The sequence below is a fragment of the Oncorhynchus tshawytscha genome, linkage group LG16 (genome assembly GCF_018296145.1).
Source record: "Oncorhynchus tshawytscha isolate Ot180627B linkage group LG16, Otsh_v2.0, whole genome shotgun sequence".
NCBI classification, from domain to species: domain Eukaryota; kingdom Metazoa; phylum Chordata; class Actinopteri; order Salmoniformes; family Salmonidae; genus Oncorhynchus; species Oncorhynchus tshawytscha.
The window spans coordinates 73,809,039-73,950,232 of NC_056444.1; the positions used below are offsets into that span (position 1 = coordinate 73,809,039).

General features: G+C 43.8%; 5 protein-coding genes and 1 long non-coding RNA gene across 9 annotated transcripts; 2 read left to right on the forward strand and 4 right to left on the reverse strand.

The window, feature by feature from the left end:
* Window positions 1-11,538: 11,538 nt before the first annotated feature.
* Window positions 11,539-12,509, reverse strand: LOC112216624. Its single transcript, XR_002948360.2, has 4 exons — window positions 12,423-12,509; window positions 12,138-12,244; window positions 11,847-11,911; window positions 11,539-11,676 (listed from the first exon to the last, which is right to left on the reverse strand). It is a non-coding gene; the product is annotated as an uncharacterized LOC112216624 (long non-coding RNA).
* Window positions 12,510-35,772: 23,263 nt separating this feature from the next.
* On the forward strand, window positions 35,773-60,609 carry LOC112216339 (arf-GAP with GTPase, ANK repeat and PH domain-containing protein 2). The gene is made up of 17 exons (XM_024376249.2): window positions 35,773-36,148; window positions 47,788-47,846; window positions 47,981-48,068; window positions 48,168-48,253; window positions 49,864-50,005; window positions 50,209-50,343; window positions 50,633-50,754; window positions 52,023-52,199; window positions 52,414-52,494; window positions 52,597-52,701; window positions 55,094-55,370; window positions 55,511-55,642; window positions 56,204-56,355; window positions 56,662-56,752; window positions 57,024-57,246; window positions 59,281-59,572; window positions 59,777-60,609. The coding sequence occupies exons 1-17, from the start codon at window positions 35,986-35,988 to the stop codon at window positions 59,906-59,908; spliced, it is 2,457 nt and encodes an 818-aa protein (XP_024232017.1). The 5' UTR covers window positions 35,773-35,985; the 3' UTR covers window positions 59,909-60,609.
* Window positions 60,610-60,728: 119 nt separating this feature from the next.
* Window positions 60,729-64,814, forward strand: LOC112216338 (zinc finger and BTB domain-containing protein 39). Its single transcript, XM_024376248.2, has 3 exons — window positions 60,729-60,828; window positions 61,233-62,909; window positions 63,096-64,814. Exons 2-3 carry the CDS (start codon window positions 61,263-61,265, stop codon window positions 64,008-64,010), a joined length of 2,562 nt encoding a protein of 853 aa, XP_024232016.1. The 5' UTR covers window positions 60,729-60,828; window positions 61,233-61,262; the 3' UTR covers window positions 64,011-64,814.
* Window positions 64,815-66,153: 1,339 nt separating this feature from the next.
* LOC112216341 (G-protein coupled receptor 182) lies at window positions 66,154-68,630 on the reverse strand. Of its 2 annotated transcripts, none has more exons than XM_024376253.2 (2): window positions 68,491-68,630; window positions 66,154-67,998 (listed from the first exon to the last, which is right to left on the reverse strand). In XM_024376253.2, exon 2 carries the CDS (start codon window positions 67,993-67,995, stop codon window positions 66,904-66,906), a length of 1,092 nt encoding a protein of 363 aa, XP_024232021.1. In that variant the 5' UTR covers window positions 67,996-67,998; window positions 68,491-68,630; the 3' UTR covers window positions 66,154-66,903. The 2 variants fall into 2 exon arrangements, with proteins under 2 accessions (XP_024232021.1, XP_024232022.1); XM_024376254.2 differs by having other exon boundaries at window positions 68,486-68,608.
* On the reverse strand, window positions 68,595-101,879 carry LOC112216340 (phosphatidylinositol 5-phosphate 4-kinase type-2 gamma). Of its 3 annotated transcripts, XR_002948306.2 has the most exons (11): window positions 101,153-101,611; window positions 96,639-96,736; window positions 96,337-96,433; window positions 92,781-92,930; window positions 86,552-86,698; window positions 86,193-86,231; window positions 82,277-82,390; window positions 81,819-82,083; window positions 81,510-81,613; window positions 76,177-76,312; window positions 68,595-68,721 (listed from the first exon to the last, which is right to left on the reverse strand). XR_002948306.2 is itself a non-coding variant. In XM_024376252.2 (10 exons), the coding sequence occupies exons 2-10, from the start codon at window positions 96,701-96,703 to the stop codon at window positions 76,232-76,234; spliced, it is 1,062 nt and encodes a 353-aa protein (XP_024232020.1). In that variant the 5' UTR covers window positions 96,704-96,736; window positions 101,714-101,879; the 3' UTR covers window positions 74,947-76,231. The 3 variants fall into 3 exon arrangements, 2 of the variants coding, with proteins under 2 accessions (XP_024232020.1, XP_024232018.1); XM_024376252.2 differs by lacking the exons at window positions 68,595-68,721; window positions 101,153-101,611 and adding an exon at window positions 101,714-101,879 and having other exon boundaries at window positions 74,947-76,312; XM_024376250.2 differs by lacking the exon at window positions 68,595-68,721 and having other exon boundaries at window positions 74,947-76,312; window positions 101,153-101,610.
* A 2,958-nt stretch (window positions 101,880-104,837) lies between these two features.
* LOC112216342 (insulin-like growth factor-binding protein 5) lies at window positions 104,838-109,401 on the reverse strand. The gene is made up of 4 exons (XM_024376255.2): window positions 108,779-109,401; window positions 107,704-107,738; window positions 106,603-106,722; window positions 104,838-106,334 (listed from the first exon to the last, which is right to left on the reverse strand). Exons 1-4 carry the CDS (start codon window positions 109,107-109,109, stop codon window positions 106,221-106,223), a joined length of 600 nt encoding a protein of 199 aa, XP_024232023.1. The 5' UTR covers window positions 109,110-109,401; the 3' UTR covers window positions 104,838-106,220.
* Window positions 109,402-141,194: the final 31,793 nt, after the last annotated feature.

Here is a 141,194-nt window from a genome sequence, read left to right on the forward strand (position 1 = left end):
CTAAAGCCCTGGACCAGAGCTAAGATCATATTTGCTTTCTGTATTCCTACACAAAAACCCCTTACAGTAATTTGAGGTCGTTTCAGTGACTCACAAATACCCTGCCCCACCCCGACTCATCACCTGCCCCCATATGATCACTTAATGTACCATTCATACTAATGGCTCTATGGGATGTGATTCATACTGTAATATAATGATGGGATCACAAGATATCCTTCCTCTCTCCCATACTGCCAAGCATAGCAGGCCTGTCTTTAATGAGCCCTGTAACAATCACCCACCACCATCGCCATGGAGGAAGAATGATCACTACAGGATATTGTCTCCCATACTGCCAGTACCAGGCGTATCAGGGCAAAGCCCTCTTTAGGAGCATCCTGTCTCGTACATTAACACAGTGCTAGGCTGGTTAGTGCAAGCTATCCTCCCTCCCATAGTGCCAGATGTAGCAGAGCAGCCCTCTTCTCTTTATGAGCACTAACAACATCCACCCACCCACCAACGTATCCAGTTGGTCTGTTACATTATTGATAGGCTTGTTGAGCTGTTTGTCTCTTCTTACTGAACCGATGACAATGATTTCCTCTCCTGTTGGTCTTGGCTGCATCGTGACTGAGAGGAGTCTACATCTAAATTCAGACACATCGTTGTTATCTCTTGTCTCATGGTCGCATGGTTTCATCTATAGAAATAGTGTGAATTACATTCTTATCATTCTATTTTTATGGTTTTAACATCATTCTTCCTTCTGTTATTTGAAGAGCTCAGTATAATAGAGAAATATCAGTTACTTTTATGTGGGTATTGATGTATATTATAATAATTGACAAATAAACAGCCATGTAATCAGATCTATAATATAATCTATAATTTTAACATAGGATGCATATCATATTCCTTACTTCAAGCTTTGCAAAGGCATTGTACAGCACACAACACAGCCACATAAAAAGGTTGACTACAGTATATTCAGTCATTTCCACATAATGCAAAATGTGTGTTTTATCTCTGGTCTTCCTTTGTGTGCTGCCTTGCAGAGCTCTATGCTATATCTGTATGGGCCCAGATGGTCGTCCCTGTTGGTGTGAATCTCCACAGCTCCTCCACGTTAATACTCCCGGCATATGGACATTCATCACAGGGTAGGGACAGGGCTTCTTCCCAAATGGCACCCTATTCACTATATAGTGCACACTATGGGCTGGCCCTATGAACCCTGGTCAACAGTAGGGCACTAAATAGGGAATAGAGTGCCATTTGTAACATGGACTGGCAGAGGGCCCGCAGGAGAGCACGCTGACAGGATGGGGATGATGGGGACCAGCTAGGTGTCCGACCCCCCCCCCCACCACACACACACACACACACACATAGCAAGGTGTCTAAACCACACTGCTGTACGCACACAGGAAACTTAGAGGACCCAAAGCCCTTACTAGGCACATTTCACTTACATTAATGTTCCTACTACACCCCAGGGGATAGACCCGGGTAGACCACCCAGCCAAGTTGTATACATAGACTATTAAAAAAACGCCATGTGATTTGGTTACACTTAAAAGAACCCATCTAAGGGCGGGCGTTGAAAATTAGCATGAGCTATGGTGCAACTAATCACAAGATTGTTCAATATGCCAATATCGTTCCCCTATCCAGATAGCCATAATATCAATGTATAACTATGGTGGTGACAATCTGTCAGGCAGGGATAGAATAGGGAATTAGGGAATCTCAAGTTATGTTCCCATTGTTAATAAACTTGTTCATGCTTACTCAACAGGATTTGCCATTCATTTGAATCGGTAAAGTAATGCATTTTGGTCCTACATGGTCTCTTGTGTATTATTACCCAGAGTCTTCTGTCATGGGAACCAACAAGAGGATCAATAGACTTACATTATAGGCTTAAACACATGCAGCCCAATTCTGATATTTTACCCACTAATTGGTATTTCGACAAGTCACATCAGATATTTTTCAAAGCTAATCTGATTGATCAAAATAAAACATGATTGAAAAAAAAAAAATTAGCAATCTCTATCACACGGTTTCACAACTGGCAGCCTGCAGGATTTTAGTTTTTTTCTCTAAAAAGACTGTAAAATCACCAGGAATTTAGCCAAAAATGTGTTTAATTTAGGAAATCTGTTCCCAAGTATTCCCACGAATAAAGATAAATATGTAAGTGTCTCATTGTAATCAATGCACAAAATTATGATTTTCAAATATCTCTTTTTGGGCTAAGTTGTGGTCAATTTTCAGTGTACAGATGATTTTAATTAGGCCTATATTCCGGCCCCCCGATCATCCCCTCTGACAAAAATAGGCCCGCAGCTAAATATGTAGTAGTTGCCGAACCCTGCGTTATATTGTATTACAATTGTCAGAGACTCCAGTCACCCAAGCTATAAACTGTTTTCTCTGCTACCACATGGCAAGCGGGACAGGTGTTGTGCCGAAAATCTCCCCACTGCCAGAATCCCCCCCCCTTCGCGTGAACGCGCACGCACTCAAATCTTCATTGCTGCGACTTGCTTGCTAGTTGAGATTTCTGATCACGTAAGGCTGCGTTTCATTTTATTTTTTATGTCGTTTGATAGTGGGGAGGCACTAATAATGTCTGCAGTTTTCGGTTTGGCTATTTGTTTCAAGTGTATTAGTCCATAAATAAATCTCTTTGCCAAAATTCATTATCTCTCCCATGTCTTATTTGACTATTCATTTTTTTCCCACCTTTATTTAACCAGGTAGAATAGTTGAGAACAAGTTCTCATTTGCAACTGCGACCTGGACAAGATAAAGCAAAGCAGTTCGACACATACAACAACACAGAGTTACACATGGAACCAACAAACATACATTTTCCTACTGTATTATTGATTGTATATACAGCATGCGCAAATGAGGAAGGATAAGAGAGGTAAGGCAATAAATAGGCCATGGTGGCAAAGCAATTACAATATAGCAATTAAACACTGGAGTGGTAGGATGTGCAGAGGATGAATGTGCAAGTTGAGATACTGGGGTGCAAAGGAGCAAGATAAATAAATAAATACAGTACGGGGATGAGGTAGATTGGATGGGCTATTTACAGATGAGCTATGTACAGGTGCAGTGATCTGTGAGCTGCTCTGACAGCTGGTGCTTAAGCTAGTGAGGGAGGTAAGAGTCTCCAGCTTCAGAGATTCTTGCAGTTCGTTCCAGTCATCGGCAGCAGAGAACTGTAAGGAGAGGCGGCCAAAGGAAGAATTGGCTTTGAGGGTGACCAGTGAGGTATACCTGCTGGAGAGCGTGCTACGGGTGGGTGCTGCTATGGTGACCAGTGAGCTGAGATAAGGCGGGGCTTTACCTAGCAGAGACTTGTAGATGACCTGGAACCAGTGGGTTTGGCGACGAGTATGAAGCGAGGGCCAGCCAACGAGAGCGTACAGGTTGCAGTGGTGGGTAGTATATGGGGCTTTGGTGACAAAACGGATGGCACTGTGATAGACTGCATCCAGTTTGTTGAGTAGAGTGTTGGAGGCTATTTTGTAAATGACATCGCCGAAGTCGAGGATCGGTAGGATGGTCAGTTTTACGAGGGTATGTTTGGTAGCATGAGTGAAGGATGCTTTGTTGCGAAATAGGAAGCTGATTCCAGATTTAATTTTGGATTGGAGATGTTTAATGTGAGTCTGGAAGGAGAGTTTACAGTCTAACCAGACACCTAGGTATTTGTAGTTGTCCACATATTCTAAGTCAGAACCGTCCAGAGTAGTGATGCTGGACGGGCGGACAGGTGTGGCAGTGATCGGTTGTAGTGCATGCATTTAGTTTTACTTGCATTTAAGAGCAGTTGGAGGCCACGGAAGAAGAGTTGTATGGCAGTGAAGCTCGTCTGAAGGTTAGTTAACACAGTGTCCAAAGAAGGGCCAGAGGTATACAGAATGGTGTCTCCTGCGTAGAGGTGGATCAAAGAATCACCAGCAGCAAGAGCGACATCATTGATGTTCCAGAGAAGAGAGTCGGCCCAAGGATTGAACCCTGTGGCACGCCCATAGAGACTGCCAGAGGTCCGGACAACAGCCCCCCGATTTGACACACTGCTCTATCAGAGAAGTAGTTGGTGAACCAGGCTAGGCAATCATTTGAGAAACCAAGGTTGTCGAGTCTGCCAATAAGAATGTGATGATTGACAGAGTCGAAAGCCTTAGCCAGGTCGATGAACACGGCTGCACAGTAATGTCTCTTGTCGATGGCGGTTATGATGTCGTTTAGGACCTTGAGCGTGGCTGAGGTGCACCCATGACCAGCTCTGAAACCAGATTGCATAGCGGAGAAGGTACGGTGGGATTCGAAATGGTCGGTAATCTGTTTGTTAACTTGGCTTTCGAAGACCTTAGAAAGACAGGGTAGGATAGATATAGGTCTGTAGCAGTTTGGGTCTAGAGTATCACCCCCTTTGAAGAGGGGGATGACCGTGGGAGCTTTCCAATTTTTGGGAATCTCAGACGATACGAAAGAGGTTGAACAGGCTAGTAATAGGGGTTGCAACAATTTTGGCAGATAATTTTAGAAAGAGAGGGTCCAGATTGTCTAGCCCGGCTGATTTGTAGTGGTCCAGATTTTGCAGCTCTTTCAGAACATCAGCTATCTGGATTTGGGTACAGGAGAAATGGTGGGCACTTTGGCGGGATGCTGTGGTAGGTGCCGGGCAGTTGACCGGGGTGGGGGTAGCCAGGTGGAAAGCATGGCCAGCCGTAGAGAATTGCTTATTGAATTCTCAATTATAGTGGATTTGTCGGTGGTGACAGTGTTTCCTAGCCTCAGAGCAGTGGGCAGCTGGGAGGAGGTGCTCTTATTCTCCATGGACTTTACAGTGTCCCAGAACATCTTTGAGTTAGTACTACGGGATGCAAATTTCTGTTTGAAAAGCTAGCCTTAGCTTTCCTAACTGCCTGTGTATATTGGTTCCGAACTTCCCTGAAAAGTTGCATATCACGGGGACTATTCGATGCTAATGCAGAACGCCAAAGGATGTTTTTGTGCTGGTCAAGGGCAGACAGGTCTGGAGTGAACCAAGGACTATATCTATTCCTAGTTATAAATTGTTTGAATGGGGCTTGCTTGTTTAAGATGGTGAGGAAGGCACTTTTAAAGAATAGCCAGGCATCATCTGATACTGACGGGATGAGGTCAATATCCTTCCAGGATACCCCGGCCAGGTCAATTAGAAAGGCATGCTCACAGAAGTGTTTTAGGGAGCGTTTGACAGTGATGAGGGGTGGTCGTTTGGTCGAAGACCCATTACAGATGCAGGCAATGATCGCTGAGATCTTGGTTGAAAACAGCATAGGTGTATTTGAAGGGCGAGTTAGTTAGGATGACATCTATGAGGGTGCCCGTGTTTACGGATTTGGAATTGTACCTGGTAGGTTCATTGATAATTTGTGTGAGATTGAGGGCATCAAGCTTAGATTGTAGGATGGCCAGGGTGTTAAGCATGTCCCAGTTTAGGTCACCTAGCAGCACGAGCTCAGAAGATAGATGGGGGGCAATCAATTCACATATGGTGTCCAGGGCACAGCTGGGGGCAGAGGGTGGTCTATAGCAAGTGGCAACAGTGAGAGACTTGTTTCTGGAAAGGTGAATTTTGAGAAGTAGAAGCTCGAATTGTTTTGGTACAGCCCTTGTTCTGAAATGTTTATTGCTTGCCTACATTTTACTCCCTCCGCCAGACTTCAAGGCCTGGCACACTTGAGAATCATTTTGGTAGCTCATGTTGACCAGTAGTGTGTGCCGCAGAAAGCAAAATTAGAGCATAAAGAAACAAACATTTATTTTAGAAAAATTTTGTAATGTTTAAGAAAATAAAGTTAATACACAAATATTATCACACAAAAACATCACAGAAAGTTAAGTTTGTTAATAAACATTAAATAGGAAAAACAAATTTTAATCTTTGCATAATAAGATAAAAAATGACAATAAATCAAATATAAACTATCAAAATAAAGTCGCACACTCCATATATAAACTCTGTCATTTAATGTGTTTTTACTAACATTTTGGCATTACTGTGCCTTCCTCAGGGTAATGTCATGAATACTTGAACCAGGTTATGTAGACAAACAGTGCAATTAGTGCAACCAATGACAATAGTGAAGGGTGTGTCATAATGATTAAGTTAATTCAAATGAATTAGTGAAAACTGTTAAAAAAATGTCAAATATATATATTGTCTATGGCATATTAAATCTATTACGCTATTGGTTCAACAATAATGTATAATGAGCATTATCAACAAGGGGAACATATTAGGTGTACACTAATAAGCTGTAGCAAGATTATATCAATTTATAAGACTTGTTCTTAAAAAGATTTGTTCATAAAAAGGGCCCGAGATCAAAGTCAATATTCAGACCACTAGGGGTCAATGTTTTTAGATAGGATATCCAGTAAGCCTACCTTTATAGTAGTAGGATCTCGATGTTTCCTCCTCTCCTTGGTAGAGCAACATGCTCAATGCCTGTGTATTTGAGGGAGGAGATTGGATGGTTAGCTTCAACAAAGTGAACTGCTACAGGATAGTCAATGTTCTTACACCTGATTGAGCTGCGGTGCGCAGCTTGTTTTTATTGTCTTTTCGTTTGTCCCACATAAGCTTTTCCACATGAACAGGTGATGAGAGATTACTCCCTTGGTCTTGCATGAGATGATCCCCTAACAGGGATCTTTCCACCTGTATGTGGGTGTCTGAAGACGCTTTTATAGTGATATTGCACTGTGCGCATGAGCCACATTTGTTGTTCCCATTTGGAAAGGGTGTCAAGAGTGTCTGAGTGGGCTCAAGGGGCATGTCAGATCTCACCAAAATATCTCCAATATTGCGACCACGCTTATAGACCACCAGTGGGGGTTCCTTGAAGAGGTTTGCAATTTTTTTGTCTGATTGTGTAACGATTCTCTTCTATCTCCTCCTCTGATGAAGAGGTGGAACAAAGATCGGACCAAAATGCAGCGTGATGATGATTCATGATATTTTAATGAAGGAAAAAACTATACATGAAGAAACTACAAAATAATGAAATGTGAAAACCGAAACAGCCCTATCTGGTGCAAACACAAAGACAGGAACAATCACCCACAAAACCCAACACAAAACAGGCTACCTAAATATGGTTCCCAATCAGAGACAATGACTAACACCTGCCTCTGATTGAGAACCATATCAGGCCAAACATAGAAATAGACAAACCAGCTGGACGTGGAACCCACGCCATAATTGTCTTAGTCCACCTCCTTAGCGTCCCTTGAGTGGCGACCCTCGCCGCTAACCTTGGCCTAGGAAACCTAACAACGGGCCCCACTGGACTGAGGGGCAGCTCCGGACTGAGGTAGCTCAGGACTGAGGGGTAGCTCGGGATTGAGGGGAAGCCCAGGACTGAGGGGAAGCTCAAGAGGAAGCTCAGGACTGAGAGGAAGCTCCGGCAGGTTGATGGATCTAGCAGATCCTGGCTAGCTGGTGGTTCCGGCAGATCCTGGGTGACTGGCAGATCCTGGCTGAATGGCGAATCCTGGCAGACTGGTGGATCCTGGCAGACTGACGGCTCTGGCAGACCCTGGCTGACTGGCGGATCCTGGCTGACTGGCAGATCCTGGCAGACTGGCGGATCCTGGCGGATCTAACTGATCCTGGCAGACTGGCGGCACTTGCGGCGCTGGACAGACTGGCGGCGCTGGGCAGACTGGCGGCACTGGCGGCGCTGGGCAGACTGGCGGCACCGGGCAGACTGGCGGCGCCGGGCAGACTGGCGGCACTGGAAGAGTCTGGTTGACTGGCGGATCTGGAAGAGTCTGGTTGACTGGTGGATCTGGAAGAGTCTGGCTGACTGGCGGATCTGGAAGAGTCTGGCGGATCTGGGAGAGTCTGGCGGATCTGGGAGAGTCTGGCTGACTGGCGGATCTGGGAGAGTCTGGCGGATCTGGGAGAGTCTGGCTGACTGGCGGTTCTGGGAGAGTCTGGCTGACTGGCGGTTCTGGGAGAGTCTGGCGGATCTGGGAGAGTCTGGCTGACCTGGAAGAGTCTGGCTGACTGGCGGATCTGGGAGAGTCTGGCTGACTGGCGGATCTGGGAGAGTCTGGCTGACTGGCGGATCTGGGAGAGTCTGGCTGACTGGCGGATCTGGGAGAGTCTGGCTGACTGGCGGATCTGGGAGAGTCTGGCGGATCTGGGAGAGTCTGGCTGACTGGCCAATCTGGAAGAGTCTGGCTGACTGGCGGATCTGGAAGAGTCTGGCGGATCTGGAAGAGTCTGGCGGATCTGGAAGAGTCTGGCGGATCTGGAAGAGTCTGGCTGACCTGGAAGAGTCTGGCTGACTGGCGGATCTGGAAGAGTCTGGCTGACTGGCGGATCTGGAAGAGTCTGGCTGACTGGCGGATCTGGAAGAGTCTGGCGGATCTGGAAGAGTCTGGCTGACTGGCGGCTCTGGCTGCTCCATGTAGGCTGACAGCTCTGGCGGCTTCTTACAGACTGGCAGCTCTGGCGGCTCCGTGCAGACTGGCAGCTCCTTGCCGACTGACAGCTCCTTACAGACTGACAGCTCCTTGCAGACTGACAGCTCCTTGCAGACTGACAGCTCTGGCTGCTCCATGCAGACTGGCAGCGCTGAACAGGCGGGAGACTCCGACAGTGCAGGAGAGGAGAAAGGCTCCGGCAACGCTGGAGAGGCGAGGCGCACTGTAGACCTGATGCGTGGTGCTGGCACTGGTGGTACTGGGCCGAGGACACGCACAGGAAGCCTGGTGCGGGAAACTGCCACCGGAGGGCTGGTGTGTGGAGATGGCACAGGATGGGCTAGACCGTGAAGGCGTACTGGAGATCTTGAGAGCAGGGCTGGCACAGGACGTACAAGGTTAGGGAGGTGCACAGGAGGCCTGGTGCGTGAGGCTGGCACCATCTTCACCAGCCGACTAACACGCACCTCAGGACGAGTATGAATCGCTGACCCAGGTGCCATCAAATCCCCGACACGCTCCGTCGGGCGAATTCCATGCTTAATGCACCAACACAGCAACTCCCTCATTTCTCTCTCCTCCAATTTCCCCATTAACTCCTTCACAGTCTCTGCTTCGCTCACCTCCAACACCGGCTCTGGTCTCCTCCTTGGCTCCTCACGATAAACAGGGAGAGTTGGCTCAGGTCTGACTCCTGACTCTGCCACACTCTCCCTGAGCCCCCCCCCCAAGACATTTTTGGGGCTGACTCTCGGGCTTCCTTCCGCGCCGCCGTGCTTGCTTCGCCAACCTCATTCTCCGATAACCTTCCGCGCACTGCTCCATCGAATCCCAGGCGGGCTCCGGCACTCTCCCTGGGTCGACCGTCCACCTGTCTATCTCCTCCCAAGAAGTATAGTCCATACTGTACTCCTCTTTGGGCTGCTCCTGTTGCCTCCTCTCCTGCTGCACCTTGGGGCGGCTACACTCCCCTGGTTTAGCCCAGGGTCCTCTCCCGTCGAGGATTTCCTCCCAGGTCCAGAATTCCTTATTACGTGTCTCCTGCTGCCGCTGTTGCTTCTCCTGCTGCTCCTGCATGTTGACACGCTGCTTGGTCCTGTTGTGGCGGGTGATTCTGTAACGATTCTCTTCTATCTCCTCTGATGAAGAGGTGGAACAAGGATCGGACCAAAATGCAGCGTGATGATGATTCATGATATTTTAATGAAGGAAAAAACTATACATGAAGAAACTACAAAATAATGAAATGTGAAAACCGAAACAGCCCTATCTGGTGCAAACACAAAGACAGGAACAATCACCCACAAAACCCAACACAAAACAGGCTACCTAAATATGGTTCCCAATCAGAGACAATGACTAACACCTGCCTCTGATTGAGAACCATATCAGGCCAAACATAGAAATAGACAAACCAGACACACAACATAGAATGCCCACCCAGCTCATGTCCTGACCAACACTAAAAGAAGGAAAACACATACAAACGATGGTTAGAACGTGACAGATTGCAGAATATGCCAGTGCTTTTTCAGTGTTGCCTTCATTTTCTCCGAACCCTTGGTGTACTTAGTGCAAAAGATGGTTGCGTTGTTTTTATTCTTTGGTTGAGTTTTTAGTAATTCCTTTCTTGGTTTTTGAAATATTTTCATAATTTCAGCATCAAGAGTTTTGTCCTTGTAGCCTCTCATTTTGAATGTATCTGTCATTTCTTTAGCATTGCTGTCCAAATGTGTCTGGTGGCCAAAGATTTTTTTAACCCTGCATAACTGGCTGTATGGTAGAACATTCTTGAGGGGAAGGGGATGCATACTATCAACGTAGCAGGGTATTGCAGTCTGTGGGTTTTGTATATAAGTCTGTATGTAATGCATCATTCTCTTTGATAATCCATCAGTCCAGGTAGTTTATTTTTCTCTCATCAGTCTGCATGGTGAATTTGAGTTATTCAGAGCTCTCGTTTAGTAGAGTTTGGAATTCATTTAGTTCCTGCTGACTTCCTTCCCCGAGCACAAAGACATCATCTATATATCTCTTCCATAGGAGTATTTTAGAAAGTAAGGGGTCTGTTTGTGTTTTATGAAGGAGTGCTTCTTCAAATTGTCCCACATACAGGTTTTCATAGTTGGGGGAGCCCATGGCTACACCCCGACTTTGAAGGAAAAAGTCTGACTCAAAGACAAAGTAGTTATTGGATAGTACCAGTTCAGTAAGTTGTAATGCAAAGGTAGAGGGTAGAGTCTCTCTGCAGCGCCTGCAAGCCTCCACTGTGTGGGATGTTAGTGTACAATCTCTCCACATCAAAAGTGGCCAGCAGGGTGCCCTCTGGTATCCTTCCTAAGCCCTCTATCAATGAGATCATGTGACTAGTGTCTTTGACATAAGATGGGAGATTCTCAACCATCGGTTTAATGTGGTAATCCACAAATGTAGAAATGTTGGATGTCACAGAGTCAATTGCTTCTACAATGGGTCTACCTGGAGGAGGAGACACTGGGTCTACCTGGAGGAGGAGACACTGGGTCTACCTGGAGGAGGAGACACTTGTTTGTGTAATTTAGCGACTGTCTAGAAAGTTGGTATCTTGGGAAATTTCACACATACAAATTCAACCTCTTTTTTGGTGATTTGTCCTGATTCCAAACAGCTTTCCACTGTGGATGAGAAATTATGCTGGAATTCTAATTAACTTAATCATTATGACACACCCCTCACTATTGTCATTGGTTGCACTAATTGCACTTTGTCTACATAACCTGGTTCAAGAATTCATGACATTACCCTGAGGAAGGCACAGTGATGCCGAAACGTTGGTAAAAACCCATTAAATTGCTGAGAGTTTATATATTGAGTGTGAGACTTTCTTTATTTTGATAGTTTATAGTTTATTCACTGTTAGTCAGCACCTCCACACAACTCACTTTTCTTGGTGTGCGCCAGCTCATGTTTTTTAATAAATCAAATATAAAAAGATAATAAATAACATAACCAAATTGGAAAGCTGCAACAGCTTGACTGAACATTTAGTCCACATTTGATGGAAAGTTTCCCAGGTGATACCACCTGGAACTCAAGCCTAACCTCGTCCTGACAGGCAGCGCACACATAATCCTCCAATGATGAGATGGTTTTCATACAGGACTGGTGGAACCAACGTGGGCAGCGGTTACAACCAATCTGAAATTTATGATGAAAAATGTTCATATATTTAAAACATTAAATACATTTTCTTGAATTACAATTATTTAATTATCAGACAAAGCGGCTAATACTACCTCTAGAAATATTACTGCTTATACAAATTCGTACTCGTAAAAATGTGCCTTTAGAAGTGAACAAGCAATCACCCAGTTAGTGTCTTCCTCATTATTGTCCACCTCCCCACAGAAGTGGCACAATTGGCTCATGTCATCTAGCAAAACATAATGTCAAGTAGTTTATACATCTTTACATGTATTTTTCTGAACAAACAGGGAACAGGCAACAAGGGAATAGAATAGGTTTCTTGTAACAAAATTATTTATATACATGTGTTTTAGTGGCCATTTAATCAGAAGTAGGATCAAAGAACCTTGAAAGATCCATATAAATGTTTTTTTTTTCATCTACAATTATATTAAATTAGAAATTGAACATACCAGTGTTTTGGAGGAGAGTGACTGCTATTTCTTCTCTCATGATGTTAAACATCTTTGTCCGTATTTGAAAAGACAATCAACTCCCCCTTCAGAACACATTCAGCCAACTGGGAAAAAAATGTGATGGGCATTTCAGTTTTCCCAAACAAAATTATGTTACACTTAAGATTATAATCACAAGTATACAACGACACAGGTATAATATTATTTGACAGTTCTGTTTTGCCTTTTAGTCAGTATACCTTCAGTAGGTTAATTGTGCATTACTTATACTCTCATACTTACTGTCAAGGCAAAGACCCCACAAGAAGTAATATCTTGTCCACATGGGTGAGGAAGGGTACCACACGCCCATCAGGAGATATTACACCCCTTCTCTCTCAGGAATGATCTGAACATATATGTTAATAAAAGTACAGCATTTTGAAACACTTTATTGATTACAATATAGAGATTAATAACAGTATAGCATTTCAAAGACTTTATTGATTCCATTGTAATTTTTAAAATGAAAAGCAGTTTTTACATTGTCATCCCCTGGCATCTTTGAATCTTTCTGGCCCTTTCCCCCATTGGGTCGAGGAACAGAGCCCTCTTCTGGGATGGCAGCACAACCTTTCAAGTTTAGACAGACAGACACACACATTACACACACATACAGTACATACACACATATTACACACACATAAATACACACATTACACACACATACAGTACATATTACATTCACACATATTACACACACATAAATACACACATATGACACACACACATTTTACACACGTGTATGTGTTCACATGTATATTCTGTATTATGTATATATTTCTTAGTTCTTAGTACTGCCTTAGCGGCTCTTACCGGCACAGTCCAGAGGTTGTGTTCATTGATGATGCCAATAATGTACTTGTACATCATTGGATCTATCTGAAATTTAAAAGAGCAAGGTAACATTTGCTTGAGTTCAAAATCTGTCAAATATAACATATAATATGTAATATTATGATATTATGAGAGTAATTCAACCAACCTTAAGTTTTGATTTCTTGCTCCCCCAAATGCCAGTAATTTTAAAGGTGTCAATGTAGAAAGCTGCTCAGTTGACTGCCTGTTAAAATTCCGCACCAGATGGAACATGGAGGCATTGATGGTCTGACAGAAAAAAATAAACACAATGAAGGTAAATCTGTTACATGGAAAAACAACAATTTAGATTGCACATATACACCTTTTCCTCCCCAAGCCTCTGCAACACCTGGAAAAAATGTGCCTGCAAGTGTACTGAGATATATAAATGGATCAACCTGACAAGATTACATACATACATTTGTTTATATCAGTAGCTGGTGTGGTGTCTGTGGAGGTGGATGACGCTGGTGTGGTGTCTGTGGAGGTGGAGGACGCTGGTGTGGTGTCTGTGGAGGCTGCACCTGCTGGTCTGGTGGTTGTGGAGGTGGAGGACGCTGGTGTGGTGTCTGTGGAGGCTGCTGATTTTATTTTATGAGGGATCCGACGAGTCTCCTCTATATGATCGACGCGCATTTCCCTTCGAGACCTCGAACCGTATATGGGCTGAGAGAGTTGGGATCTAGTTTACCCTCTTTCCTCTGCACTCATCTTGACTTATATATTTGTATTTTTCACCCAGAGTACACATTTTTTATTTATTATTGTTATTATTATTACTACTGTACCTACATTCTTAAAAACTACAACAGAAAAAGTTTTTAAAAATGTAGGAAAAACCGCAAGAGGGAAAAGCAGATGTGATGGGGGATGGGTAGAAAGAAGAGTAGAGGGCTCTGATACCTATTACTGCTGAAATAACCACTTCCTTTTGTGACTAGAGTCTCATACTTCCCGTGGCACACATCGGCAGGCATGATAGGTTATCAAAAAGTATTCTAATCACAGTTCAGTATTCAGTACCTCAGGAGTAAATGTCACTTGCAGACCCAAATAGAAGGGGGCGGGGGGTCGGCTCCTGAACAGCTTCTACCCCAAGCCTTAACACTGCTGAACAATTAATAAAATCGCCACCTGACAATTTACATTTTAATTTGCTGCTACTCGCTGTTTATTATCTGTGCACAGTCACTTCACCCCCATCTACATGTACAAATGACCTTAACACTCACTCGGTACCGGTGCCCCCTTTATATAGCCTCGTTATTGTTATTCTGTTACTTTTTATTATTTTCATTTTTTAGTCTACTTGGTAAATATTTTCTTAACTCTACTTGAACTGCGCTGTTGGTTAAGGGTTTGTAATTAAGCATTTCATGGTAAAGTCTACACTTGCTATATTTGGCGCATGTGACAAATACAATTTGATTTGGTTTGATTGCTGTGTGAATGTGAGTTAGCAATATATTCCTGGGAGATCAGCTGACTATCAAGTCTATATTGAACAAAAATATAAATGCAACATGCAACAATTTCAACAATTTTACTGAGTTACAGTTCAAATAAGGAAATCAATCAATTTAAATAAATTCAGTAGGCCCTAATCTATGGATTTCACATGACTGGGCAGGGGTGCAGCCATGGGTGGGCCATGGAGGGCATAGCCCCACACACTTGGGAGCCAGACCCACCCACTGGGAAGCCAGGAGCAGCCAATCAGAATCAGTTTTTCCCCACAAAGGGTATTTATTACAGACAGAAATGCTCATCAGTTTCATTAGATGTCCGGGTGGCTGGTCTCAGATGATCCCACAGGTGAAGAAGCCAGATGTGGAGGTCCTGGGCTGGCGTGGTTACACTTGAACTGTGGTTGTGAGGCCAGTTGGATGTACTGTGAAATTCACTAAAACGACATTGGAGGCGGCTTATGGCAGAGAAATGAACATTCAATTCTCTGGTAACAGCTCTGGTGGACATTCATGTAGTTAGCATGCTAATTGCACACTCCCTCAAAACTTGATACATCTGTGGCATTGTGTTGTGTGACAAAACTGCACATTATAGACTGCGATTTATTGTCCCCCAGCACAAGGTTCACCTGTGTAATGATCATCTTGTTTAATCAGCTTCTTGATATGCCACACCTCTGTGGGCCAGTAACCGAAAGGTTGCTGGATCGAATCCCCGAGCTGACAAGGTAAAAATCTGTCGTTCTGCCCTTGAACTAGAAGCACAAGCATTTGCATGTGACCAATAAAATTTGATTTGATTTGAGCAAGGCAGTTAACCCACTGTTCCCAGGAAGCCGAAGATGTGGATGTCGATTATGGCATCCCCCTGCATCTCTCTGATTCAGAGGGGTTGGGTTAAATGTGGAAGACACATTTCAGTTGAATGCATTCAGTTGTGCAACTGACTAAAGCGGATGCATTATCTTGGCAAAGGAGAAATGCTCAAATTTGTGGACAGAATTTGAGAGAAATAAGCTTATTGTGTGTATGGAACATTTCTGGGATCTTTTAGTTCATTTCATGAAACATGGGACCAACACTTTACATGATGCGTTTATATTTTTGTTCAGCATAGTTCCTCTCCGCTCCTTTTAGACAACTGAATATGGATGTTATGCAGTTGAATTGATATAAGTGCTGGGATAAAATGACACAATAATTACTAATAATAATTTCTTACACAATAATTACTAAAATGTGAATTGAGATCATTTCCTGCCCAGAAGTGAGTCTCAGATAAGTCAATGTAAAACATTTCTCTCATCTTGTGATTTTTATTTGGAAATGTAAGTCTCATAAACTCCAGATCAGGTACAATTGGGATAACAAGTACACAGAGGGTTTACAGTAGGGTACATGGTCTATAAAGCACATAGTTAATATAATGCATTCACACACATACACACACAGACACACACACACACACACACACACACACACACACACACACACTGAAACAGGGGTGGGTCGGGGGACACTGTGGCCCCATCCGCCGATACTCCCGGACAGGGCCAACCAGGCAGGATATAACCCCACCGACTTTGCCAAAGCATAGCGCCCACACCACTAGAGGGATATCAACAGACCACCAACTTACTACCCTGAGACAAGACTGAGTATAGCCCACGAAGGTCTACTCCACCGCACAAGCACGAGAGGGCGCAAAACCGGTCAGGAAGATCACGTCTGTGACTCAACCCACTCACTCAAGTGAAGCACCCCTCCTAGGGACGGCATGAAAGAGCACCAGTAAGCCAGTGACTCAGCCCCCATAATAGGTTCAGGGGCAGAGAATCCCAGTGGAGAGAGGGGAACCGGTCAGGCAGAGACAGCAAGGGCGGTTCGTCGCTCCAGTACCTTGCAGTTCACCTTCGCACCCCTGGGCCAGACCATACACAATCATAGGACCTACTGAAGAGATGAGTCTTCAGTAAAGACTTGAAGGTTGAGACCGAGTCGGCGTCTTTCACATGGATAGGTAGACCATTCCATAAAAATGGAGCTCTACAGGAGAAAGCCCTGCCTCTAGCTGTTTGCTTAGTCATTCTCGGGACAATTAGGAGGCCTGCGTCTTGTGACCGTAGCGTACATGTAGGTATGTACGGAAGGACCAAATCGGAGAGATAGGTAGGAACAAGCCCATGGAATGCTTTTATCAGTAAAACCTTGAAAGCACAAATTGTTTAAGTTTATTTAGTGCTTTATCTGGGGAGCCGGAGAGTAGAGCATTACAGTACTCTAATCTAGAAGTGACAAAAGCATGGATAAGCTTTTCTGCATCATTTTTGGTCAAAAACGTTCTGATTTTTGCAATGTTAGGAAGATGGAAAAAAGCGGTCCCTGAAACATCCCTGATATATTCATCAAAAGAGAGATCAGGGTCCAGAGTAACGCCAAGGTTCTTCACAGTTTTATTTGAAATGACTGTACAACCATCAAGATTGTTCCTTATGTCTGAAAGACTTCCAGGGTAGGCAATTTTGGGGCTTCAAAACGTTTCATCGAAATTTACAACTGTGTGTCGTCCGCATAGCATGGGGCCACAGTGTCTCCTGACCCCTCCTGTCTCAGCCTCCAGTATTTATGCTGCAGTGGTTTGTGTCGGGGGGCTATGGCCAGTCTGTTATATCTGGAGTATTTCTCCTGTCTTATTCGGTGTCCTTTGTGAATTTAAGTATGCTCTCTCTAACTCTCGCTTTCTTTCTCTCATTCTTTCTTTCTTTCTCTCTCTCAGAGGACCTGAGCTCTAGGACCATGCCTCAGGACTATCTGGACTGATGACTCCTTGCTGTCCCCAGTCCACCTGGCTGTGCTGCGGCTTCAGTTTCAACTGTTCTGCCTGCGGCTATGGAATCCTGACCTGTTCACCGGACGTGCTACCTGTCCCAGACCTGCTGTTTTCAACTCTCTAGAGACAGCAGGAGCGGTAGAGATACTCTGAATGATCGGCTATGAAAAGCCAACTGAAAAAAAAAAAGAAGCCAACTCCTGAGGTGCTGACCTGTTGCACCTTCGACATCCACTGTGATTATTATTATTTGACCCTGCTGGTCACCTATGAACATTTGAACATCTTGGCCATGTTCTGTTATAATCTCCACCCGGCACTGCCAGAAGAGGACTGGCCACCCCTCATAGCCTGGTTCCTCTCTAGGTTTCTTCCGAGGTTCCGGCCTTTCTAAGGATTTTTTCCTAGCCACCGTGCATCTACACCTGCATTGTTTGTAAGAAGGGCTTTATAAATACATTTGATTTGATTTGATAGCAATGCAAGTTGACATTGTGTTTCCGATTGACATCACCAAGAGGTAGAATATTTAGTGAAAACAATAGTGGTCCTAAAACGGAACCTTGAGGAACGCCGAAACTTACAATTTATTTGTCAGAGGGCAAACCATCCACAGATACAAACTGATATCTTTCCGACAGATAAAGAGCTAAACCAGGCAAGAAGTTCTCTGTGTAGAACAATTAGGGTTTCTAATCTCTCCAAAAGAATGTGGTGATCGATGGTGTCAAAAGCAGCACTAAGGTCTAGGAGCACGAGAACAGATGCAGAGCCTTGATTTGACCCCATTAAAATGTAATTTACCACATTTATGAGTGCAGTCTCAATGCTATGATGGGGTCTAAAACCAGACTGAATCATTTCATATACATTATTTGTCTTCAGGAAGGCATTGAGTTGCCGTGCAACAGCTTTTTGTTAATTTAGAGGAATGGGAGATTCGATATAGGCCGATAGTTTTTTTTACATTTTCAGGGTCAAGGTTTGGCTTTTTCAAGAGAGGCTTTATTACTGTCACTTTTAGTGAGTTTGGTACACATCCAGTGGATAGGGAGACATTTATTATGTTCAACATAGGAGGGCCAAGCACAGGAAGTATCTTTTTCAGTAGTTTAGTTGGAATAGGGTCCAGTATGCAGGTTGAAGGTTTAGAGGCCATGACTATTTTCATGATTGTGTCAAGAGATACAGGATTAAAAACTTGAGTGCCTCCCTTGATCCTAGGTCCTGGCAGAGTTGTGCAGACTCAGGACAACTGAGCTTTGGAAAAATATGCAGATTCAAAGAGGAGTCCGTAATTTGCTTTCTAATGATCATGATCTTTTCATCTAAGAAGTTCATGAATTCATCACTGCTGAAGTGAAAGCCACCCTCTCTTGTTGAATGCTGCTTTTTAGTTAGCTTTGTGACAGTATTAAAAATAAATGTTGTATTGTTCTTGTTCTCCTCAATTAGGTTGGAAAAATAGGATGATCGAGCAGCAGTGAGGGCTCTTTGATATTGCACGGTACTGTCTTTCCAAGCTAGTCGGAAGACTTCCAATTTGTTGGAGCGCCATATCTGTTCCAATTTTCTGGAAGCTTGCTTCAGGGCGCGGGTATTTTCTGTACACCAGGGAGAAAATTTCTAGTGACAAATGTTTTTTGTTTTTAGTGGTAGGACTGCATCTAGGGTATTAAGCAAGGTTAAATTTAGATCCTCAGTTAGCTGGTTAACCAATTTTTGTACTCTGATGTCCTTGGGTAGCCTGGAAGGGCATATACAGTAGGAATCTTTGGGTTGTCCGAGAATTTTCTTTAGATGATTCTTGGTTGGGGTCTGAGCAGATTATTTGTTACGATTGCAAGCGTAATAAGATGGTGGTGCGATAGTCCAGGATTATGAGGAAAAACATTTAGATACACAATATTTATTCCATGGGACATTTAACACAGTAAATTCATCAGGCTTGAGCAATGTTTCAGTCAGGCAAATCACATCAACATTATGATCCGTGTTTAGTTATTTGACTATGACTGCCTTGGAAGTGAGGAATCTAACATTGTTAACATATTTTGAGATGTGAGATATCACAATCTCTTTCAATAATGACAGGCCTGCACCCTATCTCATTGTGGATCTAGAAAAGTTAGAGCCCTGTCTATGTTGATAGATAAGATGACAGCACCCCTCCAGTTAGGATGGAGTCCGTCACTCCTCAGCAGGCCAGGCTTGGTCCTGTTTGTGGGTGTCCCAGAAAGAGGGCCAATTATCTACAAATTCTATCTTTTGGGAGAGGCAGAAAACAGTTTTCAACCAGCAATTGAGTAGTAAGACTCTGCTGTAGAGTTTAAAATGAAGTGCATAGGAGATGTTGTATACACTGTGACTATTACAACCTACCCTAACCAGAAACCGTGGATGGTGGCATTAGCGCAAAACTGAAAGTGCGAACCACCGCATTTAACCATGGAAAGGCAACTGGAGATATGGCCGAATACAAACAGTGTAGTTATTCCCTCCACAAGGCAAGCAAACAAGCAAAATATCAGTACAGAGACAAAGTGGAGTAGCAATTCAACGGCTCAGACACGAGACGTATGTGGCAGGGTCTAGAGACAATCACGGACTACAAAAGGAAAACCAGCCATGTCATGGACAGCGACGTCTTGCTTCCAGACAAACTAAACACATTCTTTGCCAGCTGTGAGTATAATTCAGTGCCACCGATGTGGTCCGTTACCAAGGACTGTGGGCTCTCCTTCTCCGTGGTCGACGTGAGTAACATTTAAATGTGTTAACCCTTGCAAGGCTGCCGGTCCAGACGGCATCCCTAGCAGCGTCCTCAGAGCATGCGCAGACCAGCTGGATGCTGTGTTTACCACCATATTCAATCTCTCTCTATTCCAGTGTGCTGTCCCCACATGCTTCAAGATGGCCACCATTGTTCCTGTACCCAAGAATGCAAAAGTAACTGAACTAAATGACTATCGCCCCATAGCTCTCACTTCTGTCATCATGAAGTGCTTTGAGAGACTAGTCAAGGATCATTCACCTCCACCTTACATGTCACCCTAGACCCACTTCAATTTGCTTACCACCCCAATAGGTCCACAGACAATGCAATCACCATCACACTGCACCCTGCCCTATCCCATCTGGACAAGAGGAATACCTATGTTCATTGACTATAGCGCAGCATTTAAAACCATAGTACCCTCCAAGCTCATCATTAAGTTTGAGGCCCTGGGTCTCGACCCCGCCCTGTGCAATTGGGTCCTGGACTTCCTGACGGGCAGCCCGCAGGTGGGGAAGGTAGGAAACAACATCTCCGCTTCGCTGATCCTCAACACTGGGGCCCCACAAGGGTGCTTGCTCAAACCCCTTCTATACTCCCTGTTCACCCATGACTGCGTGGCCATGCGTGCCTCCAACTCAATCATCAAGTTTGCAGATGACACAACAGTAGTAGGCTTGATTACCAACAACAACGAGACAGCCTACAGGGAGGAGGTGAGGGCTCTCGGAGTGTGGTGGCAGGAAAACAACCTCTCACTCAACGTCAACAAAACAAAGGAGATGATCGTGGACTTCAGGAAACAGCAGAGGGAGCACCCCCATCCACATCGATGAGAGAGCAGTGAAGAAGGTGGAAAGTTTTAAGTTTTTACAGATGCACAATTGAGAGCATCCTGTCGGGCAGTATCACCGCCTGGTACGGCAACTGCACCCCCACAACCTCAGGGCTCTCCAGAGGGTGGTGTGGTCTGCACAATGCATCACCTGGGGCAAACTACCTGCCCTCCAGGACACCTACAGCACCCGATCTCACAGGAAGGCCAAGAAGATCATCAAGGACAACAACCACGCGAGTCACTGCCTGTTCACCCCGCTACCATCCAGAAGGCGAGGTCAGTACAGGTGCATCAAAGCTGGGACCAAGAGTCTGAAAAACAGCTTCTATCTCAAGGCCATCAGACTGTTAAACAGCCATCACTAACACAGAGAGGCTGCTGCCCACATACAGACTTGAAATCATTGGCCACTTTAATAAATGGATCACTAGTCACTTTAATAATGCCACTTTAATGTTTACATATCTTGCATTACTCATCTCATATGTACGGTTGAAGTCAGAAGTTTACATACGCCTTAGTCAAGTACATTTAAACTCAGTTTTTCACAATTCCTGACATTTAATCCTAGTAACAATTCCCTGTCTTAGGTCAGTTAGGATCACCACTTTATTTTAAGAATGTGAAATGTCAGAATAATAGTAGAGAGAATGATTTATTTCAGCTGTTATTTCTTATTTCTATCATCACATTCCCAGTGAGTCAGAAGTTTACATACACTCAATTAGTATTTGGTAGCATTGCCTTTAAATTATTTAACTTGGGTCAAATGTTTCAGGTAGCCTTCCACAAGCTTCCCACAATAAGTTGGGTGAATTTTGGCCCATTCCTCCTGACAGAGCTGGTGTAACTTCGTCAGGTTTGTAGGCCTCCTTGCTCGCACATGCTTTTTCAGTTCTGCCCACAAATTTTCTATGGGATTGAGGTCAGGGCTTTGTGATGGCCACTCCAATACCTTGACTTTGTTGTCCTTAAGCCATTTTGACACAACTTTGGAAGTATGCTTAGGGTCATTGTCCATTTGGAAGACCCATTTGCGACCAAGCTTTAACTTCCAGACTGATGTCTTGAGATGTTGCTTCAATATATCCACTTGTTTTTCTCAAGATGCAATCTATTTTGTGAAGAGCACCAGTCCCTCCTGCAGCAAAGCACCCCCACAACATGAAGCTGCCACCACCGTGCTTCACGGTTGGGATGGTGTTCTTCGGCTTGCAAGCCTTCCCCTTTTTCCTCCAAACATAACGATGGTCATTATGGCCAAACAGTTATATTTTCGTTTCATCAGACCAGAGGACATTACTCCAAAAAGTACAATCTTTGTCCCCATGTGCAGTTGCAAACCGTAGTCTGGCTTTTTATGGTGGTTTTGGAGCAGTGGCTTCTTCCTTGCTGAGCGGCCTTTCAGGTTATGTTGATATAGGACTCGTTTTACTGTGGATATAGATACTTTTCTACCTGTTTCCTCCAGCATCTTCACATGGTCCTTTGCTGTTGTTCTGAGATTGATTTGCACTTTTCTCACCAAAGTACATTCATCTCTAGGAGACAGAATGCGTCTCCTTCCTGAGCTATCTGACGGCTGTTGTAACTAGAAGCACAAGCATTTTGTTACACTCACAATAACATCTGCTAACCATGTGTATGTGACCAATAACATCTGCTAACCATGTGTATGTGACCAATAACATCTGCTAACCATGTGTATGTGACCAATAACATCTGCTAACCATGTGTATGTGACCAATAACATCTGCTAACCATGTGTATGTGACCAATAACATCTGCTAACCATGTGTATGTGACCAATAACATCTGCTAACCATGTGTATGTGACCAATAACATCTGCTAACCATGTGTATGTGACCAATAACATCTGCTAACCATGTGTATGTGACCAATAACATCTGCTAACCATGTGTATGTGACCAATAAAAGTTGATTTGATTTTAAAATGTATTTTTTTATTTAACCTTTATTTAACCAGGAAAAGCCCATTGAGACCCAGAGTCTCTTTTTCAAGGGAGACCTGGCCAAGAAGGCAGCAACAATCAATACATTACATAATTAAAACATACAACAATACAATAGAGCACAACATGATCCAGCCTGTAAATATGTTAGCAAGCTAGCTAATGTTAGTTACAGAATTTGACAGTTAATGTTAACTAGCTAAGATGTCCCACTTCAATACTCACAATGTAAACCAGCAGGTAAATCCACCACAGACCATATTCGTAATTTTATAGAAATCCAAACACCAATACTTTACTTTCCTAGCAAAGCTTTGTAATTTATTTGTGTAATCATTGAGGTGGTTTGATTAATCTTCTTCTTTGATGAGGTTTAACTGCATCCAATAAATGTTGCTTTACCGCCACCTACTAGATTGGTGTATAACTCTCTTATATTTTGCTTGAAAAAATAAATAAATAATACCACCCTACGCCACTATTTAAATCTATTTAGCCCTACAGCCTGAAAGGACATCACCACTGTAACTCTTCTTACGTCAAGTCTTGAACACCCAAATACCTCTCTGCAGCTGCCACCACAAACTCAATTTTCTACTACTAATGTTAAAAAAAAAAATTTGAACATCATTTAACTAGGTAAGACAGTTAATATTAATATTTTCAATGATGGCCTAGGAACAGTGGGTTAACTGCCTGTTCAGGGGCAGAACAACAGAACAACCTTGTCAGCTCAGGGATATGAACTTGCAACCTTTCAGTTACTAATCCAACACTCTAACCACTAGGCCACCCTGCCGCCACATTGCTGCAGTACAGCTGATAACCATTACTATAAATGCTAAAAATCCAATCTTACTGAAACAGACAGTAAAAGTCCAAAGTTTGGACACACCTCATTCTACTGTTCTACTATTATTCTACTATTGTAGAATAATAGTGATGAGTCAAAACTATGAAATAACACATATGACACACATGGTGGCTACTTTGAAGAATCTCAAATATAAAATATATTTTGCTTTGTTGAACTCTTTTTTGATTACTACATGATTCCATAGGTGTTATTTCATAGTATTGTCTTCACTATTATTCTACAATGCAGAAAATAGTAAAAATAAAGAACAACCCTTGAATGAGTAGGTGTGTCTAAACTTTTGACTGGTACTATATATCACTTGTTGCCCTATCCCTCTGTACAGGTACAGATCTACTACTCACAGCACTGCTCTCCGGATCCCTCCCCCTTGACCCATCTATCTACTTTCTTCACTGCCTCAGCATATGACAACTTCCACACTTCTCTAATCCTAGAAACCTCAACCTGCCTCTCTCGCACGGGACATTTCTGATCCCCAGCCCCATGGGCACCCCTTCAATTAACACATACCACTACTTTCCCCAATGCTACACATTCCTTCGTCTCATGCCCTTCTGCACACCTCTCACACCTAGGAACCTCCCTCCTAAACACTGCTGCCACATGCCCATAAGCTTGACACCTGTAACAACATAATGTATTCCGCACAAAAGCTTGTACAGGATAACATATATGTCTTAACATCACTTTGTCGGTCAAAGACTCAACATCAAAACTCAAAAGAACAGAAAATGACTCTTCTGTTTCACCTCTCACGCCACCCTGTCTGCGTTGCACAAAACGACGAGCATCCCGAACACCGGGAATCTTCCCCTTCAGTTGGTCAACTTTTACATTTACCGCTACCTCAGTAATCACTCCTTTCGGTGGCGCCCTTTTCTTGAGAGCAAAACAATTCACATCTCTAGCCCCCATTTGTTTAACACAGAGCACCTGCTCCCTCTGACTAGCTGAAACACAAACAATTATCACAAGACCACTTCTGGTTACCCTCACCGATTCCACAGCACCCAACTGTGTTTTCACCCACCCTGAAACCAGAAATGTATTAGCCAAAAGGCAAGGGTCCACTTTTTCCAAAAACATCACTCCTACTGTCACAGACTCATCTTTATCCTGACCCTCTTCACCACACCTACCACCTCCAATATTTTGCCCTCATTCACTTCCATTTCTCCTCCTGCCTTCAGCTCACCTTGCTCACACAATGATACCATTTTTCTTTAACAAACCATCTCCCTTTTTCCAGCTATTTTTAACAGACTCAAGTTCACCGTCTTCCTCCTTCTCTCTCTTAGACCTACTCTGCCTCTCTTCTTCCATTCCTCCTTATTCTTCTTCCATTCCTCCTTATTCTCCTTATGATTCTCCTTATTCTCCTGACATAAATCTTGTTCTTGCCTGCTCAAGGGACACCATTTAACCAGCTGTCACAATCTCCGTACAATCAGCACAAACCCCTTGGAATGTAGCGCTCAAAAGTGCATCCCACTTACACACACTTTTGATTAATCTTCTTCATCTATGGTATTATGGTGGTCCGCAAACAAGCTTTAGAGGTGCATGCCGCCACCTACTGTACGGGTGGTAAACTATTCCCCCCAAAAATTCTAAGCATTGGTGGTCGAGCCCTGAATGCTGATTGGCTCCCCCCCCCCTTTCTTGAGGTACTCTGGTTTTGTTCTTGTTTATTTTTTATTATTCTTTTGAGATTTGTTTTTTTCCCTGCTGTTCTTACCACTTTGTGGATTTTCCTTGTGTCTTGGAGGATATACATTTTTTCTTTATTAAATCACCGTCTCTAGTACTGCTGTGTCTGCCTCATCTTCTGGGTTCTGACCACTATTAGTGGCTCAGTTTACTAAGTGACTGTTTCTCACACCGGAGACCCAGTTCGTAACCGGGTCCTGACAAAAACTGCACATTTTAGAGTGGCCTTTAATTGTCCCCTAGCACAAAGTGCACCTGTGTAATGATCATGCCGTTTAATCAGCTTCTTGATAAGTCGGGTGGATAGATTATCTTGACAAAGGATAAATGCTCACTAACAGGGATGAAAATATATAAACTTTCTGGTATCTTTATTTCAGCTCATGAAAGATGGGACCAGCACTTTACATGTTGCGTTTATATTTTTGTTACCGAGGTAAAGACAGTTTCAAGTTGGATATTCGATGGATATTCACGCTTTCAAACCTCAATAGCTTTACAACCACTTGAGCCACAGACTCCAAATAAGTGTCATGATGTTGGAAAAATTTCGCACAACATTGCACAGGTCTTATTTTCATGATTTGGACATTAATTCGCTTTCCAAAGCTAATAAACATGTGGAAATGTGAGCAGCATTTTGTATTCCAAGTTGAATTAGTAAAAAGTACAAACTTTTTTCACATTTGAATTTCCATAGCTCCTTGGGCATGTGAACTAGTGACTTCAAACAAGGTTCAGAATGTCCACTCAGTGGGCCTACACATTGCATACCCTTTAGTTTGTCCATTTTCATCTCACATGATTTTACAGGAATTTTTCAAATGTAAAATTTCATTAGCTCCTTGGTCATGTGACCTAGGGACTTCAACTAAGGCTCAGAATATCCACTCAGTGGGCCTACACATTGCACACCGTTTAGTTCGTCCATTTTCATCTCAAGATTTTACATGAATTTTTAAAAATGACACATTTCAATAGCCCCTTGGTCATGTGACCTACTGACTTCAAACAAGGTGCAGAATGTACACTGACTACCCTTCTATATTACACACTCTTGTTTGTGTACTGTAAAACTACACAGTGTAACGTACAATTTTCATAGATTTAAATTGCAATAGCTCCTTGGTCATGTCAATTACACGCCTAAGAAGCGTGCAGTGGATATACACCCATATTGCATAACCTCTAGTCATGTATCTTCTATATTGTTGTACATTATTATTAGTTTGACAATTAGGGGGTTCAGTCTGTTGTGTTTACCCTTTTCTTTAATATTTATCTATAATAATTGGTAGTTCTCAGTACTTATTTTCCCTGTTTTTCCCCCTCGCTATTTAACACTGGTACACAATAGGAGAGAGACAGATATCTCCTTTCATCGTTAATATCAACCATAAAGGACAAGGGCAAAGTACGAGAGTCATGCTATTAATTGTCCATAGCAGGGATGGAGAGTGAGCTGGTGAGGTAGACTGGTCAATACATAGACTGAACAGGGATGGAGAGTGAGCTGGTGAGGTAGACTGGTCAATACATATACTGAACAGGGATGGAGAGTGAGCTGGTGAGGTAGACTGAACAGGGATGGAGAGTGAGCTGGTGAGGTAGACTGGTCAATACATATACTGAACAGGGATGGAGAGTAGCTGGAGAGAGGAGCTGGTGAGGTAGACTGGTCAGGGATGGACATCTACTGAACAGGGATGAGGTAGACTGGTCAATACATCTACTGAACAGGGATGGAGAGTGAGCTGGTGAGGTAGACTGGTCAATACATATACTGAACAGGGATGAGAGTGAGCTGGTGAGGTAGACTGGTCAATACATATACTGAACAGGGATGGAGAGTGAGCTGGTGAGGTAGACTGAACAGGGATGGAGAGTGAGCTGGTGAGGTAGACTGGTCAATACATATACTGAACAGGGATGGAGAGTGAGCTGGTGAGGTAGACTGGTCAATACATATACTGAACAGGGATGGAGAGTGAGCTGGTGAGGTAGACTGGTCAATACATATACTGAACAGGGATGGAGAGTGAGCTGGTGAGGTAGACTGGTCAATACATATACTGAACAGGGATGGAGAGTGAGCTGGTGAGGTAGACTGGTCAATACATATACTGAACAGGGATGAGAGTGAGCTGGTGAAGTAGACTGAACAGGGATGGAGAGTGAGCTGGTGAGGTAGACTGAACAGGGATGGAGAGTGAGCTGGTGAGGTAGACTGGTCAATACATCTACTGAACAGGGATGAGAGTGAGCTGGTGAGGTAGACTGAACAGGGATGGAGAGTGAGCTGGTGAGGTAGACTGGTCAATACATATACTGAACAGGGATGAGAGTGAGCTGGTGAGGTAGACTGGTCAATACATATACTGAACAGGGATGGAGAGTGAGCTGGTGAGGTAGACTGAACAGGGATGGAGAGTGAGCTGGTGAGGTAGACTGAACAGGGATGGAGAGTGAGCTGGTGAGGTAGACTGAACAGGGATGGAGAGTGAGCTGGTGAGGTAGACTGAACAGGGATGGAGAGTGAGCTGGTGAGGTAGACTGAACAGGGATGGAGAGTGAGGTAGACTGAACAGGGATGGAGAGTGAGATGGTGAGGTAGACTGAACAGGGATGGAGAGTGAGCTGGTGAGGTAGACTGAACAGGAATGGAGAGTGAGATGGTGAGGTAGACTGAACAGGGATGGAGAGTGAGGTAGACTGAACAGGGATGGAGAGTGAGCTGGTGAGGTAGACTGAACAGGGGATGGAGAGTGAGCTGGTGAGGTAGACTGAACAGGGATGGAGAGTGAGCTGGTGAGGTAGACTGAACAGGGATGGAGAGTGAGATGGTGAGGTAGACTGAACAGGGATGGAGAGTGAGGTAGACTGAACAGGGATGGAGAGTGAGCTGGTGAGGTAGACTGAACAGGGATGGAGAGTGAGCTGGTGAGGTAGACTGAACAGGGATGGAGAGTGAGGTAGACTGAACAGGGATGGAGAGTGAGGTAGACTGAACAGGGATGGAGAGTGAGCTGGTGAGGTAGACTGAACAGGGATGGAGAGTGAGCTGGTGAGGTAGACTGAACAGGGATGGAGAGTGAGCTGGTGAGGTAGACTGAACAGGGATGGAGAGGGAGCTGGTGAGGTAGACTGAACAGGGATGGAGAGTGAGCTGGTGAGGTAGACTGAACAGGGATGGAGAGTGAGCTGGTGAGGTAGACTGAACAGGGATGGAGAGGGAGCTGGTGAGGTAGACTGAACAGGGATGGAGAGTGAGCTGGTGAGGTAGGCTGAACAGGGATGGAGAGTGAGCTGGTGAGGTAGGCTGCAGTGGGTTTGCTGGTCAATACATATACTGAACATGTAACCACAGTAATGGTGGCCAGTATATCAATGAATACAAATTTAATATTGAAAAATTAAACAGAAATTGTAGACATTTAATCTTTTCCAACATTTCAACAGACACTTTACTTCAAATAAGTACGAAACATTTCACAGTGTTAATTTTATCTTTATCCCTGGTTGATGTACATTTCAGATTCTCTTCAACCCTATCACAGAGTGAATAAATGTAGAGCGTTTGTAGACTTTAAGAAAGAAATATTAAGTGACAGTTTCATCAGTATGTGCTTAAAGAAAGTCATATCACAAAGATCACAGATGACAGTGCCCACCAAATCTATGACAATAGAGAATTAATTGTAAGCACCAAAGTGTGTTAAAGTGTGTTTGTGAAAATAATATCCGAAAATGTCAGTTGATGAACATAATACTTCTATTTGCAATAGCAATTTATGATATATGCAGTTGAGGAATTTATGATATATGTAGTTGAGGAATTGATGATATATGCAGTTGAGGAGTTTATGATATATGTAGTTGAGGAATATTCCATGTACCAACACTACATGTAGGACGGTCATAAGACATTCCCACATACGGTATACACACACACATAGAGGCATTTTTCAGCTGTGATTTTACCAGTCAGAATTCAGAATGGATATGACAATGGGGCCAGCACAGGACGTAATACACCCTTTCAACAATCTACTTTTGCATCTTCTTGACTTATTATTTCATGTTATCAAGCTCACGCTGACTGACAAATCCCTGCCTATTACTGTGATTAAAAAGAGCATATGAAACATTGTTTTTCATGAGGCCTACCTGTGCATCTTCCTTTAAGCACCTCTGTTTGAACACCTCTCCTGTCCCTGATCCATTCCATATACAGACATTTGCGGATCTTTTCAGTGTCCATGTGAAAGATAGTGATTGCGAGGCGGGAACATTTGAAGTTTAAAAAAAATGTTGTTAACACCCATGTGAAATGAAGGCCTGCAAAGCTTACAGATTTAAGTCTAATAGCATGAGATGAATGTAGACAGACATCAGAGTGTGCGATATGAAGGTATAGTCAGTGGACATTTTGAACCTTGTTTGAAGTCAGTAGGTCTCATGACCAAGGAGAGATTGGAATTTTACATTTTGAAAAATTCATGTAAAATCTTGTGAGATTAAAATGGACAAACTAAAGTGTGTGCAATATGTAGGCCCACTGAGTGGACATTCTGAATCTTGTTTGAAGTCATTAGGTCACATGACCATTGAGCTATTGAAATTAAAAGATGTAAATAAATCATTTAAAATAGTGCGAGGTGTAAATCAACAAAAAAGTGTGTGCAATGCGTGCCTCTGCCATCGGGTTAGCTTCAACCAGTTTGGAACGTTTTAGGAGTAATGGTCAAGAGCTATTGGAATTTGAAACATTTGATTTGTCACTATGTTGACGGTCCCTAACTGCTGTTGGTGGCCTTAAGGAAAACTACAGGTAAATGTCTGTCCTGAAACTGTCTTTACCTCAGTATTTTTGATTTTACGAGACAAATCAGTTAAGAAAAAAATTCTTATTCCCAATAGAACAGGAATAGTTGGTTAACTCCCTTGTTCAGGGGCAGAAGGACAGATATTTACCTTGTCAGCTCAGGGATTTGATCCTGCAACCTTTTGGTTCCTAGTCCAACCACTCTAACCACTAGGTTACCTGGAAGTATGCTTCCTCAGGTATACCATCTGCAACCTCAGAAATAACCCCCTTGACAGGCGCCCTGCTTAGGAAATCCATACGCAAAACCTTCCATTCAAAAATATTTTTTGAGGGGCAAAGCACACTTCTTCTGTTCCGCAGACTCACAAAAAAACGTAATAAGACCAGCTCGTGTGACTCTCACCGACGCCACCTCACCCAACGCATTCATGATACTCTTTATGACATTGAACCGATCCCCCAGGTAACATTGATCCAAAACCCTCACTCCGTCTATAAATTATTCTATCTAGTTATTTCTTAGTTTCCATCACAACTTTATTGATTTTGTTTCCTTTCTTTTTCACGACTCCTCTCATTTTCACCCGACCCAGCATCAGTTTCGAACAGGACATCAGCTTCTGCCATCTTCCCTCCTTTCTCAAACAAGGCAACATGGTGCATCATCCAGAAGCATACAACATCTCTTTTCCAGAAGTTCAAATAGGAATTTTCAAATTAGTTTTCATTGGGAAGGCAGATAAAGCATTTTCATCAAAAGTAATTACTTTTGCGTGTGAAAACACAGAATCCTACTTATTACTACACTTGCTTAATTACGCCGCCTTTGTTGTACAGAACAGGGCACCTGGCTCATGCCCGGGAGGCAGCTTTCAGCTGCTGTGAAACACGCCTACACAGGCGCCTGGGCTAGATTAATCGAACCTCCCAACTTGTCCAAACAGTTGCAACTAAAACAAGAGTTTCTATTTGACAAATTCAGATAGGTCCCTCCCCGTTTCTGGGTATTTGCTTCCGTTTAAGATGCCCCTGCACACAAGTGAAAAGAGGGAGGTGTCATGACGTATTCACAAGACATAAAATCATCAAGTCTGCTATCTCTGTGTTTAGAGTATTTAAAAGAGAAAATGTGCAAAATGTTCCAAATGTCATCATTTTTTAATAGAATATAATTCAATGCAGTAGGTTGGCTACTTTGACAAGTCTTGACAAGGATTAAGCAACATGGTTCAGAGAAATATGGGTGAGAGAGAGAGAGAGACTTCCCCTTTCATACAAATCAAATCAAATCAAATCAAATTTTATTTGTCACATACACATGGTTAGCAGATGTTAATGCGAGTGTAGCGAAATGCTTGTGCTTCTAGTTCCGACAATGCAGTAATAAAAAGCAAGTAATCTAACTAACAATTCCAAAAAAAACTACTGTCTTATACACAGTGTAAGGGGATAAAGAATATGTACATAAGGATATATGAATGAGTGATGGTACAGAGCAGCATAGGCAAGATACAGTAGATGATATCGAGTACAGTATATACATATGAGATAAGTATGTAAACCAAGTGGCATAGTTAAAGTGGCTAGTGATACATGTATTACATAAGGATGCAGTCGATGATATAGAGTACAGTATCAACGTATGCATATGAGATGAACAATGTAGGGTAAGTAACATTATATAAGGTAGCATTGTTTAAAGTGGCTAGTGATATATTTACATAATTTCCCATCAATTCCCATGATTAAAGTGGCTGGAGTAGAGTCAGTGTCATTGACAGTGTGTTGGCAGTAGCCACTCAATGTTAGTGGTGGCTGTTTAACAGTCTGATGGCCTTGAGATAGAAGCTGTTTTTCAGTCTCTCGGTCCCAGCTTTGATGCACCTGTACTGACCTCGCCTTCTGGATGACAGCGGGGTGAACAGGCAGTGGCTCGGGTGGTTGATGTCCTTGATGATCTTTATGGCCTTCCTGTAGCATCGGGTGGTGTAGGTGTCCTGGAGGGCAGGTAGTTTGCCCCCGGTGATGCGTTGTGCAGACCTCACTACCCTCTGGAGAGCCTTACGGTTGAGGGCGGTGCAGTTGCCATACCAGGCGGTGATACAGCCCGCCAGGATGCTCTTGATTGTGCATCTGTAGAAGTTTGTGAGTGCTTTTGGTGACAAGCCGAATTTCTTCAGCCTCCTGAGGTTGAAGAGGCGCTGCTGCGCCTTCCTCACGATGCTGTCTGTGTGAGTGGACCAATTCAGTTTGTCTGTGATGTGTATGCCGAGGAACTTAAAACTTGCTACCCTCTCCACTACTGTTCCATCGATGTGGATAGGGGGTGTTCCCTCTGCTGTTTCCTGAAGTCCACAATCATCTCCTTAGTTTTGTTGACGTTGAGTGTGAGGTTGTTTTCCTGACACCACACTCCGAGGGCCCTCACCTCCTCCCTGTAGGCCGTCTCGTCGTTGTTGGTAATCAAGCCTACCACTGTTGTATCGTCCGCAAACTTGATGATTGAGTTGGAGGCGTGCATGGCCACGCAGTCGTGGGTGAACAGGGAGTACAGGAGAGGGCTCAGAACGCACCCTTGTGGGGCCCCAGTGTTGAGGATCAGCGAGGAGGAGATGTTGTTGCCTACCCTCACCACCTGGGGGCGGCCCGTCAGGAAGTCCAGTACCCAGTTGCACAGGGCGGGGTCGAGACCCAGGGTCTCGAGCTTGATGACGAGCTTGGAGGGTACTATGGTGTTGAATGCCGAGCTGTAGTCGATGAACAGCATTCTCACATAGGTATTCCTCTTGTCCAGATGGGTTAGGGCAGTGTGCAGTGTGGTTGAGATTGCATCGTCTGTGGACCTATTTGGGCGGTAAGCAAATTGGAGTGGGTCAAGGGTGTCAGGTAGGGTGGAGGTGATATGGTCCTTGACTAGTCTCTCAAAGCACTTCATGATGACGGATGTGAGTGCTACGGGCGGTAGTCGTTTAGCTCAGTTACCTTAGCTTTCTTGGGAACAGGAACAATGGTGGCCCTCTTGAAGCATGTGGGAACAGCAGACTGGTATAGGGATTGATTGAATATGTCCGTAAACACACCGGCCAGCTGGTCTGCGCATGCTCTGAGGGCGCGGCTGGGGATGCCGTCTGGGCCTGCAGCCTTGCGAGGGTTAACACGTTTAAATGTCTTACTCACTTCGGCTGCAGTGAAGGAGAGACCGCATGTTTCCGTTGCAGGCCGTGTCAGTGGCACTGTATTGTCCTCAAAGCGGGCAAAAAGTTATTTAGTCTGCCTGGGAGCAAGACATCCTGGTCCGTGACTGGGCTGGGTTTCTTCCTGTAGTCCGTGATTGACTGTAGACCCTGCCACATACCTCTTGTGTCTGAGCCGTTGAATTGAGATTCTACTTTGTCTCTGTACTGGCGCTTAGCTTGTTTGATAGCCTTGCGGAGGGAATAGCTGCACTGTTTGTATTCAGTCATGTTACCAGACACCTTGCCCTGATTAAAAGCAGTGGTTCGTGCCTTCAGTTTCACACGAATGCTGCCATCAATCCAAGGTTTCTGGTTAGGGAATGTTTTAATCGTTGCTATGGGAACGACATCTTCAACGCACGTTCTAATGAACTCGCACACCGTATCAGCGTATTCGTCAATGTTGTTGTCTGACGCAATACTAAACATCTCCCAGTCCACGTGATGGAAGCAGTCTTGGAGTGTGGAGTCAGCTTGGTCAGACCAGCGTTGGACAGACCTCAGCGTGGGAGCTTCTTGTTTTAGTTTCTGTCTGTAGGCAGGGATCAACAAAATGGAGTCATGGTCAGCTTTTCCGAAAGGGGGCGGGGCAGGGCCTTATATGCGTCGCGGAAGTTAGAGTAACAATGATCCAGGGTCTTTCCACCCCTGGTTGCGCAATCGATATGCTGATAAAATTTAGGGAGTCTTGTTTTCAGATTAGCCTTGTTAAAATCCCCAGCTACAATGAATGCAGCCTCCGGATAAATCGTTTCCAGTTTGCAGAGAGTTAAATAAAGTCCGTTCAGAGCCATCGATGTGTCTGCTTGGGGGGATATATACGGCTGTGATTATAATCGAAGAGAATTCTCTTGGTAGATAATGCGGTCTACATTTGATTGTGAGGAATTCTAAATCAGGTGAACAGAAGGATTTGAGTTCCTGTATGTTTCTTTCATCACACCATGTCACGTTGGCCATAAGGCATACGCCCCGCCCGTCTTCTTACCAGAAAGATGTTTGTTCCTGTCGGCGCGATGCGTGGAGAAACCCGCTGGCTGCACCGCTTCGGATTGCGTCTCTCCAGTTAGCCATGTTTCCGTGAAGCAGAGAACGTTACAGTCTCTGATGTCCCTCTGGAATGCTACCCTTGCTCGGATTTCATCAACCTTGTTGTCAAGAGACTGGACATTGGCAAGAAGAATGCTAGGGAGTGGTGCACGATGTGCCCGTCTCCGGAGTCTGACCAGAAGACCGCTCGTTTCCCTCTTTTTTCTGAGTCGTTTTTTTTTTTGGTCGCTGCATGTGATCCACTCGGTTACACTGGTTGTAAGGCAGAACACAGGATCCGCATCGCGAAAAACATATTCTTGGTCGTACTGATGGTGAGTTGACGCTGATCTTATATTCAGTAGTTCTTCTCGGCTGTATGTAAAGAAACCTAAGATGACCTGGGGTACTAGTGTAAGAAATAACACGTAAAAAAAAAAAACTGCATAGTTTCCTAGGAACGCGAAGACGAGGCGGCCATCCCTGTCGGCGCCGGAAGAAGAAAAAAAAAAAAAAAAAAAAACACTGTACATAGCTATAATATAACATTTGAAATGTCTCCATTCTGTTGAAACTTTTTTTGAGTGTAACTTTTACTGTTCATTTCTAATTGTTTATTTCACTTTTGCTTATTATCTATTTAACTTGCTTTGGCAATGTAAAAATGTTTCACATGCAGATAAAGCCCTTTGAATTAAATTGAATTGAGAGAGGAGGCTGATGATTATTATGTAAACATGAACCTACTATGCATCACTGGGATGGACATTATGAGCCATGACACCCCATTTCAGATCCAAGCCTCACCATCTAGGGACAGAGGCTCTCATGTTATTTCAAATCAAATATGTTTTTATTTGTCACATGCGCCAAATACAACAGTTGTAGACCTTACCGTGAAATGCTTACTTACAAGCCCTTAACCAACAATGCAGTCCTATTGTTAATACATGCAGCTCAATAAACACCAACAGTTTACGTACATATTATACATGAAATTGTATAATCATGTAAATTCTAAACATTGGTGAGAAAATAGAGTGATTTTTGAATCAGCCGTAGGGACCTTTACAATGTGTAGGCTAGCCCTGGTGCACAGAAGACTCTCCTTTAACAAAAAGCAAGCAACCACACAGTAAAAAATATCGTTTGAAATAAGGAAGTGATTTCAAAGCCGTCAGAGGAAATTGAAAAACGTTGCAATGAGAGCTCTGGTGTCCTGCGATCTAAACTATTGAGTGTAACTTTCTCTTGGAGTATATTTTTTTTGCATTTTAACGGAATGAACAGTTGTGGAATGAAAGAGAGAGGAGTTCAAATGGGCTGAAGCAAACTGGATTATTTACCCAGTTTATTTCAATCTACATACTTCAAGATGAATAGCAGCAATAAATTGTCTCAGTCAAGTGCCATAAGAGCAGAGGTAAAACGGCATGAATCTGTTCAGAACACAATCAACAAACTGTTTAAGCAGTTTGAGAGGGTTGGTGATCAGCAGCTCCGCTCTGGCCTTAAGGTTTACCTCCACAGTATTCAAGGTAAGCTCTCCTCTCATTACAACATGGGCAAGCTGTGTTTCACTTCGAATTACAATATTCCATTTTCAATTGCTGTGACCTATACCATGGTGTTCCTGAACTGAACTTGTCATATAGCATTCACACGTGATTTATGCATTTTTATGTTATAAACGAGTTTCTAGCTATGCTCTCTCTTGTTTTCGATGAGCGAGGTCTTTCTTATCCCATCTACTATTGTACAGTTACTTAGTGGTCCAGTCTGTTTGTCCCTTGTGAGTGTATAAGAAAAAACAACTGACTTCAGATCCTGATAAGATCAACCTCTTGTAGCTTCCTGTGTTTGACTGAGGTGGGGACTCTTTCTTCCACACATCCTCTCTATCAGTTAAGTGACAACAATTGTAACTAACCTGTCTCTGTGGTCATTGCCATGGCAGCAGGTTTGTTCAACCCAGAACTCTGGGCTTCTAGCCTACTTCCTGTCTGTCTGCCACTCTTCTTATTCTTCTGTTGCTCTCAAAGCCACTTCCTCTCAGACCAGGACAGTTTCTCAGCACCATAGTTTGCATGTGAATTATGTCACTTTCGTCACTTCCTTCACCCACAGTTGTTCAGTTATTTTCTTGACTTCACAGAGACACAATGTATTACTCTCATCCTCATGCTCATTGTTAGTCTCTGTTTAAGAAGTGAATGAGATGAAATGACATAAAGTAATTGGTTAACCATTGCTATGTGGATCATGAATGTATGATTTAATAAAGGAGAGCTATTCACTTTCCTGTTTGACGGACGAGACAAAAGTCACTAGAATAGTTGAGAGCCACTGGTGCTTTACTACTCTGTGTCTGCGTCCCAAATGGGACCCTATTGTCTTCATACTGCACATTTTATTATTATTTAACTAGGTAAGTCAGTTAAGAACACGTTCTTATTTACAATGACGGCCTACCCTAGCCATAACCAGACAGCGCTGGGACAATTGTGTACCGCCCTATTGGACTCCCAATCACAACCAGATGTGATACAGCCTGGAATCGAACCAAGAACTGTAGTGACACCTCTTGCACTGAGATGCATTGCTTTAGACTGTTGCACCACTCTGGAGCCTTTTTCCCTTCTAGTATTTCTATTTCTTTCTATGGCCCTCCCACAACCACTCCCCCACCCACCCCAACCGAAGGTGTCACCCCCTCAAAATGCTGCAAATATTTATACAAATAAGATAAGACCTGGAGGAAAAAATAAAGTGTGAAGGGCTATGGTCGAAAGTAGTGCAAATGTACAGGAAAGAGGGTTCCATTTGGGACACAAAATGTGTTGACAGGTTTTGAGTAGATTTGTCTGATCTGCCAGACCTCTGCATGGCCTTAGCGTTATATGCCTAATATACATTCAAACATTTATTTTACATACAGGGCCTTCAGAAAGTATTCACACCCCTTGACTTTTTCCACATTTTGATGTGTTACAACCTGAATTAAAAATGTATTAAATTGAAATGTTGTGTCTCTACACACAATACCCCATGATGTCAAAGTGGAATTTTGTTTATTGAAATTTGTACAAAGTCAATAAAAAAAAACGGAAATGTCTTGAGTCAATAAGTATTCAACTCCCTTGTTATGGCAAGCCTAAACAAGTTCAGGATTTAAAATGTGCTTAATAATAATAATAATAATAATAAGTTGCATGGACTCACTCTGTGTGCAATAATAGTGTTTAACATGATTTTGAATGACAACTTCCTCTCTGTACCCCACACATACAATTATCTGTTAGGTCCCTCAGTCGAGCAGTGAATCTCAAACACTGATTCAACCACAAAGACAAGAGAGGTTTTCCAACGCCTCGCAAAGAAGGGCAGTAATTGGTAGATGGGTAAAAAAAACAGACATTGAATATCCCTTTGAGCATTGTGAAGTTGTTTACACTTTGGATGGTGTATCAATACACCCAGTCACCACAAAGATACAGGCGTCACTTCCTAACTCAGTTGCCGGAGAGGAAGGAAACCGCTCAGGGATTTCACCATGAGGCCAATGGTCACTTTAAAATAGTTACAGAGTTTAATGGCTGTGATAGGAGAAAACTGAGGATGGATTAATAACATTGTAGTTACTCCACAATACAAATCTAAATGACAGAGTGAAAAAAAGGAAGCCTGTAAAGAATAACAAATATTCCAAAACATGCATCCTGTTTGCAATAAGGAACTAAAGTAAAACTGGAAAAAAAATGTGGCAAAGAAATTAACTTCATGTCCTGAATACAGAGTGTTACGTTTGGAGCAAATCCAACACAACACAACACTGAGTACCACTCTTCATATTTTCAAGCGTGGTGGTGGCTGCATCATGTTGTGGCTATGCTTGTCATCTGCCAGAACTAGGGAGTTTTTTAAACAAAAATAAACAGAATATAGCTAAGCACAGGCAAAGTCCTAGAGGAAATCCTGGTTCAGTCTGCTTTCCAACAGACACTGGGAGACAAATTCACCTTTCAGCAGGACAATAACTTAAAACACAAGGCCAAATATACACTGGAGTTGCTTACTAAGACGACATTGAATGTTCCTGAGTGGCTTAGATACAGTTTTGACTTAAATCGGCTTGAAAATCTATGGAAATACTTGAAAATGTCTGTCTAGAAATGGCAATGATCAACAACCAAGTTGACAGAGCTTGAAGAATTATTTAAAGAATAATGTGCAAATCCAGGTGTGCAAAGCTCTTAGAGACTTACCCAGAAAGACTCATGGCTGTAATCGCTGTCAATGGTGATCCTATCATGTATTGACTCAGGGGTGTGATTACTGCTGTAAATTACATATTTCTGTATTTCATTTTCAATACATTTGCAAAAATGTCAAAAACATGTTATCACTTCATCATTATGGGGAATTGTGTGTAGATGGGTGAGAAAAAAGTATATTTAATCCGTTTTGAATTCCGGCAGTAACACAACAAAATGTGAAATGAGTCAAAGGATATGAGTCAAATAATATGCTTTCTGAAGGCTCTGTAATTCATAAGTTTGGCTATCAAAAGTTCAATGGCAGCCATGATCAAAGAACGTCCATCTCAGATAGATACCATTTGGGATGCTTACATAGTGTGGAGTACACTGGTGGAAAGAGGGGCGTTTCTGTTAGGAAGGGTGGGAGAGTGGGAGGGTGGGAGAGTGGGAGGGTGGGAGATATCTGTAGAGAAAACTCATTTAAGAGGACCAGGGATGGTTCACAGCAAAGATGAAATAATATGAACAATCACAGCCTGAACACTGCCCTCTGTCGGTGTCCATCTGACTCGCTCTCTCTCTGGCTCTGTCTCTCTCTCTCTCCATCTCTGTCTCATCTCTGTCTCAATCTCCGTCTCTCTCTCTCTCTCTCTCTCTCTCTCTCTCTCCATCTCTGTCTCAATCTCCATCTCTCTCTCTCTCTCTCTCTCTCTCTCTCTCTCATCTCCGTCTCCATCTCCGTCTCTCTCTCTCTCTCTCTCTCTCTCTCTGTCTCTCTCTCTCTGTCTCCATCTCCGTCTCCATCTCCGTCTCTCTCTCTCTCTCTCTCTCTCTCCGTCTCCATCTCCGTCTCTCATCTCTCTCTCTCTGTCTCATCTCCTCTCTCTCTCTCTTCCATCTCCGTCTCAATCTCCGTCTCTCTCTCTCTCTCTCTCTCTCTCTCTTTCATTCTCTGTCTCTCTCTCTCTGTCTCTGTCTCTCTCTCTCTCTCTTTCTTTCTCTGTCTCTCTCTCTCTCCGTCTCTCTCTCTCTCTCTCTCTCTCTCTCTCTCTCTCTCTCTCTCTTCTTTCTCCCTCTGTCTCTCTCTCTCCATCTCCGTCTCCATCTCCGTCTCTCTCTCTATCTCTCTCTCTGTCTCTCTCTCTCCCATCTCTGTCTCAATCTCCGTCTCTCTCTCTCTCTCTCTCTCTCCATCTCTGTCTCAATCTCCATCTCCGTCTCTCTCTCTCTCTCTCTCTCTATCTCTCTCTCTCTCTCTGTCTCTCTCACTCTCTCTGTCTCTCTCTCTCTGTCTCTGTCTCTCTCTCTCTTTCTCTCTCTCTCTCTCTGTCTCTCTATCTCTCGTTCTTTCTCTGTCTCTCTCTCTCTCTCTCTCTCTCTCTCTCTCTCTCTCTCTTTCATTCTCTGTCTCTCTCTCTCTCTCTCTCTCTCTCTCTCTTTCTTTCTCTGTCTCTCTCTCTGTCTCTCTATCTCTCGTTCTTTCTCTCTCTCTCGTTCTTTCTCTCTCTCTCTCTCTCTCTCTCTCTCTCTCTCCCTCTCTCTCTCTCTCTTTCTGATATTTCTTGCCTTGGACAACTGGATTCTTCCATCTCCAATCTGTGGGTGTCTATATCAGATTAATTTGATTAATCAAGAAACAGAACAGAAGTAGACATAAACCTCTTGTACGTGAGGAATTCAACACAAAAAATAGGATTTTATATGGACACATGGCAATTGTTCCTGTTTTAGATGTTCTGCAGGATGTTTACACATAAATTGACCTGCTTTCCAAAAATAACATGTTGCATTAGTCACATTAATTCACTTCCTCTGTGTTTGAGACTGTAGTCATGTTGTTTCTAGGTTGCGTTTTCCCCCTGTAACTGAAACGCTGTCAGAATCTTTTCTATTCCGTGTGGTCATGGCTCCCTCAGCGATAGTGAGAGGGCTAGATGGAGGGAGAGTAGGGGTGAGAAAGGTGGGTAGTTGGATGCTGTATATCAGGATGTCAGCAAGGAGAGACTGAGCTGTCTAGTGTATGTGAAGATTCTAAACATATACAACCCTCACAAAACTGTACGTAGACAACAGGTTTTTACAAAGGAAACCCATAAAATGTGTGTAGAAAAAAGATTAAATGTGTCAAAGAGATGTTTTTTGTAATGAATTTAGCTTGAAATGATCTTTTTGATGTGGATTAAGTTATCACCTTCTCACACTGCTAATGAACACATCCTGTATGTGGTATAGATGCTACAGATCAGCACATTCACACAGGGATCGTCACTCACATACACACAAGCAGACACACACACACACACACACACACACACACACACACACAAACAGACAGACAGACAGACAGACAGACAGACAGACAGACAGACAGACAGACAGACAGACAGACAGACAGACAGACAGACAGACAGACAGACAGACAGACAGACAGACAGACAGACAGACAGATAGACAGACAGACAGACAGACAGACAGACAGACAGACAGACAGACAGACAGACAGACAGACAGACAGACAGACAGACAGACAGGCAGATAGACAGGCAGACACACACACACACACAACACACACACACACACACACACACACACACACACACACACACACACACACACACACACACACACACACACAGAGATCCTTTGGTGAAAGAGTATGAGAGGAGAAAGGACAATTGTTCACCCACTGGAGCTGGGAAGATCCTAGCACCTTATAGTAGCCAGGTCAGCCAGGTCAGCATCTTGAGTAAAGCCTGAGGGGGAAGCTGATGATAACCATAACACTGGGTGGCTGTGATGACGGATCTTCAGACAGCTGTGGTATAAGAAGAACAGACAAGGTAGAGGAGAATGTGAAGTCAGTCTCTATTTTTCTTCCTCTCCACTCGCCCTTGTTCTGTTCCACTGTCACTCTTCATTACCCTCTCCACTCCTCCTTCCTCTGTCATTATTCTCTCATCCCCTCTCTCTCTCTCTCTCTCTCTCTCTCTCTCTCTGATCTTACTTCCTTTGGTGTGTCTTTCCTTCCTTCTTGCACCAGCTTGTTTCTATGCTTTACAACCAGCCCTTTTTACTTTCGTTTTTAGAATCTTTATGTTTTTTGTCATCTTTATTTTTTAGAATCTTTGTTTTTTGTCATCTTTATTTTTTAGAATCTTTCTGTTTTAAAAAAAACGTTTTTGTAATCTTTATTTTTGAATCTTAATTTTTTTTAATGTTCACATTTTACAATCATAATAGTTAATATAAATGCAATTCAGTTTTCACATCAATACTGTAATGTCTGCTTCCAACTCACATTCGCAAACACGTAGATCCCCTGAACACAGCTCACTTTCCAGCCCACTTTCCAGCTCACACTCTCAAACACATAGATCCCCTGAACGGAGCTCACTCTCCAAATCCAAACCACCTGAATTCTGATCACCTGTTCACACACCTGTATGTCAAATCAAATCAAATCAAATCAAATGTATTTATATAGCCCTTCGTACATCAGCTGATATCTCAAAGTGCTGTACAGAAACCCAGCCTAAAACCCCAAACAGCAAGCAATGCAGGTGTAAAAGCACGGTGGCTAGGAAAAACTCCCTAGAAAGGCCAAAACCTAGGAAGAAACCTAGAGAGGAACCAGGCTATGTGGGGTGGCCAGTCCTCTTCTGGCTGTGCCGGGTGGAGATTATAACAGAACATGGCCAAGATGTTCAAATGTTCCTAAATGACCAGCATGGTCCAATAATAATAAGCCAGAACAGTTTAAACTGGAGCAGCAGCACAGCCAGGTGGACTGGGGACAGCAAGGAGTCATCATGTCAGGTAGTCCTGAGGCATGGTCCTAGGGCTCAGGTCCTCCGAGAGAGAGAAAGAAAGAGAGAAAGAGAGAATTAGAGAGAGCACACTTAAATTCACACAGGACACCGAATAGGACAGGAGAAGTACTCCAGATATAACAAATTGACCCTAGCCCCCCGACACATAAACTACTGCAGCATAAATACTGGAGGCTGAGACAGGAGGGGTCAGGAGACACTGTGTCATTTATGTCATTTACACACACAATTTACGGGTAGTTCAGTTCTTTGCACCCTGTCATTGTGAGGTATTGTTTGTTTATGTACACATTCTATTCAGAGCTCTGTTCATTTCCATATGAGTCCTCCTGTGTATCATAGTTTTTGGCCATCCTCACTAACAACGCCTTTTTGACTATTCCCTGCCTGTACTTTGCCTATCAGATTTCCTGTCATCAACATCTTGCTTGATCTCCTGGACTATGGTACTAACCTTTTCCCTGCCTGTACTGTTGCCTTTTTGGATGCCCTGTGTATGACCTTCTGCCTGCCCCTGGACCCAGCTACCTGCCTCCTCCTGTGTATGACCTTCTGCCTGCCCCTGGACCCAGCTACCTGCCTCCTCCTGTGTATGACCTTCTGCCTGCCCCTGGACCCAGCTACCTGCCTCCTCCTGTGTATGACCTTCTGCCTGCCCCTGGACCCAGCTACCTGCCTCCTCCTGTGTATGACCTTCTGCCTGCCCCTGGACCCAGCTACCTGCCTCCTCCTGTGTATGACCTTCTGCCTGCCCCTGGACCCAGCTACCTGCCTCCTCCTGTGTATGACCTTCTGCCTGCCCCTGGACCCAGCTACCTGCCTCCTCCTGTGTATGACTTTCTGCCTGCCCCTGGACCCAGCTACCTGCCTCCTCCTGTGTATGACCTTCTGCCTGCCCCTGGACCCAGCTACCTGCCTCCTCCTGTGTATGACCTTCTGCCTGCCCCTGGACCCAGCTACCTGCCTCCTCCTGTGTATGACCTTCTGCCTGCCCCTGGACCCAGCTACCTGCCTCCTCCTGTGTATGACCTTCTGCCTGCCCCTGGACCCAGCTACCTGCCTCCTCCTGTGTATGACCTTCTGCCTGCCCCTGGACCCAGCTACCTGCCTCCTCCTGTGTATGACCTTCTGCCTGCCCCTGGACCCAGCTACCTGCCTCCTCCTGTGTATGACCTTCTGCCTGCCCCTGGACCCAGCTACCTGCCTCCTCCTGTGTATGACCTTCTGCCTGCTCCTGGACCCAGCTACCTGCCTCCTCCTGTGTATGACCTTCTGCCTGCCCCTGGACCCAGCTACCTGCCTCCTCCTGTGTATGACCTTCTGCCTGCCCCTGGACCCAGCTACCTGCCTCCTCCTGTGTATGACCTTCTGCCTGCCCCTGGACCCAGCTACCTGCCTCCTCCTGTGTATGACCTTCTGCCTGCCCCTGGACCCAGCTACCTGCCTCCTCCTGTGTATGACCTTCTGCCTGCCCCTGGACCCAGCTACCTGCCTCCTCCTGTGTATGACCTTCTGCCTGCCCCTGGACCCAGCTACCTGCCTCCTCCTGTGTATGACCTTCTGCCTGCCCCTGGACCCAGCTACCTGCCTCCTCCTGTGTATGACCTTCTGCCTGCCCCTGGACCCAGCTACCTGCCTCCTCCTGTGTATGACCTTCTGCCTGCCCCTGGACCCAGCTACCTGCCTCCTCCTGTGTATGACCTTCTGCCTGCCCCTGGACCCAGCTACCTGCCTCCTCCTGTGGTCGTTTACAAATAAACACCTGCTGCGCCCTGCGCTTGAAACCAGCTCTCTGTCTCCCATCGTATTCATTACAAATACATGGGTCCATTATGACATAATATGGTTTACAGATTTAATAGTCCTTTCCTCTACACCTCATCAGCTCCCTCTTTACAACAAGGAGAGAGCGTGAGAGCAAGAGCGAGAGAGAGGGTGATGAGGGGGGAGGAGCAATGAAGAGCTGGGACAGTGCACAGTCTATATGCTGAGAGGCAGAGAGGTAAAAAAAAAGAGTGAGGGGGGAATAAGAGAAACAAGGTTTTCCTTCTCTGTTTGGTTTGGCACTCACACAAGAAGGGGATATAGAGGAGGGCTTGAGAAGATTCTCTCTCCGTAAACATACTCTCAGGTACCAGCTGTGCGACTGGGTTTTGTACTCATGTCGTACCTGTTGTCTGTATAGCAGAAAGATTCAGAGCCAGAGCTGTTCAGTGTTCATTGCAGAGGCTTGGCTCAGCCTCACAGACCGGTGGCTCTGTTGACATGCACAATGCCTGACACGATTGAAGGACACAGGAACTGACGGAAAGAGGCGTGATGGTGGCCGGGCGCTGTGACTCGGTCATGCATCTCCAGATCTCTGCCTGCGATTGGATCGTAGTGGCTTTTTCTTCCTGATCCACATCAAACCTAATCACTGTCCTGTCTGTCTCTTGCTCAGACCTTTCTCTGAGTAGAGGTTGCTGTCAGAACACATGGCTGAAGAGGATAACCCATAGTCTGAATGGCACTCTGTGAGGATATTTTCTGATACCGTACAAAGTTTTTTTTTTCAACATGGGAGTATTGAAATCCTTTAGATTTTCCTGACACTCTTGATCGACAGTTTCAGTGAAATGTGATTTTTTTAAACTTCTGATTTGAGTTTTGCATAGAATATGGGACAGGAATTTGACAGGAAGTAGAACACTATTGGAGTTGGGGGAGCGGCAACACAACACAAATAGAATCAAGTTAATAATTGAACCCATATTATACAGCTGATTTTTATACTCACTTTAATCCAGATGTTTTTACTGTAGGATGTTTTAACACAACTGGACGCTACTAAATGGATTTCAGTTTCTTTTGATATTTGTGGCAGAAGATGGTATTTTTGTACATTGCAACAAAATTAATGGAAGTTTAATTGAAACACTGACAATGGATGACTGGAATCCTAAATCTAAAAGCATTGAAGAGGGAGAAGAGGGAAGTGAAGTAAAGGAATAAATACATCTTAGAGCAGGTATAGCAGTTCTGCTCTAACCCCATGAGGAGATACTTCAGCTCTCTCAATTCAATTCAATTCAATTCAAGGGCTTTATTGGCATGGGAAACATGTGTTAACATTGCCAAAGCAAGTGAGGTAGATAATATATAAAGTGAAATAAACAATAAAAATTAACAGTAGACATCACACATACAGAAGTGGCTCTCCCTCTCTCTCTCTCTCTCTCTCTCTCTCTCTCTCTCTCTCTCCCCTGTCTCTCTCTCTCCCTGTCTCTCTCTCTCTCTCTCTCTCTCTGTCTCTGTCTCTCTCTCTCTGTCTCTCTCTGTCTCTCTCTCTCCCTGTCTCTCTCTCTCCCTGTCTCTCTCTCTCTCCCTCTCTCTCTCTCTCTCTCTCTCTCTCTCTCTCTCTCTCTCTCTCTCTCTCTCTCTTCAGCTCCCTCTCTCTCACTTGTTCTCTATCTAAATTTGCTCCCACCTGCTGTCATATTCTTTTGAGGATTAGGATTTCAAAGCTTGTCAGTCATCCATCCATGTCAGTGTCAGCTCTTTCTGAATGTATCTGTCTACGGTGTGTCTACCGGAGCCTGATCACATGAGCCGAGCCGACACACTGCACCAGGGCACCACCTACCTCATCTCCCTCACCCTGGTTAAGGTAGAGGCTGTGGAAGCGCATGGAGGGGAGCAGGCCAGGTCAATCACCCAGGGGAGGGAGCCTGGGGATGGGGATGGGTCAGAGAAGGGACAGACCCTCAGTACACAGGAGAACCAGGAAGATGTTTCTGTCCTGGAGGGTGGGAAAGGTAGTGAACTCAAACTAGAGGAGAGGAAATCACCCTTGAGTGACAAGGCACCTTGTGTGGCGATGTTCTTCCCAAAGAAACTGGCAAGTGACAATGTCATTATCTCCTCCACTGTTGACAATGTTGTTTTTTATCCGGTATTGAACACAGTTTATCCCATCTTAAATTTTTTCTATTATTTACGTTTTAAAATACCTAAAGTTGGATTCGGGAAAGTTGTTTCAAATGTTTGGACAGCGTTTACAGGTAACTTATTAGATATTTTGCAGTCATGTTGGGCGAGTTGGAACCAGTGTTTTTTTTTTTTAATCAAACGCGCCAAATAAATTGACATTTTGGAGATATAACGACGGAATTAATCGAACAAAAGGACCATTTGTGATGTTTATGGGACATATTGGAGTGCCAAAAGAAGAAGCTCTTCAAAGGTTGACAATGTGAAGACTGACATGTTACTGTGTGGAAAATAATACAAGCAGGGGAGAAAGAGGACAACCAGACAACAACAGTCACCTCAAAAGTAATAACATGCAGCACAACTACACCACAGAGCTGGACACCTGTGGTGGTAGCAGTCCACCCCAACCACACCCGATCAGGAGCAATATCCCTGTAAGCACGCCTGGTCAGGGTCCGGAATCCCTGCTGAATACACACAGCCTGTTGGCCAGCCCGGTGACCAGCCGTCGGGAGCCAAGGGATGTCAAGGAGGCCAAGTGAAGTCCCACACCAGTGTTGGTGCTGTTCCATCCCTGACAGTAACAGTGTTGGTGTTGTTCCATCCCTGACAGTGACAGTGTTGGTGCTGTACCATCCCTGACAGTGACAGTGTTGGTGCTGTTCCATCCCTGACAGTAACAGGGTTGGTGCTGTTCCGTCCCTGACAGTAACAGTGTTGGTGCTGTTCCATCTCTGACAGTAACAGGGTTGGTGCTGTTCCGTCCCTGACAGTAACAGTGTTGGTGCTGTTCCATCTCTGACCGTGACAGTGTTGGTGCTGTTCCATCCCTGACAGTAACAGGGTTGGTGCTGTTCCGTCCCTGACAGTAACAGTGTTGGTGCTGTTCCATCTCTGACCGTGACAGTGTTGGTGCTGTTCCATCCATGACAAATCAAATCAAATTGTATTTGTCACATACACATGGTTAGCAGATGTTAATGCGTGCCTGACTGCCACACAACCAATTCACATAGCAGTCATTTATCGCTAGTCCTTTCCAAGGCCATTCTGCTTGTTGTTCCCCTTGAATTATCAAAATGATGATTCCCTCTGTCCCTTTCTCCCAAACAGCGGCTTGTGCAAATAGTCAAGAGTGGACCCTGAGTCGATCCATCCCTGAGCTCCGTGTGGTAAGACAAAGCATCCTCATTAAAGATGAATTGAATGAATAGTTAGATGGAGCTTCATCTCTTTTCACACTCTATTCAGGGAAGCTACCATGAGTGAAGATGTGTGTGTTGTCTAACTTCTTTAATCTGTGCAGGGGGTGCTGGGAAGTCTTCGGAGTGGCAGGTCAGCGCTGATAAACAGATACATAACAGGCAGTTACCTTCCACTAGAGAAGATTGAAGGTAAGCATGAAAAACACTTTTCTTGTGCTACCATTTTATCTTTCATAGTGGCTCTCTGACACACAATAACTAACCTCTGCTCTGCTTTTCCATTGTCAGGGGGGAGGTATAAGAAGGAGGTATTGGTAGATGGACAGAGTCATCTATTGCTAATCAGAGAGGAGGCAGTTACTCCTGATGCACAGGTGTGTGTAAATGTACTCGTGTATTTGCTGGAGTGTGTGTACAGTGCATTCAGAAAGTATTCAGAACCCTTGAGCTATTCCACATTATGTTACATTACAGCCATATTCTAAAATGGATTAAATCGTTTTTTCTCCTTACTAATTTACACACAATACCGCATAATGACAAAGCAAAAACAGATTTAAAAAACAGAAATATCACATTTACATAAGTATTTAGACCCTTTACTCAGTACTTTGTTGAAGCACCTTTGGCAGCGATTACAGCCTCGAGCCGTCTTGGGTTTGACGCTACAAGCTTGGCACACCTGTATTTGGGGAGTTTCTCCCATTCTTCTCTGCTGATCCGCTCAAGCTCTGTCAGGTTGGATGGGGAGCGTCGCTGCACAGCTATTTTCAGGTCTCTTCAGAGATGTTCGATCGGGTTCAAGTCCTGGCTCTGGCTGGGCCACTCAAGGACATTCAGATACTTGTCTCGAAGCCACTCCTGCATTGTCTTGGCTATGTTGTCCTGCTGTATTGTCCTGTTTTCTAATTCTGAGGTCCTGCAGTCTGGAACAGGTGCTCTGGAGCAAGTTTTCATCAAGGATCTCTCCATACTTTGCTCCATTCATCTTTCCCTTGATCCTGACTAGTCTCCCAGTCCCCACCACTGAAAAACATCCCCACAGCATGATGCTGCCACCACCATGCTTCACTGTAGCAATGGTGTCACGTTTCCTCCAGATGTGATGCTTGGCATTCTGGCCAAAGAGTTCAATCTTGGTTTCATCAGACCAGAGAATCTTGCTTCTCATGGTCTGAGAGTCCTTTAGGTGCCTTTTGGCAAACTCCAAGTAGGTTGTTGTGCCTTTTACTGAGGAGTGGCTTCCGTCTGGCCACTCTACCATAATGGCCTGCTTTCCTGGTTAAATAAAGGTTAAATAAAAATAAAACAACTTGATTGGAGTTCACCTGTGGTAAGTTCAATTTATTGGACATGATTTGGAAAGGCACACACCTGTCTTTAAAAGGTCACACGCCTGAGGTAGAAGGAATTGTCCATAGAGCTCCAAGACAGGATTGTAAAGGTACAAAAAATTCTGCAGCATTTTAGGTCCCCAAGAACACAGTGGCCTCCATAATTCTTAAATGGAAGAAGTTTAGAAACCCGGCCAAACTGAGAAACGGAGAAGGGCCTTGGCCAGAGAGGATCTGATCAACGTAAACAGGATGCCCCTGAGCTCAATTTCCAGTCTCGTAACAAAGGATCTGAATACTTGTATAAATAAGGTATTTCTGTTTTTTATTTTTATAAATTTGCAAAAATGTCTTAAAAGCTTGTTTTCACTTTGTTGTTATGGTGTATTGTCTGTAGATTGATGAAGACATTTTTTTATTTAATACATTTTAGAATAAGGCTTGTAAGGGAAGTGGTCTGAATACTCTCCGAATGCACTGTATACCTTGTTGCATTGTTGTTGATGCACAATGATGAGTTGAGAAATAATTACAGAGTTACAATCTAACCAACTCATCTTAATCCTTATCCTGACCCATCTGGCACTTGTCTCCCTCTCGCCTCTCGCCTCCCGCTTCTCTTCCCTCTCCTACCAAATCTCTGTCTGTAGTTCAGCAACTGGGTAGATGCAGTGGTCCTTGTGTTCAGTCTGGAGAATGAGGCCAGCTTCCAGGATGTATACCAGCTGTACAGCCAGCTCAACACACACCGCAGCCGTGCTGACATCCCACTTGTTGTGGTTGGGACACAAGGTACGGAACATGGAGGAATGAAAATGGGTGGATATGTTCAGGGAAATGTAAGAGGACAGATGGATAGCATTCACAGAACCATTAGTCTTATTTGATATAATTAGATGGAAGAAAGTGAGCATATACTGTACAAGCTACTGTAGCCTATATGACTTCATCTCAGTGTCTGAAGCCCCACGGTCTCCGCTGTCCTCTTTCTATAGACAAAATCAGCAGTACCAACCCACGTGTGATTGAGGACATGCGTGCCCGGCAGCTATGTGTTGATGTGAGGCACTGTGTGTTCTATGAGACCTGTGCCACCTATGGGCTCAACGTAGACCGGGTTTTTCAGGAGGGTGAGTTAACTGAAGTTCAGCATTGGTGTCAGAGCTGGGGACCCAAAGGTACAGACACATTACCATTGTTTTAACACAATAAATCATTCCGGTCGCACTATCTATACACAAATGCTTCACAAATCATTTCAAAGCAATGTCATTCTACATAAAGGATTATATCACAAGTTTATGTTGTCTGACCAGAGATGCACAGCTGTACTTACTTACCTGACACCTACAATTCATATCCTGAAGTAATGAGCGATTAGTGCCATCTCACTAGTGCAGTATTTCTCTCTCCTCTCAGCTGCCCAGAAAATAGTCACACAGAAGAAACAGTCTGCGTTCCTGGCCTCCTGCAAGTCTCTTCCTAACTCCCCCAGTCACTCTGGGGGCTCCACATCGGGGTCAGCATCCTTCCCTGGACAGGTAACATGCCTCACACTGTTCACATCTGTCTTTTTCCCAGGCTTATCTCTTCTGTGTTGTTGACAGAAAATGAATACTGTAGTGCAGTGGGACCCACAGGTGGATACCAGCTACAGTACTGAAGCTCCTCCTATAGGCCTAAACCTTGAGCTGTGGCTAGATACATTGTTGTCACCCACAATAAAATCGGGGAGGGGACTGTGGATCTGTCTCCTGCATTAGTACGATATCTCAGACAGCACTAGCCTGATTTTGACAAAACTTGGGTGAATGATGCGTCTTGCCATAGAGAGCTGCCATTTATACAATTACACTGATTGGCTAGATGGTTGTGCTATCACAACAGATTTAAAATGCAAACTTTGAAAGATCACACCCCTCACCCAATTTGACTTTGTCATGACATTTGGTACATAGGTCACTCTCCTCACAAGGACCAAATTTGTCTCAGGGACCCACAAGGTCCACAATGATGGATTTTACACCTTTTCGAATTTTGTGAAAAACACATAAAAGCCTACTCTTTCGGCACCGAATGACCGATCTGCACAAATCTTGTTACGTGGCAGCTATGGACAAAGATCTCTCAACGCAATATTTTCCAGACTAGCACCTATAACATCATGGCCAATATTGACCAATAAACATTCACGAGGGCGTATTCTATACACATGAATGCAAATCAGTCAAGGATTTTCGTATTGTATCAAAAGTTGGTTCACATGTTGCAAACACTGTGAAGATTCAACATATGCAAGAACATTCATGTTGACCACACGATGGCGCTATAACAGGCACATGTTTATATCTCTTGATCTGTTTGACTCAGAGAGGAAATTTGGCACACATACTCAGGAATATGAGTCTAGCTAACCCACGTGATTTCAGACACCACTGGTCCAATTTCGATTAAACTTGGGTGAATTATGTATCTTTCCATAGAGATCCGACATTTACAAAATTATACTGATTGGCCCAAGGCGGGAGTTTTTTGTTCATCTGGGGGCTTAAAAGAGGACCTTGATGGATTCAAAGAATGGTTCAAAAAGTTTGGGAACCACAGATGTAGGATTTAGTCTAGTAGATACCCAATGTATTCAGGAGGAAGAGCATGTTGTCTTGTCCGTTTGTCTAGTTTTCTCTGTTTCATCTCATTTGTCCCCATCCTCTCTCTGTATTCCTTGTGCCACTCTCCGTCTGCCCTCTTGTCCATCCCCCTGTCTGTCCCCCTGTCTGTCGCCCTGTCCTCCCCTCTCTCTCCTTCTCAGGCCAGTAATGGAGGACTGAATAGTGGCTACCCCTCCTCCCTACCCTCCACCCCTGTGATCAGCCACAGAGAGCTGCGGGGCGGGGCAGGGGCGGTGGCAGCGGTAGAGGGGGGTGGCAGTATCACCTCCTCAGGGTCCATGAGAAACATCCCTCAACGGCGGACCTCTCTGTTCAAGGTCAGTTACTGTTCTCAGAATCTCTGGTGATCAAATGATTGGAATCTTTCATCAGCGGAACAATGTTCCAAAGAGCCATATGATTAGAACAAGCTGAGCTAAAATAAATATAGTCACACCGTTTCGCATCTGTCCTCTACACTTGTGTCAGTCCACATTTATACCTGTCACACTTTCATCTCTCACCCTATAATGTTGATACAACTTCTCTCAGAACCGTCGAGGCAGTGGCAGTGAAAAGAATGTTGACCCTAAAGGTGACGTGGGCAGTGGCCGGGCCATCGCTATCAAACAGGTCAGTGTGACACACTGGATATTGCGTATAATGAATAGATTAGTTTCAGTTCTTCAGTCATGGAAGGGAACCTAATGACATTAAACCCATTGTTTGTAACAGAGTATCCTGTCAAAGCGGAGTGGGAGCTCACTGAACAAAGAGTGGAAGAAGAAATATGTCACTCTGTCCAACAACGGCTCACTAGTCTATCACCCCAGCCACAATGTAAGTCACACCACAATCTACCAGACCAACACCAGTAACATGATCTCATCTTAGTTATCAGATACAAAACCAGTCAAAAGTTTGGACACAGCTACTCATTCAAGGGGTTTTCTTTATTTTTACTATTTTCTACATTGTATAATAATAGTAACGACATCAAAACTATGAAATAACACACATGGAATCATGTAATAACCAAAAAAGTGTTAAACAAATCAAAATATATTTTAGATGTTAGATTCTTCAAAGTAGCCATCCTTTGCCTTGATGGCAACTTTGCACACTCTTGGCATTCTCTCAACCAGCTTCATGAGGTAGTCACCTGGAATGCATATCAATTAACTAGTGTGCCTTGTTAAAAGTTAATTTGTGGAATTTCTTTCCTTCTTAATGCGTTTGAGCCAATCAGTTGTGTTGTGACATGGTAGCGGTGGTATGCAGAAGATAGCCCTATTTGGTAAAATACCATGGCAAGAACAGTTCAAATAAGCAACGAGAAATGACAGTCCATCATTACCTTAAGACACGAAGGTCAGTCAATCTGGAACATTTCAATAACTTTGAGAGTTTCTTCCAGTGCAGTCGCAAAAAACATCAAGTGCTATGATGAAACAGTCTCTCACGAGGACCACCACTGGAAAGGAAGACCCAGAGTAACCTCTGCTGCAGAGGATAAGTTCATTAGAGTTACCAGCCTCAGATTGCAGCCCAAATAAATGCTTCACAGAGTTCAAGTAATAGCCACATCTCAACATCAGCTGTTCAGAGGAGACTGTGAATCAGGCCTTCATGGACGAATTGCTGCAAAGAAACCACCACTAAAGGACACCAATAATAATAAGAAACTTCACTATAATTCTACACTGTAGAAAATTGCTAAAAAATAAAGAAAAACCCTTGAATGGGTAGGTGTGTCCAAACTTTTGACTGGTACTTTATACAATGGGGCAAAAAAGTATTTAGTCAGCCACCAATTGTGCAAGTTCTCCCACTTAAAAAGATGAGAGAGGCCTGTAATTTTCATCATAGGTACACTTCAACTATGACAGACAAAATGAGAGAAAAAAATCCAGAAAATCACATTGTAGGATTTTTAATGAATTTATTTGCAAATTGTGGTGGAAAATAAGTATTTGGTCACCTACTAACAAGTAAGATTTCTGGCTCTCACAGACCTGTAACTTCTTCTTTAAGAGGCTCCTCTGTCCTCCACTCGTTACCTGTATTAATGACACCTGTTAGAACTTGTTATCAGTATAAAAGACACCTGTCCACAACCTCAAACAGTCACACTCCAATCTCCACTATGGCCAAGACCAAAGAGCTGTCAAAGGACATCAGAAACAAAATTGTAGACCTGCACCAGGCTGGGAAGACTGAATCTGCAATAGGTAAGCAGCTTGGTTTGAAGAAATCAACTGTGGGAGCAATTATTAGGAAATGGAAGACATGCAAGACCACTGATAATCTCCCTCGATCTGGGGCTCCACGCAAGATCTCACCCTGTGGGGTCAAAATGATCACAAGAACGGTGAGCAAAAATCCCAGAACCACACGGGGGGACCTAGTGAATGACCTGCAGAGAGCTGGGACCAAAGTAACAAAGCCTACCATCAGTAACACACTACGCCGCCAGGGACTCAAATCATGCAGTGCCAGACGTGTCCCCCTGCTTAAGCCAGTACATGTCCAGGCCCGTCTGAAGTTTGCTAGAGAGCATTTGGATGATCCAGAAGAAGATTGGGAGAATGTCATATGGTCAGATGAAACCAAAATATAACTTTTTGGTAAAAACTCAATTCGTCGTGTTTGGAGGACAAAGAATGCTGAATTGCATCCAAAGAACACCATACCTACTGTGAAGCATGGGGGTGGAAACATCATGCTTTGGGGCTGCATGGAGGAATGGGCCAAAATACCAGCAACAGTGTGTGAAAACCTTGTGAAAACTTACAGAAAACGTTTGACCTCTGTCATTGCCAACAAAGGGTATATAACAAAGTATTGAGATAAACTTTTGTTATTGACCAAATACTTATTTTCCACCATAATTTGCAAATAAATTCATTAAAAATCCTACAATGTGATTTTCTGGATTTTTTTTCCTCATTTTGTCTGTCAAGTGTACCTATGATGAAAATTACAGGCCTCTCTCATCTTTTTAAGTGGGAGAACTTGCACAATTGGTGGCTGACTAAATACTTTTTTACCCCACTGTATATATATTTTTATGATGTTAAATTAGTTCTATTTTGATGTGAGAATTCACTGTGCTGAGAACTGTAATACACAGTAAAATTGCAATATTTCGAGAAAAAACCCCTTTCATTTCTAGTCTCGTGAAATTTAGCAAATCAATCTAGTTTAACAGGTGTAATCTTGGTGGTTTCAGGACTATATACAGAATTCTCACGCTAAAGAGATCGACCTACTGCGTGTCACAGTGAAGGTTCCAGGGAAACGCCCACCAAGGGCAGTCCCCCCTTATGGGCCCTCCCCTGGCCTGAACGGTGTGGCCAAGGATGCTGCACCCACAGAGAGCGCCAGTGCCTCATTGTCACCACCAAGCCTTGTGCCTGTTGAAGAACAGCCAGGTGCATTGTCTTCTCCCAGAGATAGAGGAGTAAAACGTTGTCCATCAACACTGTCCAGCAAGTCACATAGTGCTGGTATGTCAGAAATGTAATAATAATACGTTTCTAATATACCGTATGTCAATGTGGGCTTTGGAGCATGATAGTACCAGAGCTGCAAGTTCCCTCAACACATAACAAACAGTGTTTTATTCATCTTTGTACACCAATGTCAGATGCTATTGAAGGAGCAACCAGTCCCCCTTTTGGAAAAGATGGTCAATCCTCTCCAATGATGGACAAAAGGAAGAAAACAAGGAAGAAGAGTATGAACCAGAAAGGCGACACAGCTATTGGACAGGCTGAAGGTGAGCACTGGGCCTCCTACTGTACATCTCTACCAGATTATTCTGCACTCTATATAAATCTATTTTGCTGTTATTTTCCTTCATCTCCTGCTAATCTGGGCTAAGCTGTTGCCCTGCAGCCAAGCACAAAATGTGGAAATGAAAAAGCTTTGGTACCTTGAGAAACAATAACAAGACAGGTAACAACAAGGAACAGTGAGGAGCTGACTGGCTCACTGAATCTACCTGTTGTTTCATGCCTGTTTGTCTGTTTGTCTCTCTACCTCTCAAGTGTATTAGACATTTTGGATTGACCTGTGATTTGTAAGGTTTGTTGTTGGTTTTCGTTACTTTCTTTCTCTCAATCACCCTTTTTCAACTTTTTGCATCATGCACAATGTCTGCCTGCTCTGTGTCCTTTTTTAAAATGATCAGTGAACATCTCATGGTGATGAAGTGAGTCTGTGTTTATGCTGGTTACATGTGCTTTTTGTGTATGTACTGTAAAGAAGTGTTAACCAGGATTTGAACTTACCAAATATGGCGGACTAATGGTATTACATTTTCAATGTGTCTTTGTAGATGAGGAGAATACTGGCTTCATCATCGTGTCCAGCACGGGGCAGACGTGGCACTTTGAGGCCCAGAGTCTGGAGGACAGAGATGCCTGGGTGACGGCCATAGAGAGCCAGATACTGGCCAGCCTGCAATCCTGTGAGAGCCTCAGGAACAAGGCAAGGAACTGACTGGGCAGCAGCCTGGGATGTGTGGAAATATGTACTGTTTAAAAATAGTATTCAAAGTTGATTTCTTATAATAGACTATATAAATGGAAATTGTTGAAATTGTTTTGAATGTTTTATAGTATATAACATGTATATATGTTCCCTGTGGAACCCTACTGGGGAGTGAAGATAATGCTGATTGGCTGTGTACTGACAGGCGTTGCGGTCCAAGTTGCTGATTCCTTAGAGACGTATTCAGTCACAATGCACATCCACTTCATACTTGTGAAATGTCAACTATGTGTTCTTTCATAGGCACGGAGGAGCAGCCAGAGTGAGGCGGTGGCCATACAGGCCATTCGCAATGCCAAGGGCAACAGCTTCTGTGTGGACTGTGAAGCACCAAGTGGGTTTCTAGACTTGACCTCCTCTCTCACTCTCTTTATATATATATCTCTAACTCTCTAGTTAAAAACGTATTCTATTCAATGTCCATGCATGTGCAAAGAGGTCAGTATTATACTATGTACCAGATACAGCCATTCATTTTTTTCAGTAGTAATGAAAAAGGAGTCATTAGTGCAAAATGATTGATTACGTTAGAAGCAGCCTTTATTTGACTCAATCCCTTACTCTCGATCTCAATCCCTCTGCTCTGGTTTGGATGTCCTCTCCAGACCCCACGTGGGCCAGCCTCAACCTGGGGGCGTTGATCTGCATCGAGTGTTCAGGGATCCACCGTAATCTTGGGACACACCTGTCCCGCGTCCGCTCTCTGGACCTGGATGACTGGCCCAGGGAGCTGACACAGGTCCTGACTGCCATTGGCAACCACTTGGCCAATAGCATCTGGGAATGCCACACCCAGGGCAGACACAAACCCACACCCAACGCCACACGGTGAGGGTCCTGGTTCAGTGTAATAGATAGGAAACATCTGGATGCTTTATTTATGGTCACCTGTTTCGTGAGAGTTCAAAAGAAAAGCCAATATTTTTGTCCAATGAAGACCATTATTTGACTAGAATAAGATTTAAATAGTTGAATCCAAGAATGTGTTGCAGATGATCAAATCAAATCAAAGTTAATTTGTCACGTGCGCCAAATACAACAGTGAAATGCTTCCTTACAGGCTCTAACCAATAGTGCAAAAAATGTATTAGGCGAACAATAGGTGAGAAAATAAATAAAAACAACAGTAAAAAGACAGGCTATAAAAGTAGTGAGGCTACATACAGACACCGGTTAGTCAGGCTGATTGAGGTAGTATGTACGTGTAGATATGGTTAAAGTGACAATGCGTATATGATGAACAGAGAGTAGCAGTAGCGTAAAAGAGGGGTTGGCGGGTGGTGGGTGGCGGGACACAATTCAGATAGCCCGGTTAGCCAATGTGCGGGAGCACTGGTTGGTCGGGCCAATTGAGGTAGTATGTACATGAATGTATAGTTAAAGTGACTATGCATATATGATAAACAGAGAGTAGCAGCAGCGTAAAAGAGGGGTTGGAGGGGGCACACAGTGCAAATAGTCCGGGTAGCGATTTGATCACCTGTTCAGGAGTCTTATGGCTTGGGGTTAAAAACTGTTGAGAAGACTTTTTGTCCTAGACTTGGCACTCCGGTACCGCTTGCCATGCGGTAATAAAGAGAACAGTCTATGACTGAGGTGGCTGGGGTCTTTGACCATTTTTAGGGCCTTCCTCTGACACCGCCTGGTGTAGAGGTCCTGGATGGCAGGCAGCTTATCCTCAGTGATGTACTGGGCCGTACGCACTACCCTCTGTAGTGCCTTGCGGTCGGAGGCTGAGCAGTTGCCATACCAGGCAGTGATGCAACCAGTCAGGATGCTCTCGATGTTGCCGCTGTAGAACCTTTTGAGGATCTCAGGACCCATGCCAAATCTTTTAGTTTCCTGATGGGGAATAGTCTTTGTTGTGCCCTCTTCACGACTGTCTTGGTGTGTTTGGACCATTCTAGTTTGTTGGTGATGTGGACACCAAGGAACTTGAAGCTCTCAATCTGCTCCACTACAGACCCGTTGATGAGAATGGGGGCGTGCTCAGCCCTCCTTTTCCTGTAGTCCACAATCATCTCCTTAGTCTTGGTTAAGTTGAGGGATATGTTGTTATTCTGGCTCCGGCCAGGTCTCTGACCTCCTCCCTATAGGCTGTCTCTTCATTGTTGGTGATCAGGCCTACCACTGTTGTGTCGTCTGCAAACTTAATGATGGTGTTGGAGTCGTGCCTGGCCACTCAGTCTAGGGTGAACAGGGAGTACAGGAGGGGACTGAGCACGCACCCCTGGGGGTCTCCTGTGTTGAGGATCAGCCTGGCAGATGTGTTGCTACCTACCCTCACCACCTGGGGTTGGCCCGTCAGGAAGTCCAGGATCCAGTTGCAGAGGAAGGTGTTTAGTCCCAGGATCCTTAGCTTAGTGATGAGCTTTGAGGGTACTATGGTGTTGAACGCTGAGCTGTAGTCAATGAATAACATTCTCACATAGGTGTTCCTTTTGTCCAGGTGGGAAGGGCAGTGAGGAGTGCAAAAAAGATTGCATCATCTGTGGATCTGTTTGGGCGGTATGCAAATTGGAGTGGGTCTAGGGTTTCTGGGATAATGTTGTTGAGAGCCATTACCGGCCTTTCAAAGAACTTCATGGCTACGGACGTGAGTGCTACGGGTCTGTGGTAATTTAGGCAGGTTGCCTTCGTGTTCTTGGGCACAGGGACTATGGTGGTCTGCTTGAAACATGTTGGTATTACAGACTCAATCAGGGACATGTTGAAAATGTCAGTGAAGACACCTGCCAGTTGGTCAGCACATGCCCGGAGCACACGTCCTGAAAGATACTGTATGTTGCCACAGAGATCTCTCTCTTGATCCATGAGCAGTTTCCGTGGTAACTCAGCTGTATGCTTGTGTCTCTCTCACAGAGAGGAGAGAGAATCATGGATCCGTGCAAAATACGAGCAGCGTGTGTTTGTGGCACCCCTGCCTGCTCCAAGCCCCACAGGCCCAGGGGACACTGCGATGTCTGTGTGTCTGCTCTCCGCGGTGACAGAGAGGGATTTGCCCAGGCTCCTACTGCTCCTGGCCCACAGCAACAAGGAGCAGATCAACACTGCCCTGGCCAACGGAGGAACACCCTCACAGCCACAGCCTCACACCTCCCTGCACGCTGCCTGTCAGCTGGGTGATGTCGTAATGACACAGCTGCTAGTCTGGGTAAGGCCCTGGTCTCGACAAATTATTTGTTGATGATGATCTTTCCCAAACACCGGACACAAATTGTTGGCCTTTAGCCCAAGTCAAGTGTTGTCACATGAAAATAATTAATTAATTAATTCACATATTCTCAATGATTATATTTTTGGGGTAATTTTATACAGAATGTAAATGGTGAATTGTTCAATCTCTCCCTCCCTGCAGTATGGAAGTGATGTGAAGGCCAGGGATCCTCAGGGCCAGACAGCCATGACCATGGCTAGAAAATCTGGGAGCAAAGAGTGTGCTGACATCCTCCTGCAACATGGCTGCCCTAATGAGGTCTCACCTAATTGACCCACACTTGGTGTCTCCCGTAGACCTAGCACTTCCAGCCTCAGCAGCCTGGCTCATACCAATTCCAGGAAGAGGGTTTCGTATCTTTAACGGCCATGGTAGCACACAAAGGCTGGTGAAAAAAGCTTCTATGGATGTGGTTTTGAAAGTGAGGAAGGTAACAAGAATATAAAGAAAGTACTCCACTTACAAAAGTAAAGCACAGAAAGAGAACATATCAAGCAACTAAAAAAGCAATATTCATTCAATTTTTAAAGGCAAATATATTGCTGAAATTGTCAATGGTTGTCTGTTTACAAATACAAACAAATGAGAAAATATGTGGGTTAAATCTGTAACAAACTATATCTGTTTAGATAATACATTTGCCTGTTTTACAATATTGAGAAGTCATACTGACATACAATGACCGTTTATAATGATTTTGTAATATATACTGTACTTTTATGTAATTCTGCCTGCTGGAACATCTAAGACTTGTTTGTAGCCATGCAGGGTAACATTTACAATTCAACAAAATTGACTGCAATTGTTTTCTTTGATTTTCAGAGTACTTTATCAATAGACCATAGGATTTTATCTGACTGTATACTTTCAACCATTTTCTGTTTGTTATTTGTTACAATGTATCTATTTGTCATCTATTTTTCTCACTGTTTCTATTTGAAACGTTTATGAACGGTAAGTAAAATAAATAAAATATCTCCAAAAGTAAAAGTCTGTTTTTATGGCCCTCTGGCTCCTGTGTGCCACTGTCATCCAACCGCTGGGGGGCAATACTGCCAAATATTTGGTTTTCAAGCAGCCTTCCAGGCATTATTTTGTTTTACGTCACTGCTGTGCGACTGGAAACGACCGATAATAAAAAAGGAAGCTATTGAAAACGTTGACTAAATGGTCGAACATACTGCCTTCTATTGGTAAAGAATATAATATCAACATGATTTATGAAAGACTTTGTCTATCCTTGTAGAAAGGTGTTTAGAGGTTTGCATTTTGTAGATTTTGGAATTGGATCATGGCAAACGTAGAAAACTGATGAGCAGCTAGCGTTAGCTGGCAAGCTAGATAGCCTAACAAATTAGCATTCAATGAAACTTGAAACGTTACAATGTTTCCCTAGTTTATTATGGATTCGAGCTCTAATAACTACCTGTTAGTTCAATAAGTATTATATATTTGTTTTACAAGCATGGCACTCGACAAAGCTGCACTTCCCTTAATCTCACAATCAATCAATGGCGCTTGATACTGGATTATGTTATTGCGGCTTGATTTAGGCTAGACAGTGACGCTGTTGGCTTCCCCTTGTCTCTTCTCCTAGTTGGGATTTGAGTAACACCGCCAGGGAGCGATGAGGATTCGGCTGCAGGGCTCAGGCCACGCCGCTGGCCTCCTCGCCGAGCTCAACCACTGCCGTCTGTCCCGCCTCTTCTGTGATGTCATCCTCCAGGTGGGGAGCCGCGCCTTTGCAGCGCACCGCGCCGTGCTCGCGTGCGCCGGAACCCACTTCCGCAGCATGTTCTCGGGCAGGGGGACCCAGATCGGAACCTCAGGAGCCACGACAACGTACACTCTGGATTTTGTGTCCCCGGCCAATTTTGAGAAGGTCCTGACTTTCATCTACACTGGAGAGATCTTCACAGACCTGATAGATGTAGGAGTGCTGTATGAGCTGGCAGAGAGGCTGGGGGTGAGAGAGCTGGTGAGGGCCTGTCACGCTACCTTCCCTGACTTGCAGCAACCGGGCTCTGGCTCTGCAGACTGTGTGGTGGATGGAGACCTGGACCCTGACATGGTTGCTGCTGCAGCTACTGCTGCTGGGTCATCCGTGTGCTCATCCTCTGCAGCGTCTTGTTCCTCCCTGTCATCATCTGCTGGTCCCTCGGCTGCTCCTACTCCAGCGGCGGCCTCCTCACCTCTCCCCCAGGGCAGCAGGGTGGCCAGGCTGGGCCGGGGTGGTGGACACACAGCCCCTCTGTCCCTGTCCCTCAAAGCAGAGGACGTCCAGTCTCACCTGGGCTATGGACAGATGGCCGAAGACAAACGGGTACAGCTGACAGGAGATCAGCAGAGTTCAGTAGACATGTCCACTGTAGCTGTTGAGGCTACACCTGGACCTCCCCTGCAGCTGAAGACTGAGGAGGTGGTGGTGGGAGACGGAGTTGATAACGGTGAGGAGGAACAGATGGTAGTTAGTGGGAGTAGGGCTGGTTCTGTACCTCCATGTGTATCTGACTCCTGCTCCTACCCCGACTCGTCAGCCCAGCTGGGAGGGGACATCTGTGGGGTGAGGGAGGCCCCTTCGTCCTCCTCTGGAGACCCCCTGGACAGCCTGCAGATGGGAGTGGTGGAGGCTGGGGTGGGAGGTGTGAGCTCTGACCATGCAGGGGTCATCTTTGGGGGGGGGGATGATGAAGACGATGATGAAGAGAACGAGGAAGAGAGAGAGCATTTGCAGGGAGATGAAGAAGGGACGGATGGAGGAGTGGACCAGTGGAGACAGCTGGCTGGAGAGATCATCGAGTTGAGCGATGGCGAGAACTACATGGAGGAGGAAGATGAGGAGGAGGATGAAGACGAGGACTTGGTGTGTGTGGAGAACAGAGCAGCGGTCAGTGCAGGGGGTGTGAACACAGGCCAGGTGTCATCGGTGCAGGGTATAATGGCGTGTAAAGCCTGTGGAATGGCACTGTTGGCCGACTCTGCTTCCCTGAGGGCCCACGCAGAGACCCACCTCACTGAGACAGGGGCCTGCAGGGTGTGTGGGGCATCTTTCCCCGGAGACCGTGGCGCCTGCATCACCCACGCCTTGTCCCATGTGGTGTTCTCTTGTGACATGTGTCATCTCCAGTTCAACAGCCAGGCCAAGTTGGTTCGCCACCGGCGCCAAGCTGCAGCCAGGTACACCCTCCCCAGTCAGCTCCACAACGCTACCCAGGGGCACAACGGGGAGCTGCAGTGTGCTGTCTGTAACAAAGCCCTCACCAAGGACTTCCAGGTCAGTTTGGTTGCTCCACTTCTCCTGAGTGATTTTGCGTTTTGGCTAATGGCGACGGTAAAATATATAGATTGACATAGCTCCATCAAATTCATTGAACTCGAGCACACCTATTGCATCGAGGTGGCTAAGATATCTATTTTCCCTCCTTGTATTGTTGACATACTGTCTCTCTCCTTCCCCCAGGTCATCAGGGATCACCTGCTGAGTCACGTGTCCATCCAGTCACTGAGCTGTGGTGTGTGCCAGCTGCCCCAGCCCTCCCTATGTGCCCTGCTGTGGCACGCCCTCACCCACCTCTCCCTGCCAGTCTACTCCTGCCCGCTCTGCGCCTGCGGCTTCCTAGATCGCCCTCTGCTGGACAGACACATGTTCCTGCATGCTGAGGAGGCCGCCACTGACAGAGAGGCCATGAGGGCTCATAAAGCAGCCGGACCAGAGGGAGAGGAGGAGCTGCGTTGCTTCTTATGCCCACAGACCTTCCGCTCTTCCTCAGCTTTCCAGTACCACCTGAGCTTTCACACCAACGAGGCCCAGGGCAGCCAGGGGTGGGCAGGGAAACGAAAGGCTGACCAGATAGAGTACCCTTCCTCCTGCTCCTCCTCCTCCCCCCTGGAGGCAGGCAGCCTGGGGAAGCTGGGCAACATGGGCTTCGGCCTGGGCTCCTTCAGCCTCTCAGACAAGCTGCTCCAGGGGGCTGTGGCAGCTGGCTTTCCCACAGGCCTCCTGTCCAATGGGAACTCCATGGGTGGCACCATCCCCCGGGAGAAATGGTACCGCTGTCGCTTCTGTGGCAAACGCTTTGCCCACTCTGGCGAGTTCACCTACCACCTGCGCATCCACACTGGGGAGAAGCCGTACCAGTGCAAGGTGTGCCTGAGGTTCTTCCGAGGGCGCTCCACCATGATCTGCCACTTGAAGACTCATGCCGGGGCACTCATGTACCGCTGCACCATTTGCGGCCTCTACTTTTCCACGCTCAAGCTGGTGTCCTCCCACATGGACGTCCACAAGGACCACCTGCCTCCAGACTTCAACATAGAGCAGACCTTCATGTACAACGACCACTCCAAAGAACCCCTCCCCGCCCTGGACACCTGATCAGCTACTCCTCTGGTGTCTTTCACTTCCTTTTCTTCCCTCCGTCTCTTTGTCTGCCTGTCTCTCGCCTATTCTCTCCTTCTTTTCCACTCGCTTTCAATACCTCTTTCTGGTTGTGGACCATATCTATAGCCGTGTAGAATGTATTTCACTTGTTTTATGTCTGTATTTCAGATGGTATTATGGATCGAGGAGACCTGTTTTGTAGCATAGTGTAGCCGGAAAGGTCATCTTTCTTGGAAGAAGCTTAGCCACTTGGTGGCAGTATATCTATTGTGGTCTATGGAAGGAAGGACGTGCTACTGTTTACTGACTGTTTTCAACGCAAGTCCATTGGCTTTTCCTAAGTTGCAGTCAAACGTTGTCTTAAGTGTCTTATTACTCAGTTTTACAAAAAATGAATTACATTTTTCTATCACTGTTGTCAGTTACGTGTACATCCATTTTTATATTAAACATGTGACAGACCATTCATGTATGTCTGAGTGAAACAATATTTGCCACGCTGCACCAAGCATATGTACCCATTAACATGGGTTAAGTGTACCTGACCCATCATACTTTAACTGAAGAATGGGAGGATGAATGAGGCCTTGCTGTATCTGTTCCCAAGGAAACCATTTAGGTACATCTTCCTCAAAGCATTTATGTAGTGATAGACTATAATGCAGACATTATATAGTAGTTCATATGTGTTACTGATCAGATGGTATGAACGGTAGTTTCCAACCAGAGTGCCATTTAGTCACGCAAGAGTTTTAAAAATCACAGGAAATCATGTCTGCCTTGTCTCAGCATTTCAAAGGCACTACGTTATGAGTGTTGTGTTTTGTAGACTTGTGGTCCTTCAAGTGCTCACTTTGGGCATGATGACATTTAAACAACTATTTGGTGTCTCACCTCATCAGTCGGATTAAACTATTTATTATATTTATTATTTTATGTACTTTTTTTTAATGAGAACTATGAACGTTGGCCTTTATATCTCGTTTCTAGTTCTGGAAAGAATAAAGTAAATATAACAAATGTTTATCTCACTGTCTAGTTACTTTTGGCTCCTAACCCTAATGCTTTGTTTTTTCTTTATTGTATTGGATCTGTTATGTTTTCTGCCACAGAATACATTCATCATTACATTTTAATGATGCATATGCATTTATGCACAATTTGCATGTTTATCTAGATCCTGCTTTAGGGACTGGTGACCTTTGAACCTGTAATGCTGTTCTGTTCTTGGTATGCTGCTTCCTCCCATTGTGCTGTATGTGAAGTGAAACCTAAGCCTTTTCTCCCTCTTATTACCATGTCAACATCGTTAAACCAACATAAAATTCCTTCCGGACTTCCCAGTGAAAGCAAACTTAGGCAAGTATTCAACTAAAAAATGAGGACTGATTTTGTACAATCAGACCTGTGTTGAAGTAATACTCAGGGTATTTTTTTATATTACTTTGACATTTGGAAGTATTTAGATATTTATTTGAAAAGATAAGTAGTTGAATATTGGAATGCATTTGGAAATACTCACACTAACATGCATTTAATAACCCATGCATTTGAAAATAAGTACTTAAAAATAGGCTATTTATAGGAAATTTAAATACTTTCAATGTTGATTTGGGACAGATTTGAAAATACTCAAACAGAAAATAAGTATTTAAGTAACTAATCAAATATAATTTTACCCAGGTCTGCATAAAATAAAAGTTATACCATTTAAGAGATGTTTTCCAGATACAGATTAAACCTAGTCCTGGACTGAAAAGTTTATTTAATGGAGAATATCCATTGAAAGTGCTATTTAGTCCAGGACTATGCTTAATCTCTGGGAAACCAGCCCATCAAAAATGTAAAGATGTTGCATTGTTACACACCAGATAGGTGCAGTGAAATGTGATGTTTTAAAAGGTCAGTCATAGTAGTAAGGCAGCCCGTGGCAAATGAGGGTTAAGTGCCTTACTCAAGGGCAAGTTAACAGTTAATTTCACCTTGTTGGCTCAGGTATTTGAACCAGCGACCTTTTGGTTACTGGCTCAACACTAGGCTACCTGCCTCCTACTACAGGAGCTATTCATAATCTTGCCTTTATTTTTCCCTATTGTAAATAATCAAAAGGGGAAGTTGATTTTGATAAACACAATCATCCTGTTTGAAATACTTTTATTCAACACATTTACAAATTCAGCAGAAAAAAAAAAGTTGCTGTGGAAATTAAGATCTGTTTATGTTTGTGTAATCAAAATGTTTTACATTCAGCAGTTGCATTTCAATTTTACAAGTTGTTTATACTCAGTAGTTATAAGTTTTAAATCTCATCTATGTTACACAGAGGAAAACGTTTATTTGCGAGGAAGCTTCTCTTCACCCAGCGATGTAATGACTAATTCTGTCCTCCAGAAGTTCCTAGATATTGGTGCCACAGGTTCCTGTGGAAGTTCAAAGAAAAAAATCCGAAAGCGTTTCCTTCCTTCCTCTGTTTACAACATTATTGATGTGCTGAAAGAGAAAAATGGGAGACAGATGAGAGGGACAGAGAGCCCATCATTTACATGACTATTTCTTAGTGACCAAGGCTGAATCCTGATTCTCCATAAATGTGTACTTGCACACTGCTGGTCATGTTTTCTTTTTTTATAATGTAAGAAACTCCCTTCAGCCAATGCTTACACCAATCAAATACTTTGAAATGAAAGTGTGCAAGTGTACACTTTGGGAGAAGGGTGAACAATCTGGACCCAAGAGAGTCAGACTAAGAAACCTTGTCTTGTGACATGTCTAGCCTGTGAAGGCAGCACACGCTTCAGTAACAGCTTTCAAGTTCCCCTTTCCTCCATTGTCCTTCGGTGATGATGGCTAGTTAAGTCTCAATGTGACACTGTGGTGCTTCCTTTTTCTACAACCCAGCAACATCAGAGTGACTGGTGCTCATGTTGCTAAGCTTGCATTCCTTCTTCCTAGTGTCTGGTCCTCCTGCGTTGGGTGCAGTTTCTTGGGGATTCGACCCTCCTGGGAACTCCCTGGGTACATAGTGGACCACAGCGTTGATCAGGTTGGAACGGAAGCTCTTGCTGAGGAAGTTGTAAAGGATAGGGTTGGCGATGCAGTGGAAGAGCGACAGGCCCTCAACCACACCGTAGGAGTTGTAGAGCACCTCCACTGTGTTGCAGCTGAACACGTGAGGGTCCAGATCATCCACCATCATCAGGAACAAGACGATGTGGTACGGCAGCCAGCAGAGGACAAACACCAGGGAGTACACATGCACCAGCCAGACGTCCCGTTTTCCCTGCACGTCTGGAGCGGAGCGCACCGCTCGGGCTATCAAGATGTTACAGGTGACGATGATGGAGGCCGGGCCAAGGAACTGGAAGATGAGGCAGAGGAAGGAGACGGAGACAAACCACTCAGTGTAGTTGTTCTCTGGCAGCATGTAGCAGCCCGGCTCGTCCCACTCCAGCAGGTCCATGTGGACGTTCTCCAGCAGAGCCAGGAACAGGGAGAGGAGCCAGAGACCACCGCAGAGTAGCCAGCGGCGACGTCTGGCTACGGGGAAGCAGGCAGGAGACGAGGGCCTGGACAGGGACAGGTAGCGCTCCAGGGTCATGAAGGCCAGGAAGAAGGAGCTGCTATAGAAGTTGATCACGTAGATGAGGTGGGTGACTTTACATAGGAAGCGGCCCCACAGCCATACCTTGTCCATGGTCACCTCCAGCATGTAGAAGGGCAACATCAGAACCACCATCAGGTCCGACAAGCTCACGTTGATGACGCAGAACAAGACACCGTTGGCCGAGTGGCGCCGGCGCCAATTGACCCAGACCACCAGGGTGTTTTCAGCCAGCCCCACCATGAACAGCAGCAGGTAGAGCAGGAACAAGGCGATCCGCTGATAGTCCTTATCCAGATTGAGGGTGCACTCGTAGACGAACCAGGGCGTGCCATTGAAGAAATTTAACGAGGAGTTGTGCAAGTCAAATTCGTTCATTGTCTATTGAAAGCAGAGGAAATTGTTAGCCGTGTTAGGAGTTTAGAATTGGTATAATCAGATTAAAGTCAGACATAATGTAAGCAGTGGAGGACGTGCAGTGGTGAAACATGCATTTCTGTCTGGTTCTGAGCTGCAAGATGAAATGTGAGGAGCATTTCACACCAGAGAATTGTCATGAAGAATATATATATAGTTTATTTTTTTAATCAACCTGAGACAAAGCCAGACACTATGGCGTATGTGTACACCAGCTAATTTGAGATAATCATAATTTGCTGTTCTCCCCCCAGTTTTCCTCTTATCATAATACAGCCAAAAAATGCATGAATAAATGACTTTATGTAGATCATAATGAGGTAATTAAATAATAAATATTCACAAATTAAGTTTTTCATTTTTCACTCTTAGTGTATCAAGTCTAAACTCAAATCGTTAAATTCTACTAGAGGTAAAGAACAGCAGGAAGCCGTACTGTTGTGATACATACAGTACCTTGATGTGCTGTGGCGAGGAGAACCTGGTGATAGATGATGAGTGGTTAGGAAAGGTCCCTCAGGGCAGGGGGTTCTGGTGGTCTGCCTGGCTGAGGCTTGGAGGAGCGAGGAGGCTGGACTGGCTCTGGGGTCCTGGAGAATCTGTGCTTAGTTCAGGCTGACTGGACTGACAGACAAAGCCCTCTCCTCCCCCGTCCTGTCTTCTCAGTGCCAGAGTTGACAGGACATCCTAAGAAGGGGGGTGGGGGTTGGTAGTGTGGAGAAGAGCAGGAAAGCCTTGACTGTGGAGCTGCCAGGGGGGAAATACTGGCCTGTGTCCCAAATAGCTCCCCATTCCCAATTTAGTGGATTACTTTTTATTGCCTTGTTTAAAACGAATGCATTATATAGGTAATACGGTGCCATTTGAAAAGCTGTTACGGGGTCAGTGTGACTGGGTGAAACAGGGAAAGCAGCCTACCTAGAATCTCTACCATTACCTCCATAACAGCTGCAAACTTAGCATTGTTGCTTAGTACATTACACATATTGTATGCTCCTCTATCAACCCTTATATTTCCTTCACATATAAAGTAAGTGGTAAATACAGTGCATTTGGAAAGTATTCAGACCCCTTGCCTTTTTCCACATTTTGTTAAATCAAACATTGATTAAATAAATGTTTTTCTTATCAATCTACACACAATACCCCATAATGATGAAGCGGAAACAGATTTGCAAATGTATTAAATATAAAAAACAAATACCTTATTTACGTAAGTATTCAGACCGTTTGCTATGAGACTCAAAATTGAGCTCAGGTGCATCCTGTTTCCATTGATCATCCTTGAGATGTTTCTACAACTTGGAGTCCACCTGTGGTAACATGATTTGGAAAGGCACACACCTGTCTATATAAGGTCCCACAGTTGACAGTTGACAGAGAAAAAAACCAAGCCATGAGGTCAAAGGAATTGTCCAAAGAGCTCCATGACAGGATTGTGTCAAGGCACAGATCTGGGGAATGGTACAGAAATAATTCTGCAGCATTGAAGGTCCCAGAGAACAGAGTGGTCCCCATCATTCTTAAATGGAAGAAGTTTGGAACCACCAAGTCCCTTCCTAGAGCTGACCGCCCGGCCAAACTGAGCAATCGGGGGAGAAGGGCCTTGGTCAGGGAGGTGACCAAGATCCCGATGGTCACTCTGACAGAGCTCCAGAGTTCCTCTGTGGAGATGGGAGAATATTCCAGAAGGACAACCATCTCTGCAACCCTCCACCAATCAGGCCATTATGGTAGGCCAGACGGAAGTCACTCCTCAGTAAAAGGCACATGACAGCCCACTTGGAGTTTGCCAAAAGGCACCTAAAGAACATTCAGACCAAGAGAAACAAGATTCTCTGGTCTGATGAAACCAAGATTTAACTCTTTGGCCTGAATGCAGAGTCACGTCTGGAGGAAACCTGGCACCATCCCTATGGTGAAGCTTGGTGGTGGCAGTATCATGCTGTGGGGATGTTATTCAGCGGCAGGGACTGGTAGACTAGTCAACAGAGGAAAGTACAGAGATACTTGATCCAGACGCTTATAATAAATCCTGCTATGCCCTCAAACAGGCAAAACGTCAATACAGTACTAAGATTGAATCCTACGACACCGGCTCTGACGCTCATCGGATGTGGCAGGGCATGCAACTATTACGGACTACAAAGAGAAACCCAGCCGCGAACTGCCCAGTGACGCGAGCTACCAGACAAGCTAAATGCCTTTTATGCTCGCTTCAAGGCAAGCAACACTGAAGCATGCACGGAGAGCACCAGCAGTTCCAGACGACTGTGTGATCACACTCTCCGTAGCCGCTGTGAGCAAGACCTTTAAACAGTTCACCTTTCACAAGGCCGCAGGGCCAGACGGATTACCAGGACATGTACTCACTTCACTGACAATTTCAACCTCTCCCTCACCAAGTCTGTAATACCTACATGCTTCAAGCAGACGGGGGGGCGGCAGGTAGCCTAGTGGTTAGGGCGATGGACTAGTAACTGAAAGGTTGCAAGATTGAATCCCCGAGCTGACAAGGTAAAAATATGTTGTTCTGCCCCTGAACAAGGCAGTTAAACCCACTATTCTTAGGCTGTCATTGAAATTAAGAATTTGTTCTTAACGGACTTGCCTAGTTAAATAAAAGGTCAAATAAAAAAAAAATAGACCACCATAATCAGTGTGACCAAGAAAGCGAAGGTAACCTGCCTAAATCACCACAGAACCGTAGCATGTTTCCTTTCAAAGCCATGAAGTGCTTTGAAAGGCTGGTCATGGGTCGGTCACAACACAATAATCCCGGAAACCCTAGACCCACTCCAATTCGCATACAGCCCTAACAGATCCGCATATGACGCAATCTCAAATCCCACTCCACACTGCCCTGTCCCACCTGGACAAAAGGAACACCTATGTGAGAATTCTGATCATTGACAACAGCTCAGTGGTCAACACCATAGTGACCACAAAGCTCATCACTAAGCTAAGGACCCTGGGACTAAACACCTTCCCTCTGCAACTGGATCCTGAACTTCCTGACGGCCGTCCCCAGGTGGTAAGGGTAAGCAACAACACATCTGCCACGGTGATCCTCAACACGGGGGCCCCTCAGGGGTGCGTGCTTAGTCCTCTCCTGTACTCCCTGTTCACCCCACGACTGTGTGGCCAAGCACAACTCCAACACCATCATTAAGTTTGCTGATGACACAACAGGTTGTAGGCCTGATCACCGACAACGATGAGACAGCCTATAGGGAGGAGATCAGAGACCTGGCAGTGTGGTGCCATGACAACAACCTCTCTCAACGTGAGCAAAACCAAGGAGCTGATCATGGACTACAGGAAAGGGAGGGCCAAACAGGCCCCCATTAACATCTACGGGGCTGAAGTTCCTTGTTGTCCACGTCACCAACAAACAATCATGGTCCAAACACACCAAGACAGTTGTGAAGAGGACACGACAACACCTTTTACCAGTCAGGAGACTGAAAGGATTTGGCATGGGTCCTGAGATCCTCACAAAGTTCTACAGCTGCACCAGAGACCATCCTGACCAGTTGCATCACCGCCTGGTATGGCAACTGCTCGGCATCCGCCCGAAAGGCGCGAGGGTAGTGCGTATGGCCCAGTACATCACTGGGGCCAAGCTTCCTACCATCCAAGACATATATGCTAGGCAGTTTCAGAGGAAGGTCCAAAACATTGTCAAAGACTCCAGTCACACAGGTCATAGACTGTACGGTACCAGTGCGCCAAGTCTAGGTCCAAAAGGCTGCTAAATAGCGTCTACCCCAAGCTATAAGACTGCTGAACAATTAATCAAATGGCCACCTGGACTATTTACATTGACACCCCACCCATTTGTTTTTACACTGCTGCTACTCACTGTTTATTATCTATGCATAGTCACTTTAACCCTACCTACATGTACAAAATTATCTTGACTAACCGGTACCCCTTGTATATAGCCTCGTTATTTTTTATTTAATTGTGTTTACATTTTATTTAGTAAATATTTTCTTAAACCAACAATGCAGTTCAATAAAGTTAAGGGCTTGTAAGTAAGCATGTTGTATTCAGCACATGACAAAAACTTGATTTAATGAAAACCTGCTCCAGAGTGCTCAGGACCTCAGACTGGGGCGAAGGTTCACCTTCCATCAGGACAACAACAGCCAAGGCAACGCAGGAGTGGCTTCGGAACAAGTCTCTGAATGTCCTTGAGTGGCCCAGCCAGAGCCCGGATTTGAACCCGATCAAACATCTCTGGAGAGACCTGAAAATAGTTGTGCAGCAACACTCCCCATCCAACCTGACAGAGCTTGAGAGGATCTGCAGAGAAGGTGAAAAACTCCCCAAATATAAGTGTGCTTATAGAATCATACCCAAGAAGACTCGAGGCTGTAATCGCTGACAAAGGTGCTTCAACGGTTTTTTATTTTACCTTTATTTGACTGGGCAAGTCAGTTAATAGCAAATTCTTATTTTCAATGACGGCCTAGGAACAGTGGGTTAACTGCCTTGTTCAGGAGCAGAAGACAGATTTTTACCTTGCCAGCTCATGGATTTGATCTCGCAACCTTTCGGTTACTCGTCCAACGCTCTAACCACTAGGCTACCTGCCGCCCCAAAGTACTGAGTAAAGGGTCTGAATACTTATGTAAATGTGATATTTCAGTTTGTTTTTTTTTAACCTGTTTTTGCTTTGTCATTATGGGGTAGTGTGTGTAGATTGAGGAATAAAAAAAAAAGGCTGTAACATAAAACAAAATGTGAAAAAAGTTAAGGGGTCTGAATACTTTCTGAATTTCTCGGTCCAGTTATTCTGCGGCGAACAACAATTCTATAATTCTACCAATTGTCTAAGATGAAACTTCAGTAAAAACACAGCTTAGTTGGTATGAAGGGGCTGTGTGATAAACCAAAAAAACAGCCGCTTAACATAAGACAATCCCAGGAAGCCCCTTTAGCCGTAGAGGAGTGATGAATAGCAGAGAGTAGGGGGACATTGGAAGCATCAAACCTCACTGGCGTGAGAGAGCCCTTTAATCTGAACCCCCCTCCATCTCTCCCGGTCCATGATGTTCGTCTCAGCACTCACTTTGAAATCACTACTTAAACTACAGTAGCTTGGCAGCCACTCTGTACAGCCAGTTGTAGGCAATTATTTTACTTACAACATGTCAATGGATTGTTTCATCTACCTTGGAAGGGGTGTATTTCCCGAAAGCTCCGTAGCATTAACATCATCCTTTGGCCGATCTATGAACTTAGTGCTATGAATTTGGGCGGGAATCACCCCTAGTCAGTTTTCCTATTGAAATAGTGAGTCAGATCATTAAGTTGTCAACACCTGTCAGGTTAGGTGACAAAGCAAAGGACATGATATCAGCATTTGGAATAGCATTACATCAACTTATTTGGTGCTTTTTTGCTGTAATATAACTCCAGTTCTCACCATCAGCTCCATTTAACTTCTGTGTAATTTGTTTGTTTTCATTGATTTTATGGGACCCAGGGCTCCCTGTAAAGCACTGGCTATTGTCAATGAGTGGACTATCCTGGCTAAATAAATCAAACTAAATGAATGAGCAGTCAGCACTATTGTTCTGTTGAAGAGTTCAAGTGGCAACAGCCACGACAGCCTTCCAGGGGTCGGCGTGATAAGGAGCAGCACAGGGAAGACATTTGTGTTGGCCGAGGCTCATGGGACATGTTCTGAACGCAGTGTTTCAACTTCCACCTCTCTCCGGGTTGTCAGCATTTCTGTTAGTTTAAGGCTGATATTTTTTTTTAATCTCCTGAGTCTGCCCATCCTGCTTACGTCCCTTTGTTAAGAGTTGTCAATTCCTCTCTTTTCCTAAAGCAACAGGAAGAGGTCTGTCAGCAGAATTATGCCTCCTGACCTCCTCCAGTCCGCCTGTTGGGCTCAGCCTGTTATCTGTGGCCAGCGTAATACTCAAATAACCCTAGTGGTAGCACTAACCAAACTAACCCCCCTATCAACTGTAACGCTAACCAAACTAACCCCCCTATCAACTGTAACGCTAACCAAACTAACCCCCCTATCAACTGTAACGCTAACCAAACTCCCCTATCAACTGTAACGCTAACCAAACTAACACAAAAAAGCAATGCCTCGCTCCCCTACGTGACCTAGATATTGTATTGATATGTAGGTTGTGTGCCATTTTGAAATGTATGTACTGTAGTTCTGTCCTTGTCTATTTTTTGTATTTTTTAAAAATTTTACCCCTTTTTTCTCCCCAATTTCATGGTATCCAATTGTTGTAGTAGCTACTATCTTGTCTCATCGCTACAACTCCCGTACGGGCTCGGGAGAGACGAAGGTTGAAAGTCATGCGTCCTCCGATACACAACCCAACCAGCCGTACTGCTTCTTAACACAGCGCGCATCCAACCCGGAAGCCAGCCGCACCAATGTGTCGGAGGGTACACCGTGCACCTGGCAACACCGTGCACCTGGCAACCTTGGTTAGCGCGCACTGCGCCCGGCCCGCCACAGGAGTCGCTGGTGCGCAATGAGACAAGGACATCCCTACCGACCAAGCCCTCCCTAACCCGGACGACGCTAGGCCAATTGTGGGTTGCCCCACGGACCTCCCGGTCGCGGCCGGTTACGACAGAGCCTGGGCGCGAACCCAGGGACTCTGATGGCACAGCTGGCACTGCAGTACAGCGCCCTTAACCACTGCGCCACCCGGGAGGCTGTTCTTGTCTATTAATGTTCTGTATTATGTCATGTTCCATGTTTTATGTGGACCCCAGGAAGAGTAGCTGTTGTGGAGATCCTAATAAAATACCAAACTCACAACCATATCAACTGTACCACTAACCACACACCAAGAGAGATGTGTATGTGTGTGTGACTGCTATAATGTAAAATCTATATAAAAAAAACAATTTCAGAAATTCTTTGTAAAATATATTTTGATCCAAAAGCTGATTTGCAAAAATACAAGATGTGCAATCACAATGGTTACAAGGCTTCACTTACTCATACTGTAACTATTCAGCCCGTCAATGTATTCAACTTCTAGACTAGAAAACTCATCACATCTTTAAGGCAATCAAATTGCATAAAGCAGCTGAAATGTAGTGCTATATTCTATGAGTGACACATAATACCCAAGCTAGCTCTTCTGTGGAGTCTCTTCAGATGTCATAATAATAGTCGTCGTCAAATCTGACCAAGCATAGACCATCGTCTACCTCTACTCATCTTTTATTCTAGCTTGGTCCATTGCTGTCATTGTCAAGAAAACATGTTTGGCATGACAATGTGTGAGAGGGAGTTGGAATGATTATACTTATATTCCCCATAACAATGATCTTGAGAAGTCCTTTAAAAATGACTCAGTTTGAGGCACCAAAAGGTATTCAAAAGGACATTGTCAGTCCAACAACAGGGTCTGGTTCCAAGTCCACTCATGATAGCATAATGCTACACATGATCCAATGTGAGATGATGAGGGACGTTCATGGCAAATCCCAGAAGACAGAGACAAATTGCTCTGATATTTACTGTAGGGTTCACTACAATTATATGTTCCTATGTCCAGTTATATTAGTATATTCAGTACATCAGACCAATCAAAGGTTGTGTTCAGTAGCCTGTAAATAACCATGATTTCTTATTGGACAAGTTCAGGTAGTTAGTCATTGGTAGTACAGCACCTCCCAGTTTCCCACCGCTTCCTTCTGTTTGGTGCTTAATGGACACGACCCAGGATTTCAACTGACTGGGTCATAGGGGCAATCTGGGATTCAAACAAACAACAAAGTGGTCGATATATCAATCCCAGGTTGTCCCTTTAAGTCTATTCTATCCTTTTCAGTGTAACATCTCTCTGAGGACACAAAGCAACAGTATTAGCCTAAGTACCCTTTTGCTACAAAGTCAGTCAAGAGTGCTTATCAATATGGAATCACATTCATCTTATCAATCTAAAAATAAATATGTATCAGTCAGTAATACATTACAACAATGGAAACAGTAAAGTGTGAGATCAAAATAACATGATCTGTGTGTTTAGATTTTTTGGGTCAATGTTTCATGATATAAATGTACATCAGAAGAAAAACAAGGCAGAAAGTCCCAGAACAAAAGTAAAAGAGAAAGAACAAAAGAACAATACAAACCATCCAATCTAAATGGGAAAAGGTTGGTTGTATCAGTGGTGGTTATAATGTCCTGCTATGCAAAGATGTTGGCGATGAAATCACGAAATCGCTTGGCGTACTGTTCTGGGTGGACAGTGGAGATTTCAGCACCAGCCTGAAGACAGAGGCATAGAGAAGGGTACACACATCAGACCGAGTAGCTCATATAAATGGGAATGAAAAGCGTCAATGAAATGCTCATTTTCCGGATAAAAGTTAAACAAATAAGATAGTGCCTACAGGAAGTATTCATACCTCTTGACTAATTCCACATTTTGTTGTTACAGCCTGAATTAAAAATGGATTAAATGTTTGAAATTTCACCCATCTACACACAATACCCCATAATGACAAAGTGAAAACATGTTTTTAGACATTGAAAATGAAATGGAAAACTAATCACACACAAGTATTCACACCCCTCAATCAACACGTTTGAATCACCTTTGGCAACAATTACAGGTGTGAGTTTATATGGGTAAGTCTCTAAGAGCTTTCCACATCTGGATTGTGCAACATTTGCCCATTATTCTTTTCAAATTTCTTTAAGCACTGTCAAATTTGTTGTTGATCAACAATTTTCAGGTCTTGCCATAGATTTTCAAGTAGATTTAAGTCTAAACTAACTCGGCCACTCAGGAACATTCACCGTCTTCTTGGTAAGCAACTGCAACGAAGATTTGGCCTTGTGTTTTAGGTTATTGTCCGGCTGAAAGGTGAATTAATGTCCCAGTGTCTGGTGGAAAGCAAAATTAACTAGGTTTTCCTCTAGGATTTTGCCTGTGCTTAGTGCAATTCCATTTCCTTCTTATCCTGCAAAACTCTCCAGTCCTTAACAATTACAAGCATACCCATAACATGATGCAGCCACCACTATGCTTGAAAATATGGAAAGTGGTACTCAGTAATGTGTTATATTGGGTTTGATCCAAACATAATACTTTGTATTCAAACCATGTCTCAGAGCATTTTGTATTATTCTGTACATAAATCCAATACCTCCACTTGGAATGTATTAATTTTTGGATGTCCATCACCTATTTTGTATGATATTTTTCAAATTACAATCCATATTATACGTTACAAATTTGCAAAATGTACAAAATATTACAGATTCTAGCTAGGTGGCTATGTTAGCTAGGCTAGGGGTTAAGGTTAAGTTTAGAAGTTAGGTTAAAGGGTTAGATTTAGGTTAAAGGGTTAGATTTAGCTAAAAGGTTTAAGGTTAGCTAACATGCTAAGTAGCTGCAAAGTAACTAAAAAGTAGCAAGAAGTTGAAAAGTTACTAATTAGCTAAAATGCTAAAGTTGTCCATGATGAAATTCAAACTCGCAACCTTTGGGTTGCTAGACGTTCACGTTATATGCCCACCCATCCCGACAAACCACCCTACTTTAGTTTTTGCCTTAAGCAACCATCCGTCTTATGTAACCATACCAAACATAACATATACAGTGCCTTGCGAAAGTATTCGGCCCCCTTGAAGTATTCGGCCCCTTGAAGTATTCGGCCCCTTGAAGTATTCGGCCCCCCTTTGCGACCTTTTGCCACATTTCAGGCTTCAAACATAAAGATATAAAACTATTTTTTTGTGAAGAATCAACAACAAGTGGGACACAATCATGAAGTGGAACGACATTTATTGGATATTTCAAACTTTTTTAACAAATCAAAAACTGAAAAATTGGGCGTGCAAAATTATTCAGCCCCCTTAATTTAATACTTTGTAGCGCCACCTTTTGCTGCGATTACAGCTGTAAGTCACTTTGGGGTATGTCTCTATCAGTTTTGCACATCGAGAGACTGAAATTTTTTCTTTGACTTGGCCATTCTAACACCTGGATATGTTTATTTTTGAACCATTCCATTGTAGATTTTGCTTTATGTTTTGGATCATTGTCTTGTTGGAAGACAAATCTCCGTCCCAGTCTCAGGTCTTTTACAGACTCCATCAGGTTTTCTTCCAGAATGGTCCTGTATTTGGCTCCATCCATCTTCCCATCAATTTGAACCATCTTCCCTGTCCCTGCTGAAGAAAAGCAGGCCCAAACCATGATGCTGCCACCACAATGTTTGACAGTGGGGATGGTGTATTCAGGGTGATGAGCTGTGTTGCTTTTACGCCAAACATAACGTTTTGCATTGTTGCCAAAAAGTTCAATTTTGGTTTCATCTGACCAGAGCACCTTCTTCCACATGTTTGGGGTGTCTCCCAGGTGGCTTGTGGCAAACTTTAAATGACACTTTTTATGGATATCTTTAAGAAATGGCTTTCTTCTTGCCAATCTTCCATAAAGGCCAGATTTGTGCAATATACGACTGATTGTTGTCCTATGGACAGAGTCTCCCACCTCAGCTGTAGATCTCTGCAGTTCATCCAGAGTGATCATGGGCCTCTTGGCTGCATCTCTGATCAGTCTTCTCCTTGTATGAGCTGAAAGTTTAGAGGGACGGCCAGGTCTTGGTAGATTTGCAGTGGTCTGATACTCCTTCCATTTCAATATTATCGCTTGCACAGTGCTCCTTGGGATGTTTAAAGCTTGGGAAATCTTTTTGTATCCAAATCCGGCTTTAAACTTCTTCACAACAGTATCTCGGACCTGCCTGGTGTGTTCCTTGTTCTTCATGATGCTCTCTGCGCTTTTAACGGACCTCTGAGACTATCACAGTGCAGGTGCATTTATACGGAGACTTGATTACACACAGGTGGATTGTATTTATCATCATTAGTCATTTAGGTCAACATTGGATCATTCAGAGATCCTCACTGAACTTCTGGAGAGAGTTTGCTGCACTGAAAGTAAAGGGGCTGAATAATTTTGCACGCCCAATTTTTCAGTTTTTGATTTGTTAAAAAGGTTTGAAATATCCAATAAATGTCGTTCCACTTCATGATTGTGTCCCACTTGTTGTTGATTCTTCACAAAAAAATACAGTTTTATATCTTTATGTTTGAAGCCTGAAATGTGGCAAAAGGTCGCAAAGTTCAAGGGGGCCGAATACTTTCGCAAGGCACTGTACTATTTTGATTGTCCCGGATGTATTTTTAATATGTTACGTCTAGTTTATTAGACCAGGCTGTATATTAAGGTATATTTTTCAGTATTACTTTAGTGCCTTGTTGCAAACAGGTTTGGTGCATGGTTTGGAATATGTTTTATTCTGTACAGCCTTTTTTTCAATCAGTCAATTAAGTTTGTATTGTGTAGTAAATACGCTGAACAAAAATATAAACGAAGGGTTGGTCCCTTGTTTCATGAGCTGAAATAAAAGATCCCAGAATTGTTCCATAAACATTTTGCACAAATTTGTTTACATCCCTGTTAGTGAGCATTTCACCAAGATAATCCAACCACCTGACATGTGTGGAAAATCAAGAAGCTGATTAAACAGCATGATTATTACACAAGTGCACCTTGTGCTGGGGACAAAAGGCCCCTCTAAAATGTGCAGTTGTCACACAACACCACAGATGTCTCAAGTTTTGAGGGAGCGTACAATTGGCATGCTGACTGCAGGAATGTCCACCAGAGCTGTTGTCAGAGAACGTTATGTTAATTTCTCTACCATAAGCCGCCTCAAACGTCGTTTTAGAGAATTTGGCAGTGCCTCCAACCGGCCTCACAACCGCAGCCCACGTGTATGGTGTCGTGTGGGCGAGCGTTAGCTGATGTCAACGTGAACAGAGTGCCCCATGGTGGCGATCAGGTTATGGTATGGGCAGACATAAGCTACGGACAACAAACACAACTGCATTTTATCAATAGCAATTTGAATGACCAGAGATAACGTGACGAGATCTTGGAGGCCAATTGTTGTGCCATTCATCCACCACCATCACCTCATGTTTCAGCATGATAATGCACGGCCCCATGTCGCAAGGATTTGTACACAATTCCTGGAAGCTGAAAGTGTCCCAGTTCTTCCATGGCCTGCATACTCACCAGACAAGTCACCCATTAAGCATGTTTGGGATGCTCTGGATTGACGTGTACGACAGCATGTTACAGTTCCCGTCAATATCCAGCAACTTCGCACAGCCATTGAAGGAGTGGGACAACATTCCACAGGCTACAATCAACAGCCTGATCAACTCTATGCGAAGGAGATGTGTCACGCAGCATGGTGGTCACACCAGATACTGACTGGTTTTCTGGTCCACGGCTCTACCTTTTTTTAAGGTATGTGACCAACAGATGCATAGCTGTATTTCCAGTCATGTGAAATCCATAGACTAGGACCTAATGGACTTATTTAAATTGACTGATTTCCTTATATGAACGGTAACGCAGTTGGATGTTACGTTTATATTTTTGTTCAGTATACAATGTTATTAATCCATCCTCAGTTCTCTCCTATCACAGCCACTAAACTCTGTAACTGTTATAAAGTCACCATTGGCCTCATGGTGAAATCCCTGAGCGGTTTCCTTCCTCTCCGGCAACAGAGATAGGAAGGACGACTAAACATGTAGTGACTGGGAGTAATGATACACCATCCAAAGTGTAATTAATAACTTGATGCTCAAAGGGATAATTTGTGTTTACCCATCTACCAATAGGTGCCCTTCTTCGCAAGGCATTGGAAAACCTCTCTGGTCTTTGTGGTTGAATTGGTGTTTGAAATTCACTGCTTGATAGAGGGAACTTACATATAATTGTATGTGTGAGGTACAGAGATAAGGTAGCCATTCAAAAATCATGTTAAACACTATTATTGCACACAGAGTGAGCTTATTACGTGACTTGTTAAGCCACATTTTTGGGCCCTAACAAAGGGATTAAATACTTGAGTCTAACTTTCATTTTTTATTAATTAGTCAAATGTTCAAAAACAAATTATGCTAACATTATGGGGTATTGTGTGTAGGCCAATGACCAACAATCTACATGTAATTCATTTTAAATTCAGGACGTAACAACAAAATGTGGAAAAAGTCAAGGGGTGTAAATACTTTCTGAAGGCCCTGTAATCTAATGGGAGAGCCTTAACCCTCTTATTTCAAAGATGTGATCAGCACAACATTGAAACCAGGGAAAACAAGAAATTGCATTGGGAATAGGTCACTTTCAATTATCGATTAATAGGGAATGATGTTAGAAAAAGCAATAAATGCACAGTATGCACCAGGCTGTATCACATGATGGGGAGTCCCATAGGGTGGCGCACAATTGGCCCAGCGACATCTGGGTTTGGTCGGTGCAGGCCGTCATTGTAAATAAGAATTTGTTCGTAACTGACTTGCCTAGCAAAATAAAGGTTAACATTACAGTATGCACTGAGTATCTCATCCCTTTGCCCTTTTCACTCACCCCATGCTTGACAGTTTTGGCTGCGTGAGCGGCTTTCTTCTTGGTGTCGTACTGTGTTAGAACGTCTATCAGACCCATGAAGTACACCTCCTTCTGAGGGGCTCCTGAGGGGGGAAAACAGACCAGATGCTGAATAAAGTCACTGCTTAAAAACCCAAATGACCCAACTTCCAGTGCAACTTCAAATCCAGGAATAGAGTAAATTCCATTTAAAAATCATTCAATTCAGTAGGGAAATTGAGAATCCAATGGCTTAAAATTATTGACTTGATCCAAACCCTGTAATTTCCCAACTTCCCTTGAACCTACCAGGGGCACTTCTTATGGCATACACATCCACATAGGGGTCAAACTCCCCGGGCCCCAGGGGCTTGCAGGAGGCCATGTAGCCAGCGATACCCTCAGGAGACGTGCTGTAGGAGCACGCGTTAGGGACCTGCATCAGGCCATTCTCAGTCTCCCCATCCTCCTCAATAGAGGGTTCCTCTCCCTCCTCCTCTTCCCGCTCAGCCCGCCCCAAGTCATGGATACCCAGGAGCAGGCTGTAGTCCATAATCTTTAGCTTGACAAGAAACTATAGAACAGGACACACACACCAGATGATTACTATGAATGGAGATGGTGGTATAATGGCAACAAACAGCTAGAATGTTTCTACTGCCACCTTGTGTTAGACTCAATAGAATAGGAAGACAGTTTCTAGAACTTGAGAGGTCAACATAGAAATAGACTGAATTCTAGTTCTAAATCTGTGGAGGTCACATTACCTCCACATCTCTGTTGAGTTTCTCCATGACCTTCTCCTTCTGCTCCTCATTCACATACACCTTCTGCATGTTGTTTCTGAAGTCCATGTCCTTGTAGGTGGGCAGCTCTTTCACCTGAGGGACCGATATGAAACAAACGCATGAGAACTTTCCCAATCATGTCAAGTGGCACCTAAAACTAAACTCTGGACCTCGAAGACCATTCCACTACTTTTATTTTTATTTTTCAAGGATCATCAATTTGTAATATTATGCAATTGTTTCTAGTCGCCACCAGTAGATTGCCACAACCTCATGAGGAAAAAAACAACTAACTTACTCTTCAAATAAAATCTTATTGGTCACAAACACATGGTTAGCATATGTTATTGTGAGTTTAGCAAAATGTTTATGCTTCTAGATCTGACAGTGCAGTAGTATCTAACAGGTAATATCTAACAATTCCACAGCAAAACCTAATACACACAATCTAGTAAAGGAATGGGATAAGAATATATAAGTTTAAAATATATGGATCAGCAGTGACAGAGCGGCTAAGATGCAATAATGTAGGATACAGTATATACAATATACAACTTTCAATGCAGAATTACTTTCCCATTGTTCCTCAACTGCAGTGTATGATATACAACTTTATAATCACTGAGTCTTTACTTTTATCCAACATAAAAAAATATACATTTCAAATTTTGCTACATAAGACCGAGTCAAGGTGGTGGGTCACATGTACTGTGGGTTAGTGTCACAATTCCAGAATTTTGACTTTAATTCCAATAGCAGGTTTAGTATCACGATGCTCGATACCATGGCAAAAGAAGGTGTATTAGCGAAAGTCACAGAATAGTACTTGATCCAGACAAATGTTTTGAGCTCAAACTCTTTACACTTGACATTTTTCAGAGACAGCCATGTATGCATTAATGCAGAATCCAAAACTCTGTCCTCAGGACCCCAAGGGGTGCACATTTTGTTTTTGCTCTAGCACTACATAGCTAATTCAAATAATCAACTAATCATCAAGCTTTGATCATTTGAATCAGCTGTGCAGTCTTAACGGGAAAAAAAAACAAAAAACATGCACCCCTTGGTTTCCTGAGGTTTCCTGAGTGTGGGAAACGCTGTATTAATGAATTAATTGCATCATACAATCAATTTGACTTCATTTTTACCAATGTAGCTACATAACATAATGGTAATCATTTATTTGAATGCTATATCTATTGATAAACCAGGTATATCAAGATATAGGCCTATTCACAACACAGGTGAATGCATATTCAATAAGAGTGTATGCATGCATTGATGTTTTGAGCTTGTTTTGGCTGATTTTATGGGGCTACAGAGGAATCAACGACATTTGCATAAAAGCAGCAATGCCTTCCTTTATAAATGCGTGCTCTATATCTATGAGCTAATGACGTCATTCACACACACACACAGTGAAAAAGACTGGAGAGATGTGAATATGGCGAGGGACACAAAGTGAATTAAAGATTTTGGGAATAGCTAGGTTTCCATCCAATTGGCGACAGATTTATGCGAATATTTAAAAAAAATCTGTATAACAACTATATGCACATTTTCCCACCAGAGATGTGTTTCTATCACATTTACTTTTTGCACTATAGGTTAGAGCCTGTAAGGATTTTGGGCGGCAGGTGAGCCTAGTGGTTAGAGCATTGGACTAGTAACCGAAAGGTTGCAAATTCAAATCTCCGAGCTGACAAGGTACAAAATCTGTCGTTCTGCCCCTGAACAGGCAGTTAACCCACTGTTCCTAGGCCGTCATTGAAAATAAGAATTTGTTCTTAAATGACTTGCCTAGTAAAATAAAGGTAAAATAAAATAAATTCACTGTATGGTCTACCTACACCTGTTGTATTCGGCACACGTGACAAATAAACTTTGATTTGATGATAAAAGCCTGCACGTGACATAATACCTAAAAATTCTGTACCAAATATAAATACATGTTAAATCAAATCAAATTTTATTTGTCACATGTGCCAAATACAACAGGTATAGAAATTCTTACTTACAAGCCCGTAACCAACAATGCAGTTAAGAAAATACAAAAAATAAATAAAAGTAAGAATAACAAATAATTAAAGAGCAGCAGTAGTTAACAATAGCGGGGCTATATACAGGGGGCACCGGTGTTGAGGTAATATGTACATGTAGATCGAGTTATTAAAGTGACTATGCATAGATAACAGAGAGTAGCAATTGTTCTCGTGGGAGGAGAGGGGCAATGCAAATCATCTGGGTAGCCATTTGATTAGATGTTCAGGAGTCTTATGGCTTGGGGTAGAAGCTATTTAGGAGCCTCTTGGATCTAGACTTGGCACTCCGGTACTGTTTGCCGTGCGGTAGCAGAGAGAACAGTTTATGACTAAAGTGGCTGGAGTTTGACAATTTTTAGGGCCTTCCTCTGACACCGCCTGGTATAGAGGTCCTGGATGGCAGGAAGCTTGGCCCTGGTGATGTACTGGGCCGTACGCACTACCCTCTGTAGTGCCTTGCGGTCGGAGGCCGAGTAGTTGTCATACCAGGCAGTGATGCAACCCGTCAAATGCTCTCGATGGTGCAGCTGTAAAACCTTTTGAGGATCTGAGGACCCATGACAAATCTTTTCAGTCTCCTGAGGGGGAATAGATTTTATCGTGTCCTCTTCACGACTATCTTGGTGTGCTTGAACCATGTTAGTTTGTTGGTGATGTGGACACCAAGGAACTTGAAGCTCTCAACCTTCTCCACTACAACCCCGTCGAAGAGAATGGGGGCGTGCTTCGTCCTCCTTTTCCTGTAGTCCACAATCATCTCCTTTGTCTTGATCACGTTGAAGGAGAGGTTGTTGTCCTTGCACCACATGGTCAGGTCTCTGGCCTCCTCCCTATAGGCTGTCTCATCGTTAAATGGGTTTCCATCGTATTTTCAACTCTACTGATGTTTCTCACAAAACAATTGTTTTATATAGCGAGATTATATTATGGACAAAATAGTAAGAATGGTAGCCAAGCATCGATTATCATGTCACCAAAATAAGGCCCTTGATATTTATTGGAAATGGGCATCAAGCTCATCACCTTGCACTTTCACCACCCTGTTTAGCTCATAATTTAGTTCCTCTGTACCCTAATAAACTGCATGCTTTCCCAATGAGTCGTAGAGGGAGGACCACAGAACATGTTATCACGTGACTAAGTTTAATTCAATATGATGGTTATTATATCAATACCAACCAAAAAAAATCCCACCTTGTCTGGCGTATTTTGTTTTGTCGACATTAAAAGATTGGATGGAAACCTGGTTAATGATTGTTTTTTTGGTGAAAATCAGCACATTTTGCATTATGGTACCACAAACAAAGTACTATGGTAGTGGATTGATGTTAGCGTCATCTGTAAGATAGCAAAAGAAAGTTGGAAGCTACTGGTATGTTCTGTTCTGTTCTTGCATTGTAAAGTGTTCTAGCCTGTAAAGGACATTGCTTTGCGAACAGTAATTAACAGTTGCAACATTTCTACATTATTCAACTGTTTGCTTTTGTACAGCATGAGAGGGGAGCTAACATGATGCATCCCAGACTCCCAGTGAGTTCAGTGGTTCCTCAATACAGGCTAGATCTAGCAATGGATAACTGGAGCAGGCACGGTGCTCTCGTGCCATAAGGTGATATTGTCTACAGACTTGATTCTTTCTCAGTCAGTAGACAAAGTGAAACGCGTATGATAGAATTCCCGAAAGTAACAAATTCTAGTACCAAACTGTTTTTTAATGTTATAGGATATAAAAAGTTCAGAACTTTCGGTATACCGTGCAACACTACTGTGGGTGCCTAACAGAGCTAGTCCTTAAGGCAATTTTCACATGCATGGTTGGTTGGGTGAGACATAGACATTCTTAGTTGGCTTACCCGCTCTTTGTCACTTGCTTCACGAGACACCAGAGAGCCCTGAGTATCAATAAGATTAGAGTTTAATAGGCAAGGTCAGGGATTATACGAGTGTAAATCATGAAGTAGCGTAAGGAACAAGCATTACAGAACACTACAGGTGTACAAGCATTATACAACAGGTGACAAGAGTTGCAAAATTCCAGTAACTTTCCCCAAAAGTATTTCAGAAATAAATCCTCCAATCAGGATTCCTGGAAAACCTGGGGATTTTCAGTAAGTAACAGGAATTTTGCAACCCTAGGTGTGTCTCTCTCTCATCTGGATGTAGTACTGTGTGTGTGTGTGTGTACGCGTTTGTGTTTTTCGTTCAGTCTCACCTTAAGGTCGTACTTCCTGTGCACCACCAGTCTGTGGCTGAACATGTTCCTCATGACGATCAGGTAGGTCTCCTCATTCTCTACACCCACACGGTACATCCCCAGGAACTGGGGCAGCAGAGTGCTGCCGTGACACTTCACTATGTGCTGCAGCCAGGGAGAAGAGGGGGACAAATTAATGGCGAATAGACTGATTGTGTCTGAAATTACTCCAAGGGCCCTGGTCAAAAGTAGTGCATTATAAAGAGCCATTTTTTTTTAAAGTCACGTTTGAGGGATGCACACGCATCCCCCACCAAAAACCTCTGTAGCAGGATAGCTAACGCTTAAGTCGAGACCTTGACTAATAGTGAGTGAGTGATTAAAAATAAAAACAAGCAAGACTGACGGCTATAGCTCTGTTCAACAAGTATATTATTCTTCTGGCTATACCCATCTCTATTTGTGATATTTTACCTTGCCTGGCTGGCTTGCTACAGTAGGTAATCAAACCTGTGATGTATCTGATTACCTGTTTGTTAACTTGAATGAGCTGCATTTGAAGTTGCACGTGATCATATCCACTGCTAGGTAAACAGAGCTTTTTGATTCCAAACTGCGCCCACAACTTCTCATAAAGCGGCCGGGAAATGGTTCTATGTGGAATAGAATGCCATCTGGAACACATCAGTACTATACATTCACATGACTCCTTTCACCTCTGGTTGAATATGAAACATTTTTCTACACTGGAACAGAATTGCTTGCTCTTACATTTTCTCTTTATCTTGCTCTTTCTCTCTTTCCAGGTTACAAATATGTCCCCACTTAGTCTGATCAAAAATGTGTCAGACCAAGTGTCAAATTGAAACAGAGGTGGTCCCTGCAGAGATCTCCTTACTATTAACCTTTCTGGCGCAGGCGTTCCGCTAGCGACCCACCTCGACAACATCTGGTGAAATTGCAGAGTGCCAAATTCAAAAGTCATAATAAACATTCATAAAAAATACAAGTGTTATGCATCAGTTTAAAGATGAACTTCTTGTTAATCCAGCCGCTTTGTCAGATTCCAAAAAGGATTTACGGCGAAAGCATACCATGCGATTATCTGAGGACAGCGCACGGCTTACAAAAGCATACAATCATTTTACAACCAAGTAAAGGAATTACAAAAGTCAGAAATAGCGATAAAATTAATCACTTACCTTTGAAGAACTTCATATGGTTGCAGTCACAAGAGTCCCAGCTACACAATACATTTTTGTTTTGTTCGATAAAGTCCCTCTTTATATCCCAAAAACTCTGTTTTGTTGGCGCGTTTCATTCAGTAATCCACTGGCTCAAAGCCGGTCAAAACATGCAGATGAATACATCCTAATTGTACCGGTAAAGTTCGTCAAAACATATCAAATTATCTTTATAATTAATCCTCGGGTTGTCAATTGTCTAAATAATAGATAATATTTCAACCGGACAATAGCGTATTCAATTAAAAAGAAAAACAACAAAGGGGGCGCAATCGGTCACGCGCGCAAACCAGCAATACATGATTCTACACTCCACTGGCAGAAAGGTCTCATTCTTCTTAATTTTTCAGAAAACAAGCCTGAACAATGTCTGAAGACTTGACATCTAGTGGAAGCTATAGGAACTGCAATCTGGGTCCGAACCCATGAGATACTCTAAATCAAATCAAATTTTATTTGTCACATACACATGGTTAGTAGATATTAATGCGAGTGTAGCGAAATGCTTGTGCTTCTAGTTCCGACAATGCAGTAATAACCAACGAGTAATCTAACCTAACAATTCCACAACTACAACCTTATACACACACAAGTGTAAGGGGATAAAGAATATGTACATAAAGATATGAATGAGTGATGGTACAGAACAGATGAGGCAAGATGCAGTGGATGGTATCGAGTACAGTATATACAGTGGGGCAAAAAAATTGTGCAAGTTCTCCCACTTAAAAAAAGATGAGGCCTGTAATTTTCATCATAGGTACACTTCAACTATGACAAACAAAATTAGATAAAAAAATCCAGAAAAATCACATTGTAGGATTTTAAATTTATTTATTTGCAAATTATGGTGGAAAATGTGGTTGTCTCACCCAACCATCTTAAGATGAATGCACTACTTGTAAGTCGCTCTGGATAAGAGCGTCCGCTGAATGACTAAAATGTAAATGTAAAGGCTTTCAAATTCAAATGTAGCCAAAATGTTTTCCCTCTCATGAACACGAATTGATTAACGCCAAGTTCAATGAGACTTCAATTTGTATAATTGACTCAATTTTCTCCATTCCAAAGACAGAAACTGTATAGAGGTGGAAAAAAATATTCTCTCCTCGCCTAGTGAACGGTTTGCTATGCAAAACACGAGGCATGGATGAACAGTCCTAGATGATATACCCCCCTACTACTACAACCTAACACTAGTTCCACCAGAGTACACAGACCAGACAATATGACTCAGTAGAAGATGCTAATTTGCAATTCAAGGAAGCCCATGTTGCTTTAATGCTTTTGATGCAACCAATCAATGTTTGTTTATCAAATGCACTGTTAATTTCACCCAGCAGTACTAGAGAGCATTGCAACACTTGACCATTATAAAAAGGGTAACTTTACCCTCCCTTGGCCTGTATTACAAATTGCACCCTATTCCCTATGTAGTGCGCAAAATATGCAGTTTTTTGTTTTTTTACGTGTTATTTCTTACATTAGTACCCCAGGTCATCTTAGGTTTCATTACATACAGTCAAGAAGAACTACTGAATATAAGATCAGCGTCAACTCACCATCAGTACGACCAAGAATATGATTTTCACGAAGCGGATCCTGTGTTCTGCCTTTCAACCAGGACAACGGAATGGATCCCAGCCGGCGACCCAAAAAAACGACTCCGTAAAAGAGGGAAACGAGGCAGTCTTCTGGTCAGACTCCGGAGACGGGCACATCGTGCACCACTCCCTAGCATTCTTCTCGCCAATGTCCAGTCTCTTGACAACAAGGTTGATGAAATCCGAGCAAGGGTAGCATTCCAGAGGGACATCAGAGACTGTAACGTTCTTTGCTTCACGGAAACATGGCTCACTGGAGAGACGCTATCGGAGGCGGTGCAGCCAGCGGGTTTCTCCACGCATCGCGCCGACAGAAACAAACATCTTTCTGGTAAGAAGAGGGGCGGGGGCGTATGCCTTATGGCTAACGAGACGTGGTGTGATCACAGAAATATACAGGAAGTCAAATCCTTCTGTTCACCTGATTTAGAATTCCTCACAATCAAATGTCGACCGCATTATCTACCAAGAGAATTCTCTTCGATTATAATCACAGCCGTATATATTCCCCCCCAAGCAGACACATCGATGGCTCTGAACAAACTTTATTTGACTCTTTGCAAACTGGAATCTCTACATCCTGAGGCTGCATTCATTGTAGCTGGGGATTTTAACAAGGCTAATCTGAAAACAAGACTCCCTAAATTGTATCAGCATATCGATTGCGCAACTAGGGCTGAAAAAACCTTGGATCATTGTTACTCTAACTTCCGCGACGCATATAAGGCCCTGCCCCGCCCTCCTTTCGGAAAAGCTGACCACGACTCCATTTTGCTGATCCCTGCCTACAGACAGAAACTAAAACAAGAAGCTCCCACGCTGAGGTCTGTCCAACGCTGGTCCGACCAAGCTGATTCCACACTCCAAGACTGCTTCCATCACGTGGACTGGGATATGTTTCGTATTGCGTCAGATAACAACATTGACGAATACGCTGATTCGGTGTGCGAGTTCATTAGAACGTGCGTTGAAGATGTCGTTCCCATAGCAACGATTAAAACATTCCCTAACCAGAAACCGTGGATTGATGGCAGCATTCGCATGAAACTGAAAGCGCGAACCACTGCTTTTAATCAGGGCAAGGTGACTGGTAACATGACCGAATACAAACAGTGCATCTATTCCCTCCGCAAGGCTATCAAACAGGCTAAGCGTCAGTACAGAGACAAAGTAGAATCTCAATTCAACGGCTCAGACGCAAGAGGTATGTGGCAAGGTCTACAGTCAATCACGGACTACAAAAAGAAAACCAGCCCAGTCACGGACCAGGATGTCTTGCTCCCAGGCAGACTAAATAACTTTTTTGCCCGCTTTGAGGACAATACAGTGCCACTGACACGGCCTGCAACGAAAACATGCGGACTCTCCTTCACTGCAGCCGAGGTGAGTAAAACATTTAAACGTGTTAACCCTCGCAAGGCTGCAGGCCCAGACGGCATCCCCAGCCGCGCCCTCAGAGCATGCGCAGACCAGCTGGCCGGTGTGTTCACGGACATATTCAATCAATCCCTATACCAGTCTGCTGTTCCCACATGCTTCAAGAGGGCCACCATTGTTCCTGTTCCCAAGAAAGCTAAGGTAACTGAGCTAAACGACTACCGCCCGTAGCACTCACTTCCGTCATCATGAAGTGCTTTGAGAGACTAGTCAAGGACCATATCACCTCCACCCTACCTGACACCCTAGACCCACTCCAATTTGCTTACCGCCCAAATAGGTCCACAGACGATGCAATCTCAACCACACTGCACACTGCCCTAACCCATCTGGACAAGAGGAATACCTATGTGAGAATGCTGTTCATCGACTACAGCTCGGCATTCAACACCATAGTACCCTCCAAGCTCGTCATCAAGCTCGAGACCCTGGGTCTCGACCCCACCCTGTGCAACTGGGTACTGGACTTCCTGACGGGCCGCCCCCAGGTGGTGAGGGTAGGCAACAACATCTCCACCCCGCTGATCCTCAACACTGGGGCCCCACAAGGGTGCGTTCTGAGCCCTCTCCTGTACTCCCTGTTCACCCACGACTGCGTGGCCACGCACGCCTCCAACTCAATCATCAAGTTTGCGGACAACACAATAGTGGTAGGCTTGATTACCAACAACGACGAGACGGCCTACAGGGGGGAGGTGAGGGCCCTCGGAGTGTGGTGTTAGGAAAATAACCTCACACTCAACGTCAACAAAACTAAGGAGATGATTGTGGACTTCAGGAAACAGCAGAGGGAACACCCCCCCATCTACATCGATGGAACAGTAGTGGAGAGGGTAGTAAGTTTTAAGTTCCTCAGCATACACATCACAGACAAACTGAATTGGTCCACTCACACAGACAGCATCGTGAAGAAGGCGCAGCAGCGCCTCTTCAACCTCAGGAGGCTGAAGAAATTCGGCTTGTCACCAAAAGCACTCACAAACTTCTACAGACGCACAATCGAGAGCATCCTGGCGGGCTGTATCACCGCCTGGTACGGCAACTGCTCCGCCCACAACCGTAAGGCTCTCCAGAGGGTAGTGAGGTCTGCACAACGCATCACCGGGGGCAAACTACCTGCCCTCCAGGACACCTACACCACCCGATGTTACAGGAAGGCCATAAAGATCATCAAGGACAACAACCACCCGAGCCACTGCCTGTTCACCCCGCTATCATCCAGAAGGCGAGGTCAGTACAGGTGCATCAAAGCTGGGACCGAGAGACTGAAAAACAGCTTCTATCTCAAGGCCATCAGACTGTTAAACAGCCACCACTAACATTGAGTGGCTGCTGCCAACACACTGACTCAACTCCAGCCACTTTAATAATGGGAATTGATGGGAAATGATGTAAAGTATATCACTAGCCACTTTAAACAATGCTACCTAATATAATGTTTACATACCCTACATTATTCATCTCATATGTATACGTATATACTGTACTCTATATCATCTACTGCATCCTTATGTAATACATGTATCACTAGCCACATTAACTATGCCACTTTGTTTACATACTCATCTCATATGTATATACTGTACTCGATACCATCTACTGTATCTTGCCTAAGCTGCTCTGTACCATCACTCATTCATATATCTTTATGTACATATTCTTTATCCCCTTACACTGTGTATAAGACATTAGTTTTTTGGGGGGGAATTGTTAGTTAGATTACTTGTTGGATTATTACTGCATTGTCGGAACTAGAAGCACAAGCATTTCGCTACACTCGCATTAACATCTGCTAACCATGTGTATGTGACAAATAAAATTTGATTAGAATTTTGACCAGGGCCCATAGGACTCTTGTCAACAGCAGTGCACTATAAAGGAGATATGCCTTTTGGGATGAATAAATTGGGTTTTGAAATGAAGTTAATTGAGCTGTCCACAGCCCGGGGGTAATTACATTACCTGGTGGTATTCAGACAGGATGCCGTGCATGTCTGCCACGTCCTCACTAGAGATCTGCTTAATGACCAGCGTGCGGTCATAGGAGGTCAGGAGGATCCCCTCCCCCTGGGCGTCCCCACCTCTTACAGGAGGGCTACGGGTCAAAGAGACCTACAGGGATGAGAGAAAAATAGGGTCGTATTCATTAGTTCGCACCTATTTTTGTGCTTCTACATCTGCATTGCTTGCTCTTTGGGGTTTTACATTCAGTAAAAGCACTTTGTGACAACTGCTATTGTAAAAAGGGCTTCATAAATAATCCTGATTGATTGGAAAAGTTCAGGAAGTCCCACCCCATATCAATCCGTTTTCTTCTGTTGATGATGACGATCTTAATATTTAACCTATTGCTTTAGTAGTCATTTGGCTCTGGATGGATTACTGGCATCCATACATGCACATAGGGAGTGGATGAAGAGGAATACTCCTTTTGAATAATGCGCTGTGTCAAGATGTATCAAATATATTTATACACACACAAAATTAGTATAACCAAACTAGAGGTCAACCGATTAATCGGAATGGGCGAGTAATTAGGGCCGATTTCAAGTTCTTTAACAATCGGAAATCGGTATTTTTGGGGGCCGATTTGCCGATTAAAAATATATATGTTTATATATACACACACCTTTATTTAACTAGGCAAGTCAGTTAAGAACACATTCTTATTTTCAATGACGGCCTAGGAACGGTGGGTTAACTGCCTCGTTCAGGGGCAGAACGACAGATTTTCACCGTGTCAGCTCGGGGGTCCAATCTTGCAACCTTACAGTTAACTAGTCCAAACGCAATAACGACCTGTCTCTCTCTCGTTGCACTCCACAAGGAGATTGGCTGTTATGCGAATGCAGTAAGCCAAGGTAAGTTGCTAGCTAGCATTAAACTGATCTTTTCTACACATGGTTAACTACACATGGTTGATGATATTACTATATAATATCTAGCGTGTCCTGCGTTGCATATAATCTGACTGAGCATACAAGCATACAAGTATCTAAGTACCTGACTGAGCGGTGGTAGGCAGAAGCAGGCACGTAAACATTCATTCAAACAGCACTTTCGTGCGTTTTGCCAGCAGCTCTTCGTTATGCGTCAAGCATTGCACTGTTTATGACTTCAAGCCTATCAACTCCCGAGATGAGGCTGGTGTAACCGAAGTGAAATGGCTAGCTAGTTAGTGCGCGCTAATAGCGTTTCAAACGTCACTCACTCTGAGACTTCTAATAGTTGTTCCCCTTGCTCTGTATGGGTAACGCTGTTTCGATGGTGGCTGTTGTCGTTGTGTTGCTGGTTTGAGCCCAGGGAGGAGCGAGGAGAAGGACGGAAGCTATTCTGTTACACTGGCAATACTAAAGTGCCTATAAGAACATCTAATAGTCAAAGGTTAATGAAATACAAATGGTATAGAGGGAAATAGTCCTCTATATCGGGCAATTAATCGGTATCAGCTTTTTTGGTCCTCCAATAAAATCGGTATTTGCGTTGAAAAATCATAAATCGGTCGACCTCTAAACCAAACATTAGGAACACCTTTCTAATAGTTAGTTGCACCCCCCTTTTGCCCTCAGAACAGCCTCAATTCGTCGGGACATGGACTCTACAAGGTGTCGAAAGCTTTCTACAGGGATGCTGGCCCATGTTGAATACAATGCTTTCCAAAGTTGTGTCAAGTTGTCTGGATGTCCTTTGAGTGGTGGACCATTCTTGATACATGTGAAACTATTGAGCATGAAACTCAGCAGCAGTGCAGCTCGACACAAACCGATGCGCCTGGCACATACTACCATACCCAGCTCAAAGGCACTTAAATCTTTTGTCTTGCCCATTGTCCCTCTGAATGAGAAACATACACAATCCATGTCTCAATTGTCTCAAGGCTTTAAAATAGTTATTTATTTTGTCTCCACCCCTTCATCTACACTGATTGAAGTGGACTTAACAAGAGACATCAATAAGAGATCATAGCTTTCACCTGGTCAGTCTGTCATGAAAAGAGAAGGTGTCCTTAATAATGTTTTGTATGCTCAGTGCCTTCAGAAACTTTTTCCAAATTTTGTTACGTTACAGCTTTATTCTAAAATGGATTACAGGCCTCTCGGGTGGCGCAGTGGTTAAGGGCGCTGTACTGCAGCACCAGCTGTGCCACCAGGCTCTGTCGTAACAGGCCGCGCCAGGGAGGTCCGTGGGGCGACGCACAATTGGCATAGCGTCGTCCAGGTTAGGGAGGGCTTGGCCGGTAGGGATATACTTGTCTCATCGTGCACCAGCGACTCCTGTGGCGGTCTGGGCGCAGTGCGCGCCAACCAAGGTTGCCAGGTGCTTCCTCCGACACATTGGTGCGGCTGGCTTCCGGGTTGGATGCGCGCTGTGTTAAGAAGCAGTGCGGCTTGGTTATCGGAGGATGTCAGAGCAAAAACCAAGCCATGAAGTTGAAGGAATTGTCCTTAGAGCTCAGAGACAGAATTGTGTCAAGGCACAGGTGCCAAAAAACACTTGCAACATTGAAGGCCCTCAAGAACACAGTGGCCTCCATCATTCTTAAATGGAAAAAGTTTGGAACCACCTAGAGCTGGCCCCCGGCCAAACTGAGCAATTGGGGGACAAGGGCCTTGGTCAGGGAGGTGAACAAGAACCCGATGTTCACTCTGACAGAGCTCTAGAGTTCCTCTGTGGAGATGGGAGAAACTTCCAGGAGGAAAACTCTCTCTAAAGCCCTGCACCAATCAGGCCTTTAGGGTAGAGTGGCCAGATGAAAGCCACTCCTCAGTAAAAGGCACATGACAGCCCGGTTGGAGTTTGCCAAAAGGCGCCTAGACTCTCAAACCATGAGAAACAAGATTCTCTGGTCTGATGAAACTAAGATTCAACTCTTTGGCCTGAGACTAATCAGGATCGAGGCAAAGATGAACAGAGCAAAGTACAGGGAGATCCTTAACAAAAACCTGCTCCAGAGTGCTCAGGACCTCAGACTGGGGTGAAGATTCACCTTCCAACAGGACAACAAACCTAAGCACACAGCCAAGACAACGCAGGCGTGGCTTCGGGACAAGTCTCTGAATGTCCTTGAGTGGCCCAACCACAGCCCAGACTGGAATCCCATTGAAAATCTCTGGAGAGACCTGAAAATAGCTGTGTAGCAAAGCTCCCTATCCAACCTGACAGAGCTTGAGAGGCTCTGCAGAGAAGAAAGGGAGAAACTCCCCAAATACAGGTGTGCCAAGTTTGTAGCATCATACCCAAGAAGACTCGAAGCTGTAATCGCTGCCAAAGGTGATTCAGACCCTTTACTCAGTACTTTGTTGAATACTTTTGTAAATGTGATCAGTTTTTTTATTTAATACATTTGAACAATTTCAAAAAAAGTTTTTGCGTTGTCATTATGGGGTATTGTGTGTAGATTAATGAGTTTTTTTAGTTTTTTAAATCAATTTTAGAATAAGGCTGTAACCTAACAAAATGTGGAAAAAGTCAAGGGGTCTGAATACTTTCTGAAGGCACTGTACATCAACACTCGTACCTGGTAGTCGAGATCCTCAATTCCGAAGCGCTCCCTAAGATTCCGGAACACTTGAGGACAGTATTCTTTAAACTTGAAATGTCCTGGTAGATTCTCTCTGCGAAAAAAAGGAATGGAATTCACACATTTGCAGTGTTTACTAGCCTCTCCTTCATCGCTCCCTCTCTCCCTCCATACTTCTGTCCAAGCCTCATTTGTTTTGGCATTTTAAACAGAGTAGTAACATAGACCTGCTGGTAGATAGGCCAATTGTATTATGTATATTTAGAGTAGGTATTAACATGAGTGAGCGAAAACATTACTTGTTGAAGAAGTGGTTGTTGACTTTGATCTTAGTGTTGGCTTTGAAGTCATCAGGCAATAGCATGACAGGAACAGGCACTTGGTTTAGGTCATTTATCTGCAGAAATAAGTACTCCCATTAGCTAGAAGACTTTCATCATGGTTAGTGCTATCAGGGACCCTTGTAAAGTCCCTACCCACAAATCTAACCCTTACCTTAAAGTGTTACTGACAGTGTTTTAGCAACAAGCGAGCACTTTGTAATTTTCACACATTCATAGAATGTTTGGGAATTACGTAGAGTATGTGAAAATTATACAGGGGGAAAGCGGCCGTGCATTAGGACAATTAATAGACACTGCAGTTAATAAAACCTAATAAAAAGATTGGTCTTGTCCAGGACCAGACTCTACACCATAGCCAATCAGAGATACCTCAGGCATATATGCAAATAAGCCATTAGCCACACGGGGCTGCCATCTTTAACTATAAACTAGTGATGGGAGGTTCAGCTCTTTTTACTGACAAAATCTTTGACTCGTTCAGTCAAAAGAACAGATCTACTCATTTCTTTCATTTGAGTCAGTAATTCCCAGAGCACCCTGGACCCCCTACCGACAAACTGAAAACTTAAGAGTCATGATTCTACAAGCCTCTGGTTCACATGTCGTTCACCATAGGGGGCTATTGGAACTATCATTTGTGACAGACTTGTAAATGTGCGCTTTAAAACAATGTACATTACATGACCAAAAGCTCATCAAACATCCAATTCCAAAATCATGGGCATTAATATGGAGTTGGTCCCCCCTTTGCTGCTATAACAGCCTCCACTCTTCTGGGAAGGCTTTCAACTAGATGTTGGAACATTGCTGCGGGGACTTGCTTTCATTCAGCCACAAGAGCATTAGAAAGGTCGGGAACTGATGTTGGGCGATTAGGCCCAAAGGTGTTCGATGGGGTTGAGTTCAGGGCTCTGTACAGGCCAGTCAAGTTCTTTCCCTTCACTGGAACTAAGGGAACTAGCCCAACCCATGAAAAACAGCCCCAGACCATTATTCCTCCTCCAAACATTACAGTTGGCACTATGCATTGGGGCAGGTAGCGTTCTCCTGGCATCCGCCAAACCCAGATTCGTTCGTCGGACTGCCAGATGGTGAAGCGTGATTTATCACTCCAGAGAACGCGTTTCCACTGCTCCAGAGTCCAATGGCAGCAAGCTTTTCACCACTCCAGCCATCATTTGGCAATGTTCATGGTGAATTTAGGCTTGGGTTTCTGGCCAAGCAGCCGCACACATTTCATGAAGCTCCCGACAAACAGTTCTTGTGCCAACATTGAATCCAGAGGCAGTTTGGAATTCGGTAGTGAGTGTTGCAACCGAGGACAGGCCATTTTTACGTGCCCCGCGCTTCAGCACTTGGCGGTCCCATTCTTTGAACTTGTGTGGCCTAACACTATGCGGCTGAGCTGTTGTTGCTCTGAGATGTTTCCACTTCAAAATAAAAGCACTTACAGTTGACCGGGGCAGCTCTAGCAGGGCAGAAATTTGGTGAACTGACTTATTGGAAAGGTGGCATCCTATGAAGATGCCACGTGAATGACTCTTGGCGGAATGCATTGCTTGATTCCCGTGAGGGTGATAAGTAGCCTAACGACTCAAGCTAAATTATTTCGCTGCTCTGTTGTTCGCTACATACTTCATATGTAGGCAAGGGTAAAGTAACTATGGATAGATAAGAAACAGCGAGTAGCAGCAGCATAAAGGGGGGCGGGCAAAGCAAATAATCCAGGTGGCCATTGGATAAAATGGTAAGCAGCCATGGCTTGCGAGTAGAAGCTCGCTCTGGCACCGCTTGCCGTGCGATAGCAGAAAGAAGAGTTTATGACTTATGTGACTGGAGTCATTCACAATTTTTTGGGCCTTCCTCTGACACCGCCTAGTATATAGGTCCTGGATGTCAGGAAGCTTGGCCCCAGTGACGTACTGGGCCATATTATTATGTTACTGTTATGAAAGTTGTATTGTCAATTTTGTTTTGTATTTAAACGCCACTTTAAATGTGTACATGACACTGCAACAAAATTTCCCCATGGGGACAATAAAGTCAGTAAGTATGTACTAGCCTCTGTAGCGCCTTGTGGTCAGATGTCGAGCAGTTACCATGGCAGGCCGTGACGCAACCGGTCAGGATGCTCTTAATGGTGCAGCTTTAGAACCTTTTGAGGTTCTGGGGACCAAATCTTTTCAGTCTCCTGAAGGGGAAAGGTGCTGTCGTGCCCTCTTCACAACTGTCTTGGTGTGTTTGGACCATGATAGTTCATTGATGATGTGGACACCAAGGAACTAGAAGCTCTCGACCCGCTCCACTACAGGCCTGTTGATGTTAATGGGGGCCTGTTTGGCCCTCCTTTTCCTGTAGTCCATCATCAGCTCCTTTGTTTTACTCGCATTGAGGGAGAGGTTTTTGTCATGGTACCACACTGCCAGGTCTCTGACCTCCTCCCTATAGGCTGTCTCATCGTTGTCGTTGGAGTCGTGCTTGGCCATGCAGTCATGGGTGAACAGGGAGGCCCCCGTGTTGAGGATCAGCGTGGCGTATGTGTTGTTGCCTACCCTTACCATCTAGGGGTGGCCCATCAGGAAGTCCAGGATCCAATTGCAGAGGGAGGTGTTTAATCCCAGGGTCCTTAGAGCTTAGTGACGAAATTTGTGGGCACTGTGGTGTTGACTACTGAGCTGTAGTCAATGAACAACATCCTCACATACGTGTTTCTTTTGTCCAGGTGGGAAAGGGCAGTGTTGAGTGCGATTGAGATGGGTCATACTTGGATCTGTTGGTGCAGTATGCGAATTGGAGTGGGTCTAGGGTTTTCAGCATGATGGTGTTGATGTGAGCCATTACCAGCCTCTCAAAGCACTTCATGGCCACCGACGTGAGTGCTACGGGGCAGTAATAATTTAGACAGGTTCCCTTCGCTTTGTTGGGCACAGGGACTATGGTGGTCTGTTTGAAACATGTAGGTATTACAGACTCGGTCAGGGAGAAGTTGAAAATGTCAGTGAAGATACTTGCCATTTGGTCCGCGCATGCTTTGAGTACTCCGTCTGGCCCCGCAGCTTTATGAATGTTGACCTATTTAAAAGGTCTTGCTCACATCAGCTACGGAGAGCGTGATCACACAGTCGTCCGGGAATGGCTGGTGCGCTCATGCATGCTTCGGTGTTGCTTGCCTTGAAGCGAGCATAAAAGGCATTTAGCTTGTCTGGTAGGCTTGCGTCTCTGGGCAGTGCGCGGCTGGGTTTCCCTTTGTAGTCTGTAATATATTTCAAGCTCTGTCAGCCAGTGGATTCAATCTTAGTCCTGTATTGATGCTTTGCCTGTTTGATGGTTCGTCTGAGGGCAAAGCGGGATTTCTTATAAGCATCTGGAATAGTGTCCCGCTCCTTGAAAGCGGCAGCTCTAGCCTTTAGCTCGATGTGGATGTTGCCTAACAGTCCATGGCTTATGGTTGAGAAATGTACGTACGGACACTGTTGGGACGACGTCGTTGATGCACTTATTGATGAAGCCGATGACTGAGGTGGTATACTCCTCAATGCCATTGAATGAATGCCGGAACATATTCCAGTCTGTGCTAGCAAAACAGTCCTGTAGCGTAGCTTCCACGTAATCTGACCACTTCCATATTGAGCGAGTCACTGGTACTTCCTACATTAGTTTTGCTTGTAAGCAGGAAACAGGAGGATACAATTATGGTCAGATTTACAAAATGGATGGCGAGGGAAAGCTTTGTATGCATCTCTGGTTGCACATGTGACATGCTGGTAGAAAAGAGGTAAAAATGAATTTAAGTTTGCTTGCATTAAAGTCCCCGGCCAATAGGAGCACCACTTCTGGATGAGCATTTTCTTGTTTGCGTATGGGCTTATACAGCTCGTTGAGTGCGGTCTTAGAGACAGCATTGGTTTGTGGTTGTAAAGACAGCTACGAATAATATAGATCATTATCTTGGTAGATAGTGTGGTCTATAGCTTATCATGAGGTACATGGAAGGTGTAAACATGCAGTTGATAGAAAGCAAACAAGCTGGAGATGAGTCTGAGGACTGAGTATATCTCATGTGTATGGCAGTCTACGGCCCTGTCATTGCTTTCTAGAGACCACACTGGCTAACTTTTATATATAGAGCAAAGCCCATAACACAGTCCATTATGATGTGACACACACTTGACAGTCAACGGTCAATAATAGTTAGCCAGCAGCAAGTTGGCTAACGTTAACCTAACTAACGTTACTTAGCCTCCTAGTGCTATCTAGCTTGTTCTCGGTACAGTTCGTTTAGCTCACGTAAACATTAGCTACATTTTTACTGAATGCGCATTTACATGTGATAAAGAACGTTAGATAAGTTAGCTTGGTAACTAGCTAACGGAATGTCAAAATTAGCTGGGTTGGTTAACGTTAGCTAGCTAATAGGCTAAGCTAACGTTATCAAAACGGACAATGACAACATAATGTGTTATACTCACCGAATGGTTTACACCCCACATAAAAACGCTCAAGACTGGGTCACTGGCACGAAATACCTTCACCTTCTGCTGCACAAAATGTTTCTTTTTGGTTTTGGTTTTTGGGGCCAATATCACCATTGGACTGGAAACAGCGTTACCGATAGAAGCCATCGCGAAGCTTGCCTTGCTTGGGAACTTTTTTTTTTTTTTTAATTCTCCTGATTCTTATCTTCCGCAAACTCAAACTTTATTTTCTCTTCTCCCGATTCTGATCTTTTGCAAACTGACTTCCTCGTCACCGCGTAATGCAAATCAAAGGTTAACCGTGCCACGCGCAGAATTTAGGCAACACCTGTAGCTGTTCCTTCTAAATGCAGGTTAGTAAGTTAGTTGTAGGCAACATTTGTGCTTGTTCTAACACTCATTTTGGATTTCAAATTAGTCTGTCTACTCAATATATATTCCAGTCCAGCTATTCTCGAACAATTATGGGGAACTGACATGCAGTCCAACTGTCCAGGTGTGATAAACCAAAGATATGTGTTACAAATAATGTCACTTTCATGAGTTCTTACTTACTATAACTATCCTTTCACAGTATTTCTGCTATTACTGTAGCAATGCAGAGAATAAAAGCAGGCTATGAAAGTAAGTCAGCTAAGTCATGTATCTAATGTATTCCATTGAAGCCAAAATTGTACTTTTTGATTAATTGATCATAGAGGAATTGCAGCCCTCGTGCGCTCTCTCTCAAAGCAGTGCTTTGTGCAGAACTTTCTGCCAACCCATATAGGCCACCACCCAGTGGCGATTTTAGCATGTACATCTTGGTGGGGCAAACTCTGAAAAAATGTGGCCGTTGCATGCCAGCAAAACCACTACACAACACAACACTAAACAATACATTAATTGCACTATAACGGTGAAAAACAGTTCCCATAAACTGTTAGGGCCTACATAAAGCTGTCCCAACAGCAGTCCCAACACCTTACCACTGCTCCACCTGGCTGTCAGTGGAGCCTTGTCTGGCAGCGAAACAGTTCATTCAGCCTCAATTCCTGCCTTTTAAAAAAGCATAGCTGATATGGCTGACTTGCTTAAACAAATGTGGTTTCTACTGACAATTGAGATGTACAAACTATGGCATAAGCGGGCAACAAGCGGATAAGAGGCAACCCATAATTCCGATTAAGACATTAATGAGCGAGGTAGGACAGATGTAGTCAATATAACTATTTGTTCAGCACTTTTGAAATGTACAGCGACAGAATTCAGAACATGGGCTCTTCTTACAGTGTTCTCCTCGTACACCAAGTCAGAACTGTATGATAAATAAAGGGGGCATATAAGCAGACAATGAAAGCTCTTTCAATATTCGATGATTACATTTCTGAAAACTGGTTATAGGCTACATGTGCACCACCAAGTCAGAACAGTAGGTAACATTAGAGGTGGAAAAATATCAGATTATTAGGGAGAGGCACATTGGCTACTAACAGCTTACTACACAACATACACTTAGTATTACTTTCTTAGCTACAGTATACATATCTCCCTGGCATATTACATCATGTATGCAGCAGCATACAATACATTTTTGGACTCACCTTGTTGTACTGTGCTCACTTGAACAGGAAGGTGGCGCGATGGTCCTTTGTGAGCAAATTTTGTAATCAAGCTTTGTCATCAAAGTCTGGCCTTCTTTGGATTTATGGTGCTTTCAAGACAAATGGGAACTCAAGGTCGAATCATGAACAAGGTCAATTCATAATGACGTCAGTGATCTTCAGGTCGTGGCTCTTGAAAGAGGCCTGAGTTCCCGACTTACAATGGCAGAAATCATGCTGGATTGACAGCATGGCCAATGTTGAATGTTTATAATTTTAAGCTTGCAAAAGAGAACCTTAAACTGAGAATCGGGACCACACACCCACTCCACTGTATAGCAGGCTAGTGATTGCTTTGCAATACTTGCAGTTAGCCACTGATTCCTTCCAAACCACTCATTGTTGAGTTTGCGATTTCCAACTTGTTGTATAATGTTTATGGCCGATGAGCACTGATACATTTTATCTATAATTTCTCTTCATTATTTCTCTTCATATGACAAGGTTTAAAAAGGATTGCCAGTAGATTGTCTACTTGATTCATGATAATGACTGCTAGCTAAGATTTTGAAAGTGTGATGTTGACATGATCAGTCCAATCAAAGCTACTGTAGATATAACGTGATTTGACGTCATTTTATCTGTGGCCAATGACCTTGAGCCTTCTTGGATGGGCACTTCTAATGTAACTCAATGGCAGCATCCAAGGGGCTTGAATTTTCGAGCTCTACCCTTAGACTTGGCAGTGATGTAGAGTCCCCATGAGTGACAGGACACTGAGTCAATCACGCCGCAACTAGAGAACATTACCAACCCCTATGCTCCTTATTTTCCACTGGTTGCCCCACCACCACCACAGAAAGCACTGAGCTAGGCTGAAACAACGTTGATTCTACCACTATGTGCCCAGTGGGGAGTTGTGTGCATCCCAAATGACACCATTCCCTATTTAGTGCACTACTTTTGACCAGGGCAGAATATATAGTGCACTAGGGAATAGGGTGCCATTTGAGACACAGACCCTCCTCTCGGTTAGCACTTCTGACATACTATCTCTCATATGCCTTGGCCACTAATAACTAAATCATTGCACCAGCATTGCTCTTAGTAAGTAATTTAACATGAAGGGGTGTGGTATATGGCCAATATACCACGGCTAAGAGCTGTTCTTATGGACAACGTGGAGTGACTGGATACAGCTGTTAGCCTAGGTACATTAGCCATATACCACAAACCCCAGAGGTGTGTTATTGCTATTATAAACAGATTGCCAATGTAATTATAACAGTAAAAAGGTTTTTTTTTGTCATACCCGTGGTATATACGATCTTACATACCACAACTTTCAGCCAATCAGCAATCAGGGCTCGAAACACCCGGTTTATAATAGAGGATATACCACAAGCAATGTTAATGGCATAGCATTTTGATCTGTCTTCCATCTGAGCACATTTTAAATAGTTGATTCTGTGCACAGAGAAGGTAGCTATAGGATGTCTCCTATATTCACTCTCCTACGAATAGCAAATGTAACCATTCTAGATACAGAAGCAGGACATGTGGTGTGATTTAACAAAGGGAGCTGCTTACTTTCCTGCATTATCTTCTGCGAGACCTGTATTTCAAATTATTATGCATGGACAAATTGGATATTCTATGCGGTTTCCTTGGAAACAGGCATGTGTCCTTGTATACTGTAAGTGCCAGAGCAAATGGTCCTTTGTATCCCCTAGACATGGTAGAAAACCTGCATCATACTGATGCCTATTCATTCTATTAATTCCTAACCTGTTGATTTATTTGTAACTTGATCTGGAGGTACAGTTATTAGATATTTTTGGAGAGACAGTTATCAGATCTTAATTTGAACAGAAAACAAATACTTCAAATCAGGGCCATGATTTTAAATCAACTCTGACATAAGAGAACAAAGTGGCTAGCTGAGTAGATATGCTGTGCTACATTTGGCTGCTACACAGATGTGGTGCTTCAAACTGTGACTATGACTAAGCACCTTTGTAAAATGAATGCGATCCAATCCCACTACAGCCACTGCACTGGTGGAGCTCACAAATAAAACACACCGTAATGCTCTGTTATATTAATATATGTATTTATTTATTGTTATCCAGTTTGATATCATTATATTTTATTCTTACATGCCCCCTGTGCATGGACCTAGCATCACAGCAAAGAGATTGGCACAACAAGATTGGTGGGAAATAGACACCATCTAATCACACAGTTCATCACACAATTTAACGTTTTTTTGTGAGGACTTGGGAAAGACAATTAAGTAACTGTAACATATTTAAATTTACGAAAATGAGCATTGTAATAGGATGTGCCAAAAGCAAATCATTACCGTGATACATTCCAATATTAAATGGTCAAAGTATAAATAAAATAGAAATCTTGAAGTAAAAATCATAACAGTTGAATTGTTCAGATGTGTGTGGTGAATTTTGCCATGAGGGTGCTACTGTCGCCAAAGCACAATGTTGTCCATAGCAATGAAATAAAATAACCTCTGTTTTTTGAAAAATGAAAAAAATGCTGACAATATAAAAATACATGGCATTGTAGTTCATTAAATAAGCCAACAATTTATATATAAAATATTATATTGATGTATATAAAAATATGCTTAACAACTTCTTGAAAAGCGTAACAGCCATAAGCGTCTTTTGTCTGCCACTTCAGAACACACTGTCAACCACAAAAATCCCAAATATGTACAAACAATCAGCTATCAGAGCAGTCGGAACGTCATTTCAACAACAATGGACTGTTTCACATGACTGTTTTTCTGACGCGATTGTAGGATAAGTGTCAAATTCAAGCAGTACTACATATTCCAAAATAAATTAAATAGAAAAGGAATATTCTTATATTGTATTAATTAAATATCATAATGTCAGTGTATCTTTGGAGAGAGGGAGAGAGGATGGTGACGTAGACATGTTTTCAAACATTGTGTCACACCAACATCAGCGTGACAGTATTTCAGCCTACTGAGTCAATAACAAACACAGGCAGTGTCAGCTATCCTATAAAACAGAACATCTACAACGAACGGACAAAGCCAGGATAAGAGCCAGGGAATTAATCATGGAGAAATACAGCTGAGATATCAGTTAGTTGAGGCAGTGAGTAACAAAGTGGTAATGTGAGCTAGGTAAGCTATAGCACATTGTCACACTGAATGATTCAGAGGACTGGTATTGTAGCTGCAAACTGTTGAACATTAAGCTGGATATTGCTACTGTAGTACTGTAGGTGTGTGTCTTTGTTGAGATGTTTCTTGACTAGAGGACTGTAACCTAATTTTGGGTAATTTCCATAGGAAGTGGTTAATCCCTGGTTTCTCCTGTCGAGGCAGTGTCTAGCACAAGCTAAAGCCACCCCCTCTCCATGTCCTGCTCCTCCTCCTCCTATTCCCCTCCTCTAGGCTCAAAGTTGTGGGACAGAGACCTCCCTCAATCTCCATCGCATGGTAAAGTGCCGTCTTCGCTGGCACGTGAGGACAAGGCGGTACCCAGCTCGTCCACACACCAACAGAGGCCACGCTGTATACCCTTGGAGGAACGACACTGTGTTGTGTGACAGGAGAGAGAATGATATGTCATCATACCACAGAACTATTGTCTGCATGCCCAGAGGTCCTGAAAGAAAAGTCTTCTTTATCCAGAGCCTCTGGCTGTAGAGATATTTTTGGGCTGAACTGAATAGAGAGATAGCATGCAACTAAATAGAGAGATAGCATGCAATTAAATAGATGGATAGCATAAACACATACACGGGAAAATATACATACACATGCAAATATTCACGTCAGCAAACATGTCGCTCTGTATCTACCTGCTTTTTCCTGTAGAAGCCCAGAGTATCACAATTGGGGATATAGATGTCACGATCAGACAGGAAGATAGTGAGCTCAACACCACGCAGAACACTATTGAGCAGCTTACGGCAGGGTGCCTAAACAGAACAAGGATACATTGATAAACATAGTAACTACACCTTGATAAAAATAGTAACTACACATTGATTCATACAGTAACTAAACATTGATAAATACAGTAACTATACATTGATGAATACAGTAACTACACATTGGTCAATACAGTAACTACACATTGGTCAATACAGTAACTACACATTGATAAATACAGTAACTACACAAGCAGAAATGCTTATTAAATGACAGAAAATGCAGAGAACCCTTAACTTAAGTATCCTATTGAAGTAGCTACAACATGTGTGGATATCATAGGACATGTATGTCAGTTATGGAGCATGAAGCCAGAAGCTAAACATATTGTATATCACATACTATCATGTCATTATATAATGATATTGTTAGACAAAGGCTGTGCCTTTTCAGGTCACTGAGACAGTGGTTTGAAGCAACTGTGACTATATAGACAGTACAGTGCATTCGGGAAAGTATTCATAACATTTCTTTGCTTTGTCATTATGGGGGTATTGTGTGTAGATTGGTGAGGGGAAAAAACAATTTAATACATTTTAGAATAAGGCTGTAACGTAACAAAATGTGGAAAAAATGACATTCCGGATGCACTATATTTGTTAAATTATAGAAACAAATTGTGTGTTGTGTTTGATCGCAGATCAACCTCCTTTTGTAAAGTGAAAAATCCAAGGCCACCACAGTCGAGTCTAAACTTGACTGATTCACATCATGGCTTATTAGTTCTGCCACGCAGCTGCAGACACATCATGCCCCATATGGCTGCAGAATGCTGTCACTGTATCACCTAGATAGCACAGAAGCTTCAGTAATAACTAACTCTCCCAGGCTCCTTCCATCATACAGTATCTATCTGTATGAATATGAACACATTATGTAATCAGCTCTACATATTTTCTCACATTTAAGCAGGTGTGAGTAAGTGTACATAGAAATCATTATTATCTTCATACTTGGATAAAACATACCTTTTCTATTTCACCACTATGCGAAGGATGTGGACCTATAGGAGAGAGCAGCATATTAACAATAATGCATTAAATCAGGGCATTATTCGGAACCTTAACCCATCTCTAATATCATTATATAAGTTAGAAGTATTTTATTTCAAGCTGTTGCAAGACATGAATCATCAAGCATATACTGGATACCGGTGTATATTTCCCATGAGTATAGTTCCTGTAGTATGTCCTCACTAAGGGATCGCAGTGGCTTAGTCTGAACAGTAGGTGGAGAGCTTGCAATGAAAAGCAGCATAATCTGAATGTGGGTGACAGCGTGACACTCATTCAGTGCTGTCAAGAAAATGCACACGCACAGATCACAACCTCTCTTTGAAATGCATGTACAGTACCATAACCATACACATCACATGTATCATGAGGCATACCTACACAAACACACATACTTACACACACACACATATTTACACAAGCTACCACGTACTAATATGCCTTAACAGATCCTCACAACTGTCTGTTCATCATAGTGTAGCCTAAATTCCATTTATTCCATGACTGATGATATGCTGCTCAAGGCAACATTTGAGACTTCTAGTTCCAAAGTCCCTCAAATTAGATTTTGATCACAAGTAGGATTGCAAAATTCCGGGAACTTTCAATAAATTCCCTGGTTTCCTGAAATCCCAGTTGGAAAATAGGAAACTTCCAACCAGGATTCTGGAAAACCAGGGAATTTATGGAAAGTTCCCGGAATTGTGCAACCCTAGTCACATGACTCCAGAGACACTGCAGCATAGAAATCAAGACCATGCAGCCCTTTCAAATCCATGTTTAGTGCTTGTCATGCATCTAACATTAAATGTCATACTCATATGATAATACAGTACTAGCATTTCTATTTGGTGCATGCCAACATCACATACAATATTCACACTGATGATGAGAGATTGTGTGTCCTACTACATGCTACCACAGCTACCCCCTTAATAAACTAATCTGTAGTATACTTGCCCTAACACACACAACACAGCGCTGAATTGAATACTATTAGAGGTGCTGGTGGTGTGTGTCTCAGTCTTACCTGTGGGGTGGGGCCTCTCCGTGGGACTGGTCCTGCTGTGCTTGGTGCAGAAGCCCCTGCCCTGCAACAGAGCCTGGAGAGGGCTGTGTTCCTGAGGAAGAGGCACGCAGCGCAGCCCCTTGGCACAGCTCATGGTGTACACACCACAGGGCTCTCCCTGGGCCAACATTGATGTACTGCCTGCCTGCCCAATATGTTCGCGGGGGGCCCGACCTGGTTCTTTACACGAGAAACAACCCTTGTAGGGTCCCAAACGGTTAGCTAGAGTCGAAGATCCGCAGTGAGCAATCAACAACAAGATAATAGTCGTTAAGTTAGAAAGGAGAGGCATTTTCTGTCCAGGTCTCAGGTTCAGCTCCACACTCTCTCTTTCTCCCTCCCTCTCTCAGTCAAATGTGGCTAATGCTATTTCTTCTCTCCTGTTTCTCCGTCTTCTTTCTGTCTCTTCAGCTTTGCTTGATGCTTAGCCGGTTTAATCTCAAGACAGCCAGGAGTCCTCTGCAGTGCTAGAGGAGACAAACGGAGACCGAGACACAGCAAAGCAGCAGCTTTTAAAGATCTGAAAGGCGGTGATAGAGAGGGAGAGAGAGAACACAGTTATGACACCTTCAGGGGCTGGGACTCAGAGAGAGAGAGAGAGAGAGGATGAGGGAGAGGAAGGCAGAGAGGGAGTAGAGGAAGAGGTGGGGGTGGTTTATTTTCCTTTTGGAAATGATCAAAATCTCCCCCACCTCTTCCTTTCAACCCCCCATTAAACAGTATACATTGTGCAACATACACTTCTCCCCGTTATACTTGGTTGTGAGACCATTCTGGTCATATTTTCCATGGTAGCAATTAAACAAAGCTATTGCATTGTATTCAACTATATGGACTGCAATGTTTAGCACTATAAGACTTGTTCTAATGCTCTGTCAACCCCGACCAGAGAAGAATACAGAGTACTGATTGGATCTTGCAAAACAGGCACTAAATAAAAAGATAACTTTGATAAATAAATTAAAACAACAAAAGTTGATCGAATTGCAGAGAGGATAATGAACTGTCTGTGTACAGGATAAAGTTAAAATAACCAAACAAATAGCTTATTTTATCAGTACAATGTAATAATGATCTACCTAGACGTGTGCCAAACGTTATTCAAGAAAGGTTCCCAGAAGTAGAAGTGTTTTAATATAAACTGAAAGTGGATTGCCATGAAAAACATTTTTCAGCAGCTGGTGTATCTTGTTCTTACCTTGTGTAATGCATGTGCATAACTATAGCCCATTGGTTTGCTCAACTTTTTCCAAATCAAACAATGTTGAATGGATTGGTATCACTCCAACAGGGGGACTATCCCACCTCCTGACAAACTATAGTGAACATGATCGTTGAGACCAGGGATGACAGGGCTTGATGATGGTCGGACTGGGTATTTAACACATTATACACTGAACAGAAATATAAATGTAACATGCAACAATTTTAAAGATTTAACTGAGTTACAGTTCATATAAGCAAATCAGTCAATTGAAATACACTGACCAAAAATATAAACACAATATGTAAAGTGTTGGTCCCATGTTCCATGAGCTGAAATAAAAGATCCCAGAAATGTTCCATACGCACAAAAAAATATTTCTCTCAAATGTTGTGCACAAATTTGTTTACATCCTGCTAGTGAGCATTTATCCTTTACCAAGATAATCCATCCACCTGACAGGTGTGGCATATCAAGAAGCTGATTAAACAGCATGATCATTACACAAGTGCACCTTGTGCTGGGGACAATAAAAGGCCACTCCAAAATGTGTAGTTTTGTCTCATAATACAGTTGGCTCTAACCAGAATAGAAAGAGGAGTGGGAGGCCCCGGTGCACAACTGAGCAAGAGAACAAGCACTGGGGCCTCCCACTCCTCTTTCTATTCTGGTTAGAGACAGTTTGCGCTGTTCTGTGAAGGGAGTAGGGTAGCCTAGTGGTTAGAGCGTTGGACTAGTGACCGGAAGGTGTCAAGTTCAAACCCCTGAGCTGACAAGGTACAAAATCTGTCCTTCTGCCCCTGAACAGGCAGTTAACCCGCTGTTCCTAGGCTGTCATTGAAATTAAGAATTTGTTCTTAACTGACTTGCCTGGTTAAATAAAGGTAAAAAAAAAAAAAAGCGAGTAGTATGCAGTTTCTTGTCAATTTCTTGCATGGAATAGCTTTAATTTCTCAGAACAAGAATAGACTGACGAGTTTCAGAAGAAAGTGCTTTGTTTCTGGACATTTTGAGCCTGTAATCGAACCCACAAATGCTGATGCTCCAGATACTCAACTAGTCTAAAGAAGGCCAGTTTTATTGCTTCTTTAATCACCACAACAGTTTTCAGCTGTGCTAACATAGTTGAAAAAGGGTTTTCTAATGATCAATTAGCCTTTTAAAATTATAAACTTGGATTAGCTAACACAATGTCCCATTGGAACACAGGAGTGATGGTTGCTGATAATGGGCCTCTGTACACCTATGTAGATAGTCCATAAACAATCAGCCGTTTCCAGCTACAATAGTCAACATTAACAATGTCAACACTGTATTTCTGATCAATTTGATGTTATTTTAATGGACAAAAAAATGTATTTTCTTTCAAAAACAAAGACATTTCTAAGTGACCCCAAACTTTTGAATGGTAGTGTACATACTGACCATAATAGAGAAAGGGCTGAGGCAGGCAGCAGCTAATAATGCAATCCATCTATCCATTCAACCGTTCAACATTTGCTTCACAGGTGCGATCTTCAAGAGATCACTCTCACCCATTCTGAGACTCACAACTCTTCATATTTCATACCACTTACACATATTAGGCATAGAATAGCAAAAGAGATGGGGGTATAATGCATATTAGAGTACATTTTATTGGTCTTGTCCAAATACATCAAACAACAATATAATGCATAAACCAGCCTTTGCTGGAGGATCATATGATGGCACATAGAATTAGAATGATTCAATAGAATTAGAATGACTCTAATAGACCATAGAATTAGAATGATTCAATAGAATTAGAATGACACTAATGAACCCATATAATTAGAATGATTCAATAGAATTAGAATGACTCTAATAGACCATAGAATTAGAATGATTCAATAGCTTTAGAATGACTCTAACGTACCCATAGAATTAGAATGATTCAATAGAATTAGAATGACTCTAATGTACCCATAGAATTAGAATGATTCAATAGAATTAGAATGACTCTAATAGACCATAGAATTAGAATGATTCAATAGAATTAGAATGACTCTAATAGACTCTAATAGACCATAGAATTAGATTGACTCATCTATTTCTATTTATATGGGTTAGAGCTCCATAGGTTAGAAATCCACTCTTATCTATAGAGCATATTTGTCATTGTGTTGGGTGTTGTAGTTTGTCTTACTACCATGGTGTAGCCTAAAGCACTTAAGTAAAAATACTTTAAATTACTACTTAAGTACTACTAAACTACTGCCTGTTCACCCCGCTGTCATCCAGAAGGCGAGGTCAGTACAGGTGCATCAAAGCTGGGACCGAGAGACTGAAAAACAGCTTCTATCTCAAGGCCATCAGACTGTTAAACAGCCACCACTAACATTGAGTGGCTACTGCCAACACACTGTCAATGACACTGACTCTACTCCAGCCACTTTAATAATGGGAATTGATGGGAAATGATGTAAATATATCACTAGCCACTTTAAACAATGCTACCTTATATAATGTTACTTACCCTACATTATTCATCTCATATGCATACGTAGATACTGTACTCTATATCATCGACTGCATCCTTATGTAACACATGTATCACTAGCCACTTTAACTATGCCACTTGGTTTACATACTCATCTCATATGTATATACTGTACTCGATATCATCTACTGTATCTTGCCTATGCTGCTCTGTACCATCACTCATTCATATATCCTTATGTACATATTCCTTATCCCCTTACACTGTGTATAAGACAGTAGTTTTTTTGGAATTGTTAGTTAGATTACTTGTTCGTTATTACTGCATTGTCGGAACTAGAAGCACAAGCATTTCGCTACACTCGCATTAACATCTGCTAACCATGTGTATGTGACAAATAAAATTTGATTTGATTTGATTTGATTTGATTTGGGGAGGGTATCTGTACTTTACTATTTATATTTTTGACAACTTTTACTTTTGCTCCACTACATTTCTAAAGAAAATATGTACTTTTACTCCCACGCATTTTCCCTGACACCCAAAAGTACTCATTACATTTTAATTCTCTGGCAGAACCGTAATATGGTCCAATTCACACACCTGTCAATATAATGTGTTGTCATCCCTACTGCCTCTTATCTGTTGGACTCACTAAACACAAATACTGTGTTTCTAAATTATATAAAAAGTTATATTGTGCCATCTGGTTTGCTTAATATCAGGAATTTGATGTATAGCATTTACTTTTATTTTGTGCTTTTACTTAACTATGACAATTGAGTCTTTTTTCTACCACTGTACTTAAGTACATTTAAAAAAAAAATACTTTTAGACTTTTACTAAAGTAGTATTTTACTAGGTTACTTTCACTTTAACTTGAGTCATTTTCTATTAAGGTATCTTTACCTTTATGATAATTGGGTACATTTCCACCACTACCATGGAGGAGACTCCTGTAAGGACAAGATTCTGTGTTTATATACTGTTGTCACGAGGCAACATGAACATTATGACATCATTTCAGAGAGCATAAAACAGGATTTAGAAAGATGTCAATAGTTCCGGAACCCCACTTGGTGAAAACCTGTTTAGTCGTCAGCCGCCTGGTGTTCTTATTAGGGATGATTGATCTTGGCACTAAGAGCAGAAATCACCTGCAGTCTTATGTTCCCATCAGTGAGCTACAACAGCTACAGCCCTAGCTAGTCTGTTTCCACATGTTTTGTCAGGAGAATCCAAGAGACATGCCAGACCAATGGGGGCTCTCTTTTTCCACACTCCCTGGATTACTAATTTTTTCTCTGGAAACAGGTCTCTGTACACAGACAGACCGACTGACCTATTCTATTTCATTATAGATCACATTTTATGTTTTTGATATGGAATTGGTTTAACAGATTGTCAGTCTCTCTCATGGCTTGCTTTGAATGACTCACTGTAGTTGCTCAACGTCACCGGTCAACTGACCACCGGCCCTGGCAACCATCATTACCCACACCTGGACATCATTATTTCCTTGATTTCTCTCCCTTTATTTAGCCCTCAGTAGCCATGGTTCACTAGGTAGTACTGTTTTGTTTCACGTTGTGTATGCTTTTCTTGTTCTGCATTTATTCATTTTTAAACTCACCTTCTGCACCTGCTTCCTGACTTCCGTTGTTGTACGTAACAGTCACTAGGAAGCACTATACTTCTGCAAAGTTTTTCTACTGTAGCTTTTTGGAGTCTTACCTAATGAACACAAGTGCATTTTCTAAATTAATTAATGAGATACTGGACAAAAGGTAAGCATTTCACAAGAATACTGGTATGCTAGAGCAATGCCTATACAGCAAGGTGGCTAGTAGCTAGTGTGTCTGGTGTGAACAGCTAGCTTGCCAGAAGATACCCGCCCTACCGTTACGCTTGTTCACACTGAGCTGCACTGGGGTCAGAACGCAATCATGGTTACATTCCTCAATGCAGGGATGGGATATGCCACTGTACTTCAAATGTTGCGGTTATCCACACTGCTCCATTTTCCCCCCCTAGAAACTTCCCTTTTTGTCCTCTGTTGCCACTGCAGCCATTTTGGAATGGCACATCGCATAGAACAATAAAGGTGCTGATTGGCTAACGCTGCCATTCCAAACATGTTTGGCCTGTCAAATGACAGCAACAGAATTGGCAAGAGCATTACAGGGCTGGGACCACTGGGCTAATGCATCAATATACTGTCAACGAAAACAGGGTTTCTCCCCAAGCTGTGCACCACCGCTAACTAGCTAGCCATTTCACATCCGTTACACTCACCCCCCTTTTGACCTCCTCCTTTTCCACAGCAACCAGTGATCCGGTTCAACAGCATCAATGTAACAGTATAACTTTAGACCGTCCCCTCACCCATACCCGGGCGCAAACCAGGGACCCTCTGCACACATCAACAACAGTCACCCATGAACCATCGTTACCCATCACTCCACAAAAGCCACGGCCCTTGCAGAGCAAGGAGAATCACTACTTCAAGGTCTCAGAGCAAGTGACCGATTGAAACGCTATTAGCACGCACCACCGCTAACTAGCTAGCCATTTCACATCCGTTACACATGACGATGAATTCAACTGTCACATGACAGCGAGGCAGACTGGCAAGTGGTAGATTTCATGTGGTCAATCTGCGTGCTTTGGTTTCTTCACACACGAATTCGGCCTTAAAGTACAGTTCCTCAAATCAATATGCTGTCTCAATAAAAACAGGGTTGTCCTATGAAAAGATGGTTAGATGGGTTTCTGCGACCCAAATGGCACCCTATTTTTCTATACACATTTTTAGTAATTTAGCAGAAGCTCTTAGCCAGAGCGACTTAAATATTTATTTTTACTAAGCAAGTCAGTTAAGAACAAATTCTTACTTACAATGACAGCCTACCGGAGAACAGTGAGTTAACTGCCTTGGTCAGGGGCAGAATGACAGATTTTTATTTTGTCAGCTCGGGTATTCGATCTAGCAACCTTTTTGATTACTGGCCCAACGCTCTAACCACTAGGCTACCTGCCACCCCAAAGTTAGTGCATTCATCTTACGATAGCTAGGTGAGACAACCACATTTCACATTCGTAGTAAGTACATTTTGCTCAATAAAGTAGGGAATGGGGTTCCATTTGGGACATAGTTTAGGGCCCATGTCTTAAACTGTCTTATGACAGGGAGGTAGACTGCACTAGACTGGTGAGTGAAGGGCATCGTGTGTGTACTAGACTGGCATCATGTGTGTGTACTAGACTGGCAGCATCATGTGTCTACTAGACTGGCAGCATCATGTGTCTACTAGACTGGCAGCATCATGTGTGTACTAGACTGGTGAGTGAAGGGCATTGTGTGTACTAGACTGGCAGCATCATGTGTGTACTAGACTGGCAGCATCATGTGTCTACTAGACTGGCAGCATAATGTGTGTACTAGACTGGTGAGTGAAGGGCATCGTGTGTACTAGACTGGCAGCATCATGTGTGTGTACTAGACTGACTAGTAAATGGCATCCTGTGTGTACTAGACCGGCAGCATCATGTGTCTACTAGACTGGCAGCATCATGTGTGTGTGTACTAGACTGGCAGCATCATGTGTCTACTAGACTGGCAGCATCATGTGTGTACTAGACTGGCAGCATCATGTGTGTACTAGACTGGCAGCATCATGTGTGTACTAGACTGGTGAGTGAAGGGCATCGTGTGTACTAGACTGGCAGCATCATGTGTGTACTAGACTGGCAGCATCATGTGTCTACTAGACCAGCAGCATCATGTGTGTACTAGACCAGCAGCATCATGTGTCTACTAGACCGGCAGCATCATGTGTCTACTAGACTGGCAGCATCATGTGTGTGTGTACTAGACTGGCAGCATCATGTGTGTACCAGACTGACAAGTGAAAGGCATCATCTTAACTTTGTGTGTCTGCCTTGCTGCATTTAAAAAATATATATAATCTATTATTGTATGGTCAACCTGGAGTATGTGTAAAATAAAACATATTTTGTATTTTTCCATGATGTGTCATTCGTGCATCCAAAGATTTAGCCAACGACCACTCAACCAGATCTTTTTCACATTTAAAGGGAATTTCAATATTACAGTGCCTTGCGAAAGTATTCGGCCCCCTTGAACTTTGCAACCTTTTGCCACATTTCAGGCTTCAAACATAAAGATATAAAACTGTATTTTTTTGTGAAGAATCAACAACAAGTGGGACACAATCATGAAGTGGAACGACATTTATTGGATATTTAAAACTTTTTTAACAAATCAAAAACTGAAAAATTGGGCGTGCAAGTTCAAGGGGGCCGAATACTTTCGCAAGGCACTGTATGTGCATTTAAACAGTAAAAATGTTGGTTCTCCCGATCATTCATTTTGAAATGTTGGGGATTACACACAATATGAGAGAGGGTTCTCTCTACATACCATCATTCATGGTTGTGCCCAAGATTGCTTTTCCATCCATCCTCAGTAATCTTATCCTCCTGGAATCTTATTGCTGACAATTTTCTAAAAGTCATATTAAATTCCCTCTGAGAGCCCCCTGCTGTCTCTGTTCATCAATGTGAAGCCACTACCTCAAAAATGTCCCTGTGTGTGTGTGTGTGTGTGTGTGTGTGTGTGTGTGTGTGTGTGTGTGTGTGTGTGAGGGAGGGTTAGTGGCAGGCATCGCTTGCTGAAGGTCTCTGCTGCTTGAGATGCAGTTGTTATTCAATTGAGTCAGAGAATATTGCTCTGCATTTATTCAGCTGATGTGCTCATATGTAGGCTAGGGTTATAACCTAGCCTGACCAACAGCTCCCTCCTCTCTGTCATACAACCCAGTTTGCACAAAGTGTCCTGGTGGTTTAGCACAGGAAAGCATGCTAGCATTCTGTTGTAAATTAGAGGATGGGAGAAGGGTTGCAGCACGGTAATTTATGAGACTGAATGTGGAAGTGAAAGTGAGGCAGGCAGGAGGAGTAGTGGCATGTATTCTTCCAGTGGCAAGTTGGGCAAGCTTGATGGACTTCCTCTCCTGGGTTTTAGAGTTGGAAACTAAACATTATCCTGCCTGGCCCTAGGCTGTGCACACAAACCTCTACCAAGATCTCAAGGAATGGGTAGACACTGGTTTCTTTTCATTCCGGTTTAGTGGAAAAGAGCAACACAGCAGCTCAAACTTGTGGTAACACTTAAAATTAGGTATACTTTAAGGATAAAGGTTTTATATGTAGTTGATAATTATGGAAAGTTTATATGTTAGGCCTACATATAACCTCTTTATAAATCCTTTTAAGTATGTAAAGTGTTACCATAATAGTCCTATAGCCTCCTGCAAGGATTTGCGACGCCTGCAAGTATTCACAACTGATTTGCAACTAAGCCTACTATGAGAATATTAACAGTGCAGTGTACTTTAATTATATGCACAATTTATGCATAAAGCCTTTCTCAGTAGCGTCAGGGCTGACAGTTTGTTGAAGGTGATGTTCCTCATATTCCTGACCAATGTGAGATGTGTACTTGTGCGAGATGGAGGCCATTTTCCAAGCAAGTTTCTCAGAATCTGAACCCCCTTCATTAAAGGGTAACACAATAATTCCCACATGCGAGTCTGATAGCAATCTGCAGGTAAGGTTCAATTAGTTTGATATTAGACGTTTAGAGTGACCAATAAAGAACTCCACATCCATACTTTGTGATGTCGTTATCAATTCTCCGTTGTCATGACGCACATCCTATAAAATTCCCCCAGATATGGACAGTACGGGAGCTTTCTTTCCCCATAAAGGTCATGTTCCTGTCAGAATATGCGTCACTGGAATCTTCATGTTTCCTCATTACGCTTTCACAAGTGATTCATTTCACCTCCGTCAGACACTGCCCCTGTGTACTCAAATCTAGGCTTATCTGTCCTCTGCGATTCTAGCAGAAGAACATCTTTGATCTGTGGCATTCCACTTAGTTCAACAGATGTATTTGAATTCCATTCCAATTGATTCAAACTCCATTCCTATTTCATCAGCCTATCTAAGCCCAGGTGCATCTGTGAATCTTTCATTCAGACATGTATAACCTTTTAAAGTACCTTCTACTAATGTAGTCAGTAGAACCTGTCAAGTGCAGTACTGCCAGTACAGTAAAAGCCTACAGATTGAACTGAACTGGGAGTACATAGGAAAGAAGGAGAATGAGCCCTGGACTTTCACTCAGGGAAACCGAAGGAGTTTAGTTTCAGACTGTGAATAACCGAAGGTGTTCAGTTTCAAACTGTGAATACTCATGCGGGATCCAGGACAGAATCTTGGTTTAAATAGTAATTGTTTTAAACATGTGTTTGAGCTTGCCTAAAGTGCGGGATTTGCACTTTTGGGACTATCGTGTTGGTTCCGTTGTGGGATGCAAGCTCAATCCATCACAACTGAAGCATGATTTGAACCCAGGTAGGTCTGTGTGGAAGAGATGTTACTGTATGTGTGCCTGAGAGGGGGAAATAGTTGCACAGGTTAGCAGCCAGAGACGCAGGAGGACTACCTCCTCCTGTATGGGCTGGATCACCTTTCACCTAATTCTGCTTGGCTTTGTCTTGCCGGCCACTGGCTCTAACTGTAGCTGTGGTTCTGGCTCTCCCTGGCTGGCTGGCTGGCTGAGAGGGCAGAGTGGGGTGGTTACCCAGGGCAGTGGGGACGCTGGGGAGGCGGTCGGGCTGTCCAGCTGTAGACAGCTAGGTAGGGCCAGCCAGGGTGTGTGTGTGAGAGAGAGAGAGGCTGGGGTTGGAAAGTCAATGATTTAATAGCAGCTCCTGACAGTAGTTTTCCATTTAAAATTGTGACTCAGTGAAACTCTCAGAGTAACTGTTGACTGTTTGATTTTCTGTTAGGCCTGTACATCTCATTACTTCACAATCTAATTGTGAAACATCAGCATTGTGGCACACACCTGGGCAGCTCCCGAGGACTATGAGCTCTCGTTCTCTGTGGCCAACGTGAGTAAGACATTTAAACGTGTTAACCCTCACAAGGCTGCCGGTCCAAGGCTGCCGGCATCCCGTCCCGCATCCTCAGAGCATGCTCAGACAAGCTAGCTGGCGTGTTTACGGACATTTTCAATCTCTCCCTATCCCAGTCTGTCCCCACTTTCTTCAAGATGTCCACCATTGTTCCTGTCCCCAAGAAGGCGTAGGTAATTGAACGAAATTACTATTGCCCCGTAGCACTCACTTCTGTCATCGTGAAGTGCTTTGAGAGGCTAGTTAAGGATCATATCACCTCCACCTTATCCAACACCCTAGACCCACTGCCACAGTGGAGAAGGAGAAAAGCTTCAAGTTCTTGAGTACACACCACTGACAATCTGAAGTGTTCCATCTATATACAGTGTGGTGAAGAAGGCGCAACAGCTCCTCTTCAACCACAGGAGGCTGAAGAAATTTGGCTTGGCCCCTAAGAACCTCACAAACTTTTACAGATGCACAATTGAGAGCATCCTGTCAAGGCAACTGCACCGTCCACAACAGCAGAGTTCTCCAGAGCGTGGTGCAGTCTGCTCAACGCATCACCGGGGACCCACTGCCAGCCCTCCAGGACATCTACAGCACTCTGTGTCACAGGAAGTCCCAGAAAATCATCAAGGATGTCAGCCACCCGAGCCACGGCCTGTTTAGGTCAGTACAGGTGTATCACAGTTGTGACGAGAGACTGAAAAACAGCTTCTATCTCAGGTCCATCCAACTGTTAATTAGCCATTACTAGCCGGCCTCCCATCAGTATCATGTCCTGAACTTAGTCACCGTCACTAGCCGGCTACCGCTTGGTTACTCAACCCTGCACCTTAGAGGCTGCAGCCCTATGTACATTGACATGGAGCACTGGTCATTTTAATGATAGAATACTGGTCACTTTACATACTGTTTTACCCATTTCATATGTATATCCTGTATTCCAGTCAAGGCCATGCCATTCAACTATTGCTGTACATATACTATCTACGTATTCTTCAGATATACTACATATTCTATCCACATACTGTCCATAATGTCTATACATCCCGTCACATACTTTTATGTGTGTGTGTGTGTGTGTGTGTGTGTGTGTGTGTGTGTGTGTGTGTGTGTGTGTGTGTGTGTGTGTGTGTGTGTGTGTGTATACACACACACTGCATGTGGACACCCATTCAAATGAGTGGATTCGACTATTTCGCCACACCCGTTGATGACAGGTGTATAAAGTTAAGCACACAGCGACGCTATCTCCATAGATAAACATTGGCAGTAGAATGGACCATACTGAAGAGTTCAATGACTTTCAAAATGGCACCGTCATAGGATGCCACCTTTCCAACAAGTCAGTTCGTCAAATTGCTACCCCAGTCACCTATGAGGGCTGTTATCCTGAAGTGGAAACATCTATGAGCAACAACAGCTCAGCCGCGACGTGGTAGGCCACACAAGCTCACAGAACTGGACCATTGAGTGCTGTCCTCGGTTGCAACACTCACTACCGAGTTCCAAACTGCCACTGGAAACATTGTCAGCACAAGAACTGTTCGTGGGGAGCTTCAAGAAATTCATGAAATGGTTTTCCGTGGCCGAGCAGCCGCACACAAGCCTAAGCTCACCATGCGCAATGCCTAGCGTCAGTTGGAGTGGTGTAAAGCTCTCCGCCATTGAACTCTGGAGCAGTGGAAATGCGTTCTCTGGAGTGCTGAATCATGCTTCACCATCTGGCAGTCCGACAGACGAATCTGGGTTTGGCAGATGCCAGAAGAACGCTAGTGCCAACTGTAATGTTTGGTGGAGGAGGAGTAATTGTCTGGGGCTGATTTTCATGGTTTGGGTTGGACCCTTAGTTCCAGTGAAAGGAAATCTTACCACTACAATGTACAATGACATTCTAGATTCTGTGCTTCCACAAAATCGGGAAGGCCTTTTCCTGTTTCGACATGACAATGAACAAAGTGAGGTAAATACAGAAAAAGTTTGTCGAGATCGGTGTGGAAGAACATGACTGGTCTGCACAGAGCCCTGACCTCAACCTCATCGAACACCTTTGTGATGAATTGGAACGTTGACTGCGAGCCAGGCCTAATCGCCCAACATCAGTGCCCAACCTCACTAATGCTCTTGTGGCTGAATTAAAGCAAGTCCCCACAGGGATGTTCCAAACCCTAGTTGAAAGCCTTCCCAGAAGAGTGGAGGCTGTTATAGCAGCAAAGGTGGGAACAACTCCATGTTAATGCCCATGATTTTGGAATGAGATGTTCGACAAGCAGGTGTCCAGGTGTGTGTGTGTGTGTGTGTGTGTGTTATTTATATTTATTTATATATAGTAAGTACCAGTCAAAAGTTAGGACAAACCCTTGAATGAGTAGGTTTTTCTTTATTTTCAATATTTTATTTAACTAGGTCAGTTAAGAACAACTTCTTATTTTCAATGACAGCCTAGGAACAGTGTGTTAACTGCCTTGTTCAGGGGCAGAACAAAGGATTTTCACATTGTCAGCTTGGGGATCCGATCTTGCAACCTTTCGGTTACTAATCCAACGGTCTAACCACTAGGCTACCTGCCACTCCAAATAATAGTGAAGACATTAAAACTATGAAATAACACATATGAAATCATGTAGTAACCAAAAAAGTGTTAAACAAATCAAAATATATTTGAGATTCTTCAAAGTAGCCACCCTTTGCCTTGACAGCTTTGCACAAACTTGGCATTCTTTCAACCAGCTTCGCGAGGAATGCTTTTCCAACAGTCTTGAAGGAGGTCCCACATATGCTGAGCACTTGTTGGCAGCTTTTCCTTCACTCTGTGGTCCAACTCATTCAAAACCATCTCAATTGGGTTGAGGTCAGGTGATTGTAGAGGCCAGGTCATCTGATGCAGCACTCCATCACTTTCCTTCTTGGTCAAACAGCCCTTACACAGCCTGGAGGTGTGTTGGGTGATTGTCCTGTTGAAAACAAATGATAGTCCCACTAAGCGCAAACCAGATGGGATGGCATATTGCTGCAGAATGCTCTGGTATCCATGCTTGTTAAGTGTGCCTTGAATTCTAAATAAATCACTGTCAGTGTCACCAGCAAAGTACCCCCACACCATCACAACTCCATTCTTCACAGTGGGAACCACACATGCAGAGATCATCCGTTCACCTACTCTGTGTCTCACAAAGATAAGGCAACCAAAAATCACAAATTTGGACTCATCAGACCAAAGGACAGATTTCCACCGGTCTAATGTCCATTGCTCGTGTTTCAGTCTCCTCTGAACAGATTGATGTTGAGATGTTTGTTACCTGAACTCCGTGAAGCATTTATTTGGGCTGCAATTTCTGAGGCTGGTAACTCTAGTGAACTTATCCTCTGTAGCACAGGTAACTCCTCCTTTCCAGTGGCGGTCCTCATGAGAGCCAATTTCATCATAGCACTTGATGGTTTTTGTGACTGCACTTGAAGAAGCTCTCAAAGTTCTTGGAATGTTTCAGATTGACTGACCTTCATGTCTTAAAGTAATGATGGAATTTCATTTCTCTTTGCTTTTTTGAGCTGTTCTTGCCATAACTTGACTTGATCTTTACCAAATAGGGCTATCTTCTGTATACCACCCCTACCTTGTCACAACACAACTGATTGGTTGAAATGCATTAAGAATGAAAGAAATTCCACAAATTAACTTTTGACATGGCACACCTGGTAATTGAAATGCAATCCAGGTGACTACCTCATGAAGCTGGTTGAGAGAATGACAAGAGAGTGCAAAGTTGTCATCAAGGCAACATTATTCCACGTGTTATTTGATAGTTTTGATGTCTTCACTATTGTTCTACAATGTAGAAAATAGTAAAAATAAAGAAACCCCAGAATGAGTAGGTGTGTCCAAACTTCTGACTGGTACTGTGTGTGTGTGTGTGTGTGTGTGTGTGTGTGTGTGTGTACCTGCTCGTCGAACATCTCATTTATATAGTATATACAGTGCATTCTGAAAATATTCTGACCCCTTGACCATTTTACAGCCAAGACAACACAGGAGTGTCTTCGGGTCAAGTCTCTGAATGTCCTTGAGTGGCCCATCCAGAGCCTGAACTTGAACCCGATCAGACATCACTGGAGAGACCTGAAAATAGCTGTGCAGCGACGCTCCCCATCCAGCCTAGTTAGTACCGAGTATAGGATCTGAATACTTATGTAAATGTAATATTTCTGTGTTTTACTTCTAATACATTTGCAAAAAAATCTGAACTTGTTTTTGCTTTGTCATTATGGGGTACTGTGTTTAGATTGATGATCATTATTTTTATCTGTTTTAGAATAAGGCTGAAACGTAACAAAATGTTGAAAAAGTCAAGGAGTTTGAATGCGCTGTATGTATTCCGGACTCCAACATTACTCATCCTAATATTTATACATTTCTTAATTCCATTTTTTTACTTTTAGATTTGTGGTTATTGTTTTGTTAGATATTACTGCACTGTTGGAGCTAGGAACACAAGCATTTCACTACACCCACAATAGCATAAATATCTGTGTGCAACCAATACAATTTTATTTGATATGATTTTGATGTCTGACAGTATCGTCCACTGTGATTATGTCCACTGTGATGATGCCCTCTTCCCTATCTATAGGTTGTACAATGGAAACCCTGTAGGCCAGCAATTTGGACCCAAATGCAACCATAGTGACAGGATTGGCTGTAGAATATACACTGAGTGTACAAAAATTTTTACTCAGTGTACTGTGATACCACCGAGGCAGCGTTGACCAGTCTTTTTCACTAAGAGGAGAGTTGCTCCTAGCTTTTGGCCACATTCCACGAATCAATAAATGTGGGCTTAACTTCAGATAAGCGATGCATTCGTGTGTGTGTGTGTGTATGTGTGTGTGTGAGTGTGTGCGCACGTCTCAGTCTCTAGTGCCAACATCTGTAACCTGGATTATTTGAATCTCTCTGTATTATAGATGACGGTGGTCTGATCTCCGTACCCAAAACCAAACACAGCCCAGGATGTTACTCTTAACTTTCCTAAACACTGCTGGGAAACTGACAGAGACAACAGGAAACATCCATCCTGACCCCTGCTACTCTTTCACCTTGGCACACAAATGCACACATGCATGCAGAAAAATTCCAGCTAACAACATCACTAATTAACACAGTTTTATGGTAAACCAACAAGGTCTTCTGGAGTCAAGAAGCTAGGGCAAGGAGGGGGAGTCATAATCGGGGTGAAACATCTTCCCAAATCCCCATCCCTGTAACCACTTCCAGTAACAGACCCTCTTCCCAAATCCCAGTCCCTGTAACCACTTCTAGTAACAGACCCTCTTCCCAAATCACCGTCCCTGTAACCACTTCTAGTAACAGACCCTCTTCCCAAATCCCCATTCCTGTAACCACTTCTAGTAACAGACCATCTTCCCAAATCCCCATCCCTGTAACCACTTCCAGTAACAGACCCTCTTCCCAAATCCCAGTCCCTGTAACCACTTCTAGTAACAGACCCTCTTCCCAAATCACCGTCCCTGTAACCACTTCTAGTAACAGACCCTCTTCCCAAATCCCCATCCCTGTAACCACTTCCAGTAACAGACCCTCTTCCCAAATCGCAGTCCCTGTAACCACTTCTAGTAACAGACCCTCTTCCCAAATCCCCATCCCTGTAACCACTTCTAGTAACAGACCCTCTTCCCAAATCACCGTCCCTGTAACCACTTCTAGTAACAGACCCTCTTCCCAAATCACCATCCCTGTAACCACTTCTAGTAACAGACCCTCTTCCCAAATCCCCATCCCTGTAACCACTTCTAGTAACAGACCCTCTTCCCAAATCACCATCCCTGTAACCACTTCTAGTAACAGACCCTCTTCCCAAATCCCCATCCCTGTAACCACTTCTAGTAACAGACCCTCTTCCCAAATCCCAGTCCCTGTAACCACTTCTAGTAACAGAACCTCTTCCCAAATCTCCATCCCTGTAACCACTTCCCTATATTTAAATTTTGAGTGCTGGTTATGTTTTTCATATGTCAGTCCTCTCAGGCTGTGTACCCTTTTCCACAAACCATTTATAAAAAGGAAGTGAGGGAATGACAGAGGACACTGTTCTGTATTTGTCTTTACCGTGTCGGTGACTTTACTGTGCCTGGTGGCTGTCCATCCATCCAGTCGTCCTCCTCCATATCCCACTCTGCCTGGAGGTCCAGTCTCACTTCCTCCATGTCTCACTCTGCCTGGAGGTCCAGTCTCACTTCCTCCATGTCCCACTCTGCCTGGAGGTCCAGTCTCACTTCCTCCATGTCCCACTCTGCCTGGATTTCCAGTCTCACTTCCTCCATATTCCTCTCCCGGGATAACCAACGAGACCACCACCAGGACCACTACCGGGATAACTACCGGGATAACTACCGGGATAACCAATAGGACCACTACTGAGACTACTACCGGGATAACCAACAAGACCAATACTGAGACCTCTACCGGGATAACCAACGGGACCACTACTGAGACCCCTACTGGGATAACCAACGAGACCACCACCAGGACGAGTACTGAGACCTCTACCGGGATAACCAACAAGACCACTACTGAGACCTCTACCGGGATAACCAACAGGACCACAACTGAGACCTCTACTGGGATAACCAACGAGACCACCACCAGGATGAGTACTGAGACCTCTACCGGGATAACCAACAGGACCACTACTGAGACCTCTACCAGGATAACCAATGAGACCACCAACAGGAGCACTACTGAGACCTCTCCTGGGATAACCAATAAGACCACCAACAGTACCACTACTGAGACCACTACCGGGATAACCAACAGGACCACAACTGAGACCTCTACTGGGATAACCAACGAGACCACCACCAGGATGAGTACTGAGACCTCTACCGGGATAACCAACAGGACCACTACTGAGACCTCTACCAGGATAACCAATGAGACCACCAACAGGAGCACTACTGAGACCTCTCCTGGGATAACCAATAAGACCACCAACAGTACCACTACTGAGACCACTACCGGGATAACCAACAGGACCACAACTGAGACCTCTACTGGGATAACCAACGAGACCACCACCAGGACCAGTACTGAGACCTCTACCGGGATAACCAACAAGACCACTACTGAGACCACTACCGTGATAACCAACTGGACCACTACTGAGACCTCTACCGGGATAACCAATGAGACCACCACCAGGACCACTACTGAGACCACTACCGGGATAACCAACAAGACCACTACTGAGACCACTACTGGGATAACCAACGGGACCACTACTGAGACCTCTACCGGGCTAACCAATGAGACCACCACCAGGACCCCTACTGAGACCACTACCGGGATAACCAACAAGACCACTACTGAGACCACTACCGGGATAACCAATGGGACCACCTCTGAGATGACTACCGGGATAACCAATGAGACCTCCACCAGGACCAGTACTGAGACCTCTACCGGGATAACCAATGAGACCACCACCAGGACCACTACCGGGTTAACCAACGGGACCACCACCAGGACCAGTACTGAGATGTCTTCCAGGATAACCAACAGGATTACTACTAAGACCACTAGCGGGATAACCAACAGGACCACAACTGAGACCTCTACTGGGATAACCAACAGGACCACTACTGAGACCACTACCGGGATAACCAACGAGACCACTACTGAGGCCACTACCAGGATAACCAACAGGACCACTACTGAGACCTCTACCGGGATAACTAACGGGACCACTATTGAGACCACTACCGGGATAACCAACAGGACCACTTCTGAGACCACTATCCAGGATAACCAACGGGACCACTACTGAGACCACTACTGGGATCCCCAATGAGACCACTACTGAGACCTCTACCGGGATATCCAACGGGACCACTACTGAGACCACTACCGGGATAACCAACAGGACCACCACCAGGACCTCCACTGGGGATAACCAACGGGATCAATACCGGGACCACTACCGGGATAACTACCGGGATATCCAACGGGACCACTACTGAGACCACTACCGGGATAACCAACAAGACCACTACTGAGACCACTACCGGGATAACCAATGGGACCACCTCTGAGATGACTACCGGGATAACCAATGAGACCTCCACCAGGACCAGTACTGAGACCTCTACCGGGATAACCAATGAGACCACCACCAGGACCACTACCGGGTTAACCAACGGGACCACCACCAGGACCAGTACTGAGATGTCTTCCAGGATAACCAACAGGATTACTACTAAGACCACTAGCGGGATAACCAACAGGACCACAACTGAGACCTCTACTGGGATAACTAACGGGACCACTATTGAGACCACTACCGGGATAACCAACAGGACCACTTCTGAGACCACTATCCAGGATAACCAACGGGACCACTACTGAGACCACTACTGGGATCCCCAATGAGACCACTACTGAGACCTCTACCGGGATATCCAACGGGACCACTACTGAGACCACTACCGGGATAACCAACAGGACCACCACCAGGACCTCCACTGGGGATAACCAACGGGATCAATACCGGGACCACTACCGGGATAACTACCGGGGTAACCAACAGGACCACTTCTGAGACCACTCTCCGGGATAACCAACGGGACCACTACTGAGACCACTACCGGGATAACCAACAGGACCACTACTGAGACTTCTACAGGGATAACCAATGGGACCACTACTGAGACCACTACCGGGTAACCAACAAGACCACTACTGAGACCTCTACCGGGATATCCAACGAGACCACTACTGAGACCACTACCGGGATAACCAACAGGACCACCACCAGTACCTCCACCGGGATAACCAACGGGATCAATACCGGGACCACTACCGGGATAACTACCGGGATAACCAACAGGATCAATACCGGGACCACTTCCGAGACCACCTGGAACACACACACGGAGGTCGAATGAATGCGTACTTACACACAGACACACATAGTCTTGTACAACTAACCTTGTCAGGACACATAATTCAATCCCATTCAAAATCCTATTTTCCCTAACCCCTTAACCTAACCTGTACCTTAACCCTAACCCTAACCTTAAGCCTAACCCTGAAACCTAACCCTAGCTTCTAACCCGAGACCTAATTCCAACCTTAACCATAAACCCCCTGGAAATATAATTTGACCTTGTGGGGACTAACAAAATGTCTCCAGTTGGTCAAATTTTTGTTTGTTTACTATTAATAATTACATACACACATTGCGTGACGGTGATGTGTTCAATCACATCTCATAACATCTCCAGTCGAGACGACTGAAACTGACACCACCATCAGTCAGTAGTAAAGGTAGACTGAGGTCATAAAAGAGCGTTGCTGGTTAAAGACAAATTAACTCTGGGCTCTGCTTTCCTGGACTGAAAGCTGGCAGGGGCACGGAAAGATGGTGCCAGCCAAGACCTGGCAGCTCAACAGGTTGTAAAAATACAATAAGGGGAGTAATGGGACTCCAAGGAATCTTTTACTCCGTCTCATGTGGCCGGAGGTTTTCACAGCTGGGGTGCTCTGCATTGTTTGTGTGTGGGTCCTGAAGGCGGCCATTTTGTTTAGTTCTTTTTTTCACACTTCAGGAGCAACTGAGTAGAGAAGCCCTCACCAGCATGGTGAGTAGAGTAGAGTAGAGTAGAGTAGAGTAGAGTAGAGTAGCCCTCACCAGCATGATGAGTAGAGTAGCCCTCACCAGCATGGTGAATAGAGTAGAGTAGAGTAGAGTAGAGTAGAGTAGAGTAGAGTAGAGTAGAGAGTAGAGTAGAGTAGAGTAGAGTAGAGTAGTGTAGAGTAGAGTAGCCCTCACCAGCATGGTGAGTAGAGTAGCCCTCACCAGCATGGTGAATAGAGTAGAGTAGAGTAGAGTAGAGTAGAGTAGAGTAGAGTAGAGTAGAGTAGAGTAGAGTAGCCCTCACCAGCATGGTGAGTAGAGTAGAGAAGAGAAGCTCTCACCAGCATGGTGAGTAGAGTAGAGTAGCTCTCACCAACATGGTGAGTAGAGTAGAGTAGCCCTCACCAGCATGGTGAGTAGAGTAGGAGTGGAGTAGCCCTCACCAGCATGGTGAGTAGAGTAGCCCTCACCAGCATGGTGAATAGAGTAGAGTAGCCGTCACCAGCATGGTGAGTAGAGTAGAGTAGAAAAGCCCTCACCAGCATGGTGAGTAGAGTAGGAGTGGAGTAGCCCTCACCAGCATGGTGAGTAGAGGAGAGTAGAGTAGAGAAGCCCTCACCAGCATGGTGAATAGAGTAGAGTAGCCGTCACCAGCATGGTGAGTAGAGTAGAGTAGAAAAGCCCTCACCAGCATGGTGAGTAGAGTAGGAGTGGAGTAGCCCTCACCAGCATGGTGAGTAGAGTAGAGTAGAGTAGAGTAGAGTAGAGTAGAGTAGAGTAGAGTAGAGTAGAGTAGAGTAGAGTAGAGTAGAGAAGCCCTCACCAGCATGGTGAGTAGAGTAGAGTAGAGTAGAGTAGAGTAGAGTAGAGTAGAGTAGAGTAGCCCTCACCAGCATGGTGAGTAGAGTAGAGTAGAGTAGAGTAGCCCTCACCAGCATGGTGAGTAGAGTAGAGTAGAGAAGCCCTCGCCAGCATGGTGAGTAGAGCAGAGTAGAGTAGAGATTCCCTCACCAGCATGGTGAGTATAGTAGAGAAGCCCTCACCAGCATGGTGAGTAGAGTAGAGTAGAGAAGCCCTCGCCAGCATGGTGAGTAGAGTAGAGTAGAGAAGCCCTCACCAGCATGGTGAGTAGAGTAGAGAAGCCCTCACCAGCATGGTGAGTAGAGTAGAGTAGAAAAGCCCTCGCCAGCATGGTGAGTAGAGTAGGAGTGGAGTAGCCCTCACCAGCATGGTGAGTAGAGTAGCCCTCACCAGCATGGTGAGTAGAGTAGAGTAGAGTAGAGTAGAGTAGAGTAGAGTAGAGAAGAGAACCCCTCACCAGCATGGTGAATAGAGTAGAGTAGCCGTCACCAGCATGGTGAGTAGAGTAGAGTAGAAAAGCCCTCACCAGCATGGTGAGTAGAGGAGGAGTGGAGTAGCCCTCACCAGCATGGTGAGTAGAGTAGCCCTCACCAGCATGGTGAGTAGAGTAGAGTAGAGTAGAGTAGAGTAGAGTAGAGTAGAGTAGAGTAGAGTAGAGTAGAGTAGAGTAGAGTAGAGTAGAGTAGAGTAGAGTAGAGAAGCCCTCACCAGCATGGTGAGTAGAGTAGAGTAGAGTAGAGTAGAGTAGCCCTCACCAGCATGGTGAGTAGAGTAGAGTAGAGTAGAGTAGAGTAGAGTAGCCCTCACCAGCATGGTGAGTAGAGTAGAGTAGAGAAGCCCTCACCAGCATGTTGAGTAGAGTAGAGTAGAGAAGCCCTCACCAGCATGGTGAGTAGAGTAGAGAAGCCCTCACCAGCATGGTGAGTAGAGTAGAGTAGAGAAGCCCTCGCCATTATGGCGAGTAGAGTAGAGTAGAGAAGCCCTCGCCCGCATGGTGAGTAGAGTAGAGTAGAGAAGCCCTCACCAGCATGGTGAGTAGAGTAGAGAAGCCCTCACCAGCATGGTGAATAGAGTAGAGTAGAGAAGCCCTCGCCAGCATGGTGAGTAGAGTAGAGTAGAGAAGCCCTCACCAGCATGGTGAGTAGAGTAGAGAAGCCCTCACCAGCATGGTGAGTAGAGTAGAGTAGAGAAGCCCTCGCCAGCATGGTGAGTAGAGTAGAGAAGCCCTCACCAGCATGGTGAGTAGAGTAGAGAAGCCCTCACCAGCATGGTGAGTAGAGGAGTGTAGCCCTCACCAGCATGGTGAGTAGAGTAGAGTAGAAAAGCCTTCGCCAGCATGGTGAGTAGAGTAGGAGTGGAGTAGCCCTCACCAGCATGGTGAGTAGAGAAGCCCTCACCAGCATGGTGAGTAGAGTAGAGTAGAGAAGCCCTCAACCGGAATGGTGGGTAGAGTAGGGAAGCACTCACCAGCATGGTGAGTAGAGTAGGAGTGGAGTAGCCCTCACCAGCATGGTGAGTAGAGTAGAGTAGCCCTCACCAGCATGGTGAATAGAGTAGAGAAGCCCTCACCAGCATGGTGAGTAGAGTAGAGAAGCCCTCACCAGCATGGTGAGTAGAGGAGTGTAGCCCTCACCAGCATGGTGAGTAGAGTAGAGTAGAGTAGAGTAGAGTAGAGAAGCCCTCACCAGCATGGTGAGTAGAGTAGATTAGAGTAGAGTAGCCCTCACCAGCATGGTGAGTAGAGTAGAGTAGAGAAGCCCTCGCCAACATGGTGAGTAGAGTAGAGTAGAGAAGCCCTCGCCAGCATGGTGAGTAGAGTAGAGTAGAGAAGCCCTCGCCAACATGGTGAGTAGAGTAGAGAAGCCCTCACCAGCATGGTGAGTAGAGTAGAGAAGCCCTCACCAGCATGGTGAGTAGAGTAGAGTAGAGAAGCCCTCACCAGCATGGTGAGTAGAGTAGAGAAGCCCTCACCAGCATGGTGAATAGAGTAGAGTAGCCGTCGCCAACATGGTGACGAGGAGTAGAGTAGGGTGGAGTAGGAGAGGAGTGGAGGAGTGAAGGCGTAGAGTAGTCGTCACCAGCATGGGGAGGAGAGGGTGATGAGGGTGAGGCTGATGATGCTGGAAACAGATAAGAGCGAGATTTGACTCAAGGACTTTAGAATGGGGATCTGAGACTGAGACCTCTTAGGTTTTCTTAAGAGGACAGTACATGCATTCTCTTCACAGGGCGACTAGTACAGTAGAGCTGATTCTGAATCTGAACAGACCAGACCAGGGATCAAATATTGTTTGTTTCCTTTCAAATACTTTAAGCTGCACTTGACAAAGCTAGCTTGTCTGGCACAATGGGACTAATGAAGTAGTCCCAAAAGTGCAAATCCTGCCCACCAGGCTCTCCAAATAACCTACTAGGAGTATCAGAGCGATAGAGTTGCATTTTAATGGCCCTGGGTGGATCTCTCAGTGGGTTTTGGTTTCAACATTCAGCAAATGAAAACCAATACTTCAACCTTGTTTTGTCTTTTTTGGTGAGAACCAAACCTCTCTCTCCAAAAAAAATATGGCAAGGCCCATAGTCTTCTAAACAGTGTGTGTGTGTGTGTGTGTGTGTGTGTGTGTGTGTGTGTGTGTGTGTGTGTGTGTGTGTGTGTGTGTTTTCCCTCCCCCTCATGTCATGTCATCTCTCTGTTGATGGAGAGTATTAATCTGATGTGTAGTTAATTAAAATAAATGCAAATATTACACCTATTTCACTCTAACTATGCAGCAGTGCTTTCCAGTGAAAGTTTCTGATGATATAGCTATACAGTTTGAATCATGGGTGGGTGTCATATCATTTTTTACAACCTAGGCCTACGTAATTTTACCATATTCTTGCCTGGCGTTGTTTGCTTTGAGTCAGCGGCAACACTTGTAAACTTTGCTACACAATGTAATACTGTACCTTTCTGTGTTATTCAAAACTCTATAATAACTGTTCTGATTCTGAACAATAACTGCCCTAACAGATGGTAAAAAAATATAGAATCATGACACCGCAAGATAAATAACTTTTCTGACTAGTATGAGAAGTGCAAAGCCACAGTGGGGATGCCACTGACTTGCCTGCCATGGAGTCCTTGTCTTTGTACACTGTTGACATTGCAGTCGGCGGGACTGCGCTGCTGTTTAGATAAGTGGGTATCAGGTCCCATCTCTATGCCAACTGTCAGCAGGCGTCTCTAGCAAAACCTTAAATCCAACCCTCAAATCTTTCTCTCTGTAATATTATCCACCATCTTCAGATGTACACAGCTACTATTGTTGTCGCCATGATAGAATTAATATAATAGAAAAAGGAATCATATTTTTTTTAAAGTGACCTCCCTTGTTTTGTTGGAATCGTCAAGTCCCTAATTGCCATAATATTAGACCTTTATTGAACAAAATGGACGACAAGTGTTTTGTAATCTGCTGTATATGAATGTGTTTTGACTAATGGACTAAAAGTCCCAACTCCGATAAGACTGAGTAATGTTATAGGTTGTCTTGTCCGGTACGATACTCCCGCTCCTGATTGTTTGTCTTGTCAGAAGGCATTAGGCTGGCTGTGCTGTGTACGTGCTGCCCAATACGACCGCAAGCCGCCAATCCCTCTCTACCTGTTGTCACAGCAGCGGCTGTGCCCACCAAGCTAATCCCCCCCAGCACAGTGCTGTTGAGGGCAGGACAGCACCTGGGTCTGATGCTGGAATGACTGAGCGCTCCCTAAGACACGTACGTATGCGCTTACATGCCACGCCAGACCTGGGTTCAAATACTGTTTAGGGTATTTCAATTTCCTTCAAAGGCGTTTCTAAGTAAGTACTTGGATATTTTTTTCTTTGAAAATATAAGTAGTTGAATATTGACGTGTATATTTGGAAATACCCTAGGAAAGTATAGGCATGTATTTGAAAATAGTCAAGTACACAGACAAGTGTTTTTTATTTACATTTAAAACCTAATTCTCTTTGGTACTAGGGATATTTGAAATAGTAAACTCAGCAAAAAAATAAACTTCCTCTCACTGTCAGCTGCAATTATTTGCAGCAAACTTAACATGTGTAAATATTTGTATGAACATGACAAGATTAAACAACTGAGACATAAACTGAGCAAGTTCCACAGACATGTGACTAACATAAATGGAATAATGTGTCCCTGAACAAAGGGGGGGTTCAAATCAAAAGTAACAATCAGTATCTGGTGTGGCCACTAGCTGCATTAAGTACTGCAGTGCATCTCCTCCTCACCAACTGCACCAGATTTGCCAGTTCTTGCTGTGAGATGTTACGCCACTCTTCCACCAAGACACCTGCAAGTTCCCAGACATGCTCAATGGGATTGAGATCCGGGCTGTTCGCTGGCCATGGCAGAACACTGATATTCCTGTCTTGCAGGAAATCACGCACAGAACGAGTAGAATGGCTGGTGGCGTTGTCATGCTGTAGGGTCATGTCAGGATGAGCCTGCAGGAAGGGTACCACATGAGGGAGGAGGATGCCTTCCCTGTAATGCACAGCGTTGAGATTGCCTGCAATGACAACAAGCTCAGTCCAATGATGCTGTGACACACCGCCCCAGACCATGATGGACCCTCCACCTCCAAATCGATCCCGCTCCAGAGTACAGGCCTCAGTGTAACGCTCATTCCTTCGACAATAAACGCGAATCCGACCATCTCCCCTGGTGAGACAAAACCGAGACTCGTCAGTGAAGAGCACTTTTTACCAGTCCTGTCTGGTCCAGCGACGGTGGGTCTGTGCCCATAGGTGACGTTGTTGCCGGTGATGTCTGGTGAGGACCTGCCTTACAACAGGCCTACAAGCCCTCAGTCCAGCCTCTCTCAGCCTATTACGGACAGTCTGAGCACTGATTTGACGGATTATGCGTTCCTGGTGTAACTCAGGCAGTTGTTGTTGCCATCCTGTACCTGTCCTGCACGTGTGATGTTTGGATGTACCGATCTTGTGCAGGTGTTGTTACACGTGGTCTGCCACTGCGAGGATGATCAGCTGTCCGTCCTGTCTTCCTGTAGCGCTGTCTTAGGAGTCTCATAGTACGGACATTGCAATTTATTGCCCTGGCCACATCTGCAGTCCTCATGCCTCCTTGCAGCATGCCTAAGGCATGTTCACGCAGATGAGCAGGGACCCTGGGTATCTTTCTTTTGGTGTTTTTCTGAGTCAGCAGAAAGGCCTCTTTAGTGTCCTAAGTTGTCATAACTGTGACCTTAATTGCCTACCGTCTGTTAGCTGTTAGTATCTTAACAACTGTTCCACAGGATGTTCATTAATTGTTTATGGTTCATTGAACACGCATGGGAAACAGTGTTTTAGCCCCTTACAATGAAGATCTGAAGTTACTTGGTTTTTACAAATTATTTTTGAAAGACAGGGTCCTGGAAAAGGGATGTTTTTTTTGCTGAGTTTATATTTGGAAACAAGTCTTTAAAATATAATTGCACTCAAATAGAGTGCATTGGGAAAGTATTCAGACCCCTTGACTTTTTCAACAATTTGTTACGTTACAGCCTTATTCTAAAATTGATAAAAAATTCTCATCAATCTACACACAATACCCCGTAATGACAAAGCAAATACTGGTTTTTAGAAAATGTTGATGATAATTTATTTTATTTGACACCGATTACTGCCTTCTTGGGTATGACACTACAAGCTTGGCACACTTCTATTTGGGGAGTTTCTCACATTCTTCTCTGCAGATCCTCTCAACTCTGTCAGGTTGGACGGGGAGCGTCACTGCACAGCTATTTTCAGGCCTTTCTTGAGATGTTCGATTGGGTTCAAATCCGGGCTGTGGCTGGGCCACTCAAGGACATTCAGAGACTTGTCCCGATGCCACTCCTGCGTTGTCTTGGCTGTGTGCTTAGGGTCGTTGTCCTGTTGGAAGATGAACCTTCGCCACAGTCTGATGGCCTGAGTGCTCTGGACCAGGTTTTCATCAAGGATCTCTGTACTTTGCTCCATTCATCTTTCCCTCTATGACTAGTGTCCCAGTCCCTGCTACTGAAAAACATCCCCATAGCATGATGTTGCCACTACCATGCTTCACCGTTAGGGATGGTGCCTGGTTTCATCCAGACGTGATGCTTGGCATCCAGGCAGAAGAGTTGAACCTTGGTTTCATCAGACCACAGAATATTGTTTCTCATGGTCTGAGAGTCCTTTAGGTATCTTTTGGTAAACTCCAAGCAGGCTGTCATGTGCCTTTTACTGAGGAGTGGCTTCCATCTGGCCACTCTACCATAAAGGCCTGATTGGTGGAGTGCTGCAGAGATGGTTGTCCTTCTGGAAGGTTCTCTCATCTCCACAGAGGAACTCTGTAGCTCTGTCAGTTACCCATTGTGTTCTTGGTCACCTCCCTGACCAAGGAGGAGGCCAACTCTAGGAGTTTTGGTGGTTCCAAACTTCTTCCATTTAAGAATGGTGGAGGCCACTGGGTTCTTGGGGACCTTCAATGCTGCAGAAATGTTTTGATACCCTGCCCCAGATCTGTGCCTCGACACAGTCCTGTTTCGGAGCTCTATGGACAATTCCTTGGTTTTTGCTCTGACATACACTGTCAACTGTGGGACCTTATATAGACAGGTGTTTGCCTTTCCAAATCATGTCCAATTAATTTAACACAGGTGGACTCCAATCAAGTTGTAGAAACATCAAGGATGATCAATGGAAACAGGATACACCTGAGCTCAATTTCGAGTCTCATAGCAAAGGGTCTGAATACTTATGTCAATAAGGTATTTCTGTTTCGGTGTTTTTATACATTTACAATAATGTCTAAAACTGTTTTTGCTTTGTCGTTATGGGGTATTGTGTGTAGATTGATGAGGACATTTTTTAAATTTAATACATTTTAGAAAAAGGCAACAAAATGTGGATAAAGGGAAGAAGTCTGAATACTTTCCAAATGCACTCTACACATGTATTTGAACCCAGGTCTGTTACACACACTCTTGCACGGCCGCACGTGCACAGACACAGACCAAAAACGCACACATGCTAGTAATGCGTTAGTTGACTCATAACCCGCAGTCCACACGGTTATATCTGCGGGCGGATTTAGGGTATTTAAATATTGTGTGGATGAAGGGCAGGTGGTTGGCGGGCAGGCAAAACAATACCTTAAATTCATAAATTAGGGCTTCCTGAGTGGTGCAGCGGTCTGAGGCACTCTATCGCAGTGCTAGAGGTATTACTACAGATCTGGTTACTTCCCAGGCTGTGCCACAACCGGCTGTGGCCGGGAGTCCCATAGGACGGTGCACAATTGGCCCAGGGTCATGCGGGTTAGGGGAGGGTTTGGCCGGTGGGGCTTTACAAGGCTTTGCAAAAAATTGCAAAACAAATATTTTCAAAAATAAGATTGATCTATAAATGTAATAATTATTGTGCAATTCATATCTATGGGCCACATTGAGTTTTTTCTTTAATTAAGTTTTAGCTGGCGTAAGCCTTTTTCATAAAAGAATGCGCAGCCTGTCAATTTAGGCTATTGTTCGAAATGTTTTGTTTCAGCAAAACATTAGCTACTGTTCAATAGGCCTAAATATTCAATAAAGAAATGAAGAAATGTTGAAGACTTTACAGCACATGTTCTATATTTGCGATATATGGGGTCAGTGTGTGGGCCTCAGATTTTCACTTTATAGTCAAATGGTTGTGGATGGGTTATTAGCAATTGCGAGTGGGTGCAGGTGAACAGCTGATCCACGCATCACTAACGCACCTGTGTGGCTTTGTCTGTCTGTAGCCACTTCAACACAACATATCCAGCAGGTCAAAAGGGCGCCTCTGGTCAGTTGTAGTGCACTATTGGGGAATGTCCTGTTGAGAGTATTGAACCCAGACCCTACAGAGACGGACAATCAGCAGTCATCCAGAACTGGGGCCAGTTCATACACAGACTGTTTTTTTATTTATTAGTTGATAAAGAGATCAGTGTGTTCATAATAAAAAAGTATTTCGCTGCACCTGCAATAACATCTGCAAAAATGTGTACGCGACCAATAAACGTTTGATTAGATTTTGAATATGGCATGACAGTGTTGGTTTTCTGTCCTCTTATATCATAGACTGTAGTTGTTGTTGTTGTAAAGAAAGCTCCAGACAAACTGTCCAGGAAAGGAAGCCGGTGGGTGATTCCATTAGAGTGACTCAGACAGAAAACGGGGCAATGAATCATCTCTCTCATCCTGATGTGTCACACATTGATACACACACTTGTATTATTGTATTACCTCTTTTCACTCACACACACACACACACACACACACACACACACGCGCGCGCGCGCACACACACACACTCCCTCTGAAGTTATGAACTGGCTGACAGTTCTACAAGTAAATCCCAAGTTATTCTTCTTGGTGTGGTAATTGCCCTATAAAGATTGAATCATTTCCTCTTGCCCCATCCACTATTCGCCATCTAAACGTGTCCAGCACATAGACTATATTATCAAATGTGCTGGTCTCCTGCCAAGATATGCACCTCTCTGTTGAGTTCTATCTGAACCACCAGTCATGTTATTTCCATGTACAGGTTGCCTCGTTCTTTCCTTCGACTTGTCATGCATCCCATCATGTTAATGTTTGATCTGAATTATCAGTTTCCCATGAACTGTGTAATTCCCTTGTTGAGAACCACTGAGCAGTATACTGACACACTCGTATGTGACTATTATGTCACAAGGTATAATAATTAACTTCTGAACACCTTTAAGGTAAAAGATGCTTTTCTTTTGGAATAAAACTATTCAATTAAACCTCCACTAAGAAGTGGAAGAGACTTTATGGTGCGAAGGGGAAACCATGCAGGAGTCTGCCTGAATGGGATGGAAGAGAATGACAGAGCAAAGCCTAAAATAAGGTTTTCTCTTCCACTTCATCTGCAGTGAGGCCATGACTGTGTCCTGAGTGTCAACCTGCCTTGAAACGACATGAAACTAAGAAGACACTACATGAAACTAAGGAGGCACTACATGAAACTAAGCAGACTACATGAAACTAAGGAGGCACTACATGAAACTAAGGAGGCACTACATGAAACTAAGGAGGCACTACATGAAACTAAGGAGACTACATGAAACTAAGGAGGCACTACATGAAACTAAGGAGACTACATGAAACTAAGGAGGCACTACATGAAACTAAGGAGGCACTACATGAAACTAAGCAGACTACATGAAACTAAGGAGGCACTACATGAAACACTACATGAAACTAAGGAGGAAACTAAGGACTACATGAAACTAAGGAGGCACTACATGAAAACTACACTACATGAAACTAAGGAGGCACTACATGAAACTACACTACATGAAACTAACTGAAACTAGGAGGCACTACATGCACTACATGAAACTAAGGAGGCACTACATGAAACTAAGGAGGCACTACATGAAACTAAGGAGGCACTACATGAAACTAAGCAGACTACATGAAACTAAGGAGGCACTACATGAAACTAAGGAGACACTACATGAAACTAAGGAGGCACTACATGAAACTAAGGAGACTACATGAAACTAAGGAGGCACTACATGAAACTAAGGAGACTACATGAAACTAAGGAGGCACTACATGAAACTAAGGAGGCACTACATGAAACTAAGGAGGCACTACATGAAACTAAGGAGACTACATGAAACTAAGGAGGCACTACATGAAACTAAGGAGACTACATGAAACTAAGGAGGCACTACATGAAACTGAGGAGGCACTACATGAAACTAAGGAGGCACTACATGAAACTAAGGAGACTACATGAAACTGAGGAGGCACTACATGAAACTAAGGAGACACTACATGAAACTAAGGAGGCACTACATGAAACTAAGGAGGCACTACATGAAACTATGGAGGCACTACATGAAACTAAGGAGACACTACATGAAACTAAGGAGCCTAAATGAAACTATGAATACACTACATGAAACAAAGGAGACACTACATGAAACTAAGGAGACAACAGAAAACTAAGGAGATTACATGAAACTAAGGAGACACTACATGAAACTAAGGAGACACTACATGAAACTAAGGAGGCACTACATGAAACTAGGTAGGCACTACATGAAACTAAGGAGGCACTACATGAAACTAAGGAGGCACTGCATGAAACTGAGAAGGCACGACATGAAACTAAGGAGACAACATGAAACTAAGGAGACTACATGAAACTAAGGAGGCACTACATGAAACTAAGGAGCCTAAATAAAACTATGAATACACTACATGAAACTAAGGAGACACTACATGAAACTAAGGAGACAACAGAAAACTAAGGAGACACTACATGAAACTAAGGAGACACTACATGAAACTAAGGAGACTACATAAACTAAGGAGAGACTAAGTAGAGACTACATGAAACTAAGGAGGCACTACATGAAACTAAGGAGACAACATAAAACTAAGGAGACACTACATGAAACTAAGGAGTCTACATTAATCTAAGGAGACTACATGAAACTAAGGAGGCACTACATGAAACTAAGGAGACACTACATGAAACTAAGGAGGCACTACATGAAACTAAGGAGACTACATGAAACTAAGGAGTCTACATTAATCTAAGGAGGCACTACATGAAACTAAGGAGGCATTACATGAAACTAAGGAGGCACTACATGAAACTAAGGAGACTACATGAAACTAAGGAGACTACATGAAACTAAGGAGACAACATGAAACTGAGGAGGCACTACATGAAACTAAGGAGACACTACATGAAACTAAGGAGAGACTACATGAAACTAAGGAGAGACTACATTAAACTAAGGAAAGTCTACATGAAACTAAGGAGGCACTACATGAAACTAAGGAGACTACATGAAACTAAGGAGGCACTACATGAAACTAAGGAGACTACATGAAACTAAGGAGGCACTACATGAAACTGAGGAGGCACTACATGAAACTAAGGAGACACTACATGAAACTAAGGAGACAACATGAAACTGAGGAGGCACTACATGAAACTAAGGAGACACTACATGAAACTAAGGAGAGACTACATTAAACTAAGGAGAGTCTACATGAAACTTTGGCGAGACTACATGAAACTATGGAGAGACTACATGAAACTAAGGAGAGACTACATGAAACTAAGGAGAGCCTACATCAAACTAAGGAGACCACATCAAACTACAGA

Coding starts and splice junctions, on each gene's coding strand:
- LOC112216339 (XM_024376249.2), top strand. CDS start 35,986: ATGAATAGCAGCAATAAATTGTCTCAGTCAAGTGCCATAAGAGCAGAG. Junction 48,069..48,167: donor TCCACTAGAGAAGATTGAAG/GTAAGCATGAAA, acceptor TTCCATTGTCAG/GGGGGAGGTATAAGAAGGAG. Junction 52,200..52,413: donor GGCGGACCTCTCTGTTCAAG/GTCAGTTACTGT, acceptor AACTTCTCTCAG/AACCGTCGAGGCAGTGGCAG.
- LOC112216338 (XM_024376248.2), top strand. CDS start 61,263: ATGAGGATTCGGCTGCAGGGCTCAGGCCACGCCGCTGGCCTCCTCGCC. Junction 62,910..63,095: donor CCCTCACCAAGGACTTCCAG/GTCAGTTTGGTT, acceptor TCCTTCCCCCAG/GTCATCAGGGATCACCTGCT.
- LOC112216341 (XM_024376253.2), bottom strand. CDS start 67,995: ATGAACGAATTTGACTTGCACAACTCCTCGTTAAATTTCTTCAATGGC.
- LOC112216340 (XM_024376250.2), bottom strand. CDS start 101,305: ATGGCTTCTATCGGTAACGCTGTTTCCAGTCCAATGGTGATATTGGCC. Junction 86,232..86,551: donor ACAGGAAGTACGACCTTAAG/GTGAGACTGAAC, acceptor ATTGATACTCAG/GGCTCTCTGGTGTCTCGTGA. Junction 82,391..86,192: donor AAGCAAGTGACAAAGAGCGG/GTAAGCCAACTA, acceptor TCGGTCCCTCAG/GTGAAAGAGCTGCCCACCTA.
- LOC112216342 (XM_024376255.2), bottom strand. CDS start 109,109: ATGCCTCTCCTTTCTAACTTAACGACTATTATCTTGTTGTTGATTGCT. Junction 106,723..107,703: donor ATAGTGGTGAAATAGAAAAG/GTATGTTTTATC, acceptor TGTTCTGTTTAG/GCACCCTGCCGTAAGCTGCT. Junction 106,335..106,602: donor GCTTCTACAGGAAAAAGCAG/GTAGATACAGAG, acceptor CACACAACACAG/TGTCGTTCCTCCAAGGGTAT.